Below are 141,272 nucleotides of genomic sequence, written 5' to 3' on the forward strand. Positions count from 1 at the left end.
ACAATTCAGGAAACAACAGATGTTGGCAAGGATGTGGAGAAACAGGAACCCTCTTGCACTGTTGGTGGGAATGCATGTTGGTGGGAAAACAGTATGGAGGTTCCTCAAAAAATTAAAAATAGAACTACCCTATGACACATAAATTAACTATTAGGTATTTATCCAATACAAAAATGCTGATTTGAAGGGGCACATGTACTCAACGTTTATAGCAGTTCTATCAATAATAGCCAAATTATGGAAAGAGCCCAAATTTCCATTGACAGATGAATGGGTAAAGAAAATGTGGTGTGTATATATATATATGTACACACACACACACACACACATATACATATATGTATATATATATACGCATATACGTATACATGTATACATGTATATACATATATACATGTATACATATATATGTGTATGTGTGTGTACACACACAATGGAGTATTACTCGGCAATGAAAAAGAATGAAATCTTGCCATTTGCAATGATGTGGATGGAACTGGAGGGTATTATGCTAAGAGAAATAAGTCAGTCAGAGAAAGACAAATACCATAAGATTTCACTGATATGTGGAATTTGAGAAACACAACAGATGAATATAGGAGAAGGGAAAGAAAAATAAGATAAAAACAGAGGGATGCAAACCATAAGGGGCTCTTAAATACAGAGAACAAACTGAGGGTTTCTGGAGGGAGGATGGGAGGGGGTGAGATAAATGGGTGATGGGCATTAAGGAGAGCACTTTTCTGGGTGAGGACTGGAGTTATATGTAAGAGATGAATCACTGGGTTCTACTCCTGAAGTCAAGACTACACTATATGTTAACTAACTTGGAAATAAATTAGGGGCACCTGGGTAGTCAGTTGGTTAAGCATCCAACTTTGGCTCAGGTCATGATCTCATGATTTGTGGATTCAAGCCCCACATTGGGTTCTGTGCTGACAGCTTGGAAGCTGGAGCCTGCTTCAGATTATGTATGTCTGTCTCTCTCTGCCCCTCCCCTGCTCATGCCATCTCTCCCTGTATCTCAAAAATGAATAAACGTTTAAAAAAAAGAAATTTTAAAACATGTAAAAAAAAAACAAATGTAGAAAAAAAGATTTTCCTATTTTTGTACCGTAAGTGGCATTGTTTTAAATTTTATTTTCTAATTTTTGTTAATATGTACACATGCAATTTATTTATTTTGCTTTATATTTTATTTTAGAAAGAGAGAGATCACAAGCAAGGGAGGGGGAGAGGAGAAAGAGAATCTTAAGCAGGCTCCACGCTCAGCACAGAGCCCAATGTGGGGCTCAATCCCACAACTCTGGGATCATGACCTGAGCCAAGATCAAAAGTCAGAGGCTCAACTGACTGAGCTACCCAGGTGCCCCTATACATGCAATTTAAAAAAACATTGACCCTGTATCCACTGATCATTCTAAATTCCCTTATTGATTCTCACAGTTTTCTAAAGATTTGTTTCTATCTATACAGTGATGTCATCTGCAAATAATAATAGTGTTATTTCTTCCTTTCTAACTTTTATACCTTTTAATTTTTCATTCTTGTCTTATTGAACTGCCTAGGATTTCCAATATAATGTTGCACAGAAGTGGTGAAAGTGGGCAACCTTTCTTGTCTGTCATCTCAAGCAGGTGGGGACACTGTCACCGAGCTTGTCACTACTTATTTACTCCCCAAACCCATCAAAGAAGTGGAGGAGGGCATCACTATTTAGGTCATATGTGCCATGTTCCTTAAGGAAGCAAGGTTTGGAAATACCGGGAACCAAAGCGTTCTTATAGCTGGGGCTCACTATTCTCTATTCTTCTACTCAAAACAGTACATCCAGGACCACGCCACTTTCAGTCACTCTGTATTTTCTGTATTTATTGTTGTATGGATATTTTGAGTGATCATGACAAACCTCTCTAGGATATTCTCCACACACCGTGGGCCCCACAGGTCAGGGGGGTGGGTGGGGCTGGAATGAATTAGTCAAGAATTGTGCGCCATTGGGGCAGAAGTGAATGGTCCTTCCACTCCGGTTCTGGAGAGCAGCCAACTCAGCATCACTAAAGGAAGAGAGAGAGTTGGGAAGTACTCCCTGGCTTTGGACTTAATCACATTGGTGACAACTGCCCTTCAAAATCTTCTCTTCCCTGGGAATTCTGGGTGGGCTAGGATAGTTGTCTCTGTTCTCTGATAAGCTTTATCCCCCAGTGTAGACCATGTCTCCACCGAGAAAACTTAATTAGGCACCTCTTCCAGAGAGATTCAACTTGGCTGTGCATTAGAATCACCTAGACAGCTTTACAAACTATCAAAGCCCACAGCCCACTCCCAGAGGTCCTGATTTAATTGGCCTGGGGAGAAGGATCCGGACGCCGGGACTTTTTACAAAGTTCCTCAGAGGATTCTCAAGTGCAGCCACGCTTGCCTAGTCATATCATGCAGCTTATTAAAAGAGTACCCGAGGGGCACCTGGCTGGCCCAGTCGGTTAAGTGTTCGACTTCAGCGCAGGTCATAATCTCACGGTTCATGGGTTTGAGCCCCACATCAGGCCCTGTGCTGACAGCTCAGAGCCTGTGTGTCCCTCTCTCTCTGTCCCTCTTTCTCTGAAAAAGAAATAAACATTTAAAAAAAGAGTACCCAGGGATTCTTTTCCTTGTCCTCTAAGAGTTCATCCTCTAACCAGGGGCATACTGGTTAACCCTGGTATCTGGGCGGAGATCCTGGGTGTCTGTGAGCTCCTTGGACATCGGTGCCCGAGGCTGTGAGGCACTTCAAAGTCAAGTTTAGAACTCACAGACTCCCCTCCCGAAGCCGCCCTTGGTTGAGTGTGCTTGTGTATGTGACTGTGTTATAGCAATAGTCCCGAGAGGTGAACTCAGAAGCCTTGACCCAGATCCAGACAGTTACACCCATGAGGGAGGTTGGCAGTGAGAGGTCCTGATGCTGTGCTGTGGGAAGGGTGGACCTAGGGCTGGATCACAGAACAGAGGCCTCTTCTCAAGAGGCTGTCACTACTCAGCTTTGGCCAACATCACCGTCAAGGAATGTGGGCCTGGTCTCAGCTCATCTCCCTATTTTTTAAGAGACGTCAGAAATCTGGATTTTCTGTTAAATTACTTGATTTTACTGGGTTGGGCTCAATTTTATTTAAACACACACATGAAGTGGGAAGACAAAACACGTCTACAGACTGGAATGGGACTCAGGCCCTCAGAACTAGAGGGAAGAGAAGACCAGCTCCTTGTGTTTTGGACTCATTGTGGACATTCCTCTCCTTGCCAGGGGCCTGGGGAGAGGTGCCACATGGTCTCCTGTCCGTTGGCTGAGGCCCAGCCGTGTCTCCCATTCAGGGGCTGCAGCTGGGAGCCGGGTCCTGGAGAGCGGGCCCGGCTGTCCTGCACAAATCAACCATCAAGTAACCGCGTTCCTTGCTACCTGCTGCCCGTCTGGCTGCCACACAGTGAGGTGATGAAATCTTTGTTTCTTAGTGAAAGATGGCCCCCAAAGAAGCCAGCTGCTGGCAGGAGGGTTTGAAGAGAAAGCAAAGGAAAGAGGATGGCCTTTGTCCAGAAAATGGCAATGTTAGATGGGGTAAAGCTCAGCTCTGTGGGGGGCTGTGCCCCCCATATGCTCTGTTCATAGACAGTTAGAAAGCAGTTAGCGGGACTGTCTCAGCAAGTGCCTCCAACAGAACCAGGTCATGGAGAGAAAGGCCGAACCTCAGAGAACGTGCCAAGGATGAGAGAGAGCTGGGGGCTGGGTTGTGATGAGCACTGGCTCTGGGGAGTGGTCAGAGGCTCCTGGGATGCCTGCACTGGTGTGTGTGTGTGTGTGTGTGTGTGTGTGTGTGTGTGTAGACAGTGCTAATACACTAGGAACCCTGGGGACATGTCACACATCATAGGCAAACTGAACTAGTGCTTGAGGCAGGGTGGCAGCACAGTGGCTCTTGACCTGAGCCCATCTCACCAGGGCCTAGAAGCTCCTGCTTTGAGGATGGGACAGCAGGAAGTTCCCCCACCCAGAGATCCACCTCCCCCACCCCCCACCCCTGCTTTCTGTGTATGGCTCCCTCTCATTTCTTCCCAACTCTGCATCTCTGCACTGGTTTTCCTTCACCATCATCAGTCCTGGGCCCTTTCCGCTCCCCTCCCTGCTCTCTAGCCCTGCCCAGCTCCTTTCTTCCCTCTGACTTCATTCCATGGCTTTGCTTCCTATTACCTGTCTCCGGCTCAGAATGAGAGGTCCAGCAGGGCAGGGCCACATCCCCTCCTTCCTGTTCTGGCAGTGCTGGGCACACTCCAATGTCCAACAATACCTGCAGAATGGCTAAGGGGGTGAAAGGGCCTGAGTTCCTGGAGGCTCATGGCCAGGTCCTTGGCTCTAGCAGGAATTCCTCCTCTCCCCCAGAGACTTTTCTTGCAGGTTCCATGGGCACCCCAGGTACAAGGGGGGCACTTCCACACACATCTCCACCTCGCGGGCCTTTGCTGAGACCACACATCTGGTCCAGGTCTGTGTGGGAACAACAGGCCCAGGCTCTACCACCCCAAGGCTCTCAGCCCACTGGGACAGCCAAGCCAGCGCTTGGGCAAGGGCCCTGGGAGCCGGGAGAGGCATCCTCAAGCCTGGGAGGCGAGGAGCAGACTCTCAGAGCAGGTAGAGGCTGGTAGGTGGTTTTAAGGAGGGCTTCCTGAAGGAGGGTGAATCTAAGCTGATCTTAGAGAAGGTAAAGCAAGGACAGGGAGAGTATTGCTGGGGTAAAGGAAATTACATAAGCAAGGCGTGGGCAAGACAGGTGTCTTTAAGCTGGAAAGTTGGTGCTGAAACTAGGACCCTAAGAGTCAGGAGAGGAAGGATCCTTGTCCACTGGCCACCTGGTCTAGCCACTACAGTGTGTAGAGAAGGAAGTGGTTTACCCAAGGTCACAGCACATTAAGTCACAATGCTGGGACTCAAACCCAGGCCCCCTGACTCCCAAAACTGAGCCCAGCCTCCGCCCTGACATCAGAGCAAGGGAAGAACACTGACCCGGGTGGTAGGCTTAGCCGGTCTGATGCTTTCGGTCCATCCTCACCAAGGTTGTTTTTGCTGAAAAAACAGGTATGAGGAGTGCCTCCTCCTCCAGGAAGCCTTCCCTTCAGGCCCTTATCTTCCTACACCAGCTTTGTGATCTTCCTCTCCCTTTATTAGTCAGTAACATCTGTAAACATCTCCCCTGGAGGGACAGATCTGCCTATGCTCTGGGTCCTCAGAGGTTGGCACCGTGCATGTTGGTGGCCTGTACTGCTGAGTGAATGCTGTGCCCGTCCTGGCCCAGGCCTTGTCTTGAACTGGCTCCTGACCTGCTCGCAGCTCCAAGCCTGTCTCGGCTGCACACTCACCCTTCAGCCGTTTGCACCACTCCTCGATGATGACATGCACATCCAAAGTCACATCCAGTTCCACCTCTGGGTCCAGTTTGAAACTGTTATCCCATAGGGTTCACCCTGCTTGACCCTGTGCTCCTTGCAGAGCCCACCCTTGGACACCCCCACCCCGGCATCGTCCAACCGGTTTTCCCACCGTGGGGACTAGCTTTGTGGGGACCCAGGCCCCAGACACATTCGTTCTTCCGGGGCAGGCCTTTGTAAAGTGACTCGGGTTTGGGCTCAAGTGGGAACGACAAGACGGAAGACGCGAGAAGAGCCTGGAGAGGGGTTCCCACTTCTGCCTTATGAGGGTCTGGGAACACACCAGCCAGGCTGATGAAGGACGCCCTCCCACACCTCCCCACACAGCACTTAGTTAACAGCGGAAGGACTGAACAACACACTTTATTAGAAACGCTCCTCATTCATCAGTCAAATTCACATTAAAGTCGGGGGAGGCGGTGCCGTGTGGGGCTCTGGGATCCCACTGCGGTGACAATTTCCAGTTATAACGGAGTCTGGACAGAGCTCTGGGAGTGCACGAGAGATGCCCAACAAGGGTGGTGGCGGCATCCCCAGGAGAGGACCAGGCTCGGGACCTGCACCCCTATGGGTCCGGGGCCGCCCGTGCAGCCCTAAGCTGATAAATAAACAGCACATCGCACACACGCTTGAAACAGAAACAAACTCGTTCGTGTCTCCTAAAGTGAAAAAATAATTCGCTCAAATAAAGCTTTGTGACGGCTAGGTACATCCGAATGGACGGTTGCCTAGAGTCCCTCGGCACCCCAGGAAGGCTCCCCAGCCTGAGGCCATCATCCACTCGGGTGTCACGATGCCCCCACTTCCCCCATTAGCACCTTTGGACTACGTACTGCCCTCACCACATTCCTCTTTTAAAATGCCACCAGATGTAAGATAATAATAATCAAGGCTACACTCTGTCCCCGGGGTGAGTTAGTCAGACTCAGCTTCCCCGAAGAGAGGTGCCCGGGGTAGCCAGGGAATTGTGGGTCAGCGGTGGGGACAGAGGGCACGTGAAAGGGTAAGTAAACAATGTGCAAAGAGGTAAGCTGGAAGGGGTCTACACACGGCTTTGTCCACTTGCCAATTCTGTCATCAGGCATCCCTGGGTAACAGTCTTTCAAAGGAGCACAAAGTCCCGAGGTGTCAAGAGGGCGTCGGCACCAAGCTGCTTTCGTCCTTCATCATTCGGCTGCACTTTCCTCCCCGAGCTGGCCAGTCTTCCCCGGCCCTGTCTGCACCCGGGCACACCACAGAGAGCCTCCCGCCCAAATGTTTCATTCATTCTCGTGAATAAGGAGACACGCTCTCTGATCAATACCGGGGCTGCTGTGTCTTCTTGGTCGGGGGCAGGATCTCCGCTGGGTGGAGGCTCCGGGCTCCTCATGGCTCCCAAGGAGGCGCCTGACTTAGGAGGGCTGCCTCCAGGGTGGCAAATACTGTTGGCAAGGGACATTTCACTTTCAACGTTGGGAACGCATCCTGGTCCTTTCCAAGAACGGAGTGTCCTGGCGTTCTGGGGCGAGGAGGAGGGCGCCTTCCTGAATGTACTGTGTGACCGTGAAATGACAGGCCCAGGCCCTGCTGTGTGTGGGTCCCCACTGCTGCTCCTCAGCCTCACTGGTACTGCAGATAGTTTTTGAGAGATTGAGGCAGGGGCAGGGAGCCGATGTCCCGTAGGCGCTGGCGGCCCAGGGCCAAGCGGATGGATCTCCGGCACAGGTCCATCAGCGGCAGGGGCTCAGCTGCAACGAGAGGAAAGTGGATTAGTCTTGCCGCTGCCTTCACACACCTGCTCACCCCTGCCTACCATCTGCCCGCCACAGGCGCACCTGCTCCTCTGATCTGGCCTCCAGGGCTGGGACTCCTCCTCCAGGAAGGCTTCTTCAGTTATACTAGCTGGAGGCTTAGAGCAGGGGTTTTCAAACTGTGGGAAGCAACTGATTAAAGAATCCCGAAACCGGGGTGCCTGGGTGGCTCAGTTAGACTAAAGAATCCCGAAACTGGGGTGCCTGGGTGGCTCAGTTGGTTAAGTGTCGGACTTCGGCTCAGGTCATAACCTCACAGCGCATGAGTTCAAGCCCCGCCTCGGGCTCCGTGCTGACAGCTTGAAGCCTGGAGCCTGCTTCAGATCCTGTGTCTCCCTCTCTCTCTGCCCCTCCACCGCTCACTCTCTGTCTCTCTCAAAAATAAGTAAACATTAAAAAAAAAAAAAAAAGAGGGGCGCTTGGGTGGCTCAGTCAGTTAAGCCTCTGACTTCTGTTCAGGTCATGATCTCGGAGTTGGTGAGTTGGAGCCTGGTCGCGGACTCTGTGCTGACAGCTCAGAGCCTGGAGTCTGTTTTGGATTCTGTCTTCTTCTCTCTCTGCCCCTACCCCTCTCACACTCTGTCTCTCCCACTCAAGAATATAAATAAATAAATAAATAAATAAATAAATAAATAAATAAATAAATAGAATTCTGAAATCAATTCATTGGATGGTGACCAGCAATTTAAAAAAATAATTAAAAAAAAAAAAAAACAAAGAAGAAAGACAAGAAAGAGAAAATGGAGAACAATGACCACAGCAAGAGTAAGTATTCCATGAAAGCTGTTTCTCTGATATGCATGTTCCGTGTGTCTCAATGGAAAAAATACTTCTCTCTGCAGGTCCCGATAAAAATGAAAGCCTCTGACCTAGGAGGGGATCTGCAGTGGGCTTCCTCTTAGAAACAGGTTAGGCTTGGGGAGGCTGTTTGAAATTCCACTGAACCCTCAAACTTCTCCTGTAGCACCTTTCGATAATCAGCAGAGGGATGTATTTTCTTCTAATATCCAGTTCTGGGAAAATTCATGAATTAAAATTCATAACCCATAGAACATCTGGATGTGGGACCAAGTTTAATTAGTTTTATTGCACACATATTTATTAAGCTCTTATTCTCTTCCAGGCCCTCTGATTGGACTTAGGTATACAGAGATAACTAAACCAAGGCCAGAGGCAGTCCTGGAAGTAGAGAAAGGCTCAGGGCTGGAGTTTAAGCAGGTGAATACTTGTAACAGAGTGTAATAGATGCAGTGATTCCTAAGTGCACAAGGGGCAGAAACTGGGCAGTTCCTATGGAAGAATTGTTTGAAAGCTTCAAAGAGAGGATTGCTGAAAAGGTTTTGAAGGATGAATAGGAGTTTTATGTCACGTTAGGGAGGGGAGTATTCTAGGCCTAGAGAACAGGCAGAGGCACAGAGGCATAAAACAGGACAGCCTGGAAGGTCTGGAAGGAGAGGAATGGTGCTGGTCAGCTGGGTCAGGAATGAGAGGATGGTGGTAACATGTTGTCTCATATGGCTTGTAAAGGGCTAGTTTCCCCAAGCTGATGGTAACACGTTAGAGGCCTAATGCTGCATCTTTTTTTTTTTTTTAAGGTTTTTGTTTTTGTTTTTGTTTGAGAGAGAGAGAGAGAGTAGGGGAGGGGAGAGAGAGATAGAAAGGAAGACAGAGAGAATCCCAAGCAGGCTCTGCACTGTCAGCACAGAGCCCGGTGTGAGGCTCAAACTCATGACCCCAGCCGAAATCAAGAGTCGAACACTTAACCAACGGAGCCAACCAGGTGCCCCCTGGAGCTGCGTCTGAACGCTTTTTTGGTAACAGAACAAGTGACAGTTTAAAAACATCTATGATGTGCTAAGATGCCATAAAACTGTAAGTAGTGAATACTGACACAAGAGTTGTGATAGGAATAATATAAGGGACGGGAAAGAGGTCAAGAGTGTGTTTTGGAGGAATTTTCATTTACGAGAGCTGCGGAGTTAATATGGAGAGCCATTCGAGTTAAAGTAGGACGTGGCCGGTGCACTGGAAGCCACACACCAGAGTGTTCCCAGCTCTCCTTCACTTGAGACGAGGCTGTGCTGTGTGGCATATCCACGGGGAGTATTGGTGGCTTTAAACATTCTTGCCTCCGTATCCTCTTTTGACCCTCATACGAACACTCATGTTGGCCAGGGAGGCCTGGCCTCCTGTTTTTCAGGCCCAGAGAGCAGATCAGTCACCGTCAGTCACATGGTCACACAGTCACCATGCCTAGACCCACACCCGACGCCTCTCTTGAGGCGTTCCCATAGCTACACCCTGGTACCCAGCTCTCCTTCTCCCTGTCCTCCCATCTGGTTCTGATCCAAGCTTTGCGCTGCTCCCCAAATCATGCCTCTGTGAACACCCCCTCCCAAATCCCAATCCTCCTATCTAGTTATAGTTACTTTAAGTTGTTTATTTATATATTTTTTTATTTGAGTATAGCTGACACTCAATGTCACATTAGTTTCAGGTTAACTGTAGTCACTCTTTACTGAAGACTTATGTGGTCAGGTGCTGTGGGGAGCTGCTCACGTGAATGTATTATCAAACTCATATCACAACAACTTTTTGGGGTAGAAGTTATTATAACTATTATTATTACCCTCATTTTATTGATTTATTTTTTAAGTTTTTTTTTTAGCTTATTTATTTTGAGAAAGACGGAGATAGCATGAGTGGGGGAGGGACCGAGAGAGAGAGAGGAGGGACAGAGGATCCCAAGCAGGCTCTGCAGTGTCAACGCAGAGCCCAATGCCGAGATCAAACTCACAAAACCATGAGATCGTGACCTGAGCTGAAGCCAAGAGTCAGATGCTTAACCAACTGAGCCACCCAGGCACCCCTATCCCTATTTTAAGGAGGAGGAAACTGAAACACAAAGAGGGTAAGTCACTTGCCCAAGGACATATGGCCGGTAAGGGCCCCAGCCAGGAGCCAGTCCCCACTCGTGGCAGAGCCCAGGTGGGCCCCGTGCACCAGGTGTCCTGACCAGAAGTGCACTCTTCCTCCACTTAGACAAACGTGGCAAGGGTTTTCAATTCCATTCCTCATCACAAGCAGCCTGTGAACTTCTTAAAGGACATGAGCCGACTCACCTGTCCTAGGACCTACAGCCCTCAGTCTGCACACAGGGGGATGGCCCGGAAATTGTCTGTTCAATGAACAAATTGATGTTCTGCCTCGGGGCATGTCCTCTATAGATGTTTTAAGCTATTGGAATAAATTGCTCTTACCCAGAAGCATGTCTGCCTTAGCTCCCCCATGCTCCTGTAAATCCCTCCCCCCCAACAGGGCAGGTTTCAATTCAGGTGGGGATTTAATTGTGGTGGGGATTCAGTGAGCTGGAAAGTGTAACGCACTTAGCATGATAACACAGAGTAGGTGTTTAACACGTGCCATTTCTAGCTATCTCCTCCCCACCCGTGCATTTGTTTGGTTGCCCTTGGTGAGGATAAGCTTGGGGAGGGCTGTTAACAAGGTAGGTTTTGGCTCTGAGGGGAGAGGGGCTGGCACTTTGCATCAGGAAAATTCTGAGCTGTTAATGTCTGATAACCATGCCAGAGCTTGAAAGCTTCCTTAAATATTTTAAAGCTCTAGGCACACATCAGGTCCTCAATGCCCAAAATGCTAAGCCTTGTCAAGCAAACCCAATGCCCTGTGTGTTCCCTGCCTAGTTAGGGGCTGAGGAGGAGGAAAGAACTCTGTTTATCCTCATTCCTCTGCGGTCTTTGAAATCAGTCCAGAGCCCAACTCCAAAGGAAGTGAGAAAGGGGGCTGGGGCTGGAGTTCAGGGCACGTCTTTAGCTCTGAATAGGAAATAAAAATCATCTCTGCTAATTTCTGAGCGACCTGTAAACTGAAGGCTGCACAGCAATGCCAGGGTGCACAGAGCAAGGCCTTGCTGCAGCTGTGGAACTTCCAGCACTTAAGGGATGCCCAGTGTTGGCTGGGCCCACCCTCCAACTCCTCTCTCTGACTCCCCTTGGCTTTGGAACCCTTCGGAGAACTGCCAAATGCCGAGGCTTGGAAATGATCAACCAGGTGGGAAGAGAAACACAGAATCTTTCAGCACAGGAGCCATTTTCAGAAATGTTTTCCAACCAAAACAACAACTGGAAAGGAGTCATTGTTCACAAAAGCACCTATGCAAGTGGCCAATAAGTATGTGAAGAAGTGCTCAACTTTATGAATCGCCAGAGAAGTGCAAACTGACACTATAATGTGACTCTGCTGTCTGCCAGCCAGAATGGCCAAAATGAAAACAAGGCAATAGCAAGTGCAGACGAGGATGTGGGACAACTGGAGCTCTCATGACGCTGAGGGCATGTAAGCTGGCACAACTATTTCGGAAAACTAAAGCTGAGCCTGTGGCCTGCAGATTTCCTTCCAGTGTGCACCAGTGTGCTAAATGCAGGTACACGAATGCTCCTAGACGCATTATTGGTTTTTAAAGTTTATTTATTTTGAGACAGAGACAGAGAGCGAGCAGGGGAGGGGCAGAGAGAGAGGCGGAGAGAGAGAAATCCCAAGCAGGCGCCGCACTGTCAGCACAGAGCCTGATGCGAGGATCGAACCCACAAACGGTGAGATAACAACCTGAGACGAAGTCAAGAATCGGACGTTTAACCCACTGAGCCACCCAGATGCCCCAGAAGCAGTATCTGTAAGAGCGCGAATCCGGAAACAATTCTACTGTCCGCCAACAGTGGAATGTAAGCGTAAATTGTGTATCTTCACATAGCACAACCCTAACCAGCCATGAGAAGGAGGAGGACCCACAATTATATGCAAAAACACGGATGAATCACAAACATAATTTGGAGTGAAAGAAAAGTACATTTTGTGTGACTTCACCTATAAAGTTCCCAAAACAAGATGATGACATTAGGGCAGTGGCGATACTGGGCAGGGGGCGATTAGGAGGGGGCAGGAGGAGGGGCGCCTGAGTGGCTCAGTCGGCTAAGCAGCTAGGCAGCTAAGTGTCAGACTTCGGCTGATGTCATGATCTCATGGTTTGTGAGTTTGAGCCCCGTGTCGGGCTCTGTGCTGACAGCTCAGAGCCTGGAATCTGCTTTGGATTCTGTGTCTCCCTCTCTACCTCTCCCTGGCTCACACTCTGTTTCTCTCTCAAAAGTAAATAAATATTTAAAAAAAAAAAAAAGGAGGGACAGGAGGAAGCTGGGGGACAGGTATTGTCCTGCTCTTTGAGTTCTGGTTGTACCCGCGTGTTCAATTTATAGAAACCATCCAGCTTTGTCACCTGAGACTTGCATGCTTTCTGCATATTTATACATCAAAAATGCATTTACATTAAGAAAAATAAAAGGTCACTGACTGAGTGGGGAGTGCCTCCACTCCATGGTTGGGGGGTGTGGACACAAGCCAGACGTCTTCCCAGCGGCCTCAATGGGGCCAAGTGAGGAGAGGAAGCTGGTTCGGAATCCTGTCTCCTGCTCCCACCACCAGTGGGCCAGGCAGTTGGCTCACCTTCTCGGGACCACATTTTTCTCATCTGTAAAGTGGGGACAGCAACACTTCCAGCCACGTGTTGTGACGATAGTATGCCACAGCATGCTCCTTGCCTTCAAGACATTCTCTCTACGGTAGGTCTTATTTCAGGCCATCAGCCCAAGAGGCACCATTAAAAATAGTAGCAATTTACTTATTGTGTTTCTAAAAATGCCTCAGTACCTGGTCCTAATTGACAATGCTCTGCTCTTGATGAAGATTTACTGAAGCTGGGGCTGCATGTCTGGTTCCACGCTAAAAATATCACAAGGCAATCATTTCCAAGGTTCTGTGGTGACCTGAATTCTTCCGTAACTCTCCATCAACCCCTTGTACAACCCCAAGTAAGCCACGGAACTTCTCAGGGACTCTTGTTTTGCTGTCAACGAAGTGGGGAAGTTAGATCATCTGGCTTAGAGAGTCCATATCTGTGATGGAAATGGTGAATGGTGGAGATTTCACACAGGATTGGTGGCTTAAGCAGCTTCCCTGGGCCCCTTGCTCGCAGTGGAAGATGCCAAGATGTGAGTCCTACCCTACATCCATCCCTACGTTGATATTTTGAAAAAAGATCAACAGTTTAAGGTCAGGAGATGAAATTCTTTTGCAACAGCTATAGACAGTGGTCACCAGATAGGGGAAGGTTTGAGCGCCAGCCTCGAAACCTGAACTTCAGTAGACGTGGGTACTGTTTGTTTTTGGGAAAAGAAATGAGAAGACACGCATATGGGCAACCACATACACGCTCTATATGCCTGACACCGTGCTAATCACTCATCCATAGACTATGGTTTTGGTGTCAGAAGACTCAGAGAATTCTCTGCATGCCTCCGGGCCTCCCCTCATGCTGCTCCTTCAGCTGTCAGACCCCCTGCCTGCCTGCCAGAAGCCTGCCTCCTCTATAGGACCCCAACTAGGTGTCACCTCCTCGCCAATGGCGTGGCTTCTCTGCCTTCTGTGTCTATACCTGTCAAGTGTCGCTCCACTTAATTACACAAATGGACAAATATGATGTTACGCATTCACTTCTAAAATATATGGCATCCCTGTACCAACCCCATGGCCCCATCATGCTCTGCAGGGACCTCAGCTCATATCTAGAAAGCATTTGGAATCTGGAGTTTTCTCTTAGCAAGCTTCACTGTTTCCCCAGCAAAAAGTGTTGTGACTGCAGCTGGGACATAAGCAGCGTTTTCTGATGAACTCTGTCCCAACAAGCGTCACTGGCACAGATGGTCCCCACAGCACAGGTGGGGCCCGCGTTTTTCCTCCAGGATAGAGAGCGAGCGAGCCCCTTCACAAGCATGGGAATGCTGCACAACAGAACAGTCCTAAATAATGCATGGCCTTCCTTAGCAACACCGCGGAGCAGGGACGTGGGAAACTTCCAGAGGGGAGAATCCGGAACAAAGTGTGCTAGGAAACACCACCTGAACTGTGTGAGGCTGTGCCTGAGGCGGCAGCCTGGACCCCCGGCTTCTACCTCTCCCACCCATGTCTCTCGAAAGGGCAGAGGAGATGTGCACCTGTGTGCACGTGTGTGTTTAAAGGATCTGACAACAGTACTGGAAAGCAAGACAGGCAGTCAGCAGCCTAGACGTTCGGACAAATTCTGGGAAGACAGGGACAGGACGGTGGAAAGATCAAGCAGAGAACTGGCAGCCCTGTGCACCAGGGGTGGACACGGCTTTCACCAAAGGAGCCCTGGAGAAGACCCAAGTTCCAGCAACAGAGGGCAAGACATGGGCTATCATCAGGGTAATCCCTTGGAGAACTACAAGCTCAGCATCTGGGACAGCTGAAGCCTCGGCTCGCTCTCTGCAGGAGACAGACAGCCTCGGGGAAGCTCCTGGTCAGCGCTGCGGTCAAACAGAGATGCCGAGTGGAGCACGAGCCAGCCCTTCTCCACCGCAGAGGGCATGCTGGCCGGGGGAGACGCTTCCATCTGGATGAACGCGGGTCTGGCCCGCCCAGCTCCCTGACCCAGTCCTCTCCAGAAAGGTGGGTCCAGAAAGACAGCGGTCACCCAAAGACTCCACAGCACTCCCACCGCAGGGGAACTGCACTGCTACGGAGCGAAAAGCAGCTACCCTTCAGATTCTGAAAGAGGACCCTCTGCCCACCCAGTCTGATTGTTACTCAAGGAGGTGCTCCTGCAGAATGAAAACGTGCTCCAAGAAACAGGATGGCACGAGTTTCCAGGAAAAGGAGAGAGGAAATGGAACGTGCATGTGAAGGAAGGTGGAGGGATGGGCATGAAGAGCCGTTAGATCTCCTGCCTGTGGCCGTCGCATCTCTCAAGTGCCATCCTCCCCGTGACGCTCTCTGCCTCCTCACCTCTGGCCCCAAACCTCAGCCAATCTTCCACTGTGCCCTCTGGAACTGCAGCTTTGTACGCAGAAAATGGCACCCCTGACTTCCCCAGGAGCTCCCCCAACCTCCTGCCTGAAGGGCCCATAACATTCTTTCCCAGACTCCACGGCCCCTCGGCCTTCCCTGGGGGCCGTCTGTGCCCGCAGGCCCAGGAGGCGGGCAGACTCCTTGCACATGTGAAGCTCCACACCTGCCATTCACTTGTGAGAATTCCCAGCTCCTCTTTGCACCCCTTGGCTCTGACCCTTGCTTCTTTCATCCACTGACCTCTGGCCCCTTGTTTGTCAGGGTGCTGGCCTGGCCTCCCAGGTCCCCTCTCCGCCCACACCTGCCGCCTCCGCCTCTGACGCAGTCCTCCACAGGCACAACCCTCTCATCACTCAGGCTCCTGGTTCTGGACCATCTCGTGCTTGGGACACTCCCTTCCACCCAGTGCCCACCCCTGGGTCATGCCATGGAGCTCAGCCACATTCCCTAAATGCCCATTTCAGCACCCCAGTCTCTGACCACTGGATCAGCCTCCCCCACTGTGGCCACAGGACCCTCTCCTTTTTCGCTCAACCCATCAGCATTCTTTTCTTTCACCTTCCTCCTCACCCCAGCTGCATGATTCACCATTCCCAGCGACAAAGGATGGGGGGGTGCAGACGGGTGGGATGGGTAGCCACTAAGTGGCCGGGGGCGCAGGGCTGGAGACTGAGAACATACAGGGAGCTAGGAGCCCCTTGAGCTCGGTTCATCTCTGTTCAGGTCCATTTCAGGGCCCCCTCGCCCTGAACCTGCTGCACAGCTGAGTGAAAAGTGACTGAGCAGCTGGCAGCCCTGGGCTGTGGCGGGCCTCGGCCACCAGCTGGCAGGGTGGCTTCGCCTTCCTCCTTAGGGTCTCAGCCTCTATCAGCGTGGCAAGTGGTTTGGCAAGAAGGCTCAGGGTCCCTTCCACAGCTGACACTTGGCAGAACGGAAATCAGATTTAATCCTGGCAGCGGAAGGACTCTGACTGAACCCAATCAAATTAGGCTTCAATGTACATGAAAAAGTGAACGGCAAGGCTTCCGTGAGATAAATGTTAGATGAGCCTTGGAGATTTAGGGCCGTGGCTCTCATGCTAGCACAGGCAAGGTGGGCTTCCTGGGGGAGGTGGTACTGAGCCGTACTCTGCTGTGTTATCAAAGGCAGGGCTGGGTGCTCGGAGGCCGCACTCAGGCTTACCAAGTGAGACTCATGTTAGCCACAGTCTCACATTAGCACTGCCGAAGGAATGAAGACTCTTGGTGACCTGAGTCCTTCATCTGAGGGCCTTCTATCCATGGGTGCTCTCTGCTCTCTTGGCCCGGATCTAGCAGAGCTGGGGTTGCCTGCCCACTCACTCTGCCGCTGTGCCCAGGCCCCGCCAAAGCCAGTGGGTGGATGTCGGCTGCTGCCTTCACCCCACTGTGAGGAAGAATGAATGGCTCCAGGCAGGTGCTGGGGGACTCGGGCCTCTCTGGGGATTTGTGGCCTCAGGCCTGTTGAGCCGCCTCAGCCCCTAAGCGGTTGCAGGCTAAAGAAGCCTCTGTGTGTTTAGGCTGGGGGGGGGGGGGGGGGACTGGGGAGACAGAAAGAAGATCCCGTCACTTGCCCAGCCTCTTGAGAGCCTGGCAGGGGAGTGGGGAGCGGCACTGGAGAGAAATCCTAGCTCAGCTTCCGTCCTCCTACAGGGCCAAGGTCAGTCTCTGTTGACAGCAAACTTGAAATTTCCCTGAATGATGTAAGATCTCTTCGCTGGCCCATCCTGCAGATGGGGAAATCAAAGCATGAGGACATCACTGTTATTATTTTTTTTAATGTTTATTTATTTTTGAGACAGAGAGAGACAGAGCATGAATGGGGGAGGGGCAGAGAGAGGGAGACACAGAATCGGAAGCAGGCTCCAGGCTCCGAGCCATCAGCCCAGAGCCCGACGCGGGGCTCAAACTCACGGACCGTGAGATCGTGACCTGAGCTGAAGTCGGACGCTTAAACCAACTGAGCCACCCAGGCACCCCAGGACATCACTGTTATAATCAAAGTCTTCTTAAGAGGGCTTGGAGGGACACCAGAGTCCCAGTGTCATTTTGTGGACTTTGAGGATAAAGTCTTGTCCCTCTAATGCAACGATGAATCACAGATGCAGGCACTCATCATACTTCTACTTCTAAACTTGCTTTGTAGGACCTGAGCAGGGAGCTGGGCACACAGGGGCTCCCGGGGCTACAGATGGGTCAGGGAGATGAGAATGAATGGTGGCAGCCCAGCTGGGTTTGTGTCTAAGAGCAGGAATTGTAAGGGGGGTTGTGAGAGCCAGGAAGAGGGGCACCTAGCCCAGCCTGGGATTATCCAGGATGGCTTCCTGGAGGACGCTGCAAGTAAGAGAAGTTTCAGAAGATGAATAAGAGCTAGCTTTACTGCTGGGTGAGGATGTTTATTGGCTCCAAAGCCATCTCTCTAAGATGTGTTTAAGGAATCTCGTTTGTGTAAGTAACATTGGGAAAAGTTCACAGTTTTCTCAAATGACACTTTGAGGAAACAAAAACCAGTTGTTGAAGATCTAGTCTGTTAAAAGAAAAAGTCAGCGCCCTCCCTTTACTGGGAGTAGAGGCTGTACCCTCGATCTTAGCCAAGGGTCTATGAGGGTGCCCAGGCGAGTCCCAGGAGTGAATGTACACTGTGAGATGGTGTGTGCCTCACTCTTCAAATGAAGACATTTCCAGAAAGGCCCATCTCCCTTTCCATTCTCATGTCCCTGAATTCTGACTGGAATGATCAGTGGTGGTGTTCCTGAAGCCTGAGGAACATTTCATTTTGGAGGGGAAACTAAAATGACTATCAACCTTAACTCGACAGGTACTTAGCCCCTGCTATTACCTGAGTCGGGGACAGCGTCACACCAGCCTCTACATCAGCCCCAGTCTGGGACCCTCGTGAGCCATCCATGGCCCAGGAGCATCAGCTTCAGCCGGGAGCCTGCTGGGAATGCGGGAGCTCCAGCCTACCCCGAACAGCTGCATCAGGCCCAGCAATTCAAAAGATCCCCAGTGATTCCAACACAAGTCTACAGGCCAACTCCATGGGGCTGCTCCACACACATCCCAACACCCAGCAGAGAACCCACGTATCTCTCCTGGCCCATCTTCCTCACCACTGTGCTTCTCTGGTGGGATCCCTGTCCTAGGGGCCATGTCTCAGGCTCCTAAGCCCTCCTTTGCCCTCCAAATTGGCCCCACCAGCAAGCCCTGCCATGCCCACCCTCTTAACACCTCGTATCCATCCTGACATTCTGTCTTTGCGACCAGGCCTCTGGTCACCTCCTGACCCCACCACGAAAATCAGCCTCCCAAGCGTCCCCCTGCCTTTGCCCTCTCCCCATCTAGTATAGCTTCCTCTCTCTGCTGGGTGAGCCTGTCCCCCAAATATGTTCCCCAGCAGAGGCCTGTGAGTGGTTCTCATCATTATGGTGACTCGCCTGAGGAGTTCATGGGACAACCCCTGTTGGAAATATTCTGCCCTGCGGCCAGACATCGCCGTCTAATTTTCCGTTTGGGAAGTGTGGTTTCCCTACCCCCGACCTGTGATAAATCCCTGACCACCCCGAATTTCCCTAGAATCATTTCCTGTTGGTGGTGTTCTCTTCAACCCTGTAGATGCTGGGCTCCCACAGGTAGGGACTGGCTCCTATCCTTGCTGCCCAGCCCTTAAGGCTCTGCTCTGCACACGGGTGCTTGGTCCCTGGGACCAAGGAGGCAGCTGCGATGAGCCTCATCTTTACAAAGGAAGTGGTAGCCCAGCTCTTCTGGTGCAAGAAACACATTTTTAAAAAGTAGCCCTTTTACATTGCCCTAAGCTGGCTGAAGAACCCTCCAGCAAGGTCCCACCGGCAGACAGAATTAGCAACACATTGCGCCAGTTCCTCGGTCTGGTGGAGGGATGTTCCTGACTCAGCCGAAAAATTTCCCAGAATATCTGGCTGTTTTCAACTTGGGGCTTGCCCTGGGGAGCTGCACGATGGCTGGACACCCTGGCTTTGGATGAGGACAGCCCCCGGCCACGCGGGGAGAGCCTCAGGGAGGTGGGGGGGAGGGCTCTGGCTGTGATACACCCTGCACCACGGATTGTCCTATGTCCCCAGAAGTCTTCCCTGCTACTACAGTCCTGGGAACAGCCTGGTTGCCCCTACAGATGCTGAAAGAAACACATCCAGCATGGGATGACCACATAAGAGAGCACAATGGTCCTTCAGAGACAGTTGGTGCAGGTCCCATCCAGGGCAGTGCTGGGGCCCTCAGGGGTGGGTCCCCCTTTCTCATGGTGTGTCCCCTTCTAAAGGAGAAGAATGAGGGGTGTGGGGGCAGCAGGACTTGCTGACCACGTAGCAAGACTTACTTAAAGCCATAACAATGAATACAGTATGGCATTCGAACAGATAAACTAGAAAAGTTCAAGAACAACTAAAACTAAATAAGCCATTGTTTACACATATGTCTATAAGTGAAAAATCTAGGGGCACCTGGGTGGCTAAGTCGGTTAAGTGTCTGAGTTCAGCTCAGGTCATGATCTCGAGGTCTATGGGTTTGAGCCTCACAGCGGGCTCTGTGCTGACAGCTCAGAGCCTGGAGCCTGCTTCGGATTCTGTGTCTCCCTTTCTCTCTGCCCTTCCCCTACTCATGCTCTGTCTCTCTCCATCTCTCAAAAATGAATAAACGTTTAAAAATAATTTAAAAAGCAGTACGTGAAAAATCTATAAGGAACAATAAACACAAAATTCAGAGAAGTGCAGGTTGGCAGGGATGAACCACGGATGTGCACAGGGGTATCCAACTGCCAATGTTCTAGTCCTTGGGTTGGGGATAGATTCATGGGAACATTAAATTATAAGGAAGTAAATACATAAAGAAGCAAGTTAGAATGAAAGAGGGCTATGCATGGCTCTGATGGCAGTGTATTACAACTAAGGATTGTGTTTAAATCCAATTCTCTGTATCAGAGGTTCAGTCAAGAACAAAAAAAGAGAAAGAGCAAAAGTGAGTGAGACAAGTCATGGACTGGCCTCTATCTGGCCAGAAGCTTGGCCAGAAGACAATTTATAGCTGAATTCGAGCTGATGAGTAATAACGGAGTCACCCTCGCCTGCTGAGAACTTAGAGCTGCTTAGGAAAAGGTGCCGCTGGAAGGAGACACAGCCCAGGCCTGGAGCTGAATTCTGGCTTTAAGCGGCCAGCTGCTTCCTCTGTAGAAGGGGGACGATGCCTGCTTTGTCGGGTGTGGGGGTGTGGGGGCACGAGATGAGGGGCACGGGCTTAGGCCCTGGCGCACCTGGGTGATCAAACGTGACAGCTATTGTTTCAGAACAGTTGGTCCTTTAGAACAAAGTGAAAGCAGCTGGTGTAGACAGCGGGACGGACACCCCGTGCAGGATGCCTCCACGTCAACAACTGCTGGGGAGGCCCAGCAGCTGGTGCGCCACGAAGCCCGCATCCGAATCTAGCTCGGTGAAATCCCAGACTCCAGCCCTCTCCATCAGCCCCTTCTACTTTGGGGACGTTCCTCCAATCTTTTCATCAGAAGCAGAAGCATGAGGAAAGCCATGAGGGTTGATCTATTTTCAAAGTCTATCTTGGTGTTCTTCTGGGCTCTTTGGCTGCATTTTTGGCAATAATAATAGTAAAAATCTAAACAGTCACAGCAAGGATGTACATAGCACTTCTAATGTCTGGAGATGGTCTAAGTCTTACTGTACTTATGGCTCACTATCACCCAATGAGGTAGCCCAGTTACAGACTGAGGAAACTGAGGCACCGAGAGAGGTTAGGTAGCTTACTTAAAGCCAGCTTCAAGTGGTTAAAAGGGACCAGAACTCAGGCAGTGTGGTTTGGGACACACCTTATGTTGGCAGACTCTCCTGGGGAAGTGGGGTGACAGTCACTGAGGAAGAAACCTAGGTCTGCTGATTGTCCCCAGTCTCTGTGCCCCCATGCCCCAAGACTCAGCCTTGCTCCGTGTGTGTGTCAGGGAGGGGTAGCTCTTTCTTTGTGCGTGGAGATCCCTGGATGGACTGGAGATGAGCCCCTGGCCCAACAAAGCCCAGCCATGGCTGGCAGGCAAGTGGTGAGATATGGGGCCAATGAGGGACTCTGCCTAGTCAGGGACAGCTACTAATGCGTGGTCCGGTCCACCTGGTTGCACCTGGGATTTGGTCTGAAGAATTTGGAAAGGAGAAGGAAGCCAGAGAAGACTGACTTCCACTGTCAACCCTTCCTGAATCAGCCCGAGGGCCATGTACCCTGCAACCATCGAGGCTAATGGGGACAGTTGACTCCTGTTTTCTAGCAAATAGCCAAGGTCAGGCAAACTTCCTTCCACTTGGGAAACGTCATCACCCTAGCCTCTTGCTAAACAGCATAAGCCTCAGGGGTTTAATACGAAGGCCTTCTAATGGATTTATGGTGTTTATTTGACCTTTCCAAGTGTGAGCTCAGAAACAGGCCCAGAGGACGATGGTGGAAGCTTGTTTTTCTTAACTTAAGCAAAGCTGATGAGTAAACTGAATTCTTGGATGGAGTATGCCTAGTTTTCTCACCCTGGCTCCCCCCTCCTTTAGCCAGAGGATCCAAGTAGCTCAAGAGGAACCCCATATTTAGGGGATAGCTTGGGAAGAGAAAAAGTGTGTCTACTGAAAAGCGGCAAGTGATGAGGTCTGTAAATAAAAATGTTCCGTGTGTAAAGAGCCATGATACAGCATAATAGCTAGCAAATTTGCAAACTCCTGCTCTATTTCCATTTCTCATTTCAAGGCAAATGGCTCTTGCTTTAGATAACTTTTTAAAAAGTTAATGGTCAGTACATGAATGAAAGCCACTTCTAGTATCACAGATGTGTTTGGATTTTAGACCAGAGGCGGCCAACTCCACTGCCTAGGGGCCAGAGGGGTGGCCTGTGTGAATGGCAGGCGCAGGTATGGGCAGTGGGCATGAGGGTTGGGAGGGGGAGTCCTCCACTAGAGGGCGCACACAAGCTCCAGCCACGGATCCACGCAGGAAGGTGCGTCCGGTGTTATGGATTTCCTGCTCTTTCCAAAACCCCTGACATCCAGATTCTTATGTGACATTTCTGTGTCAAAACATTTCTAGGGCCAGACACAGACCCGGGCTAGTGGTGTCGGTTCACTGCCGAGTGAAGCTCATCCACCACCTTGTCAGAACCTGGTTAACAGTCATCCCACCCTGGGGGGAGGGGCACCCCCATCCTCGTAAACTTCTGGAAGGTCCGATCCAACCACAGAGGCACGAACTCGATGGGATCCAGCAATGTGCTCACTGTTCCTCTATGCTGAGGATGACCCGAGCTATAATATCCACGATGACACATAAGAATCCTGAACTTCACAAAAACCCCATTCTCTCTCTCTCCAGCGTCTCTCACCATGGATTCTGAGTATTCTGATTGGGAAGATCTCACTCACTTGGTCACCAAATGCACCCACTCCTTCTTCGCACTCGGTTTTCCTTGTGTAGACAGACTGGCGAACCAACCAGGTTGGCAAAATGTACAACCTCCTGTAGGGGTTAGGACACCTGGCAGTCCAGGGGCACTGGAGGGATCACCACAGAGTATCAGTAATGATACCACCACCACTATCCCACCAACGGTAATAATGGCTAATATGGAGCTCGCCCAAGTAACAGACACTTGCCCTTTGGTAACTCGTTCAGTCCTCCGCATCCTATGAGGCAGGTACCATGTTTACCCTCGTTGTAGAGACGAGGAACTCAGGAATCGAGAGGTCGTGTGATTCCCAAGGTCACCCAGAAAAGAGGGCAGAGCTGTTGGTCCCAGAATCTGTTCCTCACAAGACACTATCCAACGCCCAGAATACTGATGTAGTTGGTGTAAAATGTCCATATCTATTTTCCCATAAAATCAGACACCTTCTTATTTCTTATTTTACTCCAGACAACGGGTAGCAGATGGAAGAGGTTTAGCAACGAAAATATATTGGTAGAGAAAAATGACAGACAAAATGAATTTTTTTGTTAGTGTGAGTTGGACAAAGGCAGGAAAATATTTTAGTTCCGGTTGTGGCAAAACCAGTTTCTTAAAGGAACACAGATTGAGAATCCCCTTGACCAATCTTGCAAGTTGCCAAGAGAATCGATCTTAAATGAGAAGCTCTTACCACAAAAAAGATAAGGTACTAGGTGATGGGATGGAGGTGTTAGCTTCCCCTGCAGGGGTAATCATTTTGCAATATGAAAGGGTATCAAATCAACACGTTGTACATCTTAAACTTACACGATGTTGTATGTCAATTATATCTCAATAAAGTTGGGGGGGGGGGTGGAGGCTTGTTTCCCAATTATAGTAATAATAATAAAACAGCCGAAGACGGGCAGCCGCTGCCCTCTGCTGGGCCCTGCATCTGGGCCCAGCCCTGCCCCACTAGCTTGAGATGCATCACCTCTCTGGGTTGGCATAGTGGGCCAGACACAGCACCATCATCCCATGTTATTTCGCAGCGAGGAAAACAAGCCGGGAGGCTTAAGCTGCTGGCACAATACTACAGACCTGGCGAGGGGCGGTCAGCGCTGGTGGGTATTCGCTATGCTTTCATCAATTACCCCCTGGAGTCCTATGTTCCCTGAGGATCTGCTGTGTGCAAAGCCAGGTGCTGGGGAATCAGAAATGAATCAGACACCCTCAATTTGGGGAGCACACAGTGTCCTAGGGGTCATGGGGGATAAAGGGTGCTCCCCAGTGCCATGCTCAGGGTGAGTTCACCCCTCAAACACTTCCGCCCTGTTGACTGAAGTCTGGGGACAGCTTCCTTGCAATGAATTATTTATTTATTTATTTATTAAAAAAAAATTTTTTTTCAACGTTTATTTATTTTTGGGACAGAGAGAGACAGAGCATGAACGGGGGAGGGGCAGAGAGAGAGGGAGACACAGAATCAGAAACAGGCTCCAGGCTCTGAGCCATCAGCCCAGAGCCCGACGCGGGGCTCGAACTCCCGGACCGCGAGATCGTGACCTGGCTGAAGTCGGATGCTTAACCGACTGCGCCACCCAGGCACCCCTGAATTTATTTTTTTAATTCAGGTGAGGTGGACCTAACATAAAATTAACTATTTTAAAATAGACAATTCAATGGCATTTAATACATTCACAGTGTTGTAGAGTCATTACTTCAATCCAGTTCCCTTTTTATCCCTTTTTATCACCTTTTTATCACCCTCAGAGGAGATCCTGTACCCATTAAGCAACTAGTTCCCACCATCCCTCCTTCCTCCAGCCTCTGGCAACCACTAATCTGCCTTCTGTCTCTATGAACTTATCTATTTTGGATATCCCACATAAATGGAATCGTACATACGTGGCCTTCTGTATCTGGATTCTTTTATTTAGCAACAATGTCTTCAGGGTTCCTCCATGTTGTAGCATGTATCAGAACTTCATTCCTTTTTATGGCTAAATAATATTCCATTGTGTTGAAATGCCATATTTTGTTTATTCCTCCGCCGACGGACATTTGGGTTGTTTCTACCTCTTTTTTGTCTGTGTCTATGTATATTTGGGTACAAGTATTTGTCTGAACACCTGTTTTCATTTCTCTTGGGTATATAATGAGGAGTGGAATTACTGGGTCATGTGTTGACTCTATGTTTAACTTTTTGAGGAATCACCAAGCTGTTTTCCACAGTGGCCACCTCGTTCTACATTCCCACCAGCAATTTCCCCATATCCTTGTCAACACTTATTTTCAAAAATGTGAATTTAGTTGGACGAGATTCCTGGAGTGAGAGACAGAAGACCACAGTCTCGGCTGTGCCACAGACTCACTATAATACAGTTAATAGTGGCCAGCAGGCACTATTTTAAGAACTTTCCGAAAACTAGCTTCGTTTAATCCCACAACAGCCATCAGTATCTTCCTTTACAGATGAGGAAGATAAGTCACATGGAGGTCATAACCTGCCCGAGATCACTCAGCCAGTGAGTGGGTTCAGGAGGGATCCGAGCCCAGGCAGTGTTAACGAAGGTTCTAACCGCCGCACACAGGGCGTCTCTGGGCTGCGGTTCTCAGCCTGCGTGAGGCAAGAGGGCAGGTCTCTTGGCCAAAGCCACAGGAGCTTTTTGCAAATGAATTTTTATGTAGAACCACAGGTAGAAGGGAAGGTGACCAGAGTGAGGGGTGGGGTCTCAGGTAACACCCTCAAGGTGGGGCCTTGAGGACTTCAAAGGAACAAGGTTTTGGGACTTCTCTGCAAGATCCACGATTCTGGGAAATGAATGTTGACACGAAACCTCAGACTTTTGTCCGATGGCTAGAAAGGGCACATTATTTGATACACCTGACATGTACCAAGCATGTTGTCTCTTTTCTGAGGACCTTCACAAATACCCTAGTTGCTATCAGAGTGAATCATTCCACAAATACACTCGAGAGTGTCTGAGGCCCTAAAGACTTCTATTTACTAGGATAGGCTTTTCAGGAACCAAAGAGACCTGCTGATTTCAGTTAAGTGCAGACTGGAGAATTCCCACTCTTTTCTTGCCTTGGTTTCAGGTCCTGTGGCAATCTCCCACAAGCTGGAGCCTCTTGCCTGTCTTGTCAGTTCAAGCTTGGGATCTAGAATAATCACCAAGTATTGAGCACTTACTACATGCTGGGCCTGGTGCTCAGAATTTTTGACACATCATCTCCCTTAATCCTCACTGCAACCCGTGAAGGATCCATGTGCCTTATCCAAAACCCTGGGGCCAGATAGTTTCAGAATTGAGAGAGTTCCAGAGTTTATTAATTAAGTTGCATATGCCATGTATTGCATAACATCCCTGTGGTCTGGGGCAGCGCCTGTAATCAAATACATTAATATTTCTATAGTGAGACCTATGAATATTCACACTGAGGGAAATAAGGAATGACTATAAATAGGCTCACACCCGTTCCAACGGAGTCTGGCTGCCAAATGAGTTTGCCCCAAACTTAGGAATAAAGTTCTGGTGTTCACAACATAGTCCTGCACCAATATCTCTGTTTTACAGAGAAATGAGGCTCTGAGAGGTTACGTGACCGGCTAATTGGGGTAACGTAGCCGGTGAATACTGGAGATAGAATTTGAGTCAGAAGTCTGTCTTTAGCATTCATGTCTATAGCCTCTTGGCAACATGGGGAAAGGGCAGAGGGGTGCCCGGGTGGCTCCACTGGTTGAGCATCTGACTCTTCACTTTGGCTCAGGTCATGATCCCAGGGTCACGGGATGGAACCATGCGTTGGGCTCCATGATGAGTGTGAGGCCTGCTTAAGATTCTCTCTCTGTCTCCCTCTGCCCCTCTCCCCCATTTCTCTCTCTTTCTCGCTCTGTCTCTCTCAAAATAAAAAATAAAAATAAATTAAAAAAATTTTTTAAGAAAGGAAGACAGCAAAGATTTCTAGGGAAAACAGCTGAATGTTCAAATCTCTGCTCTGCCACTTAGGAGCTGCGGGAGCTGGGAAAATCCCTCACCATTGACCCTGAGCTTCTGTGAGGTCTTTAGGGCTGTTGTCAAATATTCCAGCTTTTACCCTCCAGGCACAGATCAGCTTTCCCTTTCCCTACTCATCTGCAGTCAGGTGTGACCATGCACTTACTTTGGCTAATGAAAGGTCAGTGGGAGTGCTGTGTATCACTTCCAAGTGGAAGTTTTAGCAGCCAGTATGTGCATTGCTGTCTTCTCCTTTCCATTAGGACCATTAGAGGCTGTTCCTTTTTCCCTGGACCTGAAGGACATAAACCTTGCAAAATAGAGCCTCGGGCTGACCAGGGATGGGCAAAAACAAACCTTGGTTGTTTGAAGTCAGTGCAATCCGGGGTTTGTCTATTACAGCAGCAAGACCTGGCCTACCCTGACTGAAACGGGCCCCTTCCCTCAAAAACAAGTGACGTGAAGACTGAATGAGGTGGCACCTGTGAAACTCCAAGACACTGCCTGGCAGTGAACGTTAATTAATTCCTCTTCTGGCCTCAGCCTGAATTCCCCAGCTATAAGGAATGGGGTATAATTGTTATCCTGCTGTGTGTGAATGAGTAAAACTGCTTGTTAATACCATGAGGTATTAACGGAAAGCATTTTGTGGATGTTTACTTGTATATTCAGTCATACATGTCCCTCACCCCACTCTGGCTTTGATGGAGAGGCTGGGGAGAGGTGTGGGGGGGAGGGGGGGTTGGGGACAGAACCTCAGCCCTGAGATAAATGGCCACCCGAGGACTCCAGGTTCCTGATGGAAGGGACAGCTGTGGGCCAAATATCCCCAAAGACAGGACTGCAAAGGGCCCGCTTGTGACAGGAGGAGGTCAGGGGGGCCAGGCAGCCTGCTGACAGCTGCTGAGCACAGAGAAGGCACCATTTCCCTCAGGAGGGGCTTCCAGGAGCCCGCTCAGGCCGACAGATGGAGGGAGTGAGGCTGCGGGGAGGAGATTCTCTGTGATGAAAATGTGCAGTTGCCACGGGACTTGCATTAAGACCCCATTTAGCAACACCGATTAAGGAGCTATAAATAGCACCTGGGCTCTCTCACAGGCCATAAAACACACTTCCCTGCACTGCTCCCAGCCTGAAGCCTGCCCTGCTTAATTGGGGCTCAAAATAAAATACCTGGAAGGCCACTTTTTGATGGAAGGCCCTTGTTGTCATAGTGACCAGTTGCTGGGCTAGGGATGGGCCAGAGGCTTGACACAGGGCTTCTGAGGCAAAGGTGGGGGAGGAGAAAGCTGGGGAGGAGGAAGGGGGGGAAAGGGAATGGGGGGAGGGGAGGGAACACTGACAAGGGTTACTATGGAAGTCTGGAAGCACACATCAAGAGGCTAGTGGAGACATCAGCTTACTCCCCCACTGACTGTAAAAAATGGCAGCCTCACCCATCACCTTTTCCAACTCATAGTCTAATAATGAAGACCATCGAGGCAAGGCAGTGGGCCTGGCTGGCCTTGGGTAGATACGAGAAGCAGAAGACTCGAGTTTGAGTCCTGGCTCAGTCACTGAACACACTGAACAGCTGGGAGACCTTGGGTGGGCTTCCTACTCTTCTGGACCTCTGGTCTTTTCCACCATCAACAAGAGACCGGATGAGAAGGTCTCTTCGTGCACAGCTGGGGCTCTACAGCTGAACTCCCACCACTGTCAAGAAGAATGATGAAGCCCTCTGGGTGCTGAGTCACCTCCAAGATATATGAAACGAAGAAAGCAAGGTGCACATCAGGGCATAAGGGGAATGCTGCTGTCTGCGTATCTGTGAAAAATCCCCTAGAAGAAAACCCAAGAACCTGACAGCAATGGTTGCCTCTGGGGAGGGTAGCTGGGGAAAAGGGTGGGCAGGAAACTTTTCACTGTTACATCTTAATTAAACTTTATGAATGTATTTAATATAAATACATTTTAAATTTAAAAAATATGGGACTTCAAAAGGCCCAGGTTTAATGAATGAACAAATGACCAACTACATCAGTGGGGTCACCCTTACATGACTACTCTCCGCCTCATGTGCTCCTTGAACTTCTTGCAGTGTCCTGCACTTGGCTATGTGTTTTAAAGCCTCTGTGCCTTTGCACATGCTATACCCATCTAGCAACAGCCTTTCCATCTAGCAACCTCTTTAAATCTCAACTCCAATATCCCTCTTCTGTGAGCACTTCCTAGATGCCACAGCTGCCCCAAACACCTGTTATTCTCCCCACTGTACTTCCTAGAGCACTTGATTAATCTTATCTCACTGAATTACCATTATCTGTGCAGCTGCTCCAATAACTAGGAGATTTTTGAGGCCGGGCCCCTATCTGATTTCAGAGTGTATCCCAGGCCCTCACATAGAATGCTGCTCAGTATCTCTCAGGGATCACACACACACACACACACACACACACACACACACACAGCATCCATTCCAGATGATTCCCTGCGGTTTATCTGCTGAAATTTAAGTCTCTACTTTCACACCACCTCCTCCCTTGGCCTCATTTGGGTGTGCTGGGAAAGTTATGTTTTCACATTAGTCTGAGCAAAATACAATTAGGAAGGGATGCCCTGCAGCAAGAAATAACCACAGTGGATGCACCCAGCAACATACACAGCGAGGGGCCTGCCCCACTGCTCTAAAGAGAAAGGATTCTGTGGATTCTTCACGGCAAAGGTTACATCTGGGCCTTCGCCTCAGCTGCCTTCCTGCCTGGATACTCAGGAATCCCATGGAAATGAGGCACCCACAGGAAGGGGCTGCCAGGCAGAGGGCCTTGGCTCTGCAATTTAACTGGTTGAGCGGACTTGGCAAGCCCCTGACTCTCACCGGTCCCCATCCACAGCACGGGGGCTTGGACCAGGGTCCCTAAGGCTCTTCCCATTTGAAATCTCTACCTGGAATTTTAAACATCAGCCCAGGCAGGGCAGCACGGTGAGCAAAATCTACTCTAGACAAATAGATCTCTGAGTGAACACCAGAGACCAGAGGAGGGGACAGAAGGATATCCCAGTAGTTACAGGATGATATCACATGCAAGACACCCTCCCATGGGTAAACCCACAAACCTAAAGAAATACCTCCCTTTTTCCAGGTCTTTAAATTGGAGTCATCACTGAAATGTGTCTTCACCAGGACTGCCCCCTGTGGATGGCAGTGCAGGGAGGACAGAATCCAGCTGCTATTAAATGAAACTCCGGAGACAATGAAGTGAGGTTATCAGAAGGATAGCTTTGATTATCACCCTGATTTATCGAAAGATCGATCATTTACACACTTTCATTCTGTTAACCCTTATGTTAGTTACTAATGGATTTTTGGTGGGTTTGCTTCCAGCATCTTTTCTCTGCTCTTTTAATAAAACATACTCAGATTCCCCTGGGGAATATGTGCATTCCCAAGACCCTGCACCATCCCACCTGCGTGGGTGGAGATTGTGACCAGGGCTCAGCTAATCAGCACATTCCAAGCCAGTGGCCACTGCGATTGGCTAAAGAGTGGGTATGTGACCCAAAGAGGGCCTTAGAATGCATTCCAGGACCTGTGCTAGTCAAGGCTGATACAACAGGCTGGCTCCTGCAAGATAAGGAGGGAATAGGTTGGGATGCCTGGGTGGCTCAGTTGGTTGACCATCCAACCCTTGACTTCAGTTCACATCATGATCTCACAGTTGTGGGACTGAGACCTGCAGTGGGCTGTGCACTGAGCTTGGAGACTGAGATTATCTCTCTTCCCCTGCCCCTCTCCTGCTCGTGCACATAGACACTCTCTCAAAATAAATAAAGATTAAAAAAAAAAAAAGGATGGAACAGGTGGCCCCAGGGGCTTCTTGCAGGCATTTTGGGACTTGAGAAAGAGCCCAACCATGGTGCCTCCAGAAATGTGTGTGCAGAAGAGGCTTAAGAGGTGGGATGGGGCAGGGTCTTGGGAACACCCATATTCCCCAAGGGAATCTGAAGATGTTTTATTAAAAGAGCAGAGAAAAGATGCTGGGAGCAAACCCACCAAAAATCCATTAGTAACTAACATAAGGGTTAATAGAATGAAAGTGTATAATGATCAATCTTTCAATAAATCAGGATGATAATCAAGGCTATCCTTCTGATAACCTCACTTCATTGTGGGATGCCCTGTGGGATGAGAGATCTGGAGACTGGTCTATACTTAAATTGTGCTATTTCATGGAGATTGAGAGTATGAGGACCTCAAGCCCCATGAAGTAGCCCTAAGGCACCACTGCATGCAAAGGAAGAAGAGCTGAGAAATGGAGAGAAAAACTAGACCCTGGCAATAGTGTTTGAACCCTGGATGTAGGTGAGACTGAAGCCCGATTTACCCAAGTACTGGTCAGTGATAAAAGCATGTACATTCCCTTTATTAATATAAGGTAGTTTGGGTCAAGTTTCCTGTTGCTTACAAGAGAATACAACTAATAAACCACCCTGGCTGTGTTAGGCCTTCTCTAACCCTGGACTTGAGTTATGGGACTATGATCAGAGGTTATTTCAGATGGAGGCACTATAGTAGGTCGAAGAGGATCCCTGGTCCAGTGAAGAATGGAAGGAGGTAAGAATGGACATTAAGAGGCCTGGAGTCAGAAAGGATTCCAGAGAGGTAAGAAAACTGTGGCGGGCCATGCCATACACTTGGAGGAGGAAGTCTGCCTTCATGGAGTAGCCTAAGGGCTCTGGAAAGCCCTCCTTGCCCAGTGCCAGTTTTCCGGCTGGTGCGTCAAAATCCACCTGAGCATTTCCCCCTCAAGTTCAGTACTACGTAAGAGACACAGAGAGTCAGGGAATGTACAAGTTAGAAGGGATCTTCAGGGATACCAGTCCATCAGGCACTGAACAATCAAGAATCTGATGCCCAGAGAGCTGAAGTGGCTGACTCAGTGCCCACATGGCCAGTCCAGGGCAGATCACAGGCCAGAACCCCTCAGATGTGGTGTCCTTTCCACTACCCATAGTTGTTGTCTAGTTAAGTCTGCTCTTTTTCAGCTCTCTCTCCTCTGCTATGAGAAAGCTCTGCCACCAGGTGGCGATGCGGAGTTACCGCATGCTTTGTGGCATTGAGGTCAACAGCCATTATGGATTTGCTTTTAAGAAAATGTATCTTTATTCATCTCAAAAGATAATTAGCATACAAAACTATGACTAATTTGAATATAACTTGGAACACAAACCAAAGAATTATAATTGAGGCTACATATATTGTTGCTTCTTTACTAATTACGTGCCTCTTTCTAACCTGGCCAATGTAGTAGAGAGAAGCCAGGCATTGAAGTCAGACTGACTTGGCTTTCAAAAGCAGCTCTGCCATGTAGTAGCTGTATGTCTTTGGCAAGTCATTTCTCCATGAGCTCCACTTATTCATCTGTAACAATGGGTTCACTGCTACTATAAACAGCGCTGTTGCAAAGGAGAATTTCATTGCTACATTCTCAGGAGCTTGTATGTATAGTAGGTTTTCAATAAACCTCAGTTGGAAGAACGTGGTTCCTAATGAAGTGCGTGGCACAGAGTGACAAGTACCCAATGACACTTATTACTAGAGGCAAAAGGGAAGTAGGTCTACCAGTGAATTGCAGGCCATGGTCAGTAAGAAAGGGCGCTTTGTAGGGGATGTAAGAACTCACTGGGAAGCTAGAAATCACAGTGTGTCGGTGGCTGCCCACTCCCTCACGGCGTAAGACTGATGCTTCCCCCCCCCCTTTTTTTTTCTTTAATGTTTATTTATTTTGAGAGAAAGCGTGTGAGTTGGGGAAGGGCAGAGAGAAAGCGAGAGACAGAGAATCCTAAGCAGGCTCCATGCTCATTGTGGAGCCTGACGTGGGGCTAAATCCCATGACCCTGAGGTCATGACCTGAGCTGATATCAAGAGTCTGACACTTAACTGACTGAGCCACCCTGGTGTCCCAAGGCTGATGCTTGGCAACCTCACTGTCCGATGTCCTCTCCTACCAGGTACCTCGGCTCTGAAACCCTTCTAGAAACCTCTATGCCTGGTGGGCAAGTTCTGCAGGAGAATTCCCATTTCCCCTTCTTTGTGACTTCCCCGGCCTCACCTATGCCTAAGGGGCTAAACTGTCCCTAAAAACACAGTGCTATAGAAGATTCTCAGGGAACTGGCTCTCCTCACCTAACTCCATCTTCTGGGCTGACTTTCCAGGCTTAGGGCCTCATTCTCTCCATCCACAAAAAAGCTGCAGCTGACTTGGATGGTGCCCACATCCCCTCCAGAGGTGGGGTCCTGGGAACCGCCCCCACCCCCCACCCCCGGGGCTGACAGGCCTTTCCAGGGGCGCAGAATTCCCTTAACTTCAAACCTCTTCTCAACTCTCACGGAGCAAATTATGTGACGCTTTTATTTTTCCCAGCTTGAATGGGCAGAGCTAGCACCTCATAAAGCGACAGGGAAAATATTTGGCTGGTTTCGTAAACCAGGGCCACAAAGGCTCGCTTGTGAGGGACAGCCCTGCCCATCTGGGCAGTGAGGTCCACAGACACCACTGCCCGCCTGACACCGGCCACCTGTGTGCAGACCATGAGGCCTGGCAGCCTCTCGGCTCTGCCGGGCCGTCTCCTCCCACGCACTTCCCGACCCTGAGCTGCCAAAACCAACCCGGGCCATTGGCACGGCCTAGGGCATTCTCAGGGGCATGCCTGGGAGGCTCTCAAAGAAGCTTCTGTGGACCGGTCAGCGGCAGCCACCGGGAGATGTCTGCCGCGTATCCGGGTCACAGTCTGGCCCCAGCAGGCTCCCCTCAAGGAACCCACCCACACGCTCCCCTTCCGCAGACTCAAGTGCTCCCCACCTCCCCGCCTTTGCTCCTGCCCTTCAGCCTGCCTGGAACACCTCTCCCATCCCCCCCATCAGGCCCATTCCTACTAGGTCCCACCCCTGCACAAGGTCCTCCTTGGTCCATCCCCCTGTAATTCTGCACCCACAGGGACTGTGCCTTTCCACGAGCTGACAGCACTCATTGCCCATGCCCTCATTAGATAATTAATCACACCCTTCCCGGGGTGCCTTTATTATTTAATGCTGGCATGATTTCGCTGACACCTCATTTATTTGAAACAAGGAAAGAGCTTTTTCAACATCAGTGAATTTTTCTGATAAATTATCCTTTTAAGTACCTAAACCTACTTTTAGTTTGATCTCTTTGGGTGGGAATTTTTCTAAAATGCATTATGCCTTCATCTTTAATTTTTTTCCAGTTTTACTGAGATATAATTAACATATAACACTGTACAGGCTTAAGGTGCACCACAATGATTTCATATATGCACATACTGTGAAATGGTATCATGCCCCCATCTAAAACCAGTCACCCTTAACACAATGGAATCCATTTTTTTTTAACGTTTATTTATTTTTGAGACAGAGAGAGAGCATGAACGGGGTGGGTCAGAGAGAGAGGGAGACACAGGCTCTGAAACAGGCTCCAGGCTCTGAGCTGCCAGCACAGAGCCCGACGTGGCGCTCGAACCCACAAACTGCGAGATCGTGACCTGAGCTGAAGGCGGACGCCCAGCCGGCTGAGCCACCCAGGGGCCCCAATGGAATCCATTTCTGAGGATTCCGTTAGAAAAGAAAATGCCACGTTTGGTCCTGGTTCTGCCTGGCTGCTGGGGTGGGGGCTGCACGCCCCTTTGCTGTGCTCGGAGAGCTCCCGCTTGCTGCTGCTCTCCTGAGCGCCCCCATGTGGGTAGGTGGTCCACGCTGTGGGCCCGCGCCTGTGTGCTTTTCTCTGGCCTCACTGCCCACGCTGGCTGCTGCTTCTGTTTGGCGAAGGCAGTGGGAGGCAGATGACCGGCCTGATGTACATGCTAGTAAGGTGTGGATGAACAGAAAATAGTGTCTAAGAAGATTGCTCTAAACTTCAAAACAGAAAGTGGGCTCCTTTCCAGGCCCTGAGTCTTTCCATTCATTCTCTGGGCCGAGGTTGTATAGGGCTTGAGGACGTGAAACAACTGTGCTCTTCCCATGTTGCTGTGCCCTCGGGGTGATGAGTGGGCTCTCTGGTGCTTGACCCAGAGCGGCTCCATAAGAAGACCCAGCTGACTTGCTTTGGGCAATGTGTGACTGGGATGGGGTCACCCCAGGGCACCGTTCTCAGCTCTCACTTTAGAACTAACTGATGGCTTCTTGAAGGGTGGGCTGCGTCATCTCTGCCTCGGAGGGGCCATGGCTCCAGGTCACTGGTGACTGCTGGCTCCAGGGGATGTACATTTGGGATGGGTGAGAATTTCTAAACTTTGCTGGAATGAGTTGTTGTGTCTAATCTCTGGTTCTTGGAAAACAGAGAGGTCAAACGACTTTATGCAGCACACAGGACAGGTATGGCTACTTAGGAGCCATTTCGTTTCTTGTAAGTTACCACAGCTGGTTTGGGCTGTAGTAAATCCTCTTTTAAGGCCTGGGAATAGAGGTGCTGAACAAAGAGTGGGCTGGGCGTGGTGAACTACACAGCCACTACTGTCAAGGACAGTAGGAAGAAAGGGCTTGGGTGGCCCTTAGAGTTGCCGGGTGGAGGTGGAGGTGGAGGTGGAGGTGTGGCTTGGTTCATAGGCAGGTAGCCTGTCTGCCTGAAACGTGGTGAGTTCTGTCAAGCAGTGTTCTCCTCCCCCGCAGTGCTTTCCTTGAGCAGCCACTTCAACCACGAAGCATCTCCAAGGTGCCACTAGGCCACCTGGCTTTGGGCACTGTTAGTGAGTTTGTAATCTCATCACACCCCAAATTACCCTTGCTCGAAAATCTTACATACACAAAGCTTTACTTCCTGCTTTCTCCTTTTAACCTTTGGGAGACCCTGCTGCCTCTCCAGCCTTGTTTCTTGCCATGCTCCATGCATGCCACTTGTTATCTCCATTCCTAAATTATACCAAGCTCCTTCTCACCTCAGGGCCTTTGCACATACTGCTCCTGCTGCCTGGAATACCTTTTTCTTCACTCCCACCCCGCAATAGACATCTTGCTAGTTAATTTCTCCTCTAAGTTTAGAGGTTCCCTAGATTGGCCTTTTCTGACTCCCAAGACAGACCAGAGCTCCCTCATGCCCGCTCCCAGCACTCTCTGCTTCCCCTGTGTGCCACCAGCACCATAGTAACCACAGGACAACTTCTATAATTGGTTGTGACATGTCTCCCTGCTGAGTTCTAAGTTCCAGGACGGGGTCCCTGGCTGCCCTGTTCACTGCCTTATCAGCACCTAGCACAGGGTCTGGCACAGAGTACGTTGTCAGTAAATATTCAATCAATCACTACACCCTCCACTCCAACCCCAGCCAAGCTGAGGCCTCCAGCCCCAGACCCTGAGGCCTCTCATAACTGTGATTTCCTGCTCTTTCTGCCTGGATACACCTTCCTGCTTAAGTAATTCCTGCTCTTTGATGAAGGAAGGAATGAATCAACGAAAGCATGAACCAACGAACAAACTATTAGGATTTCAGTTAATTTATATGGGAGTCATGAGGCCTTCCACTGCATTGGAAAGGCTCTGAACGTGTGGCTGGAGAAGCATTCACGGAGAAAAGGGCCTGGAGTGGGAGTGCTGCCTATAACAAAGCGGAATGAATTGACAAGCATCCCTGAAAATGCTTTTGGGAAATCCTAAAAAGTCTCTGGTGAGCAAGGGCCGGTGAATGGAAATGAATAGTGCAGAACCTATTATGATTAATTTAAGATGAGCACGCATCATTGATGCCTTTCATGTTTAGTGTGCTGTCTGCTGCTTAGCTTAAGGGAGAAGGAAAAATGTTCATAAGGTGGACAGAACTTGGGTGTCCATTATTTGGGGAGTATTATGCAGGTAATGGTAAGAGTTACCTGGCAGTGGTCACTTCTATGTGCCAAAGTCATGCGGGGCAGTTTATATGCATTGTATTATTTATTAATGGTCAGGAGACCTTTGACAGGTGGGATCTATCTCCATTTTCCAGCTGAGAAGACAGAGGCTCAGAGAGGTTGAGGAGCTCAGCCATGATAACAGAGGAGCTGTGGCAGGGTTGGGCTCTATCCCTGGTAGCTGGACTCTGAAGTCTCTGCCCGGCTGCAGAGTGAGGTTCTGGGCAGGTGCCTGCAGGGGAGCATCCCCCAAACTGAAGATGCAGTGTTGCCACGGAAACAAGGTTCCCAGCCTCGCGTCCGGCCGGGTCTGTTTGACCCACTGTTTAGTCAGGTGCTCCCCAGCCTCCCAGCGTGGGCGTCTGCAGTGGGGAGGAAGGGGAGGGTGGGCCACTGCAGTACTCAGGCCAGCCTGCTGAGGGCTGTGGCAGTCTCCAAGGGGATGGCAGTTGGGCTCTAAGTTCCCCCAGCCTTCTCCAAAGGGACTCCTCCACTGCCAGCCTGGAAGGTCTGGAGAGCATGTTTTAAGACCAGTGTCACTCATGTGTGACAACTTCCACCTGTTCGTCTACACTTGCTGAGTTGCTGGTTTCACGAGAAGCCAGGCCTCCGCCTCCCTGAAGTGATGTTTCCTGTGTGGTCCTTGTGTATCTCCAACACTAGCAGGGTAGCTACAGGGCTTGGGCCTGGAAAGCAGAGGCCTCTGACCATTTCACAGGGACTCTGTCGGGTTTATGCAACAAGCATTGCCCAGAGAGCTGCCTGCAAGGGTACCCTTGCCTTCTCTCTCAAGGCTCCAGGCCCACGCCCAGGGCTGCTAAGTCCTGGGATCCAGGATGCTCGCTCTGCAAGCTGTGCCCCTCCTCACCCTTGGCCTCACCTGTTGAAGCCATCGTAGTGCATCTTTCCGAGCACACAGAGGCCTTTGCTTCACGTTGATTGAGCAGATGAGCCTTTCCCCTACGTATTAGTTTGTTCGGTCTGCCCTAAAAAAAGTGCTACAGACTGGGTGGCTTAAGCAACAGAAGTTTATTGTCTCACAGCTCTGGAGGCTGGGAGTTCGAGATCAGGGTGTCTACACAGTGGGAGCCTTTGAGGGCTGGGAGGGAGAATCTGTTCTACCCGTTTTCCCCTAGCTTCTGGTGGTTTGCAGGCCATCTTTGGTGGTTCTCGGCCTGTAGACAAGCACCCTGATCTCTGCCTTCTTGTTCACATGGTGTTCTCCCTGTCTCTGTGTCTGGATCTCCCCTTTTTATAAGGACACCTATCTTATTAAATTAGAGCCCACTGGAGTGACCTCATCTTAACTTACATCTTATTGTATCTTATTTGGAAAAATAAGGTTATATTCTGAGGTTCTGGGGGTTAGGGCTTCAACATACCAGTTTTAGGGGAACATAAGTAAGCCCGTAACACTTTGTTTACTTTACGCAAGGGAAGATGAGGGCTACCAAGGAAGAACAAACCAGCTCAGCGGCTGGTACGTCTGGAGAGCCAGGAGAGAGAGACTGAAACATATATGCAAAAGGCAGCACAGAAGGGCAGAGCCATGAGCCAAAGGACCACGACCCCTGCCACAGACTTGTGGCTTCTGGACAAGGGCAAGCCCAGTCAGGACAATACTTGGCCCATGCCCAATGGTGGTGTAGTTTACAACAGTCTCTGGCAGAGGGGATTCTCAGAAGGTAAACATAGACTCTGCTGGACTTGAGCTCAGGGGACCCCAAGAGGCCAGACCTGGCCTCAGCACTAGCCCATTCTGATGCTACAATCTCTTGTTCTGAACTAAGTCTGAGTTGACAATAAAACATCCTCTTGACAAGACTAACAACCAAGCTCACTTAATATAAATCTCCTCTAAGTAAATGGTTCCCCCAATCTTGAGATTCTACAAGGCACTAGCCAATGTTCAAAGCTTTAACATATACATGTTTAATTAATTAGATAAACTCTTTCTGGAAAATCGGTTGGCACTCAGTGTCAGCAATCTCAAAAACAGTTTATATTTCTTGACCTATTATTACTCCTAACAATCTACCATGCTGAGATAAATAAAGAGAACAGCTGGTATAGGTAAAAGCATTCACTGCAATGTTATTTACAAGAGGGAAAAGTTGGAAACAAATGTATAAAATAGAGGACAGTTAATTAAATTATGATATGATTAAATGGTGACATACTATTTATTTAGTTATTAAAAATTACATTATACCACCAACACCACGACTACTTACCACTGTTCTATAAGTGAAAGAAGAGAAAGAAGGCAAAATTGTCATTTTCTGCAGATGGTTTGCTTGTATACCCAAGAGAACCAAAAGAGAATCTTCGAGAGAAATAAGAAAGCAGTGAAGTAGAAAATTACTGGTCATCAAAAATCAACAGCTTCCCTGCAGGCATATAACAAGTTGGGAAATATAATGGAAGGTAGGATTCCTTTCATAATAACAACAAAAAAGATAAAATATTTAGGGATAAACACAACAAGAAATGTGTAAGGCTTGTAAGAATAAAAATGTAAATCACATTGAAGGACGTAACAGAAAACTTGCCTAAATGGAGAGATATATTTTATGTGTGGACCGCAGTACTCAGTAACTCAAAGATGTCAATTATCCCCTAAAATAATCCATAAATGTAGTATGATCTCAATTAAAATGCCAATGGGGCTTTGGGGGGACCTTACTAAAATGATTAAAGTTTATCTGGAAAAGTAAACACAAAAGAAACAGAAAAATGCAAAAATAAGGAATAACGAGGCAGAAGCAGTCCTACAGCCTATGAAAACAGATTTTTAATCACTGCATTACAGTAATTAAAACCACTTGGCACTGGTGGAGGTCTAGACAGATAGTGAAATGCTGTACTTCTCCAGCAACTGGTGAACCTATCTGCTGCTGGGTGAGAAAACAGTCCTGACGGGGAAGAAAGGTCATGGATGTGATAAGCAGACAGGCCTGGGCTGTCCTCACAGACTGTGTGGCCTTGAACACCTGCGGTACCTGCCCTGAGCCTATTTTTATTTCACATGAGTATGGTAAGGTAAAGGTCATGAATAGGGGGTCAGATGTCACGGGGACTCAGTGAAGAGACACGATGATGGTCAGTAATTTATTATTTGTTATTTTTAAATTATTTTAATGACTGGATTGTTTTAACTATTTTAAGTTGTTGAATTTACCTTTTGGATATTACCACACTGCCACCCAGTCAGAGGCTCACCGGCCTTCTTTCCTGTGGCAACAGCCACATCCCAGTGCCATCTGGTCCTCCCTCCCGAGGGTCCTTGAGCCCATCTCTCCTCCTTTAACAGAGAGGAGGCCAGGCTCTCTCTCCCATGGGAGACAAGCAGAAAGTCAAAGTGGAGGCCTTAGGAGATACTCGTAAGAAAGGATCAAGACTACAAGAAATGTAAGTCTTTGGAGAGAAACGTGGGCAGCCTCAGAAACAGTCTCCATTGCTGGAAAGCCTCTGTTATGGGCCCAGGATGGTATTATTGAAGATCATCGCATCCCCAGGTTGGGAGAGAAGAGGGACAATGGTGGACATGAAGGAATCATCATGGTGGGTCCAAGGGCCAACAAAGGCCCTGGCCTGACTTCAGGGATGGCCTGTGTTAGGACCAAGGGACTTTGGGTCACCCGGGGCTGGGAGCTGATGATAGAGAGCCCCAAATGCAGGCTGAGTGTCCTGGCCTAATTCCAGCTCCAACACAGACTGTCAAGAAGAAAATGGAACAAAAAGAAATGGTATTTGAGGGTGATGAGTCTGGCAGCCATGTATAAAAGGCACCAGGTTGCGGACAGGGGACTCAGAGGCAGGAAGTTCAGCCAGGATTGCTGATGCAGCTGACCTAGAAGGAGCGGGAAGATGCCAGGCCTGCTTAAACCATGCAACGCTCCAGACATAAGGCTCTGGATTACAAACTTTCCAAGATCCTTAAAATATGTTTGAGATCGGGGTAAATTTATTGGTTCATTCATTGGCAAACTTATTGAAAGAAAGCTGCAAAGCTAAAGTTAATACATTTAATTAAATATCTACCCTAGAAAAAGAGCCACTATGTCAAGAAGTCAAGTTCCGGGCAATACAACTGAACTCACCGCTACACCTTCATTATGTTTAACAAAGGATGCTGCGAGGCTTTTTGAAATTAATTTTTTTAAATTCAAGTTAACATACAGTGTAGTACTGGTTTCAGAAGTAGAATCCAGAGGTTCATCATTTGCATATAATAGCCAGTGCTCCTCCCAACACGTGCCCTCCTTCATGCCCATCCCCCCACGCCCTCCCCTCCAGCAACCCTCAGTTTGTTCTCTGTATTTAAGAGTCTCTTAGGGTTTGCCTCCCTCTCTGTTTTTATGTTATTTTTTTTCCCTTTCCCTATGTTCATCTGTTTTATTTCTTAAGTTCCACATATGAGTGGGAAATCATATGATATTCGTCTTTCTCTGACTGACTTATTTCGCTTTAAGGGTGTTGTAAGTTTTAATGTGTTTGTTATGATGTTACCACATATGTAAGAAGCACAAGCTGGAAATGATAGATGATACCCAGTATGGAACTAGAAACCCAAATGATCTGCACACTCTAGGAAATTTGGCATACTGCAGTAAGATGGAACCTATCACGGTTTCCTATAAAGTCCTGCTTTTAAGCCTTGGAAATAAATCCAGCTGGCAGGACAGGGAGAGCTGGCCTGGCAGTGTATTCTGTGAAACAGAGTCATAAGCTCCCTGAGACTGGACAATGTGAGCTGGCTGCTTAGTTAGCTGAGACTAACAGAGGCTGCATCAAAAGCAGTATGAGGTCCAGATGAAAGGAGGGGAGGTCTCGCTATAATGTTTGTTGGAGAGGCCCCGACTATCTACCTCCTTGCTACCTATCTATCACTTGCTGGCTTATGAACTTATTTAGCTCTTTCCCCCTATAGCCCTAGAGGGTCATCACATCCCAGCTTTGGCTCCTCTTCCAGAGGGGGCCTCTACTTCTGCCTTGGGTGTTATTTCTACTCCTTCTATGCTCTTCTTATGGTTTGTCCAAATCCAGGCTCAGACTCCCAGCCCAGACTCAGTCACAGAGGTCTTATGGTTGTACCAGTTTGGAGATCTCCATCCTCTTGGGAGACACCCCCGCGCACAGTGCCAGCTCCCCCCGGCCCAGCCTCTGAAGCAGATGGCACTGGAGCAGATGACCTAAAATGTTCTGGGGGGATGGGGCACAAAGGATCCCTAGCCATCCCTGCGTTCTGGGTCCTAGCTGCTTCCCAGGAAGTTTGGGTGGACAACGGGCCCTCCCCATCGATCCCCCTCATTTATGGAGAAAAGTGAAAATTCCCTCTTCCCTCCTGATGTCTGGGGCCCTGCAGACAACAGAGCCAGATGACACTGGGATTTATATGAGTTTTGACAACATCGAGTCCCAGAGAAGTCGCAGGGGAGCTGGGCAGGGAGCAGGTGGGGGAGCGAGGGATGAATAAGTCTGTTCTGAGCCCCAGGACAGCCTCTTCCATTATGCATTTGTATTCATCCCGTAGCCATGGTGCTCCAGGCAGTGGCCCAAACAATACAGAGAGCACAGCTGTTGAGGAGCTTACGGTCTCAAATTTTCCGCCTCAGAGTAGCCCCGAAATCCCTTCCCGAACATGCCCTCTGCAGTCTCGCCCAGAGCACTCTTCCCCAGGGATAGTGCAGGGCTGCCTCGTCACCCTGACACCCAGCGGCAGGCCCCCCTGCCCCAAGCTACCTGGAAGCGGGCCTGAGAGGAGCCGAGCCCATTCTTCCAATGGGAACATCCACTAGTTATGCCCTGCTGGGGAGCAGGATACATGGGTAGATAGTCCAGACTCTCCTTGACACCTTTTCTCCTAAAGTGCTTCCTTGGTGGTCCCTGGGGCACTTCTAAACCCCCCATGTTCCCTGAGACAGAAAGTGCAGCCACAGAGAAAGCGTGTAGTGTAGGGGACAAGGGAATCGGGGGAAGGAGGGCAGGGGAAGGGACACGTAGGCAGGATGTGTTCTTCAGCCGGCTAGCAGCGAGAGTTGGCCGGAAGGTGGCCTCAGAGCGATCCCACCTGAGGACGGGGCAGCTGGGGAGTTTATACAGCAACCTCCAGACTGTGAAGGAAGGCTCCCAGGGACAATCGGGTGGCACAGCCATCTCTCACAGCGGGAAGTCAGGCCACAGGCATGGAGGGCACCGGCCAGTCTGTGCTCGGGCCCTGGGCGCGATGGGTCCTTGACCAGTCTCAGTCCTAGCCTGTGACAGCTTCCTCCTCAGGGTGCAATAGAGTGATTTCCACCTGAAAGCCTTTTGTGACAGGACTTTTGGGGTAAGCTAAAAAAAAAAAAGGCCAGGGGCAAACGTAATTTCCAATCCGTGTTCTCTTCAGGCCACCTCAAAAATTGCCTGCTCAGGGCACAGAAGTGTGTGGAAGGAACTGCTGTCCAGCCAGCTCTCCCTGAGGGGGATGTGCAGGCCAGGAGCCACCCCATGGGTGAGGCTGGCGGCGTCGCTTGCTCCTTGGGACACCCTGTGGTAGTCAGCACAGATCTGCATAGACCCGGAACACGAATTTGACCACCCACCAGGTTCCAAGCACCTACTCTGTGCAGTGTCATGGGGGAGGGCGGACAATGCTGGGTCAGGTAGAGAGGGCCGAGGCCGGGGGAGTCACAGGAAGAAGATGACGATGGACACAAGCTGCCCTCGGCTGCAGAGGGTGACCACTTGGTGGCCCCAAGCTGCAAGACTGCCACAGATATTGTTCTAGAAATAGAATGAGTACTCCTGGCTACCACTCACTAAAGAGAACCAGGTCAGGCCTAAGTGGCATTTGTTAAAAACTGACTGGGTGCCGGGCAGCTGGCTGACTTTTTCATAGATGTCACCACACCAAAGCCCCCCTGCCATCCCAGAGGGAGGTGCTGCTAGCCCCTATTTCCCAGGAGGGGAAACTGAGGCCCAGAACTTGGCAATGGCTTGCCCAAGGTCACATAGAATGTCTACATGGTGTTAGAGGAGGAGGCCGTCGTGCGGGAGTTCAGCAAGATGTGGCTCTGGCTGCAGATGGCCAAGGGAATAGGCACATGGCTCTTTGTACACGACTGGCAAGGAAGACCCTTGGCTTCCAGTTTGCCTCTCTTGCAGAGGTTGAGCTGCTCGTAAAAATATATATGTGATAAATAGGCATGTGGAAGGAGGGAAGAAGGGAGCCCAGCCGGGCCCTGGCAGCTGGCACACAGCCCTTCTCCAGCAGTGCATGGTGGTAAGGTGGCTCTGGAGATCCGGAAGCTTCCCCAGCTGTGACTAATCCACCGTGGGCCTCACGCCCAGCTTAACCTCTCTGGGCCTCCTCTTGGTCACTTCAGATCAAACGGGCTATGAATTAAATTATACCTCAGTTAGAATAGCAGAAGGAGCATGTTTTTGAAATGAGACAGATCCTGGCTCTGCCACTTATTAGCTGAGTGACCTTGGGCAAATCAAGTGACCTCTCTGAGCCCCAATGACCTCAGCTACAAAGTAGAGAAGAAAGTAACGTCTACTCGGCAGATGTGCTAGGAAGATTTACAATATGAAAAGTGCCTACCACAATATATGGCATTACTACATATTGTATTATTGCTGTTGTCATTATGGCCAGCTGACATTTTTAGGTTCAACTTCCAAGAAGGCTTAATTTCTCCCTACAGACTCTGTTATGAAAAAGAACACCTTCATCTCCCTGCATGACCTCTGCAAATGTTCCCACATCGCCAGGGCTGCCCCACCCTCTGCCTCCTCCTCTCCTCTCTGAGTGGGGATCCTGGCACCTTCCATCTTCCGCTCCAGGCAGGTCAGGCTCAGCCCCACTGCTATCCCAGGCCCAGAGCCCGTCACTGAAATCTTCCCTGCGGGCTGGCAGCCACAGTGTGGCCCACAGACCCCTCTGAGGGCAGAGGGAGGGAGGCAGAGCAGAAGGAGCCAGAGCCCAAGCATCAGACTGGCCTCGAAACAACTGTGTGGTCATGGGCAAGTTGCTTCACCTCCCTGAGCTTCTTAAAATGTGGTAAGCAGCCCCTCTCTGCAGTGGAGCAGAGGTGAAGGAGTCTAGAAGATATCAAGTATACACTGGACACAGGAGGGGCTCCCTTCCGGTGGAAGGAGGCAATGCTGCTTCTCTCTCTCTGCCTTGAGACAGTGCCCAGGCTACGTACCTATCCTTAGCTTCCCTCCCTGCTCTCCCTGGATCAGGGAGCTGAGGGTAGGAGGCCCACTCCAATGCAGTCAGCAAGCGTGGGAGGCCCCTGGTGCAGGACACCGAGCTCCCATGCCAGTTGTTCCTCCAGAGGGCCAGCTCATGGGGCAGGACACCAGCAAAACCAGAGGCTGCCTGAGCCGGGCCTGGCTGCCCTGAGTTCCGGGCAGAATCTGGCTTCCTCCCCACTTCAAGTCTCACTCCTGGTGCACAGGGGCACTCAGAGGTACTGGCTACATCACTGATGGAGGCCTTAATTGTAGCAGATTCTAATCAGTACTTTTTTTTTTTTTTAAGTTTATTTGTTTGCAAAGAGAGAGAGCACAGCAGAGGAGTGGCAGAGAAAGAGGAGAGAGAGGGGATCCCAAGCAGGCTCCATGCTGTCAGCTGAGAGCCCAACACGACACGGGGCTCGAACGTATGAACCATGAGATCATGACGTGAGCCAAAACACTTAACCAACTGACACACCCAGGCGCCCCTCTGATCAGTACTTCTTTTTTTTTTTTTTTTTTTTTAGCGTTTATTTATTTTTGAGACAGAGAGAGACAAAGCATGAACGGGGAAGGGTCAGAGAGAGGGAGACACAGAATCTGAAACAGGCTCCAGGCTCTGAGCTGTCAGCACAGAGCCCGACATGGGGCTCGAACTCATGGACCGCGAGATCATGACCTGGGCCGAAGTTGGCCACTTAACCGACTGAGCCACCCAGGCGCCCCCCTGATCAGTACTTCTTGATAGACCCCCTTGTCCATGGTTGAGAGTAGATGTGGTTATTGAAGAAGGGCTTTGGTTGAATGTGTGTAGGTTGATTTCACTCTTCATTTAGTTTGCTGATAACATTAATGCTAATAATAATCATGTCATCACCTATTTATCAAGCCCTGTTTTGTGCCATTCACTCTATATGTTATTTCTAGTCCGTAAACAATGCTGGGAACCAAGGGGACCCCCCCCCCCCACCTTACAGAAGAGAGAGCTGAAGCTCAAAGAGGTAAAATAACTTGCACCAGGTACCCAGCTGAAGACAAAGGAAGTCGAGATCTGAACGCAGTTCAGCTCGACCCAGGGCCAACCCAGGCCCTCCCCCCCAAACCTCCTATGCCGCTAACTGGGTTCACAGCTTCTTCCAGAGTTAGCTGCTGTGCTGGGAAATGCACTGACCGCTAGGAAAAGCAGTACCCGGGCTGAGCAGGGGTCCTGCAGGTTTTGCTGAATAGAGCTGGTATGTGAATGAGCTTTACCGCCTCATCTGCTTTGAAAAAGGAGGGTGTCTGACAAAAGGGAGTCACCCTGCCCTGTCACCACCTCCACAGGTTTCAGCCTGTGTCCCTGGCCATTTAGCATGAACCTGGGCCACTGGTACCACCAGTGGGGAGCACTGCCATTGGGGCTTGTCCTGAGTAAAGCTGGCATCCACATTCTCACAGGTGAGTAGCACCTGTTCTACTTAATACAGTCATTCGTCAGGCTTAACAGGCTGTGGTGGGAGGATCAGAGAAACAGGGGTTTGGGGGGGGTGGTGTCCACACAAATCCTGGCTCTGTCATAACCTCGTGGAAAGCTGGGCACCTCCCTTAACTTCTGTGAGCCCCAGGTTCCTCACTTGCTACACAAGGATACTTATGATGTGTCTTATAGCTCAGGACACTTTTTTAAAGCTTTTTAAAAAATGTTTATTTCTGAGAGAGAGAGGCACATAGTGCGAGTGGGAATGGGGCAGAGAGACACACACACACACACACACACACACACACACACACACACACACAGAATCCAAGCAGGCTCCAGGCTCTGAGGTGTCAGCACAGAGCCCGAAGTGGGACTCGAACCCATGAACCGTGAGATCATGACCTGAGCTGAAGCTGGACACTGAACCGGCTGAGCCATCCAGGTGCCCCTCTCAGGACAGTTTTGATGGTCAAAAATAACAAAGTTGGGGTACCTGGCTTGCTCAGTCAGTAAAGCATGCAACTCTTGATCTCAGGGTTGTGAGTTCGAGCCCTGCTTTGGGTGCAGAGATGATTTTAAAGAAAAAAAAAAAAATCTTAAAAAAAAACCCAGAAAGTAGATTTGAAAGTTAAAAAGCATTTATAAGTAGGAGGCATTATGCTTATTGAGACCGTCATTACTCATTAATAACAACTATTTGTATCATTAATGACAACTCGGGCCTATGATACTCTTACCTATGGCCTTTATTGTGAAATGTTTAATATATGCCTAACACATGCAGTGTCTCACATGATCTCTATGGCAGCCCTTATGAGATGATTCTGGGTTTGATTCCCATTTTACAGGAGGAGAAACTGAGGCTTGGTTTCTAAGCATCACAGTGCCCAAGGGTTTGGTCTGGGACCTCCTCCCTTTAGTAGCTACGCTCATTCCCCAGCAGACTTCACACTGTCTCATGGCTATAAAAGCCATATTTATGCGGGACTCTCCCCTGCACCCCATATGCAACTCCATACACAGCACCTCCTCTCAAATGTCCTATGGGCATCTTAACCCCCACATGTCCAAGGTAAGGCTCTTGATCACTACCCAACCTACAGTCTTCCTCATCTCAGTTGATGGCACCTCCGCCCTTGCCGTTGCTTGGGCCCCAAACCCGGAGATCATCCTGACTCCTTGACTCTTCTCTTTTTCTCACCCACTCCAGCAAATCCCATTGGAATTTTCAGAATATATCCAGCATTCAGCTACTTCTCATCACCTCTTCTGTTACCTTCCCGATCCAGGCCACTAGCATCTCTAATAGCCTCCTAAGTGGCCTCCATGCTTCTACCCAGACCACCCTACAATCTATTCTCAAGACCACAGTAAAAGCGATCCCACTAAAACCTAAGGCAAATCATGTTGCTCCTCTTCCCAAGAGTCTGTATTGACTCCCCACCACACTCAGAGAAAAAGCCAAAGGTCATACATGACCTGCCCATCCCCGTGCCTGGATCCTCTCTGGCTTCATACCGTGTTCCTGTACCCTTCACAGCACATGTGCCTCAGGGCTTTTGCACTTGCTGTTACTGTCAGCTGGATGGTCCTTCCCAGACACACCCACTGGGCTCACCGCTGCTCTGTTTCAAGTTCTTTACTCAAATGTCTCTATCTCAACAAGGCCTCCTCCAACACACTCTAGCCCCTTCCCTGCTTTACTTTTCTCTGTGGCACTTATCACTAGCTAACATTTTATTCATTTTTACTGCCTGATTTTGTCTGTCTCTACCTACTAAATATAAGCTTCACAAGGACAGAGTTTTTTTTATCCGTTTTGCCTGTGTCATTTGTATCCCCAGTGCCTACTAGTAATTGTCACATAGTAGGTGCTCAGTATGTGCAGAATAAATGAATTTTTAAAAAATGACTTGTCCAGGGTCAAACGGCGGAAGAGCTGGGGTTTTATTTATTTTTTTTTTTATTAAATTTTTTTTTCAACGTTTATTTATTTTTGGGACAGAGAGAGACAGAGCATGAACAAGGGAGGGGCAGAGAGAGAGGGAGACACAGAATCAGAAACAGGCTCCAGGCTCTGAGCCATCAGCCTAGAGCCTGACGCGGGGCTCGAACTCCCGGACCGCGAGATGGTGACCTGGCTGAAGTCGGACGCTTAACCGACTGCGCCACCCAGGCGCCCCAGAGCTGGGGTTTTAAATTCTGGGCTGACCCTAATGTGTATTCCCAATCTGGGGAGTAGGCAAGGAGGCAGGGAGAGACACAGAGAGAGAGAGAGAGGAGAACTGTTCTGTTTACCCCTTGCTTTACAAGCAGTCTGGATGGGGGGCAGGAGCTGAAAAAGGAGTAGGTAGCCAGCGTAACCTCAGACAAGTATTCGTGAATGTTCCCATCACCTCCCCCACCCACACACAATGGGTACACTCATTCGGTCAGCTGCTTCAAAAAAGCAAATAGACCAATTCCAAAGCAGTCTCTAAAGTGACTTTCCCAAGGTCACCCAGCTGATTAGTGACAGAGCTGTCAACACTCACAAATTCTGGAACAATTTCTGTGAAATCCCTGAAAATTGCTTTTTCAAAGATAACTGGCTTTTGACAAAGTCCCCAAAGAATGAGGTAAGGGCTTCTGTCCAAATGCGTCCATCATCTCCTTTGTTCCTGACCCTAAGGCTGCTGGCAGACACAGGCCTGCTTGTGAAAGTCGTGATAAAAGAATCCATTGCAGTCGAGGAAAATGTCAGGCCGAGGCATGAGAAATACCACATCTGCTCCCTGTCCTACCCGCCCCCCCCCCCACTTCCACACCTCAGCCTGCCTCGCTCCTTTGGGCTCTACCCCACTTGGCAAACACCCAGGTTTCAGGACTCAGAGGTCCCTTCCTCTGCAGAGACCTACCTTATCTGCTATCTGTGCCCTCTCGGCGCCCTTTCTCCGCTTTCTGAGGTCTATGGAAACCTGCAGCTCTTACTGGACTGTTCCATTTTTGGTGGGCAAATGGGCTGGACCATGCAGGCCTATCTTTGCAGCTGCAAAGCCCAGCCAGGATCTGGCCTGGGGGAAGCGGACAAGGCTCAGCCAGTGTTTGGACAGTGAATATGGACCTACTGGATGAGGACAAGGATTTGTCACACGCTCCCCTTCCTTGAGGACCAGTAACCTCTAGCTGGGATTGGTCCCGTCCTGGGGGACCTGGCTGTCCACAATAAGCAGGATCAAGGTCGCCAGGAAGGGCTGCTAAGTGCACACACCGGCACCTGAAATCCCACTGCAGTGTTCCACTGAGTCACAAAGGAAGCAAGTTGCAGAATGGTAAGTACGGTCTGGTCCCGTTTGTGCTTTGCGAAAAAGCAAGTGCACACATCAGTATTTAGCTGTGGATACAGATGTGCTAGAAGACGTCTGAGGAGCTCTTCCAGAAATTGGTCACTGTTGGCTTTTCTTGGTTGGGGCTCCCCTGAGATGAGGGGAGCAGGTAGTTTCGGCGGGGGGGGGGGACATGATGTCCGAAAATATGAGGGAAAGGGCAGAGTACAACAGGGAAGGGAGGAAGACAAGAAAGGGTATGGTTTTTGTTTCTTAAAGTTTATTTGAGAGAGACACAGAGAGCACGAGCAGGGGAGGGCCACAGCGAGAAGGAGAGAGAATCCCAAGCAGGTTCCGCAATGACAGCGCAGAGCTCAATGTGGGGCTCGAACTCATGAACCGTGAGATCATGACCTGAGCCAAAACCAAGAGCCAGACACTTAACCAGCTGAACCACCCAGAAGCCCCAAGAAAGAGCATGCTAATGAGCTCACACAGATGGGGGCACCTGGCCTTATTCTCTCAGGTCCCTCTGAGCAACCTCAGTCATGCTTCAAAGCTGTCCTGGGGGCTGGAGGCATTTATCCCCTGGCCCCCCTCCTCACAGTAGTTGACGGGTACCCCCCACGGGTACGTCCAGGTGGTAGCTGCACCCAGCTGAGGGGCCGCTGCAGCTCAGCACAGAGCAGAGCGGACGGAAGCCAGCACAGTGCCAAAGTGACGGGCCCTGGGAACGCCCACCACAGTGGCTCTGAAACCCAGTGGGCTGGGGGGATGAAGCATGGGCACCCCAAGAATCTGCTAGGAAATGGGGATGGATGGAGAGCACTTTTTATATCCCTGTGTGTGTGTTGATTTGTAAGGGGCATTGAGCACAAAGAAACAGGAAATCTACCTCTGCTCCTGCCTAGAAGTAACCTTGGATAGATAACCTGTTTGGAGCGTAGCCTTCTAGCATTAGTTTTTATAGTGTGTACTTACATTAATTTCGTACTTGTGGACTTACATATGTATCACTTTGTGCCCTCTTTGTGTTTCCCGCGTAATACTGGCAACGTCACCTTTTGAAGCTGGTGCTAACAGCCTCTCTAGTCCAGGGCCGGGTCCATTTCCAAGACAGATTGGAAGGAGTTTTGGGTCCTGGTGGAACTCAGAGAGCAGGGAGACCCCAGGAGGCCAGCTCCCCACCTCACGGTGCACAGTGGATTTATCACTCTGACACTGTGGTCCCAAGCTATTAAACACAGTGCTGCCTAAACGGCCAACAGGGCTTTAAATCTCTGCTCCAGGGTCACTTCCATTTTCCTGCTCACTGAGCACAACCAAACTTTTGCGTCCTAAAGAAAAGTCTATTCCTTAAGGTTGTAAACACAGAAGAGTCCCACCATGCCCACTCCTGCCACAGACAAGGCAGCAACTCCTCACCTGCCGCTCCCCGTCCCACTCTGCCTCTCCCCCTGCCCATGGCAGCCTAGGTGGGCAAGGCAGAGAGCAGGGCCCCGACCTTGGTACTCGGCTCTGTGCCCAGGTCCAGCTCTGCTGCTCCCTGGCTGTGCAACCTCAGGCAAGCCATTTCACCTCCTGAGCCTCTGCTTCCTCATCTGGAAAATGGGTACGTCACACTCGCTTCCCGGGACTCTGAGGATCAAACAAGATCATCGGATAAAGCAGCTGTCACAGGTCGGGACATCGTCGGGACCCAGACACGGGGGCTCCACCGGCACATCTTAGGCTTTTCGCCTCCTGCTGGGTCTGTCTCCTGAGTGACCTCCCCCTGTGGCCTGCTCCCACTCCACTCTCCAATCTTGTCTGCACAAAGTCCACAGTGTCTGCCATCCCTCCACGTACTGCGAATCCTCCAAAAATGTGGCTTTCTTGGTGCCCCTCCAGCCCCTCCCTTGGATCCCACTGCCTGCAGCTAGGGTCTAAATGCGGCTGAGAGATCCAGGCCTGCCTCAGCCCAGCCCCACCGCCTTCCATGCCTGTCACCCGGCTGCTGCCGGCCACACTGCCAGCCACATGCGGCAAGCACAGCCCACCTCAGAGGCAGGTCCCAGGAGCTCGTCCTCTGAGCTAGGGTCAAGGTCCTGCGTGCAAATCCGACTACAGCGGCTCAGAAGCCCTGGTCCTCGGTTGTGTATCACCTCAGGGGCAGCTGTTCCTGAAACTCTGGGAGTCCTCCACCCCCAGCCCTTCCCCTCTTAATCCCAGGGCCTGCTCCTCTTGACGTTCCCAAGAGGACAGCGCAGGCTCCGGGTCAGTTCACCCAGGAAGTCAAACCTCAGCTTCATGTCTCAGCAGCTGGGTGACCTTGGGCCAGCCCTTAGGCCTCAGTTGCCCCAGGAGGAACCTTAACAGCAGCCTACATCTATAGTGTTTTTAGGTAAAGGAGCTGTTGACAGAGCCTGGGACAAGGTATCATTATTATAATCTTTACCATAGTTCTGACTCGTCAGGTGTCCTATGTGTCGCTTTAAAGTTATTGTCACTAATCCTCAGGCTGCAAGGGAGGTCATGTTATCCTTATCTCACAAACAAGGAAATGGCGAAGAGGAGCAATTACCCAAAGACGGTGCTTTTTGGAGCTGTAACCTCCTACACGCACACATCATGTGCCAGGCTTTAAGCCCTTCCTGTACATTATCATACGGGTGAGCCTTCCAACAGCTCTGCAAGGTAGGTACTATTATTATTATTATTATTATTATCATCCCCATTTCACATAATGAAACCAAGGCACAGAGAAGTTAAGTAACATATGCAAGGTCACACAGTAACCAGTAGCAGGGTCAGGATTGGAACCCAGGCAGTTGGAGGCCAGAGCCTAGGCTCCCATCTGCCATCCTCGGTGTCTCTTCCCTGCTTTGCCCTCTCTTATTTCATGTGAGTCTCCAAACAGCCTCTCAAGGTAGGTAGTATTAGCCCCATTTCACAGCTAAGCAAAGGGGGCTCTGGCACACGGCAGGTATGAAATTAAACCAGGAGACAATCCATTTCCAGCTGTGAAAATAAAATGGCTCAAAACTTCCCTCAAATTCTTTCTGTATTATTGCATTCTCGAAGTTCTCCTCACTGAGGAATGAGGCTGCAGCTATTTAGTGACATTGTATTTCTTTCTTGTCCTCCTAGTCCATGCTCTCACTGCACAGCCCATTCTGTGCAAATCCCGGTTTAGGGAAGGGCAATGGATGCCTTAAGGAGGTGGTAGATCGGAAACGAAATCAGACTGCAGAACACCAAGAAACCCTTTGCCTTAATTCAGCTCAGCTTTGGGGCTTTGGAGACTGACTGGCCATGCGCTTGGCTCTATTTGCAGGAAGTGCACCAAAACACCATGGGAATCCCTGGGGAGAGGACCTTCTGGCTGTGAACCAACAAGACAAACACGGGAATGCGTGCTAATTGGCTCCATGCCCACAATGAAGGGAGGCATTATTAACTGAGCCGCCTTCTTTCCCACAAAGGCAAGGTAGGGCCTCAGGATCCTTCGCAGAAGAACAGTATTACAGGCAGCACCTACTGACCAGAGCTACCTTTCTCATCTTCCTTGCAGCCGAGAGTGGTATGTGATAACATATTGACCATTGAGCTATAAGCAGAAGCATGGTATGGTATTTCTGAGACATCTTTTTAAAGGAAAGAATGTGCCCTCCTTCACCTCTTCTTTTGTCCTACTGCCCGAAGTGTGTGTGCAAAAGCTGGAGCTCTGGCAGCCATTCTGTACCATATGGTACCTTTGGGAATAGAAGTCACAAGCTGATGAGGTAGAGTAGCAGGCAAAAGGAACCTGGGGCACTGATCACCTCATGGAGGCTCACAATATCCTTGGACTGCCTGCTTCCTGATTTACCTTAAATGAGAGAGAAATGAATCTCTCTTATTGTTTAAGCCTATATTAACGGCAATTTTTGGCCACACACAGCCAGACCTATTTCATCCCAATACACCGCTAGCCCCACTTTATTCCCCAGGTAGACTTCCATCTGCTCTCCAGTTTGTAGGCCCTGAATCTATCAAGCTGCTTCACACCCCATGCCTGCCCCTGCCACATGCTATTCCTCTGTCTGAAACACACTCACCTTCATTTGGCAAACACCAACTCATCCTTCAAAACTCAGCTTCAGTGCTCCTCCCTGGGAAACTGTCCTAGATTCCTAGGTTATAGTACACCCACTTCTAAGTTCTCACAGTGCTCTGGGTCTCCTGCTCCACTGTAGCTCCTAACACCTTGTCCTGTAATAATCTATATCCATAGCTGTCTCTGGGTATACCTGGCGGTAAGGGCAACGTCCAAGCTTCCCAGTGCAAAGGAAGCACAGTAAATGCAGAATGAATGAACAATATATGAGTGAGTGCCTGGGGCTGTCAGACATTCTATGCCATAGAAGTTACAGTAACTGCTGTAGTCAGGGAAGGCTTCCTGGAAGAGGGGTTGAAGATTGCACAGAGCACACCAGCTCTGGGGCTATTGAGCCAGGCTACTCCCTGGCCTGGTGTGGCAAAGCAGGCAGCACAAACCTTCCAGAGATCTTTATATGGCTTTAATGGAATGTCTCCAAGACAGTCCCTAAGTGTCTCTGAGAGGTCATGGCCCCCAGCTAGAGCCTGGATCATGGATTGGGATTGATTGACAGGGCAGCTGCGTAAAGGAGCTCTAAGGCCCTGGGTCAGGCATGGGAGGGGTCGAGCATTGTTGGAAGCTGGGTTACTCCGTGCTGGCGATGTAGGGCCATCTGGTTTGGGTCAGAGGTCTCCAGGGACAGGTTTGATTTATAGGCCACTGCAGTCGCCCAGGCGGCATGGAGAGGAGGGCAAAGAGGGGCCAGGGCAGGGGTGTCGGGGAGGAGGATGGAAGGGCCAGGCAGAAGCTCCCTGGAAGGCTGAGCAAGCACTGTGCTTCTGCTCTGGGCCTTGGAGTGCCTCAGGTTGCATTTAATAGAGCAACATTACAAAAGAAAGATTGAAAAGAACTAAGAAGTCTTTATTGCATGCCCACTATCCACCTGGGAGTATATCACATGCTGTTACTGTTGGGAGAAGAAACAGCCACCTGAGCTCCATCCAGTGATGCCAGGCCTTGGGCACTGTGCTAGGCTTTTCATGCTGGCAGGCTCATTGGCCTCTCTGTCACCCTCCAGCAGAGCCATTATTAGCCACATTTTACAGATGATGGGAACAAAGCAAAAGTGCAGAGTCCCGCGGTTTGGAAGGGCAGAGCTAGGATTCAAGCTCGGGCTTTCTGCCCAATTCAGAGCCTTTCCCCTATGCCCTGAAGGGCCTCCAGAGGTTCTGGAGTTAGTGGAGGGAGAGGTGACAGGGGCCAGAGTCCAGCAAGGAGGAGCCACAGAGAACGACGTCCGAAGATGTGTCACCAGGAAGGTGGTCATGCCTTCATCTTTTCTTGGTTACAAACCCTGCAGGCCCCTACTATCCACCCAGATATGCTCCAATGGTACAGAATGTTGTTACTCCAGACTGAGATCACTAAAGAGGACTTTAAAAATGAAGTTGGTATCTCTCTGACCTGTGAGAAAGGATACCTTTAGGCAGACAGAGAGGTGGGGCTGGCCTCCAGTCAGGGGGCACAGCATAAGCAAAAGTGTGAGGGTGAAATTTGCCTGGTCTCAGGACTGGGGGCCATACTCTTGTTTTTTTAATGTTTATTTATTTTGGGGCCATACTTTTGTGATGGAAGTTCTGATACGCGGGCTCTGCGGAGGGAGGCCACACACAGGGCACATCGCCTTGGGGTGGCCTAGAGAAAGGGGCACAATGAGGGCCCCTGCCCCCCAGGCCTCCCTCCTGACAAGAGGCTGAGAAAATGGGGCCCGAGTGGGGCCGATGCCTGTCCTATGTCTTGTGGCGGACATTTCCTGAATAAGAGGGGCACCATCCAGGGTTCTATTTGGGGTAGGGGGTGGGTGGGTAGCAAGGGGACAACAGAAAAACCACAGAGCACAGTTCCCATGGACTGGGGCACTCCATTCCTCTAGCTCCTTGGATACGTATGGTGTCCCCACTGTCTAGTGAGGACACCTGAGGCTCAGGGGGTGAGGGGGTCCTGTGGCTGGCCTAGGTCACACAGCTCCGCAAAACCTGGCCTTAAACACACATCTAGAGACGTTCAGATCGTCAAGTTGAGGCTAAGCAAGGAAAACAAGGATGCTACAGGGCATATCAGATGGTTTAAAAACTCTGCTACAGCTCATCGTGATCAGAGGAAAGATGCCAGGAGCAAGAAAGGAGGCCTTCAGGACCTCCTGAAAGGGAGCCTTTGAACTTGGAGTCAGACAGATAAGGTTCCAATTCCAGTTCTGGCCCTGCAACCTTTTAGCTTCTAGCAGCCTCAGTTTCCTCATCCATGAAATGGGGATATTAATATGACCCACACAGGGCCAAAAGGATGGGATGCATATATGTGTAAAACACTTGTTTGGGGCTGGGAGATGTTTATCAAATGGTTCTTTGACTTATCTTCATTGCCACTTTTTTTGGGAAGCGTACCAGTTCTGTGGCAGGAAAGGTGGCTCTGGTGGGATTCGAGCTCCCCTCTCTGTGTTCTGCACGCCCATGGTGCAGACTTCATGAAAAGCCAGAGCCAGACCTGAGCAATGAACCTACCCAGGGCTGGTGTGTAGCAGGCAATCCATCATTGACAAGCCGGCCAGAAATGTCACCTCCCAGCTAGGAATGCAGACAAAAAGCTGATTTCTGCATGGGGCGGGGGCCTACATGATGAAACCAGACACCAGGCTGCTTCCTGCCAACAGCATGTGCGAGGTACTGGCAAAGCCCAGCTCTGGCCTTTGACCTCTGCCCTTGATTTGTTTACACACAGTGGGGCTGGGGTCAGAGCCTGAGATGGGCCATGGGTTCAGAAAATGACAACCAGACCTAGCCAGATGTGCCTATGTGTCAGGGACAACGAGAGTGTTCAACAACTCTCAGAGCATGGCTAGGTGTTGGTGAAAGGCCACCGGGTCAGGAGCAAAGAGGACAAGCCAGCATGGCCCCCCACATGGTGGCCACCGGCCCTGTTCCATTCAACTGAGCAAAGGCAAAGTGCCTGAGTATTCGGGGCTAAGGAGACACCGGAAGAACGGGCTGGTCCCCTTCTCCAAAGAGCCTACCATCCAGTTGGAAAGACAGGACAGACACCTCAGGTCCTTAAAATCACAGCTGAAGCCCGTCTGTGATTACAAGTCAACACAAATCGTCAACAGTGCTCTGTGAAGCACTCTCTAACATGATTTGGCCGTACCATTGACAGTGGACTTTCAAGAGCCTGATTTTATTTCATCTCCATCAAAACCTTCATTTCTTCTTCCTCCCCTTTCACTCAAAAGGAAGCGGAGGCTCCGTGGGCTCAGAAACTTGCCCAAGGACACAGACCTGGGGGTGGGTGATGGCTGCTCTCGGATCTTGAACCCAGGTGTCCAGACCTGTTTCTTCCTTGAGGCAGCCGCCACTCCCCAGGGGCTCCTGGCCCCTGCTGTCCCCAGGCCCTCCTCTTTGGCATTCCTTGCATACCTCTGTCACTGGCCCCCTCCTGGCTCTCCTCACCCAGGACCTTTGACATTCTCTAAGGTTCCCTTCCTGGTTGTGCCCAACACTCCCTGGATGGGCATCTGTGCTGAATCTTCTTCCTACACCCACCTTGCTCAAGCCAGGCCCAGGGGAAAGCTGACTCTCCTCTTGGCACTGACCCCAGAATAGTTCCAGAATGGAAACAGAGGCCTGCACCCCTCTATTATGTTCCCCAGTCCTCCCCAGGGGCTTGAAAGCAGCGCTGACCGCGAGAACTTTGTGTGACGATGGAAACGCTCTGCATGTACCCATCCAACATGGTAGCCACCACCGACATGTTGCTATGGAGCACTTGAATGTGGCTGGTGCAAGTAAAGCACTGAATGTTTAACTTAACTTTCATTAATTGAAACTCAAATCCAAGCAGGTGCATGAGGCTAGCGGCTGCTGTACTGGACAGCACAGCAGTGTAAAATATTTGTCATCATGTGCAGATAGTGTCTCAACACTAGATAACAAAACAGGACAATGGAGATGCTTTGAGGTCATCTTGTCCAATCCCCTCCTTCCAGTAGTAGAGAAATAAAGGCACAGAAAGGTGAGGTAACTTGCCCGACGTCACACAGAGCTGATGGCCAAGGTGGAATGGGTTGAACCAGCTTTTTTGGCTCCAAATCTAGCATTTTTTTCCAGGACTTAACTGCTCCTTCTCTTTTCCACCCAACACCAGACTCTAGGTAAATCAAGTTACTTCAGCCTGAAAATGTTTTTTCAACTCACATATCTCAACAATCCATTTTGCCACAACACCTTGAATAACTGAGGGAAGCTGACGGTGTCGTCCAAAATGGAAACAAAGTCCTCCACCTGCCATGTCCCTCCTGGGTGGCTCACCCGGCCTGGAGGTGACAAGCGCCTAAGCCAAAAGACATCTGTCCCATCCCTGGAGCTCCATCATGCCAGGGGACAGAAGGGAAGGCAGAGCCTACCTGCCCAGAACCCACCCAGGTGTCCCCCTTCCCAGGGTGCAGCCAAGGACACGGAGGAGCAGAAGCACAATGAACAGTGGCTGGCCCAGACCTTGGCCACAGTGGTGGCTCCAAGCCCTGGGTCACCCACTCACCACCCAGATAGGGAAGACAACTGTGAACCACAAATCACCAGCCACAGCACCCTCAACAGCCTGGAGGAACAAAAGAACAGTGTGGGGCTAGACCTACCCAGGTCCCCATGGGCTTCCCTGCTCTGGAGAGGCCCCTTCTCTGGGGCCTTCATCTGGACTGCCAGATGGCTCTTAGTAGACCCACGGAGCCCTGTCATGCTCACACACACACACCCCTAGGATCCGCCTCTTGAGCAGTGACAATGTGGAAAAATGAAAGATGGAGTTCAAATCAGCATTCCCACTCACAGTGCGACCTGGGCAAGGCTCCCAAATTTTCTGGGCCTCAATCAACTCCTCTGTAAAAATGGAAATGGCAATACCCACCTCAAACAAAGCTACCCTCACCAAACGTCCAACAGCGTGCCATTTGGTAGAACCAGGAGACATGTCCCAGTGGAAAAGGAACTTTAAATATTGCTTCTTTAAAATAAGGTTGTTTACGACTTTTTAAAAAACAGTGAATCATCTGAGTCTGTAGGATGGGAGGAAATGCCACGGGCTGCAGGCCCCCAAGTCCTGCCTCTGCCAACCCCTATGTCTCCCAGCCCTTGATCTCCCCTGCACCACACCCGGCCTTGCTGGCTGCCCTGTTGGCCACAGACTTGCCGCCTGGTGCCCAGCAACTCACTCTTCCCCAGGTCTTCCCAGGGCTGCCTCCACCTTACCATAGATACCTCCAGGGCCCATCCCCAGCAGCAGCATATGGAGACACCCCTTCCCATCATGGTCCCCTGTTTTGCTCATTTAACCACAATTTTCCATGTCTAGATTTATCACAGCATTTATTTGTTTTTTTCTGTTTCTGCCTTTTCTCCTAAATTGCCATCACAGTACCCCCAGTGCCTGGCACACAGGAGATGTTTTAAAAAATAGTCACTGACTGATAAGCTGAGTGATAAAAAGCCTCTCTTATTGTGACCATGGCTCTCCAGCAGACTGTGGCTCCACGGAGAGTGGAAAGCCCGCCTGCCTCCCCTGCTCACCACTGCAGCCCGGCTCCCGGCCCAGGTCAGCACAGGTCAGGCCCTTCACAAACACTGAGTGAAAGGATAAATCACCTCCTTACACCGCGGGACGGACTGGCCCCCGCAGGACGGCATGTGGTTGAGCAACGCTTATTTACACCAAGATCAAATTACTGGCTGTGGGCAGAGTGCGACTCATTTTAATTTACTATTCCTGGCTAATTGGAAACTTCTTAGGATTCCGTTCCCCGAAGTTTCAACAGGAAGCTTGTAAAGGCTTTTGTGCAGATGCTGTAGGAGGAATGTGCTCTTCCCTGGGCCTTGTCCTCCTCCACCCAAACCTGCAATGGTTTTTCACCCTGCCACGTGGACCCTCGGTTATCTAGTCATTCGTTCAACAGAGGTCACTGAGAAAGCACCATGTGCCAGATGCTGAGGACACGAGGGCAAAGGGGGCGACCTAGTCTCTGTCGACGGGGAGAAAAACAGTGGCTCCGGACGTCACGAGACCGCACCTCGGCCATCCCAAAGGTGCAGAAGTGGCACACACAGGTATGTTCCACCCCCTGGAGCCCTGGCTGAGGGACTGATTCGGGGCAGAACTTCCACACGATGGACCGATCGACCCCGACACCCCTTGGGACACCCCAGGAGGCAACAAGGGGAGTAAAGCAGCCTCTCCAAACTCAGGCACCCAACACTGACACTCGACCCGTTGAGGCAGCAGTGAGGTACATGAGCACACTCCCCGTTCCTGGACCACTCAGTCCTCACACACCCTCACACTCACCCCTTTCCTGAGGCAACTCCAAAGGAGCTGGACTAAACGTCCCACCCTCACTCGGCACCCGGCCTCCACGTGAGTGGCCCTTGGCCATATCTAGGCCCCTCCCCACAGAGGCGGCCACACTTAGGGAGATAAACCGGATCCCACATGCACCTCCTAGCAAGGCCCAGACTCAGGCAGAGATCTGTCATCCACCTCACTAAACACCAGAAGCAAACCCACTCTCACCCTGGGACTCTCTCATGAAATGCATTTTGAGGGAGAAACATCAACAAATAGGGCAAGATCTGGAACACGGCCGTAGCTCCAAATGGATCACCTCAAGCGCTTCTACTTAAATGGCTCCAAAGCCAAGACAGCAATGTCTTTGCTGGCAGCTCCCACCCCTCGCTGCTCCCCAGGGGGGTCGCCAGCCTGGGAGGTGGGCAAGATGAGAGGCACCAGGTGCCTCATCAGATGTGGCCCCAGAGGGTCGTGGCAGGGCCGCCCGTGCCCCCCGGGGCTCCCAGCAGGTAGGTCACAAAGCAGGGCTCACAGCTCTGTGTAGAGAAGCGGCCACCACTAAGGATGAAGAACTGGGGAGAACCAGCCCGGCAGTATTTTCCAAGCTCACGCTGTCTCGGCTTAATTTCATCCCAAGCAAATAAATCATTAAGGAGGCATCGAGTCTTGGAAGATGCGATGAAGAACGGCCCTTAAACGGGACAGGCTTAGCTTGAATTATGGAAGGCCTCAGACAAGCAGCCTTATTAGTGTCTGGGCTGGGCTGTAACTCATGCTAACTGCCCCCTTGCCTTAACCAAGGGACACGACTGGGAGGGTCAGCTGGCTCCCCGACCGCGGCAAACAAATGCTGCTGCCAGCCTGGCAGGCTGTTTGCTCTCCCCAGTCGTTTCAACACCGTCCTGCAAATCTGCTTACTCCGTTCATCGCTACCACCGCACCACCCACTCCGCGTCAGCACCGCTCCCACGGGCACAGGTGGGAATGAACACAGTCCGGATGTCCTGTATTTAGGGGGCTTAAATGCCGTGGCAGTGGGTCTGCCGATGCCAGCTTCAGTAAACTCTTCTGCTAAGGCTCGAGACCACCAGCAAAGCTGAAGGAAGGCTCGCCGTGACCCCGTGCGGCCTGGAGGTTAGAGGTGGGGGTGCTGGGGTTGGCGGCCTGGATTCCCCTGCAAACGGCTGCCTCCAAGCTTGTGCTGTGGGCGGGCTCTCCGTCTCCCTTGGCCTCAGGCTCCTCTTGTGGGAAGCGGGGCAACAGTACCTTCTCATCTGTGGGGATTTGATGAGCGAATGTGCACAGGGCACTTTCTAGCATTTGTATGGGGCTGGGGGGGGGGGGGTCTAAATAAGACGATGTGATGCATGAGCAGCGCCAAGCAGTATGTGGACTTTTGTAGGTGCTCAATAACTGTTTAACAAAGATCCGTTTCTATTTACAGTAATCTTTTCCCAAACAAAGTTGCCCTCATGGAAAATTCACGGATTTACTTGTGTATACCTTGCTGGCAGCTGTGTGAATTGGGGTTCCAGGACAGGTAAACTGGGTCACACGGTGGTTGGGGAGGATGAGAACAAGAGGAAAATGGGGCTGGATGGGAAATGAAGGAACTATGCTGAGGCACAGGTGGACATCGGAAGGCTGGGGAGTGTCGGGGGGCAAGGCACAGGAACCACCCTCACGTCAGCCAGGCAGGAGGGGCAGTGGGCAGAGCCTGGCTCGGTAACACTGGGCTTTGATGAGGGGAGGGGGGCGGGCCTGAGGAACAGGCCAATTCCAACAAAGAGGTCAGCACGGACCAAGGCACAGAGGAATAAGCAGGTTGGCTTGGCTGCAGGATCAGAGTGAGGACGGTGGAAGTAAGGGACAAGCCATTCCTGTGGAAGTCTTATCTTGTGCCCTGCCCTCAACATGCAGCTGCGTGAGCATCACCTAGAGGCTTGTCAGACATGCAGAATCCCGGGCACGGCCCACACCTCTTAAGTCAGAACCTCATTTAACAAGATCTCCAGCTGACCTGAATGCACGTTAAGGTTTGAGAAGCACTGCTGACCACGAGTCTATGGGGTGAGTGCCATCATCAGACCCACTTTACAGATGAGAATACTGAGAAACTGAGAAGTTAGGAAACTTATGCCCAGCTCATCATAAATGAAGGGACCAGTGGGTCTCTGATCTCTGGGCTGAACTCCCTGCTCTATGGTCTGAGAGGGGTAGGGACAGGGTCTCTGACATGTAGGAGGCACTGGGAAGCCATGGAGGGTTTCAACTTTGCTCAAACTGCAAAGGCTGCTTCTAGGAAGGCATCATTCTCCTCTTAAACTCCTATGTCCTCTGTCATCTATGTCAGGGTTTTTCAAGATGGGCTCACAAATTGCATTGGATTCTCACTCTCTTGTTTCCAGCGAGGTGCATTTTCAAGGGGGATTGGCAGTCTGGGTTTTAGGCTAATTAGTTGGTGACCTTGGGCATGTCCTCCCAGCTCTCTGGTCCATTCAGCTCCCACCTGTAAAGTGGGGGTCCGGCACTGGCTGCTGGATGGCATCTGTTCCAGTTATAATGCCTGGGGCCTGCCTTCACTCTCCTGCCAGCTCCCGAAGAGTGGAGACCGGCCACCTACTCCCCCTTCCCTTTCCTCCAAAGGTCCAGCAGGGGCTGGCCCACAGCCGGGCCTACTGACCATCTGTTCTCAGGCAGATGCTGCCCCTCGGGCCCACCACCTCCGCAGCTCACCCCCACTGAATATGCATGTGGGGCACAGCTGGCAAGGGGGTCACTTATTTGGACATCCTTGCTGAACACTCGTTCACCAACCAAGTTGCCACCGGGAACTACAAAATGCTTAAACCAGACACTTAGCTGGAAACCTTTGAAACTGCTCACAAGGAAGGCTAAACACTCCCAGCTCATTTGCGACAAACTCACAGTGGTCTTTGAACCTCAGGTGGCATTTCCACCAAGTATCTTAAAGATAAAAGAGTCAAAAACCTCCCCAAACCAACATACTCCCTTATGTGAAATCCCTCAGATTGCACAATGTGGACCGAAATATTTTTTTTAATGTTTATTTTTGAGAGAAAGAGAGAAAGATCGAGCTCTAGTAGGGGAGGGGCAGAGAGAGAGGAAGACACAGAATCTGAAGCAGGCTCCAGGCTCTGAGCTGTCAGCACAGAGCCCAACACAGGTCTCGAACTCACAAACCATGAGATCACGACCTGAGCCGAAGTCAGACGCTTAACCGACTGAGCCACCCAGGCGCCCCGTGGACCAAAATTCAATAACAATGAGTATTTCCACATTTAATAGCTCTAACAGTAATTTTACCAATCTATGGGAGCTGCAATTGTCATAATCCGCAATTGTGAAACCTACTTTTTCCAGTATCTACTATGTGTCAGGCACTGGCCCACTTACTTTGTATATATCATCCACATGACAACTTGTAGCATGGTATGTTTCTATTACTATTATAGATAAGGAAACTGAGGCTCTGAAGTGAAGTGACTTGCTCAGGGTCACAGCTAATGAGCAGCCCAGTCAGGAGTGAGCCCTAGCTTGTCCCACGAGGCCACACTGACGTCCTCTGAAAGGAAGATGGCAGGCACACATTGTTTGCAGTGCCCCGTGTGTAACTGCCACCCGGCCCATGGTGACACTCTCCTGACTGAGCCTGAGCTCCAGAGCCCCCTTCCTACAGGCAGGACTTTCCTAGAGTGAACCTACCCACCGCTGTTCAAATGCAAAAAACCCCCACTCACAGCAGGCCACGGTGTCTGAGCAAAAGCTTTTTTTCAGCTCAAAGTCTGTTCCTTTTTGTGGAAAACAAAGGGCAGGGGCCACTTTCTGAATGTCAAGATTCTGAATTGAGTTGCTCAGGCCATCGTGCAGCCTTCGCCTGGCCTGAGTGTGGGGACAGATGTGCTGTGCTCCACACACAATGAGAGGCGGGAATGGGTCACTCTAGGGTCAGGCTTCAAGAGGGCGGCCTCTCGTAGCCAGCCTCCCTCTGTTCCAACTAACTGTGACTCAGGTCCCGCTGCAGCAGAGAAAAGAAAAGCTGCGCCGGGTGGTAGGAGGCCAGTATATTCACGTGTACTTACTGAACACCTACTATGTCCTCAGTTCTAAGGGGTGCAACAGCGGGTGGCCGAGAAGGCTGAGATGCAGTCCCTGCCTCCCAGAACCACCACCTTCAGCAGCGGCAGTGGCAACAACAGAAGAGCAAGCCACACTCATTGTGGACCCGCTCTGTGCAGGTAAGGGACCCGGTGACTTACCACACTGACATTCACCCTACGAAAGGACCAGATTATGTGACTCAAATGATCTGAGTCCAGTACTGTCTGAAGCCTCCGTAACAGCAAATTAATGTCATTCTACTATATCTTAAACAAGAAGCCAAATCGTTCACAAGATTCATCAAGTGTCCAGGATGAGTTCAGCACTGGACATGGTCCAATCGGTCATGCAGGGTAAGCGCAGTCATACCCACAGTCCCCTGCAGCACACACACCTAGGAGCCACGTGCTGGACCATGCTTTGTTTCTGCATCATTTCTCATGCAGCAATGATGCAAAGGTACATACAATTATTCCCACTGCACAGATGGGAAAACAATGGCTCGAGGATGTTAATTGGCCAGGAGGCAGAAATGAAACTTAAATCGGAATCAAATGATCATTCTCAAAGATTGGAAACTGCCTTAATGTCAAAAACCAGGGGTCTGAGTTATTAAATTATGAGACAACCATACCAAGAAACTCCATACAGCTGTTAATAAAGAATGAGGCAGCTCTACATTAATCATATTAAATCATCGTCAAGATCTATTAAGGGGGAAGTGAGATGCAGAACAATGTTTACAGCATGATCACACTCATGTAAAAATTCTGTCATAAAATTCTGGAAGGAAACTCGAGAAACCGTTAAGGGAGGTTGCCAGCAGGGAGAGGAGCTGGGGAGCTGATGGGTGTAGGGGAGAGGGGTATTCCATTGTCATGTTTATATTTCAGTTTGCCTTTCAAAAGTAAATGTAGGGGCACCTGGGTTGCTCAGTCAGTTAAGCATCAGGCTCAGGTCATGATCTCATGGTTCATGAGTTTGAGCCCCTCATCGGGCTCTGTGCTGACAGCTCAGAGCCTAGAGCCTCCTTTCAATTCTGTGCCTCCCTCTCCCTCTCTCTCTCTCTCTGCCCCTCCCCTGCTCACCACTCTGTCTGTCTCTCTCAAAAGTGAATAAACATTAAAAAGACAAACATAAGTAAATGCATACATATTTTTTCAACGTTTATTTATTTTTGGGACAGAGAGAGACAGAGCATGAACGGGGGAGGGGCAGAGAGAGAGGGAGACACAGAATCGGAAACAGGCTCCAGGCTCTGAGCCATCAGCCCAGAGCCCGACGCGGGGCTCGAACTCACGGACCGCGAGATCGTGACCTGGCTGAAGTCGGATGCCTAACCGACTGCGCCACCCAGGCGCCCCAAATGCATACATATTTTTAAGTCTCTATGGCTTCCCCACGCATGCCTCCTGGGTCACCGTCCCTCGTCCTAAGGAACTTATTTCATATCTACTTGGGGAAAGAAGGCACACATGTGGAAAAGTAAATGGAGCAGATGAGGGACACTAGGTGCTGAATGAGTACCCAGGGGACAGCCTGGGCTGAGGGCTGGGGGTGAGCTGGGGTCAGGGCACAATGATATGACAGAGGGCGAAGGGGAGACCAGGTCTGTCCCTGCGTCAGGAGCAAAGAGGAGCTGAGTCTCAATGTCAGGGAGACTGGGAGGACCATGTCACCTGGGAGAGACACATGGGAGTTGAGCAGGAAGGTGGTGAGTTCAGTGCAGACTGGAGGATGGCTCTGGCAAGGGGATGGTGTCCTTGTACTCATCTCGGTATAAAACTCTCTCTGGCCTTCATCAATACCAGAAGCCTTGGCTGGCTGCCAGCCTCTTCTGCTGAGCCGCTGCGCCAATAAATACTTGTTGGCAGGTCAATTAAACCATCTAGGAACAACGTCTGGAAATACAGTTTCCCCGGCCCGATGCAGGTGGCCAAGCCCTCTCTGCCAATTAGACCTCAGATCCTATGTTTCCCGTTCTCCCCCACAACCCCCACCCCAGAAAATGAGCCCTGGGCACCGACACCTGCTCTGTGGAATCAGGCCCTACCTGGTGGGCAAAATGGAGTCAGGGATGGTCTAGACAGCAGGAGGCAGAGCACAGGAGTGCCCGGGCCCGGGTTTAAGCACAGCTCTACTGCTGCCTGTCTGTGTGGCCTTGAGCACATTCACTAATTTACCTTTCCAAGAGTTCATTTGCCCATCTACAGAATGGAGATAATAACAGCACAATGCCTCCATGTTTATTGTAGGCACAAAAAAGAGAGGCAGGGGAGAGGGAGAGGGAGAGAAGAATGCCTGGCCCAGAGCACGAAACATGAATGGCATAAACAAACAAACACCTTATAATTGTTATATGACTCTCAAATCAAAGCTGTGTGGCACTCCAAGCCTGCGCGTCTCTGTCTGGGGCTCCTCTCCACTTCCTGTGTCACTTATACTCCACTCACCACCCAAGATCTCCAAGACAGGAGACAAAGCCGTTCTGTCAACCTACTTTCCTGGCCTCCAACATGTGGAAGGAGGAGCCAGGGAGCAGAGGAGCAACTCCGGAAACCATCCTGGAGCAGATTCCAAAGGCCTGGCCCACCTCACAGCAGTTGGGCCAAACCTCACAGCAGTTGGGACATTTTCAGTGACATTCTCCTGTTAGCGACCAAAGCATGCCTGATTCACAGCCACTGCTGGGGCTGTCTTTATGCAGCTAACTTTTTAGAACACCCCGTGGAGCTCTGTGCTGAGCCAAGAGCTTTGAGGGCTAGAGATGAAGGCAGGAGTGAGGAGAGCTACCAGCACAGCATTTCAGAGTCTCACCTAGACCCACCGCTGAAGGAAAAGTCCAGTTGGCTGCGTGGCCACCCAGCCCGGTGGAGCAGCCTTTCCTGTTCCTTCCCTTCTGCCCCCTCTGCAAACGTCTCCACAAGGGGCCCGCTGGGCCACTATGCCTCCCGTTTGAATCCCAGTTCCCCCAGTTTCCAGTTTGGTGACCTTGAACAACATACTCAAGCTCTCTGTGCTTCAATTTCCTCACTTTAAATGAGATAATACAGGCATTGGCTGAATGAGTGGTTACAAGGATTAAATGAGTTAAAATTTGTAAAGTGTTTAGAATAGAGCCCAGCACCACCTAAGAGGGACTTTAGTTTATTGCTGGTGTGCTATTACTGCTGTTATTATTTGGGCCCTGGATCTGATCATCTGGAGACTTGCCCACTTGCCCGGCCTTGGTTCTGTGCTTCATTTGGATGGCAGGGCCCCCGGGGGTCCTGCAGCTCTTTGCAGCAAACTCTGAGAGGCAGAGCCACTTCACTCCATGCCACGGCCAAAGAACACATTTGCAACAGGAAAACGTGCTTCTAGGAACTCCTGCCCCCAGCGAACACATGCTTCCGAGTTAAATGAGGTTAGACCTTTTTAGGTCTTGCTTTCAGAGTCATAAAAATTCAAAAATTGAGAAAAGGATACCCATCAACTTCCTTCCGTCACATTAGAGGAGAAGCTTCTATTGAGGCCACTTTTGTTGTAACCCATAGGTCAACCCCAGGACCTGGCTCCGCTCACCTAGCTAATGAAAGCAGAAGCACCACTTGCCGTGTAACTGCTCTGTGTCGGCGAGCTTTACTACGTCCATTTTACAAAGGAGAACAGTGAGGTTCAGAGCGGTAATCCTTGCGCCCGGCCTTCTGGTGAATGCTAGGGCCACACTAACATAGTCTGTGAGGAGCCCGGGGCACAGCTCTCTCCCTGATGATCTTCCGGGGAAGCAACCCCAGAGAGCAGCCCCGCCTTTCTGCTCCAGAACGTGTCTCTGACTGTGTTCCCCTACATCCCTGTTGGGTCTGAGAATGGGGACTTGACATCATGTCCGCAACCAATGTTGGCACAGAATTCTCACGTACACAACCCCACATTGGGTCATCTTCCCTGCCCAGGGACTCCCTGAGGCCAAACGCCTCCCGGTGCCCAGGATGCCCTTGGTGGACATCAGCCCAGGTCCCAGCTACAGGCATCACACAGTCCCTTCCCAACCAGCCCCTATCAGAGTCCACTGCAGCATGTCCTATGGCCCACTCCGTAGTCAGGGCTTGCCCTAGGCTGACCATGGCCTTTCAAAGCACAGAAAAGTCGAGTTCCCCCCCTTTTTAAAAAAATTTTGAATTTGACTTATTTACTTTGAGAGAGAGACAGAGAGAGTGAGCAGAAGAGGGGCAGAGAGAGAGGAAGAGAGAAAGAATTCCAAGCAGGAGTGTGGAGCCTAATGTGGGGCTTGAACTCATGAACTGTGAAATCGTGACCTGAGCTGAAACCAAGAGTCGAACGCTTAAGCGACTGAGCCAGCCAGGTGCCTCTGCTGAGCTCCTCCTTTTTGCAATCATACCCTGCCCATGATAGAGAACATTACTTCTAGCTGGAGAACAGGCCAGTGTCATAGCAGACAAGCCAATCCTGACATGGAACAACAGATGCTACAGGCCAGCATCACATGACATCCTGGCCTTTGCTTGCCTCCTCGAGGAGCATTCCAGCTTCAGCCAACCTCAAAAATCACCGCCAGTGGGGAGAAGCATGGAACAGTCCACGTTTCAGCCTCACCGAGCTTCTCCAGCCACCTGAAGGATCCAAGCACTCAAAATGCCCCCATCACAACTATCTGTTCCCACCTAGCTCTCCACCAACATTGCACCAAGGAGGATACCAGGGCTTGACTCCTCCTGATCCTAACACTCATGGGGGAGCCACGGTCTATGACCTTGTTAGCATCTCAGCTTTGTGCCTGAAAACCAAGCAACAGATAATAGCTGGGCATCAATACCAGTGAATCAATACCCAAGAGGAAGCCCACCTTGGGGGCCCAATTGCTGGCTCAGGTAGCTCCTGCTGGGTATCAATGTCAGCCTTTAATCCCAGCTACGAGATCTCACAGCAGCTGTGAAAGAGACCTGATCCTGCCCATTTTACTGACAAGCAAAATGAGCTGTAAGGCATTAGAATGACTGAAGACACAAAACCATCGAGCACTGGGGATGCAGTTGGAACTAAGGCATGTCAGACTCCAGAGCTTTGTGCACCAAGTCCACCCTTCTAGTCCCAGGATAAATTCTGGCAAGTAAATTTCCCAATTCTGCTTGAAAAGAGTGTTTGTTGTTGCCATTGGTTTTCTTGGTACTGGGGTTTGCCTGCGCCCCAAGTCTGTGAGGGTTCCAGACATTCTTCACATGGCACTGGGATGATTAAACTAGCCCTTCTCAGCACACACTCAGCTGCTCTGAGATCTAACCAGATAAATCAGAGAAAACAGAACAACACTTTGCCATCAATGGCAATCTCAGTTCAACAACCGTGAAAAGGAAATCTGAGCAAGAATGTCACCTATTACACCAGAGAGCTGAGCACACCAGCCACTTTCTGCTGGCTTGGCACCCTTGAAAACAGTCAACCTAACCTATACTCAAGTAAATATAAATTTTACTTGAGTAAAATCTTGTTCTTGACTTCTTTTCTTGGGTGTTACTCTCAGCGCCTCAACTGAAGGTGGGGGGAGCGTGGAAAAAGAATAAGTTTCAGGGGCTGACAGATGACCTAGGTAGACCCTGGCTCTCTATAGCTCTGCTCCCTGAAATGGGGGCAATTATATCTCTCATTTGAAATGAATAAACTGGAATTCAGGCTTTAAGCACCTGCCTCTGTGAGCTGTGTCAGGGGTGTGGCAGCAAGTCTATTTGGATGAGGAGTGCATAAGCCCACAAGGCTCCGCTCAGCTGGTGGCCATAGATGCCTCTGTCCAGAGGCCACCCTGCCTCCGAATGACTCCCTCCTAAAAACATAACCATTTTTGTTGCCGTGATTTTGAAGCTGCCTGACAGCATGATGGTGCATGTTAAATGACAGGAGGCCTTAGAGCTGCCAGGGATCAACCCCAGCAGCCTGGGGGCTTGCCTACAGCCTGCGAGGGTGTTTTGTTTGACGAAGTGGTGTTTTCAGCAGCTGCCAACTCCTGAAAATTGGGATCTTTCAAACAGATCTAGATTTCTGGGTCCTCTTGGAGAAATTAAGAGATTCTACAACTTTTGGCTCTCATTCCCAGGAGGCAATAATCAGCTAGAGATGATTATTCTTCACCAGGAAGAGCTGGGAATTGAGCGTCCAGTCCCTGCCTTCAGCTGGTGGTCAATACAGGAGAGTCGTTATTATCATCACTTACTACACTTATTATACATATCAACTCAGAGTGTATGGAATTCGTGTGCAGGGACTCTATCTTCCACCGTCCCTCTCCTCCTGCTGTGAGCTGAGGCCTGGCACAGAGGAGACCTCATTTTGCATAACCGTTATACAGACAGCAAGATTCATGATTAGCATCAACACAGGAAGCCCTTATTAGGTGCCAGTCACCGTTCTCAGCGCATCACATACATTATTATGGTATGTGATCGTCACAACAACCCGCCCAAGGTTACTGTCCTTGTGCCACTTTTGCAGGTGGGAAAACTGAGGCACAGCCCAAGATCACCAAGCCAGTAAAGGCGAGTCGACGTCCTCTACACGGCAGGGTTATACCCAGCGACCACGGAAGGTGGGGCCTCGCCTGCTTCCTGCCGCCCTCCCCAACTGGTCCCGCGACAGGCCGCCTCTGAAACCGCCAGGCACCCCCACTCTGTACTTACGGTCAAGGCCGTTGATGTAGCGCATGGTGACTTCGCAGTGGCCCCACACCGCACTCACCACCGGGTACAGCTTCTTGCCCTTGAGGCCGCGGAAGGCCACGCCCAGATACTGGCCGTCCACCACGAAGCTGAGCGTGCCCTCGTCCATGTCCAGCACCACGAGCAGCGAGTCCGGCAGCGCGAAGGCCTCCTCGGGCCCCAGGAAGGCGGGGTAGGCCACTCCCGGCCTGTTCTTGCCGTCGTGGTAGAGGCGGCTGCGGCCCAGGTCCCAGCCCCACGACTCCGCGTCACTGCCCACCAGTGCCGTGTAGCCCACGGAGTGCAGGGGGGCTCGAGCCGTGGCCACCCCCACTACGGCGTGGGTGCCACGCTGCCGCGCCGGCCAGTTGATCTGCCAGGCGTGCAGGCCCCGGGCGTGGCCCACCTTGCCGCGGATGCCGTCGGTGCTCTGGGCCACCGGGTGCCGGTGGAAGGTGAGCCGGTCGTCATCCTTGACGAAGACATTGAGCGAGCGGTCCTCGGGGTTCCACGCGTGCCGCAGCTGCACCGCCGGCCCCGCCGCGGGCATGTCCAACAGCTGGTCCAGCCGCGCCGGCCGCCCCGGCTCCGCTCCCTGTAGCTCCCGCTTGGCCGGCCGCAGCGCCGGCTCTCGCACCTCCACCGACTTGAGGCTCCCCGAGAGCTTCTGGCCCATGGCTCGCTGCCGGGAGGGGGCCGCTGCAGGCCACCGCTACCTCGTGGGAGCTTCCGCTCCCCACAGCCAGGGATGGGCCGCCGGGCTGGGTACCAGGCTTCTGGACCGTACACCTCCACAGCCTCTACCGGGCTGGGGCAGGGGCCCAAGCTCCTGGAAGGAAGCAAAGCGCACGGGTTACAACAGCAGCACCGACAGCCAGTGATGCCCAGGGGCTGCGTGAATAATAACGTGAACATGGACACAGGACAGCCATCTGAGGGTGGGGTGGGGTCTCCATGGGAAGGGGAGTGGGAGGCAGGGGGAATGAGGGAGCTGGGGCCCAGGCTCTGGAGCCAGAAAAAACTGCATCCAAATGCCTGTCTCCAACTCGAAGCTGCGTGGCCTGCAGTTTCCTCATCTGTAAAATGGGGATAAATAGCACCCTCTGGGTGGCGTGGTAATCTGGAGAGACAGTAATACAAAGGGCCAAGCCTGAGACGCTGGGGGCAGGTTTTCCTCTCTGGCTCTATCCTCTGGGAATCCCACAAGCACCCCTTCCCTTCGGATAAGCATGCTTTTTCTTTGGGCACATAAACACCATTAACAACACTGACCCTGGACAACCTCCTCTGAGGCAAGATCCTGGTTTTCAGGGAGGAGGACTCGGCCACCATCTCTAGGAGGCCAGCCAGAGCCCAGAGTGCTTGGGCTGCTTGGACAAGCCCTGGGTGTGGGGAAAGATGGAGAGGTGAGCCCGGCAGCCAGTCCAGGGCAGAGGTATGTGCCCTCGCTTCTCTGGCCTAAGAGCTGCTGGGCTCAGAATGACTTGCCCTGAGACAGACCAAGAGGCAGGCATTTTTCATGCCCTGCTCTGCCTGGCCACAACCTCCCACCCAAACAGTGGCCCACTCCCAGCCACAGTCCAAACGGAGAAGGAAAGAAACTTGCTGCTACACAGCACGGCAAGTATACTATGGATTCCTTTCTAACTCTCCTATTTTATTCTCAACTCTCATTTTCTTTTCCTTCTATTTGCAGACCCCAACTTCAGCACATGCCAACCCTATCCAGAGAGCTCTGGCTAATGTTTAATCTGGGGGAAACCAGAGCACGTAAAAATTTGCAACACTAGACAGCCCGAAGATAGCAGAATACAGTTACTTCTTTTCATATCCCAAATCACCTAAAATAAAGGAGAAAGAGAAAGAGAAATGCAAATTTTATCTTCAGCAAAACCAGAACACATTTGTAACCCGAACCACAACTTATAAGGAAAGACTGCCAAAAACAGTAAAGGACTGCCAAAAGCAGCGAAGATCAAACGGGGGTGAGAAAACACCTACAGAAAACACCTGTGGCTGCAGATCTCGGCTAAAGCTGGCAGAGCCAACCAGTAGCTGGCACTCTCTGATGGGAAAAAACCAATGGTTCCTAAACAGAACAGTGGGAGCAGGGTATGTGGTCTGGCAGTGGGAGCTGCCTCGGACACCCTGAGGACAGAGGAGGGCAGGGATAGCAAGAAAACCACAGGTCTGCCATCGTCACAGGAAGCAGTGTGTTGTTGAGGCAGAGTGGGAGATTGGGGGAAGCCCATAGCTACAGAACTGTGCTGCTGGGTAGAAGCGAGGCCAAAAGAAATCACGGCCTCAGTCCTAGGAACAAAATTACCATGAACCGGGAGCAATCCTGCTCTCCTAAAATACTTCCTGGCACCTCCCCTCTGCATAAATCCCCTGCAAAACGTTCATCTAGAGGAATTAGCACACGACATAGTCAAAGATGCTTACAGGAGAAATAAAGGAGGGAGAGAACAACAACAACAAACGGCAAATCAAGAAAATTCGCCGGAAAAAAGCTGTCACAAAGCATATAAAAATTGTGACTAAATTTGTAAAGTAATTTGGTGATCACTTATTTCAGAAGGGAGACAACTAGCACAGTCTAAAAAAAAAAAAAAAGATAAAATGCATCTTACATAGTTATAAAGGCAACCTCTAGAAGAACTAAAGTGCAAAGCTTCCAAACTGTCAGAAAGAACACAACACAAAAGACCGCACACTGAAAGATTCTGCTGTAAGAAGCAAGAGAAATCATAACACAAAGACATAAAATATGATAGTAAAACTAAGCCTGAAACACTAGCTGTGTCAATGAATGGCCATAGTAAAAAAAAAAAAAAAAAAAAAAAAAAAGTAAGTTGGAAAATAAGACAAAACTCCCAACCATATGCTACATATAAAAGACCTCTCCAGGGGCACCTGGGTGGCTCAGTCGGTTAAGCATCTGACTTCAGCCCAGGTCATGATCTCACAACCTGTGAGTTCGAATCCTGAGTTGGGCTCTGTACTGGCAGCTCGGAGCCTGGAGCCTGCTTCCGATAGATTCTGTGTTTCTGTCTCTCTCTCCCCCTCCCCCACTCATGCTCTCTCTCTCTCAAAAATAAACATTAAAAAAAATTTTTTTTAAAGAGAGGTATCTCCAAAGCAAAGAGAGGCAACAATATTAAAGATCTAACATACCAAATAATAGCACCAAAATTCAGATCAAAAGCTACAGACAATAACAAGGAAGAACAGGCAGATAGATACCCAGCAGAGGCAGGTGACTTTAATGTACCTTTGTAAGCTTTTGACAGATCAGTGAACCAAATTAGCAAAGGACATAAAAAAATAAAAATTGCATAATTAATAAGGCAGGGTTAATTGAAGTATATATCAAAACATTTCCCATTTATCAGGCCACAAGTAAACCTTACGAATAAAGCAGAGATAATACAGAATCTAATAACATAAAAGAAAAACTAAAAATTAATCACAAAAATATGAGACAGAACCCTACCACTTGGATATTTTACAAAACTCTGTTTTTTCTTTTTTTTTTTCTTTTTTTTTTTAATTTTTTTTTTTCAATGTTTATTTATTTTTGGGACAGAGAGAGACAGAGCATGAACGGGGGAGGGGCAGAGAGAGAGGGAGACACAGAATCGGAAACAGGCTCCAGGCTCTGAGCCATCAGCCCAGAGCCCGACGCGGGGCTCAAACTCACGGACCGCGAGACCGTGACCTGGCTGAAGTCAGACGCTTAACCGACTGCGCCACCCAGGCGCCCCAAAACTCTGTTTTTTCTAAAGTTTATTTATTTATTTTGAGAGAGAGAGAGAGAGAGAGAGAGAGAGAACAAGTGAGCATGGGAGCATGAGTGGGGGGAGGGGCAGAGGGAAGGAGAGAGAGGGAATCCCAAGCAGGTTGCATGCTATCAGAGCAGAGCCCAACGTGGGGCTTGAACCCATGAACCATGGGATCATGACCTGAGCCGAAACCAAAAGTCGAAAGCTTAATTGACTGAGCCAGCCAGGTGCCCCTAAAAACTTTCTTCTAAACGACTCAAATCAAAAAAAGAAACCTACAAAGAATTTGCAGAATATATACAGAGTAAGAATAACAAAACACATTCCATATCTTAAAACCTGTGGGATCCTACTACTCAGAGGAAATCACAGCTGGTGTACTTATACTAGAAAGTATAAAAAATGAAAATACATGAATTAAGCATAATAAAATAGAAAAACAATAGAACTAATGTGAGAAGTAATTCTTTGGGAAAAAAGTACCACAAAAACAAAACAAAACAAAACCAATAAAACACAAAAAGTGTCTAAGGCAATCATTTAATCTACCATATTATATTATCTATTATATGGTTATTAATTATTATATCATTATCATGCTGATAGTATGTCATGAAATGATAAAACATGATGTAATGAAATAGTACTTTATGGTCTTCTTCCACAAAACCCATAACCTCAGTCTAATCATGACAAAGATATAGGACAGATTCCAATGGGGGATATCCAACAAAATACCTGACCAATACTCGTCAACACTGTTAAGGGCGTTAAAGACAAGGAACATCTGGGGCATCTGAGTGGCTCAGTTGGTTAAACACCAGACACTTGATTTTGGCTCAGGCCATGATCTCATGGTTTGTGGGTTTGAGCCCCACATTGGGCTCTGCTCTGACAGTGCAGAGGCTGCATGGGATTCTCTCTCTCTCCCTCTCTCTCTCCCTCTCTCTCTGCCCCTCCCCTGCTCTTGTATTTGAGGGCACACACTGGCTCTCTCTCTCTCTCTCAAAAATAAATAAGTAGGGGCGCCTGGGTGGTGCAGTCGGTTAAGCGTCCGACTTCAGCCAGGTCACGATCTCGTGGTCCGTGAGTTCGAGCCCCGCGTCGGGCTCTGGGCTGATGGCTCAGAGCCTGGAGCCTGTTTCTGATTCTGTGTCTCCCTCTCTCTCTGCCCTTCCCCCATTCATGCTCTGTCTCTCTCTGTCCCAAAAATAAAAAAATAAAAAAATAAAAAAATAAAATAAAAATATAAATAAATAAATAAATAAATAAATAAGTAAGTAAATAAGCTTAAAAAAAGGAACAAACTGTCACAGCCAAGGGGAGCCTACCTAAAGAGACATGACAACTAAATTTAATATGGTATCCTGGAACAGAGAAACGATACTAGGAGAAAACTAAGGAAATCTGAATAAAGCATAGTCTTTAGTTAACAAGGTATCAATATTGGTTAATTAGCTGTGATAAATGTACCATACTAATGTAAAATGTTAATAATGGGGAAAACTGGGTGTGAGTATATGGGAACTGTACATATTTTCTATGTAGTTTTCTATAAATCTACAACTATTCTAAAAATTAAAGTCTATTAATTAGAAAACAAATTAATGTCTAAGTTCTAGAAAATTCAAAAAAATGTACAAAACTATAAATCACCACCTATCTCATTAACCAGATGTAAACAGTGTTAGCATTTAGATTATTTCAGTTTATCTTTTTCTTAATTTACTAAATATTAGTGAATTTTCTTTTTAAAAAATGGCATCATGGGCCTTTATTCAGGTCATTTCACCTAAAATTAAATAATTTATATTTTCATATATTGTTAACTGTACTTTAAATGCAGAACTTCAATGACTAAAATAAGGAAACAATAAAACACATAAACCATTTAAGCTAATCATGTAAAGGGTGGGGAGAAGGCACAAATATGAGACATAAGAACTGAAAATGGGGGGGGGGGGCAGCTGGGTGGCTCAGTCAGTTAAGTGTCCAACGTCAGCTCAGGTCATGATCTCATGGTTCGTGGGTTCGAGCCCTACATGAGGCTCTGTGCTGAGAACCTGGAGCCTGCTTCGGATTCTGTGCTCCTTCTCTCTCTGCCCCTCCCCCACTCACACTCTGTCTCTCTCTCTCTCTCGAAAATAAATAAAACATTAAAAATTTATTAAAAAATAAAAAAGAAATGAAAATGGGAAATAACCAAATGGCGTAACAAAAAGCACTCATGAAAAAAGTTAGACTTGCTTACTGTTTTAATATGGGGAAATATTTAAGACACAGATTACAAATATATGACAAATTGCTAAGAGAAGACCAACCCACATACAGAATGTGAAAGATACAACAAATAGTTCACACAAAAAGAAAACCAAATGGCTCCTTTGGAAAGATGTTCCACCAAATGCATAATAAAAGAGAAACAGGTTAGGGGGCACCTGGATGGCTCAGTCGGTTAAGCCTTGGACTCTGGATTTCGGCTCAGCTCATGATCTCACAGTTTGTGGGTTCAAAGCCCTGTGTGGGTCTCTGCACTGACAGCACAGGGCCTGTCTGGGATTGTCTCTCTCCTATCTCTCTGTCCCTCACCTACTCACTCTCTCTCAAAAATAAACAAACATTTAAAAAGAGAGAGAGAAACAAGTTAGAACTGCAATGAAATGCTATTTTATTTATCAGATTAGCAAAGCTCAAAAAGTTGGATTACACCTTCCTGGAGAAGCAGACAGGCTCATATGTTGCTAAAGTGAAGGTAAAATGGTGTGACCTCAGTGGATGACATATTAACACTGTCTATCAGAATTGGAAATGCACATACCTTTGACCTAGCTATTCCACTGCCAGTATTTATTCAGTATTAAATATGCAGAACTATGTACATACGTATAATACATCAGATGCATAAAATACGTATTATATATAATACATATATAATACATGTATATATCAAATATTTTATATAGATGTAATACACTGCAGCATTGTTTGTAATAGCAAAATATTGGGGGGAAAACATAACTAAAGACAGGCTAAATAAATATGGTAAATCCATGTAATGGAATACTATGCAACTGGAGAAAAGAATGTACCGATGATGATGTCAAACAAAGTGCAGAACCTTATGTGAGGTGTGCTGCCATTTCTGTGGAGGGCAGGGGGAGGAGTAAAAGGGAAGAGGTAGGGGAGTGAGGAGGGGGTGGGGGTGTCAAACCCAAAGGGCCCAGACAGAAATGAGGACCCATTGCGTGTACAAGAAAACTGGACACTGTAGTTCAGTGAGCAAGACAACTTGCTTTTTTTCTCTATTCACCTTAGAGCTTCATAGCAACCTTCACTCAGCCCTTGAGCCTCAACCAAATTATGAGAAATAAACAAGATAACGTGTGAGAGGTGCAGGCTGTGTGTGGGGACTCTGTTAATAGAACCGACACTCATCCAGGGCCGTGTCTGTAAGTCTGTACAGTCTGCCCTGATGCAACGGACTGTAAGGGTTGGAATCTGCCTCGAAGGCACCTTATAGTCCCAGCTAACAGACCAGGAAACTAAGGCGCCAAGAGGAAGCAGCCTGACCGCAGCGAATGGCTAAAGGACAGCAGAGCTGTTCCCATCCTGAAGCCAAAGCCCCCATCGCACGCGCTCCTCTATGCTTCCTCCAACACTAACCTTAAGTATCTGCACTCGCTCTGTGCCAAGCGGCATGACAGCCGCTTCCCAGGAACTGTAAGGCATCTGCCCCTTTATTCAAATGAGGAAACAGGCTCAGAGAGGTTCCTAGCAAGCGGCAGGACTGAGAGGGACCCCTGGGCCATGGTAGGACAAGCCCATGCTCTCCCATTTTTCTTCCTGTAATCAGGGCTGTGTGGCCCACACAGGGCAAGTCTAAGGGAAACTGCCTTATCCTTGTGCACAGCCAGGCCCGCTTGAGAGTTGTTGCTGTTGAACAGACACCTTTAAGGTGTTTGAGAGCAACATCGAAACCACATCCCCAGAGGAGACCTGCACTGGGTCCCTGAGGGCAAAGGCTCTCCTTCCCAGCTGCAGTCTCAGGGCCTCAAGGCCTCTGTCCCAACAGTGGCAGGTGGGGATCCCATAGGCTGCCCACGCTGGGGGTGAGGCAAGGCAGACATATAACAGATGGCCCCTTTGCTGCTCCCCCCCAAGGCAGGACCCACGCAGAGTGCTGATGTCCACTAACTAGCGACCGCACATTATAATGAAGGGCAGGGTTTGAATGCCTGGCTGTCCACTGGGCCTTGGGCAAGGACATAACCTCTCTGAGACTCACCTGAGAAGGGCTGCTAACTCTGTGCTAACCTTGCCTGCCTTTGCCAGGATGTCTGGAATGGCCCAGGGCACTCAGGAGGTACCCAGTAAATGGTAAGTGCTCCTTTAAACTGTGTATATTCTCTGACATTGCCATTTTGGGCCCTGAACGCACCCTAAAGACACAACCACGGGTGTGCACTAGGATTCAGCGACGGAGCGAAGGGCAGAGTGGTTCACAGCCACGAAGAATGGAGACCAGCGCAAATGCTCAACAATAGGGGACTATGTGTAAGCTTCTAGCCAGATCCTGGTCTGCAGCGGGGGCCCTATTCTGCCCTCACCTTCCCTGCACCCAGCCAAGACTCACAGCCTCTATAGTCTTCACCCCAGGGAAGTTCTAGCATCTTTGGTTTCCTGCAAGTAGTGAGTGAATAATGAATAAAAGAGGGGCTAAGAAATTTGGTTTTAGTCCCATGGAACCTGTCACGGGCAATGGTCAGGATCAGAATCGAGGGACAGAAGGACCAGCTGGCAACCGGCTAGAGGCCAGAGCTGGGAGAAAGGAAATTAGCAATGCAGAGTCCCAACTCCTAAACCAGGGCCACAGGTCAGTCTTCATGTCTGTGTCCAGGGGGGTGGAGTCCCTAGTCCTTCCTTCCTCATCTTCCCAATCCTGCCTGTGAGCTCCACCTTCTCCAGGAAGCCTGCCCTGATCCACCAGGACTCGAGGGACCTGCCCCGGACCTCTGTCCACCCAGAGCCAGCCTGGTCTCTCTAGTCCTATTGATCTGCTTTTTTTCTACCTTTAGGGGTGTTCCTCTGAGGACAGGAATCTCTCACCTGCACGTCTCTGCTCCCCTCCAAGCACAGACAGAGGCACCATGCTCTAAAGACAGGGTAGAGTACATGTATGCATGTGGAGAGGTGACAGTGACCTTCAGGGAGGTCTCACTTTCTGCTTTTTAGAGGATGTAATCAGGAGATGAGGACATGGGGCCTAGTTCTGCCATTAACACTGTCATCGCCTCTGATCACCTGACTCTTGGCTGTACCTAATCTGCCCCTTTGTTAGGTACTGCTGTGCACGCTTCCTGCCCTAGTTCTCATGTATTCATTCAACAAACACTTGGAGGATAGCTGCCACGTGCCAGGCTCTGTGCTGCTGAGAGCTAGGGATAGAGCAGTGGCCAGGTCAGGCTCAGTCCCTGCCTTCTCTCTTCAGCCAGGAGTGGCTTGTCACATTTCTTGTCTCCACCACAGGACGTGGCACCGGGCCAGGCACACAGGAGATACAACAAAGTCCAACTTCCTGATAGGAATAATAACATCGTCTCTCAACCCAGTAAGCAGAGGGCATACTGAACAATGCTTAATGGTTCCTCTTTCACATTCCCCCCAAACCAAACTTAATTTCTTAGTCTACGCTTGGATGGGATGCTTAATGACATTATCTGGAAGGGTCCGCCCTGGGGCTTCAACGATGACTGAGCAAGAAAACAAAAACCCAAATTGCCACTTGCCCTTCCCAGGACCCTGGTGGGTCTCGCAACCCGACAGAGAAACAAGGAGATGTGAAGTGTGGAGGTTGCATCGCTTAAAGAGCCTCAGCGGTTTGCAAAATGTGACACTCAGCCTTCAGAGGCACGGGACCAGAAATCCCATTCTCAGAGGCCTGGCCAGGCTCACCCAGGCATGGGGTTTGCCACAAGACAGACACTGCAGGAATTGGTAATGACTGGGTGAGCCACCCTCCTCTCAGTGTGGCCTTTGGCTTCAGACTTACGGGGTGGGTATGGATTTCAGTCCTTCTTGTAACCGACAGTGATGCTGCCTCCCTGGGGAGCTGAGGCTACAGGGAAGTATAAAACCAGACCGCGTCCCTCTAGGGAGAGCTCACACCAAAGGGGTCACACCCAGTGACAGGTCTGAATAATGACAAGGACTATAAAAAAAAAAAAAAAACAGTGCAGTTTGATACCATTTGAATTCCTTTAACAGACGGCATACTGCTTTTCAATGTATACTACAGCATTTGTAAAATACAAAACTAATTTAATCATGTCCCTGCTTACAATCTTCTGCAGCAGGACAAAGTGCAGACCCCTAACCCTAACCTCCCAAAGTGCTCCCCTGGCCTCCACACAAACCCCTTCACTGCATCCCTACCAACCTGCCAGAATTTCCCAACAGGCACACGTAAGCCCACACATTCCTGTCCTGACACGCTGCTGCCTTCGTCCCTTCCCTCTCCCTGCACACCCCCACAGGCACACAGGTGGGTAATTCAGCTCGGGAATCAACACTTCTGGGGAGCCTCCTTCCCTGCTCGCAAAGCCCCTATACTTGTCTCCACCAGACTAATCACAGGAGGCCGTGACTCTCCTTAGCTGCCTGCCCACCGCCAGCAAGGAAACAACTCGAGAGCAGGGCTGGGTCCCCTCACTGCAGTCCCAGGGAGTCTCCATGGCTCTGGCTCAGAGCAAGGGCTAGGTGAATGTCTACACAACGCACAAGCCTGAGCAAATGAGTAAAAGAACCTCCACTGAGGCATGAGCTGGAAATACAGAGCTCCGGCAGCTCAGGCAATTCATTTCCATCTTTATTCTTCAGTGTTTGCCTCTCCAATGGTGCCAATGATACCTACCCTAATCTGGTTTGACTGGGATGTTTTTAAGATTCTCTTAATACAAACATTCAGTAGAGGGGCTGTTTCATCACAAGATGCTCATTCAGAGCGAAACCACCAATGATGAATGAACTAAAGAACCTCCAAGGTTTTCTCCACTGACGTCCATGATCTTTCCCCCTCTATACACATGCTTGGAGCTCACGCTACAACTGGCTGGGCAAGTCTTTTCTTCCCCAGAGCTCACAAAGAGAGCCATCTGTCCAGTTCCAGGTGGAACCGTCTCACGCCTGTCTTCCTAGAGTGTGAATCAATGAGGCTTTCCCAAGCCTCTCCTTCTTGTGGGGTTTCCATGGGAATCCTCCCACGCGTGACTGAGCCAGGAGCCCCCAAGGCAGAAGCTCAGGCTGTCAGCCAGCAAGGAGAGCAGAGGATGGGATGAAGGAGGTTGCTGGGCGGAGACCAGGCCAGCGTGCTTCGCAAGGTCATTTGAATGAGACACTCCTCTGAGGCAGCGGAGGCCAGGGGCCCTGATACACATGCAGCCTGGGCAGGCCTGGTCACCCTGCAGCTGCTCCCATACCCAGAGGGCAGCCCCAGGCACATATGGGTTGTTCTGAGGGACAGCTGGCCTCCGTGAGGCGCAGCGTGGCTCGGGCTACAGCAAAGCTGGACCACAGGGGCTGGGGGAGGGTGCTACACTTTGGGACCCTCTCAGGGAAAATTCCATGAGGAAAACACAATAATCTTCAGGTCCAGCACCTCGTTTGTCTCCCAAGCTGAACGTTGCCCATTTGGTTTAACTGGTTGTGGGAAAACACAGGATGCCTGAAAGAAAAGCAAAAGTATTCATGCCTCAGGCTTGATTGAGGAGATCATGATGGGCACCTTCTGGGATTTCTGAAGGTCCTCTGTTAAGCCTGAGGTCTCTGGGAGCATTTTTGAGATACCAGGGAGCAGGCAAGAGAGGAAAAGGGGCTGGTGAGGAATTGGGAAAACAGGAAGGCCAGAGAGGGAAGACAGTGAGACAGAGAGAGACGATGGGGGTAGGGGTGGGGGTGGGGAGGACAGGTGAGAGGGAGTCCCCGACCCCAGGAATCTATGTAATTCAACCTATCTCACAGTATGCAGCCGAGAGAGGAGCCATCTCTGTGGTCTGGCTAACTGGAAGAACTCGGCTCCCTCCTGGACAAAGTAGAGCTCCATGTTCCCCACCAATGACATTTCACAGCACTAAGCCAGGTGGGTGACTTGGGAGCTGCTATGGGCCTCTCCTGTGCACATATAGAGGTACAGAACTCGTGGCAGCTTCCTGCCACCTCCTGGCTCCAGGATGCACCTTGCCTGCTCCATAAACCTGGGGGTACCCCCTAGGTCACATCTTTTGTTTCTGCTCCTCTCTCTCTCCATGTGTCTTCTCTCATTTCCGGCCTCTGCAGATTCTTCCAAACTGGGTATCCAGCCCTGCCTTCTCTCCTCAGCACCACAACCCTCTTGCTGGAAGCCTCTGCCCACCAGATTAGGTGCTCCTTCAAACAGCCTTGGAAAGCCACCTGGTCTCTACCACAAGCCTCGTCTGGGGGCATGCTCACCTTCTTGGGATACCAGACATCTGGGGAGAAGATGACCCAACAGTACATGTCCAGGGCTCAACCTCAGCCTCTTCCCTCTCCAGCATACCAGGTTCCCCTCTGTGCACCCCCATTTCTGCCATGGATTTCCCCCCCATCCCTCTCATTTAATGCCTCCAGCTCTCCCTCAGCTCAGCTGTTGCCTGGATTACTACAATGGTCTCCTAATGGGGCTCCTGGACTCCAGTCTGTGTCCCCTAAGCCCACTTCCACATTGCCAAGGGGTAAATCTGACCAAGCCACCACCCATCTTCTCATTCACCTCTCCACGTGGATTCTCAGGGGAAGCTGCACCCCGTGGCTTGGCACAACAGCCCCCAAGACCTGCTCCTGCTTATTCCTCCCGCACTGCCTCCCAGCGTGGCCTAGCCCAGGGTACCCATGCCAGACTCCCCCAAGCACCACATCTTGTCCATACCTTGGTGTCCTAGGAGCCTTCCCACTTTCACTTGCCTGGCTGATTGCTCCCCCCAGGCAGGCTGGGCATCCTCTCTGCCAGCCCTCCAGCTCTGTGCACCCTCATCTCTGCTGTCTTCTGCAGTGCATGCTGCATTTCTTGCTGGCAAAGCCAGCACCCGACTCTCCTCTACCTCCTGGCAGCAGCCAGCCAGCACCTGGCCCCTTGGGCTAGGTTAGAAAGTACTTGTTGGGTTGAAGAAGGAATATCCATTCCACATCTCCTGTGTATTTTGCATTTTAAGCAACAAACACTTTTTTCAAAATTAAAGTACACATTAAAAAAAAATAATAAACCAAGTACACACTTTAAATGGGGATTCAGTTCTAAATTCAATATGTGAAGCAAAAATCACACAGTCAACAATGCCCTGGAAAGGTCCACAAGGCCCATGATATCTGATTTGGGTTCACCATCCTCTTTCCCAAAGGGTTTAGCAGAGACGACTTTTTCTCACAGCCTCCAAACAGAACCTTATTTCTTGAGCTGAGCAGCAGCAGATAAACTAGTTGACTTATTTAGGAACCATGTTTTATTAAAAATGTGTTGATATTTTACATATATTTTGCTGTTGATCTTCTTTAACCAAATATGTATGGTTATGTCCACAAAAATTAAGTGCACACATTTATGTACTAATTTTTTTAAATGACTATGAGGCAGACGCTTCTGCCTGGTAACTTCACCCCAGGTCCCACCACCCTCCTGATTTTCCACACAGAATGGCCTGTTCTAGCCAGGGAGCTGCCCTGAGACCCTTGGTTCTTATAACAACAGAGAAGGGACCTTTCAAGAGCCTGGCTATGTGACAACAGGCCAGGCAACTCAGAACTAAGTAGCCCCCATTTGGTGAGTTGAACTGGGTCTGTTCACAGAGGGATGAGGAACACTGTAGTGGCCCGGGCCTGGGCCACTTCCTGGGAGAGGAGTGAAGTCCCCCAAGGACAGGCCTGCCCAAGCTAGAAGAAGCCGCCAGTCTTAAGAAAAGCGAAGAGAAAAAGTAGTCTAGGAGGGGGAACAGCTAGTGAAGTCCTTCCACTGTTGCAGCAAAACCAGAAAGGCCGGTAGTGGAGGGCAATGTGGGAAGAAAATGATGGCAAAGGGGAGTAGGGGGCAGTAACCAGACCTGGAAGAACCTGGCAGTGACCAGGCTCTACTGCGTGGCAGCTTGGAGAAGGTTCTAAGAGAGAGAGGACTTTGATTTAAATTTTAAAAGATGTTTCTGATAAATGCTTATGGCTAATATCTGCTGAAGTGAAAAAAATATATATCTTATTGTAGCGTGTTTTTTGTTTGTTTGTTTGTATTTTAGTAGAGATAGAACACAAGCAGGGGAGAGGGGCAGAGAGAGAGAATCTTTATCAGGCTCCATGCTTAGCGTGGAGCTAAACTCAGGGCTCACTCTCACAACCCTGGGATCATGACCAGAGCTGAAATCAAGAATTGGTAGCCCAATCAACTGAGCCTCCCCAGGGCCCCTATCTTACTCACTAAGTAAGTAAGTAAGTGAAAAGAGTGCATGTTTTCACTTGCATTCTTATTGAGGGAGGTAGAGCATCTTGTCACATGTTTAAGTGTCATTTCGCGTGTGTGGACTGTTTATGATCTTTATCCAGTTTTGGTCTTTTGCTTATTGACATGAGGAACATTTTACATATTAAAGAGATGAGCCCTTTGGATAGGAGTAATAATTCTCCCCCTACTTTGACTTTTGACTATTTATGGTGATTTCTTTCCCGTGCAGAGTTTCTTTTCATATCATTGAATTTATCAGTCTTTGAAATAAAATAGAAATGCAAACTGGAGAGATATTTGAGTGGAAAGGCCAGCAAGTTGAATGTTGTTTGCTTCTTGCCAAAGGTGGCTTAAAGTACTTTTATTACTACTTTTTAAGGAAGTTTTAAAAATTGAATCAATGAGAAAGTATGTGTTTCAGAGGAATATGCCCTTGTGTAAAGCTTGCTTTTATCATGCTACTGACACTTTTTGTCTTTCTGCAAACTCCATTAATCTGCAGAGCTTTAAAAACAAATGAAGGTTTTGCAGGATGAGAAGAGGTTCCCCCATCAGCCTGACAGAAGGGGCAGAATATGTCTGGAGGAGAGAGGTGAGAAGGTGGGGAAACAGAGATGGAGAGACTGAGAGAGATTTAGTACATTGATCTCTTCTTATGCTGCGGTGACCGGCCGGGAAGAGGGTGGGCAGATCCTGGATCTTCCTTTTAACAGCGTTTCCCTGAGGCTCAGGCATAACATTTCACGTCTTCCGGATTTAGGCTCATCAGATTGCGGGGAGGGCAGAAGGTGGGTGGAAAGATGGGGGCTCAGATTCCTAGAGAGGAGAGAACTCCTTTCTTCACAACCCCCCACCCCCAACCGCCCCCGGAGGAGGATAGGGCAGAGGAAGAAACTAAACTGGGAGAGATTAGAGTACTTGCCCAAGGTCACACGGAGGGCTGATGGTGGAGGCGGAATTCGAACTCGAGCCTGTCTCCAGAGCCCAGAACTCTCCGCCTCTTGGTGACAGCGGTACAAAACTGCCCTCCCCTCCTTTCCAGTCCGCAATAGTCCACGGTCGGCCATTAGGGAGGCTGGATAGGTCACTTTCTCAGCTTATCCCACCAGAGAGAGGTCCCGGGCTTGGTGTCCCCTCCTGGCTCGGAGCCCGTGGCGCGTCCTGCGCTACCCGAGCAGCCACATTTGCCGCGCTCCAGGCTCTGGCCTCCTCCCGCCTTCCTAGACCCCACCTCCTACCCCTATCCGTGACTCGCAGAGCTCGCGACCCCTTCCCTTCCCTTCCTGAGCATCACCAAGTTTGTCTCCAGGCAAGGCCAGAAACTGGCCCCGAGCAGCGAGCAGCGCTCTCTTACCCCAGCGTCTAGAGTAAACGATAACAACAGACACCACTTCCTCACAGCCTACTGCGTGCCAGGCCCTTAATTTCCACCGCTCCGAATCCCCTGACCCCGGCCAGACCCCCACAATCTATTCAGTCCCCGTTAAATAGACGAGGGAGCTGCTACAGCTCCGGAAAGTTGTGACACGCTTGGGCTCACCCAGCTAATAATAATGTAGCTAGTAGCATTTGCCTGAGTACTTCCTCTGTGCCAGGCACGGGTCTACGGGCGTTACAGGCACCACCTCGTAGATCCTACCAATACTCCTATAAAATACGTACCATGACCATCCCCATCCTACGGATGAGGAAACTGAGGTTTGGCTCCTTGCCCAAGGTCACCCAGCCAGTGAATGACGGATCTTGGACCCAAACCCAGGCAGGGTGACTCGGGGGACAGTTTTTCGTGCTGCCTCCATTACAGAGAAGCGGCAGGCTTCGAACCTACGGCAAGAGGGGCCAGCCCCAAACGCCCCAAAGGCTGAGCGCAAAACCAAACCAGCTGGGACCGCCACAGCCTGCAGAGAGGAATTCCCGGGAACCCGAACAGGACCCGTGCCAGGAGCTCCCGCTGTGGTGAGTGCCTGCCCGCACGAGGTCCGCGCTGCCAGATCTTGGCTCCCGGCTCCAGCGCGCCCAAGGGCGCCCCTTGCCAGAAGCTGGACAATACTCACCATAAAAGAGAGGGCGAGCGCCTGCCGGGAGGAATCGCCAGCGCTGGCAGGTCCTGCACTCCCTGAAGAGGCGTCTGCCGCCGCCGCCGCCGCCCACTCAGGGGCGCCCGAGGAACCTCGAAGATGCCGGCTGGCTCCCCAGGGCCAGGGGCGCGTCCTCACGGCCGGTGCCCAGCAGCAGCGCCCCCTCTGCCCGGCAGGGTGGCCTGGAGTTGGAGCGTTCTTGGGGAAGTTGGCGCTCGGGCGCGGCGGGAGGGCGCGAGAGGTCGGGTGGGAGTGGGGCAGTGCCTTCCTGCGCGGATTCCGGGGACGCGCCAAGGCCCGCGCGCTAGCCGTTCCGAAGCTCCGCGCCTGACCCGGAGGGCGGCGAGTCCCGAGCTCAGGGCTCAGGGCTCAGGGCTCACGGCCCGCGCCTCGGCCGCTGGCCCCTGGCGCGCCCTGCGTCTTCCCCGGCGCCCTGGGCGCACGTCTCGGTAGTTGGAGCTGGGGTCCTGGCCCAGGCTGCGGTGTGCTCATCGCCTTCCCCAGGGGCTGGGCGCCTTTGTGCGCGGGGCGCGCCGGCCGCCGCGGCCAGCTCTGGATGCTGCAGCCGCCGCCGCCTCCCCCTCCTCCTCCTCCTCCGCCGCCGCCCGCTCCCCGCCTTCCCGGCCGGCCCGGAGGCTGCAGCTGAAAGCCGATCCGGCTGAGCTCATCCCTGAAGGCCACTAATCCAATAGCCGCGGAAGGCGCGGCCGCCGGGAACGCCCCTTCCCCCACCATCCCGCGCCCCGGCCCGTCCCAGCTCGGGCCGCTGCCGGCGCCGCCACCTTCCCGAGGCCACCAGCTGGCGGGAGAGGGAAGTGGAGCCCGCGCCCGCGCCCCCGTGCCGAGTCGGCGCGGTCGCCATTCACCCGCCCGCTCACCCGCGCACTCCCTCACTCCCGCACTCATTCATGTGCACGGGTCCTCCCCCATTCATTCAAGCGCGCGGGGAGCTCCAGGGTGGGTGCCCCTGAGAGGGAGGAGACACCCTCGGTCACTCGGCAGCTTTGGTGTCTCTACCCAGCGCACGTGGGAAGTAGCAGCCAGGAAAAGAGGATGGCTTAATAGCCTCTTCCTCAGACACGTGTCCACACTTTATTTTTAAAGAGCAGGCTTCAGCTCGTCTTTAAATCCCAATTTCACACTGCACCTGCTTCGCGGAGCCTTCCCCACCCACCCGAGGCTCAGGGAGATGGGTCTCTCTGCTGTACCGGCCCCTAGAGCTGATGGTGGGCAGCCTCCTCCCCAGCCAGAGCGGAGACCTAAGGCAGAGGGCGTGGCCAGAGCGAAGGCCGAGGGGGTGCTTCCTTAGGGAAATTGAAAGTTCTTGGTCTGGATATCCTCATCTCTGCTCCCGGGGTTGACTTCAGTTCCATTCCACAGTCATTTGGTCTGATCCCCGTTCTCTCTGTGCCAGGCACCAAAGAGCCTAAATGCAACAAGCGCCGGTTCATCAAAAACACAGACAGGTAAAGACCATTCAAACCAGTGAGGGAAATGTTTTGATGGAGGATCTGGAGCTCCTTTCCCGGGCTGGGAAGGGCAGTCTGGGAATGTTTCCTGGTGAAGGTAGTTACAAGAATTAGCTCCTGGAGGCAGACGGACGGGATGATCACCTAGCTAAGTACCCACCCCAGCACAGAGCATGACTGGTTTGTGAGCAGAAGGTGGTTAAGACAAAGCTGGAGGGACAGACAGTGGTTAGGCTGCTTGAGGGTAGCCGACTCACTCCCACAGTGAGTAGACAGCCAGAGCTGTCTTCCTAAAGTCAGTGTCTTGGTACTTTCCCTAAAGTCAGCACTCTCCCTCCCTGGTACCCCATGGCCTACAGGATGCTTTCCCTCTTCTTAGCTGAGGCTAGCTCCTGAGCTCCAGCCTCATTTTTTTTTTAATTTTTTAATGTTTATTTATTTTTGAGAGAGAGAGAGCATGAGTGGAGGAGGGACAGAGAGAGAGGGAGACAGAATCCAAAGCAGGCTCCAGGCTCCGAGCTGTCAGCACACAGCCCAACGTGGGGCTCAAACTGATGGACCCGAGATCATGACCTGACCCAAAACAAGATGCTTAACTGACTGAGCCACCCAGGCACCCACTCCAGTCTTACTTTTATGCAACTTTGCTCTGGGCCACACTGTGCTGAGACCCTCTCAGCAGCTCCAGAAAGTTGAGCTCTCTCTCTCTCTGACACAGGCCTTTGCACACAGTGATCTCTCTGCCTGATAGAGCCTGACCCCAGATAACTCTGATTCACCCTCCAGCTCTCTGTCTGTATGCCAATTGTCTCCAGGGAGTCTTCCTGGCACTTACATTTATTTATGTGTTTATTCACAATATAATACACCCATGATCCCACTATCCAAAGCCAGGCTCCTACAGTTCCCTGTGTGCTCCTTTCCTAGTACATCTTTTTGTCTCTGCAAAAACAAACAAAACAAAAGAAAACCCACTATCTGTATTGATATACATACACATATGCAGGCACTTGAAAAAAGTTATATGTATATGCCTAAACATCATCTTATGTAGTTTTATGTATTTGTTTTTTGAACTTTATTAATGCTATACTCTTGGCCTTGCTCTTTGGACTCAACAGGATTCATCCACACTGATGCATGCACTTGTAGTTCCTTCATTTTCATGGCTTATAATAGTTCTTTGGGTGGACAAACAATGCTAAACCATTCCTGACACTTGTAAAAGATGGTAAGGAAGACTTTGTTCAAGGGTGAGGGGGGCTTCTACAATGGGGTTTTGTTGTAGGGGAGAAAGATTAGGCTCAACTCAATACAAGGACAAGTGCGAATTTATAGCCGAGGAACTGGGTGGGGGTCAGTGGATAGAAAATTAGCACACATCAGGGGTGATGGGGATCCGTGCCACACCAACCCCACAGGGTTCTTGCTGAAGGCAGACTAGGGTGAGAGATGAGGAATTTGTTCAGATACGGAGGGTGGTCAGATACCAGAGTGGGAGATTTTCACTAAACTGACTTAGCAAAATTCATTTTTCTTCCTTCTTTTTCTTCTTCTTTTTAAATGCAGATACTACCTTGATTGCTAAACTGTGTCAGCCCAACTGTATTTAACCATAACTCAGAGTCTGTGAAAAGAGAATCTCAGTTTAGAAGTTTAGCTCTATGCTTGAACAGAGATAGGGCTTTTTTAATCAGATAGATTCTCAGTACCAATAATTTCTACTAGATTCAGAGCATCTTTTTAAAAAAGCTTTTTTTTAAATAACTGGTTTAAGGGACTACGCTACATCTACCACATTCCATTAACACATTTAATTTCTTTTCCGGACTCAATAACATGATTCCTACAGAGCACAATCCAAAGTATTTAATGATGAGCCTTTTCAGGAACTCAGAAATGACCTAAAGTACTATTTAATATTGAGTATCAGTCTATGTGTACTGTATGCACTAAAAATATAAATAATTATTTATTTTAATGACTAAATGTTGAAGTTCATTTAGACAATATGGAAAAATAGATGCTCATACACTGAGAATATGATGGAAGATTTAATGTTAAAAGTAGTAAAATAGAGGAGCTCTTGGGTGGCTCAGTCACTTAGGTATCCAACTCTTGAACTCAAGTCTTGATCTCAGGGGTGTGAGTTCAAGCCCCGTGTTGGGCGTGAAGCCTACTTAGAAAGAAAGAGAAAGAAAGAAAGAAGGAAGAAAGAAAGAAAGAAAGAAAGAAAGAAAGAAAGAAAGAAAGAAAGAAAGAAAGGAGGGAGGGAGGGAGGAAGGAAGGAAGGAAGGAAGGAAGGAAGGAAGGAAGGAAGGAAGAAATAACATAGAACATGAGCACTCTCCTTGTTTATAACCATGGATGGAGATTTACGGGGGTTTTTTTCTCTTTTTTACCCCCTTTAGCATTTCTTCCCCTCCACCCACCCACCTGTGACAACCACCAGTCTATACTCTATAAGCTTGGTTTATTTCTATTTCTATTTCTATTTCTATTTTTTTAGATTTTTATTTATTTTTTTATTTTTTTAGATTCCACATATATAAAAGATAATAGAATATTTGTCTTTCTTTGACTTATTTCACTTAGCATAATACCCTCAATGTCCATCCATGTTGTCATAAATGGCAAAATTTCATTTTTTTATGGCTGAATAATATCCCATTGTGTGTGTGTGTGTGTATGTGTGTGTGTGTGTGTGTGTGTGTGTGTGTGTGTGTATATATTATATATATATACACATATACCAAAAATGTCTTTATCCATTTATTCATCAGTAGACACTTGGGTTGTTTCCATATCTTGACTGTTGTAAATAATGCTGCAGTGAACATGGAGTGCAGATATCTTGAGTTATTGTTTTCATTTCTTCAGATAAATATCCAGAATTGGAATTCCTGAATCATGTGGTAATCCTAGTTTTAATTTTTTGAGGAACCTCCATAATGTTTTCCATACTGGCTACCCCAATTTATATTCCCGCCAACAGTGCACAAGGGTTTTATTTTCTCCACATCCTTGCCAATACTACTATCTTTTCTTTTTTTAAAAATGCTTATTTATTGGGGTGCCTGAGTGGTTCAGTCAGTTAGGTGTCTGACATTGGCTCAGGTCATGATCTTGCTGCTCCTGAGTTCAAGCCCCAGGTCCAGCTCTGTGCTGAAGGCTCAGAGCCTGGATCCTGCTTCAGTTTCTGTCTCCGTCTCTCTGCCCCTTTCCGGCTTGCACTTTGTCTCTGTCTCTCTCTCTCAAATATAAAATTTAAAACAATGTTTATTTATTTCAGAGAGAGAGAGAGCAGGGGAGGGGCAGAGTGGGAGGGAGAGAGAATTCCAAGCAGGCTCCACACGGTCAGTGCAAAGCCTGATATGGGGCTCAAACTCACAAACCATGAGATCATGACCTGGGCTGAAATTAAGAGTTGAACCCTCAACCAACTGAGCCATCCAGGTACCCCTCTTACCTTTTTTGTAATAGACATTCTAACAGGTGTGAGGTGATATTTCATTGTGGTTTTGATTTGCATTTTCCTGATGCTTAGTGGTGTTGAGCACCTTTTCATGTGCCTATTGGCATCTGTTTGTCATCTTTGGAAAAAGGTATATCCAGATCTTCTGTTTCTTTTTTTTTTTTAATTATAAAAATTTTTTATATTTTTATTTTTTAAACTTCTGCTTATTTTTTTAATATGATTGGTTTTTTAAATTTTCTTTCCATTAAATTGAATGAGTTCTTTATACATTTTGGATATTAGCCCCTTAGTAAATACGGGCTTTGCAAATATTTTCTACCATTCTGTAGGCTGTCTTTTCATTTTGTTGATGGTTTCCTTTCCTGTGCAGAAGTTTTTTAGTACGATGCAGTCCCATTTACTTATTTATTTATTTGAGAGCAAGAGATGGGGTGGATGGCAGAGGGAGAGGGAGAGGGAGACTCTTAAGCAGGCTCCACACACAGTGCAGAGCCTGACATGGGGCTCAATTTCACAAAATGTGAGATCATGACCTGAGCCAAAATCAAGAGTTGGGCACTTAACTGACTGCCCCACTCAGGCACCCCTGTTGCTTTTTACTTTTGATATCAGATTCAGAAAATCGCCACCAAGGCCTATGTCAAGGAGCTTACTGTCTGTATTTTCTTCTAGGAGTTTTATGGTTGCACATCTTATATACAAGTCTTTAATCCACTTTGAGTGACTGTTTATGTGCACTGTAAGATAGTGGTCAAATTTCATTCTTTTGCATATGGCTGTCTAGTTTACCCAACACCATTTATTAAAGAGACAGTCCTTTCCCCATTGTATATTCTTGGCTCCTTTGTTATAAATTAATTGAACTTACATGCATGGGTTTACTTCTTGGCTCTCTATTCTGTTCTATTGATCTATATGTCTGTTTTTATGCCAATACTGTACTGTTTAAATTACTATAGCTTTGTAATATTGTTTGTGATGACTCCGGCTTTGTTCTTCTTTTTCAAGATTGCTTTGGCTATTCGGGGCCTTTTATGGTTCCATACAAATTTTAGAATCCTTTGTTCTATTTCTGTGAAAAATGCTATTGGAATTATGGTAGGGATTTCATTAAATCTGTAGATTGCTTTGGACATTTTAACAACATTAGTTTCTCCAATCCATGATTGGAGAACATCTTTTCATTTATTTGTGCCTTCTTCAGTCTCCTTCGTTAATGTCTTACAGTTTTCAATATACAAGTCTTTCATCTCTTTGGTTAAATTTGTTCCTGGGTTTTTTATTCTTTTTGATGCACTTGTAAATGGGATTTTCTTAATTTCTCTAATAGTATATTAATAGAAATACAGATTTCCACATATTGCTTTTGTATCCTGCAACTGTACTTAGTTTGCTTATTAGTTCTAACAGTTTTTTGGTGGAGTCTTTAGGGTTCTACATAATATGTCATCTGCAAATAGTGATAGTTTTACTTCTCTAATGGATGCCTTTCCTTCCTTCCTTCCTTCCTTCCTTCCTTCCTTCCTTCCTTCTTTCCTTCCTTCCTACTGTCCTACCATCCTACCGTCCTTCTTTCCCCTCCCTCCCTCCTTTCCTTCCTTCATTCCCTTCCTTCCTTTCTTTTTTTGCCCAGTTGCTGTAGCTAGTACTTCCAATACTATGTTGAATAAAATTGGCAAGAGTAGGGCACCTGGGTGGCTCAGTTAATTAGCCATCTGACTCCTGACTTCAGCTCAGGTCATGATCTCACAGTTCCAGATTTCAAGTCCTGTATTGAGCTCTGCACTGACAGTACAGAGCCTGCTTAGGATTCTCTGTTTCCCGCTCTCTCTCTGCTCGCTCTCTGTCCCTCTCTCTCAAAATAAATAAACATTTTTAAAAAGTGGCGAGAGTAGGCATCCTTATCTTGTTCCTCATCTTAGAGGAAAGACTTTCAACTTTTCACCACTAAGTGTGAAGCTGTGGGTTTATCATATATGGCATTTATTATGTTGAGGTATGTTCCCTCTACAGCCAGCCTTAGTTGTGAATTTTTATCATAAATGGAAGTTGAATTTTGTCAAATGATTTTTCTGCATCTATTGAGGTGATCTTATGGTTTTCATCCTTCATTTTGTTAATGTGGTATATTACAATGGCTGATTTGTGGATATTGAACCATCCTCATATGCCTGGAGGAAATCCCACTTGATCATGATACATGGTCCTTTTAATGTATTGTTGAATTCCGTTTGCTAATATTCTGGTAATGATTTTTGCATCTATGTTCATCAGGGTTATTGACCTATAATTTTCTTTTCTTGTTGTGTCCTTGTCTGGCTTTGGTATCCGGATATTGCTGACCTCATAAACTAAGTTTAGAAGCACTCCCTCCTTGTCTATTTTTGAAAGAATTTGAGAATGTTTTGAATTTGAATGTTTGATAGAATTTTCCAGTGAATCCATGTGCTGCTGAACTTCTATATGTTAGAAGATTTCTGATTACCAATTCAATTTCCTTCTTTTTTTATTTTTTTTTTATTTAAAAAAAATTTTTTTTAACGTTTATTTATTTTTGAGACAGGGAGAGACAGAGCATGAACCGGGGAGGGTCAGAGAGAGGGAGACACAGAATCTGAAACAGGCTCCAGGCTCTGAGCTGTCAGCACAGAGCCCGACACGGGGCTTGAACTCACGGACCGCGAGATCATGACCTGAGCCGAAGTTGGCCACTTAACCAACTGAGCCACCCAGGCCCCCTCAATTTCCTTCTTAGTAATTGATCTATTCAAAAATTTTTTTATTTCATCATGATTCAGTATTGATGGGTTGTATGTTTCTAGGAATGTATCCATTTCTTCCAGATTGTCTAGTTTGATGGTATTTCTCATAGTAGTCTCTTATGATCCTTTGTATTTCTGTGATATCAGTTGTAATATATCTTCTCTTTCAATTCTGATTTTGTTTGAGTCCTCTCTCTTTTTTGTCTTGATGGGTCTAGCTATAGGCTTGTCAATTTTGTTTATCTTTTCAAAGAACCAGCTCTTAGTTTCACTAGTCTTCTCTATTGTGTTCATAATCTCTATTTCATTTATTTATGCTCTAATCTTGTTATTTTACCTCCTACTAACTTTGAACTTCATTTATTCTTACTTTTCTAGCTCCTTGAGGTACAAAGTTAGGTTTTTTTTATTTAAGACTTTTCTTCTTTACTTGAGGTAGGCATTTCCTGCTATGAAATTCCCTCTTAGAACTGCTTTTGCTGCATCCTACAAATTTTGGTATATTTCTATTTTTATTTGCCTTAAGATATTTTTTTTGATTTCTTCTTTTATCCGTTGTTTGTTCATGTAACATGTGTTTCATCTCAACATATTTGTGAATTTTCCAGTGTTCCTTTATAATTATTTTCTAGTTTCATGCCCTTGTGGAAAAAAAAAAAATGCTTCCTATTAAATGTATTAAGACTTGTTTTGTGGCCTAACATATGATCCATCTGGGAAAATGTCTCACGTGCACTTAAGAAGAATGTGTATTCTGGTGCTTTTGGATGCAGTGTTCTGTATATTATCTGTCAGTCCATCTGGTCCTACATGTCATTTAAGGCTAATGTTTCCTAATTGATTTTCTGCCTGAATGATCTATCCTTTGATGTAAGTAAGGTATCCCTTACTATTATTATATTGCTGTCTATTTCTCCTTTTAGGTCTGATAATATTTGCTTCATATATTTAGGTACTTCTATGTTGGGTGCATAAATATTTACAAATATTCTATCCTCTTATTGGTTTGACCCCTTTATCATTATGTGACATCCATCTTTGTATCTTATTACAGTCTTTGTTTTAAAGGCTATTTTGCCTCCCCCGTTCATGCTCTGTCTCTCTCTGTCCCAAAAATAAATAAAATACGTTGAAAAAAAATTTTTTTTAAAAAAATGGGGCGCCTGGGTGGCGCCGTCGGTTAAGTGTCCGACTTCAGCCAGGTCACGATCTCGCGGTCCGTGAGTTGGAGCCCCGCGTCAGGCTCTGGGTTGATGGCTCAGAGCCTGGAGCCTGTTTCCTATTCTGTGTCTCCCTCTCTCTCTGCCCCTCCCCCGTTCATGCTCTGTCTCTCTCTGTCCCAAAAATAAATAAAAAACGTTGAAAAAAAATTTTTAAAGGCTATTTTGCCTAATTTAAGCGTAACTACTCCAACTTTGCTTGGTTTCTATTTGCATGGGATACCTTTTTCTATCCTTCACTTTCAGTCCATGTGTGTGTCCTTATATCTAAAGTGTATGTCTTGCAGGCAGCATATAGATGGGTCTTTTTTTTTTTTTTTCCCTATTCAGCTACTCTATGTCTTTTGGACAATTTAATCCATTTACATTAAAAATAATTATTGATAGGAGGGCTCCTGGGTGGCTCAGTTGGTTAGGTAACCGACTTCAGCTCAGGTCATGATCTCACACTTTGTGGGTTTGATCCCCACATCAGGCTCTGTGCTGACACCTCAGAGCCTGGAACCTGCTTCAAATTCTGTGTCTTCCCCTCTCTCTATCCCTTCCGTGCTCACGCTCTGTGTCTGTCTCTCAATAATAAATAAATGTTAAAAAATTTAAAAAAAATTATCGATAGGTATGTGCTTATTGCCATATTGTTAGTTGTTTATTGGCTGTTTTTATAGTTCCTCTTGGTTCTGTTCTTTTCTTGTTCTCTTCCTTGGTGGTTTGATGACTTTCTTTAGTGGTACACTTATAATCCTTTCCCTTTTCTCTTTGTGTGTTTACTATAGGTTTTTACTTTGTGGTTGTCACAAAGCTTACATATAACAGCTTGTATCTGTAATAGTCTATTTTTTTTTAAGTTTATTTATTTTGAGAGACAGAAAGAGCAGAGGAGGGGCAGAGAGAGAGGGAGAGAGAGAATCCCAGGCAGGGTCCGTGCTGTCAACACGGAGCCTGATGCAGGGCTCAAATTCACGAACTAGTGAGATCATGACTTGAGCTGAAACCAAGAGTCAGACATTCAACCTGCTGAACCACCCAGGTGCCCCTGTAATAGTCTATTTTAAGTTGATAACAACTTAAGTGTGATCCCATTCTAAAGTTTAACATTCTTACTCTCCCTCCCCCCCCCATTTTATGTTTTTGAGATCACATTTTACATCTTTTCATCTTGTGTATTCCTTAACCTATTATTATAATTATAGTTATTTTTACTACTTTTGTCTTTTAACTTTTATACTAGCATATAAGTAATTAACCTACTACTTTTACTACATATTTGCCTTTCCAGTGAGGTTTATTCTTTCATATGTTTACTTGTTACTAATTAGCACCATTTCTTTCAGTTTAAAGAAGTCCCTTTCACATTTCTTATGAGGCCAGCCTAATGGTAATGAACTCCTTTATTTTTTCTTGTCTGAGAAAACTTTGTCTTTCCTCCAATTCTTAATGATAACTTTGCCAGGTAGAGCATTCTTGGTTGGAAGTGTTTTTTCTTTCAGCACTTTGAATATATTGTGTCATTCCTTTCTGGCCTGAAAAGTTTCTGCTGAATAATTTGCTGATACTGTTATGGAGGTTCCCTTGTACATACAAGTTGTTTTTCTCTTGCTGCTTTTCACATTCTCTCCTTGTTTTTAGCATTTGACATTTAAATTATAATGTATCTTCGTGTGGATCTTTTTCAGTTCATTTTATTTGGAACATCACCAAGAATGACCCTAAGGGAAACTATGGATTTAGAGTGATACTGATGTGTCAATGTAATACTGATGTATCAGTTGTAACAAATGTATCACTCTGCAGGGTATGTCAACAGGGGAGGCTATGCAGAGTGTATGCAAAATCTTGGTATCTTCTGCTCAGTTTTGCTGTGTCCTTAAAACTACTCTAAAAAAATAAAGTCTATTCTTTAAAAACTACTTCAGTCTAACCACAAAACCCAGAGGGTCATATACACCAAAGGTATTTTGCATCATTTATGGGAAAGAAAGATTGACTCAGGGATCCCAAACACCATTTCCTTGGAATACTTTGCATATAAATAAATGATTTGCATACTGACATAGCTACAGATCCCAGACTATTCCATGCCCCCATCCAATTGCCCTTTACTTGTTAGATCATTAGAGCTAGCAGGGCCCAGACATCTCAGCACCCCAGAAGACTCTGGAATATACCTGAGATAGTGTGTAGTAAGAAAAAGTGAGACTTAGTAACAGAGATACCCAAATTTATCCAATGAAGATTGAACTTGGTGCAGGACAAGATGTTAAGGACACACAACTGCACACGTGCAAATGCACACCTATACCCAGAGACCTGGAGAGTTCTGCTGTCACGAGGCACCTTGGTTCGCTGGGGTGAGGTGGTGGGATGGAGGGCAGGTTACAGCAGGGTCACACCACAGGACTTTGAGCTTTTTAATTGATTTCTATAATGCTCGTTTTTCTATTATATAAACCAGGGTGGTAATAACTGCCACGGAGGGCTGTGAAGATTAAAGGCAGTGAGGTCTGTAAGCGTTTTGGCTGATGCTTGTTCTTCAAACTGTCATCTTGCACAAGTTACCAAATGTCTGGGAAGCTCAGTTTCCAGTCTGTACAATGGAAGTAATAAAGTGCCTTTCTCTAGTGCTTTTCCATTGTCACTTTTGGAAATCCAGCATCCGAACCACCTTCCTAAGCTTGAGGAACTTTGCTCCACATGAAGGAGGGAAGTTCCCTCCCTCCCTCTGGGTAGGAAGAAGAGTCGCCTCTCACTGAGGGACAAAAAACCTAGCACTCATTCATGGCACTTTCAGATCTCTTGCAAACCTTCTTCACATTTTATTTTTGGTAAAACCAAACAAACAAAGCCCCTGCATTCCCTAGCCTCCCTTGCCACTCAGTGTGGATATCATCTGGATTCTGCCAAACAGATAACACCAGTCTAATTCAGAAGTGAGCTACTTGAGGGGTGCCTGCGTGGCTCAGTCGATTAAGAATCCAACTCTTGATTTCGGCTCAGGTCATGATCCTGCCATGCATGGATTTGAGCCCCACATCAGGCTCTGTACTGACAGTGTGAATCCTGCTTGGGGTTCTCTCTCTCCCTCTCTCTCTCTGCCCCTCTCCTGTTTGTGGTTTCTCTCTCTCTCTCTCTCAAAATAAGTAAACTTAAAAAACAAACAAACAAACAAACAAACAAAGTGAGCTACTTGAGGAAACTTTCTGAGCCTGGGACACCCATTCTGGCTGGTACTTCTGGGAAAGTAGAGGCAGCTCTTTTCTGGGATCAGGAGCCAGAGCTCAGTTGTGGCAGAAGCTGCCTTATCAGGCCCTGCTCTGCAGTGTAATCTCAGGTATTTTCCTGAAAGTTCTGTCTGTAGCCTAGTTTTCAACAATTCCAAGGATTCTATGAACTATTTAATCTGCCTCACTAAGTCCCCACCTGTGTGAAGCAGGTGGCATTGATTCTGTTGTTGACAACTAAGAACGTCTTCTGTCACCCTGTCTTATCCTGTCTTCTTGACAGCTTGGCTGATCAGAACTTCATTCTTGGGTCTTCACAGCTGGAACCAGCCATTCAAAGAAGCAAAGATAGCGGAGAATGCATTCTGATGGGGGCAGGGTTAGCAGCAGCTACATCCAGACCCCAGCAATGGGATTAGCCATGGTGCCCACCCCCGTGTCCAATGTCCAGGGACCTGGCCGTGGCATCAGTGTCCGCAACAGATCATGTTTGGGCTGTGATTCCAGCTGTGGTTCTGGGTCTGGTTCTCCAGTCCCCCAGTCATTCTGCCATTTCCCCATTTCCTTTCTTTTTGAGTCTGGTCATACAGTGAATTACATTGACTGAATTTTGAATGCGGTACTAGCTTTGCATTCTGAGAATAAATCCCATTTGGCCATAATATATTTATTATCCTTTTAATACGTTGTTGGGTTCCATTTACATCTATGTTTATGGGGGATACTGGTCTGAGATTTTTTTTTTCTTGTTATCTTTGCCTAGCTTTGGCATCAAATTCACAAGTGAGTTGAGGTGTTCTCTTTCCTTCTATTTTCTGGAAGAATTTATGTAGAATTTGTATTATTTCCTCTTTAAATGCTTCACAGAATCCACCAGTGAAGTAACCTGGCCCTGGAGTTTTCTTTGTGAAGAGATTTTTAAATAGAAATTCAATTACTTTAACAGATACAGAGCTATTCTCTCTCTCTCTCTCTCTCTCTCTCTTTAAATGTTAATTTATTTTTGAGAGAGACAGAGACACCATGCACGTGGGTTAGGGGCAGAGAGAGAGGGAGACACAGAATCCGAAGAAGGCTCCAGGCTGCGAACTGTCAACACAGAGCCCGACGCAGGGCTCGAACTCAGGAGCTGTGAGATCATGACTTGAGCCGAAGTCAGACACTCAACCGACTGAGCCACCCAAGCCTTCCTTTCTCTTTTTAGTAAACTGTGGTAGTTCATTATCTTCTAAGAAATTTGTCATTTCATCTAGTTGTTGTCTATATTGGCATTAAGTTGTCTATAATATTTCTTTATTATCCTTTAAAATTTTTTTAAATATTTATTTATTTATTTTTGAGAGAGAGAGAGAGAGAGAGAGAATATGAGCGGGAAAGGGGCAGAGAGAGTCAGTGAAACAGAATCTGAAGCAGGTTCCAGACTCCAAACTGTCAGCACAGAGCCCGACGTGGGGCTCGAACCCACGAGCAGTGAGATCATGACCTGAGCTGAAGTTGGACACTCAACCGACTGAGCCCCTTCCTTATTATCCCTTTAATATGTGTGGAATCTATAGTGGTACCACTGCTCATGTTTCTGATAGTGGTAACTCAGGTCTTTTCTCTCCTTTTTTGCCTGTTTGGTCTGGCTAGCAGTTTATCGACTTCATTGATCTTCTCAAAGAATCAGCTTTTGGTTTCATTTATTTCTTTGTTTTTCTGGTTTTGATTCCATTGATTTTTGCTCTGATCTTTCATTACTTTCTTTCTTCTGTTACTTTGGCGTCTGCTTGCTCTTCTTTTTTTAGTTTCTTAAGGTGGAAGTGGAGATCATTGATTTGCAACCATTTTTCTTGTCTAATATAGGCCTTTACTGCTATAAAGTCCTTTTTAAGTACTGTTACAGCTGCATCTTGCAGATTTTGCAATATAGCATTTTCAGTTTCAGTCCGTTCAAAATATTTTGTAACTTTAGCAAACTTTCTTTTTGACTCATAAATTACTTAAAACCATGTTATTTTGTTTCCAAGTATTTGGAGATTTTCCAGTCATTGTTCGATATTAATTTCTAATTTAATTCTACTGTATTTAGAGAACATTCTTTGCCCTCAAACTGCCAGTTCTCACCATCCACCTGTCTCAATGGCCTTTCACCCCACAATGAATCAATCGACCCCCCTCCCGCAGTAATCGGAGTCCATTGGGCAAAGACAAATTAAGCGGAGGACAGATATCCCTAGGATGAAGGAAATGCTGATGGACAGAGATGTGCTCACCCCAATACTTCTAAAAAAAAGTATTGCTTTGAACAGACATGTACAGGGAAATTTACTTCTAGACGAGGATGTTAATAACAATCAGCGGCCATGGTAAATTATGTTATTGTTCCAATTATCAGCTCCTCCTTCTGTAAGAAAATCTTCTGTAAGTGTCCTCTTGCCAGGACTCTCTGCGGGTAGAGTACAGTGGTATTCCATTGAGTTTCAGGATGGCCATATAACCTGCTTTGGCCAATAAAATATGGGAGGACGCAATAGCCACCACATCAGAGCGGAAACATTAACTGCATTTCAGTCGTTTACTTGGCCTTAGGCTCTTGTCTTCTCAGATGATGTTACTTTCCACCTGGGTCCCAGAATGAGGAAGCCTGGTCCTCAAAGTAAATTAAGCACAGCTGAGTCATGACAGCGTTAAGTAAACCAACATACCAGCAGACACATTAGTTAGAAATGTTTGTTCTTGTAAGTCACTGACTTACACTGACTAAAGTCAATGTACTAGTCAGTTTTGCTGTGGCCACAAAGAGCTGATAAACTGACTAGTACATTAACTTTAATTGAACACTTGCTGTGTGCTGGCACCGTCCTGAGTATTTACATGCGTGCATTACATTCACGTAATCCTCACACTAATCACGCAAGGTAACGTTTCAGCCAGGGTTTTCGGTTGTAAACATCAGAAAGTTACTCTGGCTGTGTCCAAAAGGAAGTGCAAAAGGAAGACTTCTGCTTCCAGCCAAGGTGAAAGAGCAGAGTCTGGATGTGCCCTCCCACCTGAAAGAATGCATGGCACTGGATGGATAACTGAATGACTTTCTTTAGTCTTCGAGGCTCCTTTGATCTTAGGTGCCCAAGTCTTTATTCCTTGTCACTGGTGCAGGAAACAGGGCTTCCACGATGCATCTGAGAAAATCAGCCCATCTTTGGAGGATGCCAGTTATTTTCCTTCTTCATCCAAGAATCTACCCCACGTGCCTCAGCCTGAATGCTTTTGCTCTTCAATGAACTCTAACAGCCTTTATTTCAAGGCATTTCACTTGCAGTGAATATAGGCTGTCCTGTAAGAGATCTTCTGTTACATTATTTAGCTACAATGTGCTTTGAGGAAAGAGGAACTTAGATTTTCCATGTGCCTACTCTGGGCCAACTACATGTAGTGGCTATTCCTTTTTTTTTTTTTTTTAAGTTTTGTATTGTTTATTTTGAGAGAGGCGGGTACAGGGCAGAGAGAAAGGAGGAGAGAGAGAATCCCAAGCAGGCTCTGCACTGAGAGCACAGAGCCCGATGTGGGGCTCAAACCGAGCTGGAACTCACAAACTGTGAGATCATGACCTGAGCCAAAATCGAGAGTCGGACACTTAACCAACTCAAGCCACCCATGCACCTCCATGTAGTAGTTACTCTAAACCTGATGATGTAGGTTTAGACCTACAGACCTGGTGGGTCTGTTTTACAGGTGAGGAAATAGAGGTACAAAGATGTTACATGACTATTCACGGTCACATAGCTAGTAAGTGCAGAGCTGGGACTGAACCCAGGTCTGCCTGCTATGCATTGTGCTTACTTGGGTCCTTAACTGGGACCTTATGTTCCTGGAAAGCAGGGACCACACCTTATATTTCTTTGTATCATCCACAAAATTCAGGACAGAAACTGAGCGCTGGGTAGGTGTTTAAGAATATTATGAGCTTGTCTTTATAAACAGAGAAGCAGGTGACTTAGTGCTCCTTGAGTCCTGAAAGAAATATGGGGTGTGATATTGGAAGAAGCATGGTTCCTCTTGGCTCTTGTTTCTCTGGTGTCTAATCTTCATGGCTGGCTAATGGTACATTAGGCTGAGGCCACTGTGTAGCTGAGAGGATATATGGATAAATAGGGCTTTGTCGGGGCACAAAAGTAAATCCATGGAAGTTGCAAAGGGGGAAGGGAACACTCACTCACTGTGTGCCTGTGTGGTTGGCTTTCATCATTCATTATCTTACCAAAGGCATATCTTACACGGTCAGGATTTCTTACCCCTTTGTAACAGCCCAGCATTATACAGTGATGAAGAACAGAGCTGGAACTTGAATACAGGTCTGGCTGACTCCAAAGTCCTGACTGTTGTCATTACCCTCCACTACTAACATGGATAGCATCCCTTCTGCTGACAGGAAGCCAGGTCAGGCCATCACGGAGGATGCCTGGCCTTGAGCACATAGGGAATTTAATAACTTGGAATATATTCCACCTACACAGGTTAGAGATACCTACTCTCCACTACCTGATCTATACTGCCACTTAAAGATTTTTTTTTTGTCAGCTATTACTTGGGTGGTAGTCAAGCATTTCATCTTTTTCATTAAATTATCTCATTATGTTCTTGACATAGTCTCTCATTCCCTCTGAAAATAAGTGGTTTAAGATGAAAACTACAATTACGATGCCATGTATTAAAAGGATTTGAGATTCCTGTAGTGTTGAAAGGAATAGGCAATTGCCAATTAAAGAAAAATGTGCTGTTGGCCAAAACCATTGATTCAAGGTAAATTTGGAAACATTTTCTGAGCAACATCATAGACAGGCTCACGTCTTTTCTCCAAGCACCAAAGTGCCCCGTGTGGGGCTCAGAGAGATTAATAACTTGTCCAGGGCCACACAGCTAGTATTCTCCTGACATTGGAGAGTGCATATTTGAAATGTATTATCCAGAGATCTTACAGACTAGAGTACATAAGATTCTAGAAGGGCTCAGCTGATTTCATGTGCAACATGCCCCTAGTAGCCTTCCCTGGTTCAGGCCTTTATCATCTCTCCTCTGGACGTTGGCAGTCCAGTCTCCTCTCCCTCATGTCACTCCCTTGGTGCTCACCAAATAGCACCCAGAGGAACTGCAAGCAATTATTATTGATTGCCCACCAAGAAGCTTTCCCTGTCCTTTACATTAACAGAACAGTAGTTTTTATCCAGTGACAATATACCCAGCCTCAGGGACAAATCCTGGTATGTTTTAGCCACTCCTGGCAACTGCATAAATAAATACATAAGTCTTGTATTTTACTTAGCAGATTTGGTTTTCCGTAGTAGTGTGAGTATAAGAATTCTGGAACTATTTTCTATGTTTTTAGGTCCGAACAAGTAAATGGATATACTAATGTTGGGAATCAGAGTTCTCACCCTGAAAGAAAGGAGAGGTGACCATGAAATGGGGCAAAACAAGCAAACCCTCCAGAGTTAGATTGGAATTAGAGATACCAGGATTTCTACCTTTGTCCATGGAAGGACCTGGAAACACCAACACAGCTGGCAATGAGCACACTCTAGCATACAATGTTTTTGGTTTCTAAAAAGCATTCTTTGCTACAAGGAACCAGAGATCCTTGAAGAGATGGCTTTTTTGAGGACTGGGTAAGGCAAGAACAAGATGAGTTTGGAACACTGGACTGTGACAGAATAAGAAATAATTGGAATACATCAAGAGTACACAGGAAACACCTGAAGTCATGAAGCATCCAAATAGATGACAATAATGGATTATAATCAGTTGAATATAATGAGAATTCAGAAGTCCATACAAATATATACACCCATCCCTAAAGGACAGCTCTTCCATGCTGTAGAATACCAATATACAACATCAATGCAGAGAGAATTATGGGATTAGAAAATCACCATCCTATAATGGCTCCAGGCAAGAATCATCAAATGATAAACAAGATATTTACAGTCTCAACAAATCTCTCCACAAAAAATAATTATTAATTACAAAAGGAAAATAGAAACTTGTCAGGCACCATTTTAAGAAAACGATCAATGTTAATATCACCAGTAATGGACAAATCGTTACCATTGCCTACTGATATGTTGCACGGAGAAGAACGCAACATCACTTCTGTGGCATTCTGGCCCAAAGTACATAATCTAAAACTAATAACGAGGAAGTATCAAACCCAAACGGAGGAACATTCTACAAGACAATTGGCATGAGTGTACTGTTCAAAATGTCAAAAGTTATGAAGGAAAAAGAAAGGATGAGGAATTGTTCCAGATTAAAGGAGACTACAGAGCTACAGAGGCCTGATAACTAAAGGTAATACATGACTCTGGATTGGAATCTAGACCAGAAAAACATTTGCTATAAATTATTTTATTTGGACCCTCACTGTTTTGGGGGGCGGGCTGGTAAAAGCACTGGGCCGTAGGCCAGGTTGGGGCGCCCCGTGGGTTTTGTGTGTGTGTATTGTGGGGCATCCGGAGTGTAGGAAGGTCAAGATGCCGAGAAAGCATCTTTGCTGTGGCTGGCTTTCTGTCATGTGTGTCTGTTTCTCCTTCCTCGCTCAGACATCTTCCCTGGCTCTCCCTCAGGACGCGCGATCTCCCTCCTGCCCTGATCTGTGGCCACCTCAGCCAACTCATCTTACCCCTTCCTCTTCCTCCTTTCCAGAGCCATCATGGTCAGCCACCCGCTCTCCGCCAGAGCGCTCGCGTTTTTCCGGTTCTCCGGGCGGGAGAGCCCAGAGCCATTGCAGAGCACGCCTAGAACGCCCATGCGCCAGTTAAAACACGCAACGGGGCTCCCAGGCTGGGGGTAAAAAGCAGCACCTGCACAGAGACCAGCTGCTCTTGACCCTTTTAAACAATTCCTCTCTATTATCTCACTTAAGGCTTAGGACCACCTTCCCAGTGAAATGCGTAATATCCTCACTTCACAGGGAAGGAGACTGAGGCCCCCGGTGGGGGGAGGGGGGAGGCTTTCCCACTGCCCTTCAAAATAAGACAGCACCTTGCTCACAGGACATTCGATGTCTCACAGGAGACTGGTGAGTGCTGAAACCAGCGAGACACCCAGGTGAGTCAGCCTCTGCCACTCGCCTGCTGTGTGGCTGTAGGCAAATCACTTGCCTTCTCCGAGCTTTCATTTCCAGGGCCCCGCTGTGATAATATTTCCTGCCCCACATGGTTATGAATGATGACCAAATGGACAACAAAGGTAAAATTCTTCCACACGGAACTCATTTGATTTCTTCAGCTGTGAAGACAGATCTGCCTGCTGGTGATTTTTCCTTCTGAATGTCTTTATGTTGAAATATTAAAACGGAAAATATCCGAAGCCTCATGTCGTACACATAAATACAAATTGAACTATTTCCCCCCAATTATTTGAAGCCATTCTTTTCCTCCTCCATTTCTCCCACTTCCCTCCCCCTATATATAATCACACACCCTCAGTCCACGAGTTCTCCCTGTGCTTGCGTCTAACTTGGAAAAAGTCCACAGAAGGAAAAGGAACCCCGGTGTACTGTTGGGAATGCAAATTGGGGCAGCCGCCATGGAAAACAGCGTGGAGCTAACGCAAAGAATGAACAATAGAACAACCAAACGTTCCAGCAATTTCACTTCTGGATATTTATCCAAAGGAAAAGAAAACACTATCTCAAAGACATCTGCACCCCCATGTTCATTGCAGCATTATTTACAAGACGTAACAACCTAAGGGTCCATCGACATGGCGAACAGATAAAGAAAATGTGGTGTATCTATACACAATGGGATACTATCCAGCCAAAGAAGGAAATCCTGCCATTTGCAACATGGGTGAGCCTTGAGATCATTATGCTGAGTATCAAGTCGGATAGAGAAAGACAAATACTCTATGATCTCATTTCTTTTCTTTTTTTTATAAAATTTTTCTTTTAACGTTTATTTATGTTTTTGAGACAGAGAGAGACAGAGCATGAACAGGGGAGGAGCAGAGAGAGAGGGAGACACAGAATCCGAAACAGGCTCCAGGCTCCGAGCTGTCAGCACAGAGCCTGACGCGGGGCTCGAACTCACGGCCCGTGAGATCATGACCTGAGCCGAAGTCGGACGCTTAACCGACCAAGCCACCCAGGCGCCCCCGTATGATCTCATTTCTCTGTGGAGTGTAATAAAGCCGAACTCATGGGAGGTGGGTGGGGGATGGGTGAAACAGGCAAAGGGGATTAAGAGCACACATGGTGACGAGCACTGAGGAATATGTAGAATTGCCACATCACTATATTGTACACCTGAAACCAATATAACACTGTATGCTAATTCTACTTCGGTTAAAAATTAAAATTAAAAATGGAAACGGATGTTTTGAGCTGAACTCCCAAAAATGGGGAATTGAAGGGTGGTTACCAGGGTCTGGGAGTGGGGGAGATGGGGACGTGTTGGTCAAAAGGTACAGACTCCCAGACGTGAGATGAGTAAGTTCTGGGGATGAAATGAACAGCATGGTGGCTATAACTAACAGTGATACACTGTATCATTGATAGTTGTGAGGTGAGTAGACTTCGAATGTCATCACTACCCACAAAAAAAGGTAATGATACGAAAGGATAAGGGTGCTAACTAACCTTATGGTAGTAATCATTTTGAATATCCGTGTGTATCGAATCATCACATTGTACACCTGAAACTTGACAGGGGGGTATATGTCAATATATGGATAAAGCTGGGGGGGGGAAATAGTCCAGGGGCATTGCAAGAAAATTACATCAGAGAGAGAACTTGCCACCTAAATGTGTTCCATGGACTAATGTCCAAAAAGGAGGAAGAAGAAGAATGGTTCACAGAAGACAGAACTAACTCTGCATAAGGTTCCCCTAAATCCAGACCCGCTGTGCGTCTAGGCCTGGTCAGTCCCCACACAAACTCAGAGCTGTCCCTGTCGAGGGAACGGCACCAAGGCCTGAGTGGACAGCGAGGGAGTTTAGGAGGCTGCTTGTCCGTGGCCATCCTGTCCTCTGTCCCCTGCAGTCCTGTCCCTAAAGCCCCCCTTCAACGTCCTCCACAGGGGCCCAGCCATTGGCCCATCTGGGCTTGGCTGTGAGGCGGAGAGGCCTCCGGGCAGACACAAAGCAGGGGGCTGACCTGGGCCCCAGAAGGCGTCCCTGCATTGTTCTGAGGGAGGCCCTGGGCGGCCCGAGGCCGGGGGAGGGGAGCAAGCTGGGCTCAGATGGCCGGCGGCACCCCTGGCCAGACAGACGGTGAAAAGGGGAGTCACACAAAGGATGCAAAGGCACCAGGGGGGTCTCCACCCAGGGCCTGGACCTCGAACTGGCTTGACACAGCAGGGAAGGGGGAAGGGGGGGTGCCTTTTGCACTTGCCTGTGTGAGCTGGGAACAAACCAGTTTCTGCATTGCAATTTCACAGCCAAATTCTAACTCTCGTTTTACAGATGAGGAAACCAGATCTAAGAGATGCTTGTCCGAGCTCACACACCAGGATTTAAACCATGCAGTCTGCTTCCAAAGCCTATATTTTGATCTTCTTCACTGATTCTTTCTATATGGTAAATATTGAGTTCTTGGCCTCCTGTACACGACTCCTATCCAAGATCACAAAGACGAAACCCTAAAAATTCCTCAACCTATGTTCTCAAAAGCCAGGAAACATCCGAATTCTCAATGGGGACAAGTGAACCATGCTGCCAAATTGCTCGACTTAGAGACATTCGTATCACAATAAATGTGTGTTTTCGGATGTTTAAAACAATTGTCTTTTTTTTAAAGGAGGGAGTTTTTGACCACACACAGTCGTGCTGAAGCACGATCAATCTGAACAACTGCTGGGTCCATTAAACGTACTTTGTGGGGCGCCTGGGTGGCTCAGTCGGCTAAGCATCCGGCTCTTAGTTTCCGCTCAGGTCATGATCTCACGGTTTGTGGGATCAAGCCCGGGGTCGGGCCCTGTGCCCAGAGCACAAAGCCTGCTTGGGCTTCTCTCTCTTCCTCTCTCTCTGCCCCTCTCCTGCTCTCTCTCTCTCTCTCTTTCTCTCTCTCTCTCAAAATAAATACACTTAAAAAAAGTGCAAAACCTAAACAGAAATATTTTGCAAGCATCTAGAGATGGCCTCACCAATTGCTGTGTAGCACTCCTCCCCAGGGGTTTTGTCAATTCTAGGCAAAATTCTAGGGCTCTCTAGAACCACCGAAGAGGGTGCATGGTGATGTGAGGTGGCTGTCATACGGCACACGCATGCTGACTCAAAGGCTGCCTGTGTCTCAGTCTCCACGAAAAGGAAGAGAAATGGACCCGGCAGAGAGAGTGGAGATGAGAACAGTTACACTTGTCATGTCACTGAGCGTCAGGACTTTGTGGATCTCACTGACTGCTCAGGTGGGCAGCATCAGCTCCATGTTGCAGATGAGGAGTGGAGGCTGGAGACGGTGAAGTGATGAAGGCGTGTCCGTGTGCCTTCTCTGCCAAGGACCAAGTCCCCCTGCCGGCAACAGCAAGCCCCTTTCCCCTTGCGCCACTCCCAGTCTACTGTGATTCAGGCGAGGCTGCTGGGCTCCCCTCTGATCTAACCAGGCCCCTCACCACATCTCATCCCTAGGACACAGTGATTGGCTCAGGGGTGTGCAGGAGACCCAGGTCAGTCAAGCAGATTCAGTCCAGGGGGTTCTGTCGGCCGCTTGGCCAAGCAGAGCCCTCTCTCCACTGAAATGGCAGCAATGATGGGGGGTGGGGAGGTAGTTGGCCTCAAGAGGCTACGGGCATCCTGTGAAGTCAGAACCTTCCTGAGACCGAACCACACAGAGTAGGAGCAGCAGATGAGCAAGATCCAGTCCTAGGGGCCGCTGAGTTCTTGCCCGAAGCCTCTCAGGGATGTGAGAAAAGCAATACCAATTCTGATCAAGTCCGTTGGCTTTCTTTTCCTGCGTATCTCCCTTTACTTCCTTAGCTCTCTTTCTCTTCTTTGTAACCTCAAGTGCAGATGGAGGGGCTAATCATACTCCTCAGCCATAATCCATCATCATCAGTCAGGGGACGGGCACTTGGGAAGACATGCTTCCCAGCCTCCCCTGCAGTCAGTAGGGCATGTGACTGAGTTTCAATACTTCTTGCATCTATCCTATCTACATCCACTCACCTTTCCCCCAACCCCCGCCATGCTAAATGAAATTCTAGACATCTGAGCATTTTACCCTCAGGTAAGGAGTTTTAAAAAACATTACCACGATACCATTTTCACACCCACAAAAATTACGGTAGTTGCTTACAATCATCTAATACTCAATCCACGTCCACATTTCCTCAGTTATGTGAAAATGTCTTTCTGTCATTGGTGTGTCCAAATCAGAATCCAGTTATGTTCCTTTTGCATATGACTTATGTCTCTTAATGTCTTTTAAATTTATTTTAATCTACAGTAATACACTCTCTCATTCTTTACCCCTGCATCATTTACCAGAGAAACAGAGTCATTTATCCTGTAGAATTTCCGACGTTCTGGTTTCAGCAGGTTATTTCCTCACAGAGTTTCTTTTTCTCTTTCTTTCTTTCTTTCTTTCTTTCTTTCTTTCTTTCTTTCTTTCTTTTAAAAACTTTTTAATGTTTATTTTTGAGAGAGAAAGAGTGCGAATGGGGGAGGGGCAGAGAGAGAGAGAGAGAGACACAGAATCCGAAGCAGGCTCCAGGCTCCGAGCTGTCAGCACAGAGCCCGACATGGGGCTCCAGATCATGACCTGAGCCGAAGTTGGATGCTTACCCCACCGAGCTGCCCAGGCGCCCCTCCTCACAGAGTTTCTTAATCCATTCCTCCACCCATTGTGTTTTCTGTCAAGTAGGTGGACGAAGATGTAGAGGTGTGGTCTGATTCAGGGTCACTTTGAGGGGGTGAGCATACTTGAGCGTGGTGCTGTGTGTTCTCTCCGGCCCCACACCTGGAAGCACATCACTTCTGGGTGCTGAACTTTGGCCGATGTTAAAACTGATCTCAGGGTTCAGGCGTCCACTCGATTCATCCACTTCAGAGTTTTAATAGTAGTGATGATTGTGGCTTAGATCCACTATTCCGATATGAGTTGCAAAATGGTGGTTTGCTAATTCCGTCCTGTTTCTTGCTGTTATTAGCCAAGATTCTTCTCCAAAGAGAAACTTTTCTCCATCAACTATTTGATCATTCTGAAATATCCAGTAAAGGCAAGATAAATGGTCGTTTCTTTCCTTTCACTTGCCTGTTTTCAGAATGATTTATTCCCTACCTACCAAACACACAAAACCCATAGCAAGTTTTTGATGAGTATCATTTAGAGGATTTAAAGCACATATTTCAGTGAATTGTAATCATTATTCCGTTAGATGCTCAAAGTGCCTCATCTTTGGCCACAGCAAGCCCCTTCAGATTGGACTCCATTTCCTTTCCACAGGACCTGGTAGCCCGGATAGCTCCCTCGCTTTCTGGCCCAAGATGTCCCAAGCTTATCTTGCCCATGTCCAGAACCACAGCCTCACAATCAGTCATTTCTCCAAGGAGCCTGGGTTCCTTCGGTGGTAAATGGTGCTTAACTGAACACAATTGTTTTAAAAGCCCTTCCCTGTGGAAGTGAAACAGACAAGCAGTTCCCATAATCACTGGTCAGATCTTTTCTGGAGCAGCCAGGGGAGACAGATGCTGCAAAAGCAACCTCACCACGTTCAAGATTTTGGCCTCTGGCTGGCCCTGCCGGAAAGGACCATGGAGAAAAGCCCAGAAAAACCCAGCCCAGCTGTCTTCGCATCCTTCCCGCAGAGCAACTGGCCAAGAGCTGGCAGGTGTGAGGCGAGTGTTTTCCTGAGACCTGGGTCCTCTGCTGACCAAGCTGATGTCTGAAGCAAAGCATGAGCTGGGTTTCTCACGGAGGGCCCCCTCCACCTCCCGGGTGCTACCGCTTGGTGTGTGATTGGGCCTGTGTGGGAGGAGGAGAGCTGAACAGTCCTAGAGGGTTTTTGGTAAGATCTTCACAAACAAGTTAAGGCTCACAACCACCCGAGGAGATAAGTACCATTTGTATCCCCATTGTACAGCTGAGGAAAATGAGGCTCAAAGAGGTTAAGTCACTCAGCTAAGGTTACCACACAGTAAGAGGACAGGCTACAGTGTAACCAGAGTCTCTTAGGAGCTTTCTAAGCCTGGGGAGCAAAATCAATATCACTAGCAGGAGCAGCAAATGAAATTGCTAAATGCCACCCCAACGTCCATTCTCCTTTTCTTTCTTAGTATCAGAATTCCCATTGTATTCTGGAGAACACGCACATAGCTGAAAGACTACATTTCCCAGCCTTCCAGGAGGCAGTTGGGGGCGGCCCATGAGATGTAAGCAGATGTTGTTGGATGGGACTTCTGGGCACTCCTTATAAGGGGACAGGCAGCTTCAGGGTACCCCATTGCCCACGTCTCTTTCCTTGCTCTCTGCCTACATTGTGGCCAAGACGACTAGAACTCCAGTGTCATCTTGGATCATAAAACAGGTCTGAAAATGGAAGGCTGGCAGCAAGGATAAGGGAACAGAAAGATAGGAGACTGGGTCCCTGAGGACTAAGACATTGCCACCCCTGTGCCGCCTGTGACCACGGTTCTCCCCTGGATCTAACTCTACTCAGGCTGCCCTGTGCTCTCTTTCCAACCAGGGCCTGACGTTCGAGCTTCCGTGACATTCCTGACATTCATCTCTGCATTGTCCAATTTTAGCAAGAATCCTGCTAAATCAGTTTAGCAGAACCACTCCCGTCCTCAATATCTGATCACCCTCGATATCTGATCAGCTTCCTCGTCCCCACCATCCCCCACGTGATGTCTGGTCACCATGCCCTGCCTTCAGCAAGAATCCTGTTAGGTCAGTTTCAGCAGAACCCTCCTCACCCCTGATATTTGCTCTTAGCAATTTTCCATCCACTGACCTCCACCCTGCTCCTTGGCTGTAAAGTCCCTCTTGTCCTTGTTGTGTTCAGAGTTGAGCCTGGTCTCTTTCCTCTCCAACAAAATCTCATTGCAGTAGTCCCCCCATCCCTCCATCCCCCCCCCCCACCTTGAATAAAGTCTTCCTTCCCATCTTTAACTCAAGTGTCAAAAAGAACTTTTTTCTTTGACAACAATCTTTGGAATTCGTTTCTGGGACAGAGAAACAGAATTCTGTCTTGTTGAAGCCATTTAGTTGGACATTTTATTCAGGGCAGACGAGCCTAATCCAAATAGATATAAACAACATCAAAAGCAGAAGCAGCACACAATCCTGGATCTTCAGAGATGCTCTAGTTTGGAGCCTACCAGCCTTCCTGATAAAACTTCCTCTTGCGTGACAAATATTTTGCAAGATCCCCTTTATCGTTTTGAAATAAAAATCACATGTAAAATACCCAAAGCAATATAACATTCCAATTCTAATGTAAAGGAGAAATAAAAAGAAAGCAGACACAGTGAAGTAGTCAGAGGCCAATACCTATGCATAAAATACTGTATGAGGCAGCTTCCAATGCAGGCTAAGAGGAGTGCTTTATTAGTGACTCAAATACAAGAATAGCTTTGTCACTGGTGTTGTGGCTGTCTGAAATGGCAAACATCTCTAGGTAAAGTTTCCATAATAATGAAACAAAGCATACTCTTATCCTGATTTACATAGATGCATTTCCAGAAAACACAGTATCAGACCCACACAAACGTACTCGATTTGTATATAACACAGGAGTTCTTAGGCGAGCTAATTATCAACAGATTTTTCATCTACATCGTTTTCTCGTAGGACACCGAGAATTTGTGTGGGGTGAAGGACAGCTCGGTTGTATGGGGCTGTCCCACGCATTGCAGGGGACAATGCTCCACCCCCGTCCCCCCCCCCGCCCCCGCCCCCGCCACACCCGCCATTACTCCTCTCCAGTCAACCAGAGCACAGAGCTCAGCGCCCCCTAGTGAGTGGTACTGATCCGGCTGAAAACTGCTGGCGGAACACAGCTCTCTCCGAGAGGCAGACTCAACTCAGTAGCTCCAGAATGAGAGCGAAGTTGCCACAATGAGGAGTGTCTTCTATTTCATGCTCCTTCTGGAGCCCAAGGGCAGCTCTGGAGGGCCGGGAGGTACCATTGTCCCCATATGCCAGATGAATAAGCAGAAGTGATGGGAAAATTATCGATGCCCAAAGAGCTGTGCCTTGAGGCACTCAACAACTTAACTTCCAAATTGCTAAGAGGTCTAACAAAGAATAAGGAAATATAATTATCAACACAATTCTTTCCGTTTTAGAAACAAACACCTAGCCAACACTGCACATTTATCTTGTGAGGCACTTGCCACTTAAATTTGGGTAGGCTAATTGATCCTTGGATGATATGAAATTATACTCTAAGGATGCTTTGCTTGTATTGTAAGAATAGAGAGAAAATGCCTTTGTGGCAGATTTCCACTGACGAACATTCAGTCTGCAATGCAATATGGATGAACAGCAACTCTCTTTAGATTCAGTCCTGCAGCCGGCCCTGGCTGATATTCAGTTGCAAGAGGGAACTTATTATAGCAGTTCCCAAGACCAGTGACATGAGAAGTAGCAGTATGAAATACACAAAAATGCATATTTCCTCTACAAAAAATCGACCAACTTTTTTTTTTTTAAATGTTCCAGCATCAGCTTGACTCTGCAGAACTTTGGCATGGTGATTTACAGTGTGATTTCTCTCCTGTCAGTAGGCACTGGGTGAACACTCAATTTACTGACATATTCCCTTTCATTGTTTTCATGTGTATTTTTTCATTAAAAAATGTTAATTTATTTATTTTGAGAGGTGGGGAGGGGCAGAGAGAGGAGAGAGAGAGAGAGAGAGAGAGAGAATCCCAAGCAGGCTCTGCCATCAGCTCAGAGGCAGACGCAATGGCACAGAGCCTAATGCAGAGGGCTTGGTCTCAGGAACCCTGAGGTCATGACCTGAGCTGAAATCAGGAGTTGGATGCTTAACCCACTGAGCCATGCAGACACCCCTATGTTTTTCATTTTGAGATAAAGAAAAAAATGCTTCCTTTATTCAATTCTTCCCTTTGCAACACAAGTTTTACTGTTGTTGCTGTTTTTGTTTTTGTTTTGTTTTCTAGAAACTGAAGATTTAGACTGGCAGAAGTTTCTTGAAGCATAGGTCAGGCAGATGGTGGGTTTAAATGAAGGTGCTATTGGGGCGCCTGGGTGGTTCAGCCAGTTAAGTGTCCAACTACAGCCTAGGTTATGATCTTGCGGTTCCAGAGTTTGAGCCCCACGTCCGGCTCTGTGCTGACAGCTTGGAGCCTGGAACCTGCTTCGGATTCTGCGTCTCCCTCTCTCTCTCTGCCCCTCCCTCACTCACAAGCTGTCTCTCTCTCTCTCTTAAAAATAAATAAACATTGGGGCGCCTGGGTGGCGCAGTCGGTTAAGCGTCCGACTTCAGCCAGGTCACGATCTCGCGGTCCGGGAGTTCGAGCCCCGCGTCAGGCTCTGGGCTGATGGCTCAGAGCCTGGAGCCTGTTTCCGATTCTGTGTCTCCCTCTCTCTCTGCCCCTCCCCCATTCATGCTCTGTCTCTCTCTGTCCCAAAAATAAATAAACGTTGAAAAAAAAAATTTAAAAATAAATAAACATTTAAAAATAAATAAATAAATAAATAAATAAATAAATGAAGGTGTTGTTGACTTCTCTCCTCTTATTGGGTGACAAGCAGTCCCAAAGGATATTGCACAATTTGGCTTTTTGTGCAACAGGACGTTCACACGGGCTTCCCAAGTATAATGCTCAAAGAAGCTGTGTTGGAGTGGGTATCATACTTCTCATTTTATAGATGGGAAAAATCAGACAAGATGATTTGCTCAACTGCCTAGAGCAGGTGCCAGGTGCAGGATCTGAACCCAGATCTGTGTGAAACCAGGCAGCCATGGTGATTCTGTCAGACCCGTTGATAATTACCTGATTGAGCAAATTTGCCCTTCTCCACCGCCTCACCCGGGTAGGGTGTTCACTGCCCCATCGGGCAGAATCATGTGGCACAGTGAGCTGAACTCTCTGCCCTTGTAATCTGTCTCAATCTCCAAATCTGAAAGTCTGAGGGTGCAATTGGAAATGCAAATTCTACCTACAAAATGCTCTAGAAAGCAGCTCTCGCTCTTTCTGGCTCTGTCCCTCCCACAAATAGAACCCAGTACAATTATATTGGTCTTTCACTATGAACAATGAAGAACTATTGAAGGAAGTGCTAAATTCCAGCGAGCTCTGCCAGGATTTCTCTGTAACTCAGTAAACATTTGCTGAATATGAATAAACGAATAAACAAGAAAACTGATGAACATAATCTGTGCTTCTGAGGACTGAGAATGCACTCTCAGGGATGGGGACAGAGGGTGGGGCTGGAACAGCCTATGGCGGTCATGTACGCTCCCCTGTGTCCCACCTGCTTTAAAGTGAAACCCTCTGAGAACAAAGAGGAAATTGCACCAATAAACACAATGTTACTTTAAATCCTTGATTTCCTGTATGGCACAGCAAAGTATTTACTCTAATGCCCACTAAAGGCAGCATGAAATCCCATTCCCCAAAAGGAGAGGGGCTAGAGGAAGATTAAAGATTAGGGCATTTATCACAACTGCAATTAGAATCGGAGTTAAACTGTTTTAAAGATACAATGTCAATATTTTGCAGACTATTCCCCTGTGGGGCAGAGAATCTGGGAGCACCCAGCTGCTGTTTTCAACTTCATAATCTCATTCTGGCTAAATTATCTCATTAAACCATAGAATTATTAATATGCAGCCCACATTTGCACATATACAACAGCACCAAATAGTATTTTAGAGGACAAGTACCTAATGGTGGATATATTTATTCAGATTACATTTAATTTGCCTTCTATCATCACAGAAGACTATAAAACCATTCTTTATTTCTCTCCAATGTTTTAATGTTTGTGATTTATCAGGCCCTTAGGCATCTCCCAGATTTTCCTAAATTATTAATGTAACAAACTTTCAGGGTACTCCTCTGTGGAGGGATGATGTTTCCAAGTTCTGAGGGTTTTGGGCGCCAGCTCCTGGGCTCAGAAAGAAAGAGCCCGCTGCAGACCCCGGAGACAGACAGGCTGCAAGCCCCAGAGCAGCTGCCGGGCGCCCCCTAGGGCTTCCAAAGGGGTAAGACACCTTATTTCTGCATAAACCTTAATCTAATTTTGTTCCTAGGGCCTTATCAACAAGGAAACTGGATTGAGAGAAACATTGGAGTGGATTTTTTCCTAAACTATTTTTCATGTAAATCAATACTTAGATTGTATTGGTAATCATTTTCTAGTTGTTTCAAGAATAGAATTATCAGATCTTTAAATGCCTACTTGTCTTCCTTCCCAAATTGCCTAAACTCATTGTAATCATAAGGATAGACTAAGACAAACTCAAATTATGGGTCATCCTACAAAAGAATTGGTCTGTACTCTGATGAAAAATATTAGTGTCTTGAGAGTGAAAAGCTGAGAATTGCTCTGGAGTAAAGGAGTCTAAAGAGGCGTGACAGCTACATGCAGTGTGTGACTTTGAAACTGGAGCACTACCAGGGCAACGAGCAATATCTGGACAACCACTTGTACACTAGAAAACAGTGTCCTCTACTAGGTACTTATCCAAGGGGTACAGGTGTGCTGTTTTGAAGGGGAACATGCACCCCAATGTTTATAGCAGCACTACCAACAATAGCCAAAGTACGGAAAGAACCCAAATGTCCATCGACGGATGAATGGATAAAGAAGATGTGGTATATATACAAGATGGAATACTACTCGGCAATCAAAAAGAATGAAACCTTGCCATTTGCAACTATGTGGATGGAACTGGAGGGTATTATGCTAAGTGAAATTAGTCAGAGAAAGACAACTATCATATGACTTCACTCATATGAGGACTTTAAGATACAAAACAGATGAACATAAGGGAAGGGAGGCAAAAATAATATAAAAACAGGGAGGGGGGCAAAACATAAGAGACTCATAAATATGGAGAACAAACTGAGGGTTGTGGGAGGGGTTGTGGGAGGGGGGATGGGTTAAATGGGCAAGGGGCCTTAAGAAATCTACTCCTGAAATCACTGTTGCACTATATACTAACTAACTTGGATATAAATTTAAAAATAAATCAAAAAAAGAAAAGAAAATAGTGTCATATAGGGGCACGTGGGTGGCTCAGTTGGTTAAGCAATCAACTCTTGATTGGGCACAGGTCATGATCCCAGTGTCGTGGGATCGAGCTCATATTGGGCTCTGTGCTGAGCATGGCACCTGCTTAAGATTCTCTCTCTCTCTCTCTCTCTCTCTCTCTCTCTCTCTGCTGCTCGCTCTCTCTAAAAAGAAAATGGTGTTGTGTAAATGTTACTTTTCCCAAATTTTATAATTGTACTCCACTGTATAAGCATATCCTTGATCTCTGAAACTTACTCTTAACTGAAAAAAATTTAACTTAAAAAAAAGGGATGAGAATATATATGTATACGATATGCACATTGTATTAGTTTGCTGTTGCTGCTTTAACAAATTACCACAAACTTGGTAGCTTTAAATAACACAAATTCATTACCTTACTGTTTTGGAAGTTGGAATTATGAAATGGGTCTTATTGGGTTAACATCAAGGTATCTGAAGGGATGTATTATTTTCCAGAGGATCTAGAGGAGAATGTGTTTTCTTGCCCTTTCCAGCTTCTGGAAGCTGCCCTCATTCCTTGGCTCATCATGGCACCCTTCATTCTTCAAAGCTCTGGATGGATGGATGGCCGGATCTTTATCCCCCTGCAATCTTTTTGGTCCTGACTCTTCTGCCTTCCTTCTCCCCATTTATAAGAATTGCTGTGATCACATCTGGCCCACCTGAGTAACTCAAGATAATCTCTTTAGTGTAAAGTCAGCTGATTTGCAATTTTAATTGTGTCTTCAACCTTAATTCCCCCTTGCCCTTTATATATATTCATAGGTTCCAGGAATTAGGATGTGGATATATTTGGGGCTATTATTCTGCCTAACACACACACACACACACACACACACATACACACACACACCACTGAGAAAGAGAGAAAGCAAATGTGCTAAGATGTTAACAAGTTATATTGGGACCTCATCAAGATAAAAAGCTTCTGCATGGTGAAGGAAGCAATCAGCAAAACTAAAAGGCAACTGACAGAATGGGAAAAGATATTTGCAAATGACATATCAGACAAAGGGTTACTATCCGAAATCTATAAAGAACTTATCAAACTCAACACCCAAAACACCAATAATCCAGTGAAGAAATGGCCAAAAGACATGGATACACACTTTTCCAAAGAAGACATCCAGATGGCCAACCGACACATGAAAAAATGCTCAACATCACTCATCATCAGGGGAATACAAATCAAAACCGCAATGAGATACCACCTCACACCTGTCAGAATGGCTAACATTAACAACTCAGGCAACAACAGATGTTGGCCAGGATATGAGAAAAAGGAACCCTTTCTCACTGCTAGTGGGAATGCAAAGTGGTGCAGACACTCTGGAAAACAGTATGGAGGTTCCTCAAAAAATAAAAATAGGACTACTCTATGACCCAGCAATTGCACTACTAGGTATTCCAAAGGATGCAGGTGTGCTGTTTTGAAGGGGCAAATACATACCAATGTTTATAGCAGTACTATCAATAATGGCCAAATTATGGAAAGAGCCCAAATATCCATCGACAGATGAATGGACAAAGAAGATGTGATATGTATATACAATGGAATTTTACTCATCAATCAAAAAGACTGAAATCTTGCCATTTTCAGCAACATGGATGGAACTAGAGGGTATTATGCTAAGCGAAATGAGTCAGAGAAAGACAAATATCCTATGACTTCACTCATATGAGGAGTATAAGACACAGAACAGATGAGCATAAGGAAAGGGAAGCAAAAACAATATAAAAACAGGGAGGGGGGCAAAACATAAGAGACTCTTAAATACAGAGAACAAAAAGAGGGTTGCTGGAGGGGTTGTGGGAGAGGGGATGGGTTAAATGGACAAAGGGCATTAAGGAGAACACTTGTTGGGATGAGCACTGGGTGTTATATGTAGAGGATGAATCACTTGATTCTACTCCTGAAATCACTATTGCACTATATGCTAACTAACTTGGATGTAAATTTTTTAAAAAGATGTTAACAAGTTAACAATAAATGAAGAGTATATGGGGGCGCTTGTCTGGCTCAGTCTGTGGAACATGTGACTCTTGGCCTTGGGGTTGTGAGTTCGAGCCCCATATTGAGTGTAGAGATTACTTAAAAAATAAAATCTTAAAAGAAAAAAGAATATATGGAAGCTAATTGCAATATTCTTGCAACTTTTGGTGGGCTTGACCTTTTTTCAAAATAAAAAGTTTAATTTAAAAATCATCTTACAATAGTGCTAGAACTTTCAAGCAAATGCAGATGCACGATCCCTTATCTGATATGCAAAAGCTCTGAAAACAGTTTTTTCATAACTCCTGTGGCTTCAAAGCCCTACCTGAACTGTCATGAGGCTCTTCACAGGGTCTATTTACTCCTTGCTGTGACTGCTCCTCAGTGTCCCTTCACTGTTTCTCCTGGTGGAGGGTTCATGGGCTAACTAAGGCTCGGGGCTAAGTCCTGGGAGGCAAACCATGGGGATGGCATGCTGCCCTTTGAGGGCCCAGAGACAATGGGGCCAATGTCTGAGGTGCCTTGAGATCAGCAGAACCCAAGCTGGGCCTGAGTGCAGGGAGACAGCAGTCAGAGCAGAGATGGGTTTTGGCAGGAGGTAGGGGAGAAGAGAAGGTCCATGAGGAGAAGACATCCAAGGTGGGAGAAGCGTGGGGAATACTTGGAGACCGGACAGCATAGTGGGTTTGAGAAACCCAAGTCAATCAGTCTGATGGGAGGAATGGTGGAGGTCAGAGGGAAACAATGTCAGGTCATGAGGGGGGCTTCTTAGCACAAAATGACCATAGAAAGGAAGTGATTTTAGGGGCACCTGGGTGGCTCAGTTGGTTAAGCATTGACTTCGGCTCAGGTCATGATCTCACAGTTCATGAGTTCCAGTCCTGCATCGGGCTCTGTGCTGACAGCTCAGAGCCTGGAGCCTGCATCTGATTCTCTCTCTCTCTGTCTCTCTCTCTCTCCCTCTCCCTCTCTGCTCCTCCCCTGCTCACACTCTGTCTCTCTCTCTCTCAAAAATAAATAAACATTACAAAAAAAGAAAAGAAAGGAAATGATTTTGATCCTGAAGTTCCTGAGGAGCCCCCAAGAGGGATTTTTATTACAGAATATTTAATAGAGAACAAACACACTTTCAAATATATGTTGTCAGCAGCTTTTCACACGGCTGTCAGTGACTCTTGCCTCCTGAGGTTCAGAGTCGGGTGTAATCCCCCTCCCAGCGTGGCTGGTGTGTGACGTGCTTCACAGGTAGAGAATACAGCAATGAAGAGAGCACGGCAAAAATAATGGGCTGTCACTGCTGACATTAGGTTATAAAGGCTGGCTTCCTTCTCGCTTACCTCTTTTGCTTCGGCTCACTCTGATGAGGCCGGCTGCCACGCTGTGAGCTGCCCTAGGGAGAGACCTACGTGTCAAGGAACCAAGGGTGGCCTTTGGCCAAGAGCTGTCAAGGATCTGAGGCCCTCCGTCCAACAACCGGTGAGAAACTGAATCTTGCCAACAATCACATGAGTGAGCCTGGAAGCAGATATTTCCCTGTGGAGCCGTAAGTTGATTGCAGCCCCAGCTGACAACTTGCGGCCTCTGAGAGTCCCTGAGACGGAGGACTGGGATGCGCACAAGCGCTGTGTGTCGCTTTACGTTGTTAAGCTTTGCGGTAATTTGTTATGCAGTGAGAGATAAGAAAAAATTTAAAAAATCGTCTGGCCTGCCAGCTGCTTGAAGAAGCATTGGTTCCTTCAAAGCCTCCTGTGTGCCTTATTCCCACCCCACCCTACCCCTTTCTCCTGCCAGAGGTGACCACTATCCAGAATTGTTATCGTTATACTGCTTTAAAAAAAAAATCATTTTGGGGCGCCTGGGTGGCGCAGTCAGTTGAGCGTCCGACTTCAGCCAGGTCACAATCTCGCGGTCCGGGAGTTCGAGCCCCGCGTCAGGCTCTGGGAGCCATTGGAGTTTCCGATTCTGTGTCTCCCTCTCTCTCTGCCCCTCCCCCGTTCATGCTCTGTCTCTCTCTGTCCCAAAAATAAATAAACGTTGAAAAAAAATCATTTTAACACATGTATGTTTGCCTAAGCAGATTTTGTTACTTTACAGGTTTGTGAACTTCATACAAACAGAATTGCACTCTACGTATGCTTCTGTGATTTGCTTCTCTGATTGAAAATTAAGTTCCTGGGGCACCTGGGTGGCTCAGTTGGCTAAGCCTCTGACTTCAGCTCAGGTCATGATCTCCTGGTCTGTGAGTTTGAGCCCCGCGTCGGGTTCTGTGCTGACAGCTCAGAGCCTGGAGCCTGCTTCGGATTCTGTGTCTCCCTCTCTCTCTGCCCTTCCCCTGCTCTCTCTCTGTCTCTCTCAAAAATAAATAAACATTTTTAAAAATTTTTTTAAGAAAATTAAGTTCCTGAGATTGAGCCATGTTAATCACGTGGTTCATTCATTTTCACTGATATGTATTTCTCTGTTGTCCTGTCCTTGGACGCTTAGAATGTTTTCAGTGTTTTGCTATTGCAACCAGGCTCCTATGAACATTCTTGTGCATCACTCTTGGAACATATGAGCCAGGGTTTCTCTGGGGTATACACCTAGGAATGGACATTCCAGCTTATAATGGTATAAACATCTTCAACTATCTAATAGAATGCAATCTTTTTCCCCAAAGTGATGATACCACATTACAGCCCCAGCTGGAGTGCCTAAGAATTCCTTTGTTTTACATCTATTTGAGATTGTGTGATGTACTCATTTTTGCCTTTTGGATGGTTGTAAAATGACATCTCATAATTTTAATTTGCAGTTTCCTGATTATTACTAAAATGAACATTTTTTCACATACTTCATTGAATGTTAGGTTTTATTCTCCTGTGAACTGCTTATTTACAGCTTTTGCCCAGGTTTTTATTGGGTTGTCTTTCACTAATCAATACACACGAGTTCTTTATATATTCTGATACTACACCTTGTCAGTTATATGTGTTGCAAGTTTATTCTTTGAATTTTTGGAGGATCTTTTCATTCTTTTTGACATATTTTGAGGAAAAGAAGTTGAAAAGTTTAAGGTAGTCTAATTTATCAGTCATATCCTGTATGACGTGCACTATTAATGTCTTGCTTAAGAAAACATTTTACTCAGGGCGCCTGGGTGGTTCAGTTGGTTAAGCGTCCGACTTTGGTTCAGGTCATGATCTCACCGTTCCTGAGTTTGAGCCCTGCATCCGGCTCTGTGCTGACAGCTCAGAGCCTGGAGCCTCTTTCAGATTCTGTGTCTCCCTCTGTCTCTGCCCCTCCCCAACCCGTGCTCTGTCTGTCTCTCTTTCAAAAATAAATAAACATTAAAAAAAAAGAAAACATTGTACTCCCACTAGCTTGTAAAAACTTTATCTTCCATTTTCTTCTTTTTTTAATTTTCTTTAATGTTTATTTTTGAGAGAGAGAGAGAGAGAGAGACAGAGCATGAGCGGGGGAGGGGCAGAGAGAGAGGGAGACACAGAATTGGAAGCAGGCTCCAGGCTCGGAGCTGCCAGCACAGAGCCCGACGTGGGACTCGAATTCACGAACCGTGAGATCATGACCTGAGCCGAAGTCGGACACTCAACGGAGTGAGCCACCCAGGCGCCCCTCTTGCATTTTCTTCTTAATGCTTTAAAAGTTTGGCCTCTCACATTTAAGTCTACTCCCTCTGAAATGGATTCTTTTCGGATGGTATAAGGTATCCATTAATTGGATAAGAATATCCAGTTTCATAATTTTTCAAATAACAACCTTGAACAAGTAGCGTGTTGAGTGGTCCATCCACCGCTCTGCAGTGCTGTCTCTGACACAATCAAGTTTGTGTGTAGGTGTGGTCTGTGGGCTCCACCTCCATTGTTCGGATTATATATTCCTGTATCAATAACATATGTCTTAATTACTCGAACTTAACAATAATGTCAGTGTATCCTTCTTTAGAAGGGTCAGGCTTGTTCTGGTCCTTTGTTTTACCATATACATTTTGCAATTATTTTAAAAAAATTTTTTTAACGTTTATTTATTTTTGAGACAGAGAGAGACAGAGCATGAACGGGGGAGGGTCAGAGAGAGGGAGACACAGAATCTAAAACAGGCTCCAGGCTCTGAGCTGTCAGCACAGAGCCCAACGCGGGGCTCGAACTCACGGACCGCGAGATCATGACCTGAGCCGAAGTCGGCCGCTCAACCGACTGAGCCACCCAGGCGCCCCACATTTTGCCATTATTCTAATTAAATTCGAAGAAAAATGCTGTTGAGATTAAAATTGTACCGAATCCATAGGTCTATTGGAGGAAGCTGGTGATATTCTACCACTAAGTTTTCCTACCCATGCCATGTCGTATCTCTCCAATTGTTTGGGACTTCTTTTAACGGTTTTCCAAAAGAGTTTGGTCATTTTATCCATATTTTCTGAGCTCCAGGTTCAATACCTTTATTTCTCGCTGTTGCTATCATAAATGGTATTTTTGAAAATTTATATTTCTTGTTGCTACCATGAAACACAATTATTGCTATACATCCAGCAACATTAGTAAACATACATTAACTAATAACTTACCTATAGATTTTTTTGAGTTTTCCATGTAAGCAATCATAATAGCTCATTCACTTTCTTTTCTAATCATGTCTGGATAGGATCTTAAGTACAATCTTATATAAAAGTGTTAATAGCAGGCATTCTTGGCTTATTTTTGGAAGAATTACCATAATACTTATAAATGTGATATTCACTATAGGTTTATTGAAGGTATTTTTTTGTTTTATCAGATTAAAAAACTCTCCTTCTGGGGTGCCTGGCTGGCTCAGTCAGTAGAACATGTGACTCTTAATCTCCAGGTTGTGAGTTCGAGCCCCACGTTGAGTGTAGAGATTACTTAAAACAAAACAAAACAAACAAACAAAAACTTCTCCTTTTCCTAGCTTATTAAGAGTTTTATCATGAATGAATATCGGATTTCACTGAATGCTTTTTCATACCTGTGATGATCAAATGGTTTTCCTCCACTAATCTGATGTGGTAAAATTAATAAATTACTTAATGTTAAACTAACCTGGTGTTGTTGAGATTAATACAGCTGGGTCACAATTTACTGTCTTTTTAAATTTTTTTTATGTTTATTTATTTATTTATTTTATTTTTGAGAGAGAGAGAGAGACAGAGCATGAGCAGGGGAAGAACAGAGAGAGAGAGAGAGAGAGAGAGAGAATCTGAAGCAGGCTCCAGGCTCTGTGCTGCCAGCCTGACGCAGGGCTCGAACCCACGAACTGTGTGATCATGACCTGAGCTGAAGTCGGACACTCAACCTGTGGAGCCACCCAGGCCCCCCTATTGTCTTTTTAAAAACAATGGTATTGATTATTTCAGGCTCAGTAAGTTTATGAAGTCCATGAGTGAGATTGGCCTCCAATTTTTCTTACTGTACTCTTGCTGCTGTTTTTGCAATCAAGATATAGTAACTCAAAAATTAGTCAGAGAGTTGGGGCACTTGGGTGGCTCAGTCGGTTAAGCGTCCAACTTCGACTCCGGTCATAATCTCACAGTTTGTGAGTTTGAGTCCCATGTCAGGCTTCAGATACTGTGTCTCCCTCTCTCTCTCCTCCTCCCCTGTTAGCACTCTGTTTTTCTCTCTTTCTCAAAAATAAATAAATATTAAAAAATTTTTTTTTAAGTAAAATTGTTTTCTTTTCTCTGGAAAAATACATGTAAACTTGAAGTTATCTGTAAGTTATTGATAAGATTTGATGATTAGAACCTTTTAGGATTTGTCCATACTGTGAAAAAAATGTTTAACTTTTAACCATAGATTAAATATCTCTTCATAAGTCAGTTTTTAAAATGTTTTTTAAATGTTAATTTATTTTTGAGAGAGACAGAGCCAAGTGAGGGAGGGGCAGAGAGAGGGAGACACAGAATCTGAAGCAGTCTCCAGCTCTGAGCTGTCGGCCCAGAGCCTGACATGGGGCTTGAACCCACGAACCTCAAGATCATGACCCGAGCCGAAATCAAGAGTTGGACGTTCAACCAACTGAGCCACCCAGGCGCCCCTATTAAGTCAGCTTTGATAACTTTGGTAAGTGGTTTTTATTAAAAATTTGTTCATTTCATTTGATTTGCAACTTCATTCACGTAACATTTTCATAACCATACAGTTAAGAATTACATCTGTCTGTAACCGAAATGCAAAACCTAGTGGCTTAAGCAGGTTTTGTTTTCCTCGTGTAATGGTAAGATCAAAGGCTGGTTATCCAGAGTGGCTATATGGTTCCACAATGTCGGCTGGGACTTAGATTCCTTCGTTTTTCTGCTTAGTCACATACCGTATGCTTATAACTGGCTTGTCACTGGTTGGTTGTCCTCAAGCATGATGACTACACTCCAGGTAGGATGAAGTGAAAAGGTAAGGGAACAAGACATGGTCTGCATGGAGACAGACACCTGGCACAAGGTTTCCACTGCACTGTAAAAACTGTGGAAGTGAATGCACTATGCCTTTGAAAAACACGGAGGAGCCGGTAACCACGAGGATATGGAATTGGGTGGCTATCGCTAAATTCTATTGCAGCTCTAGAAAAGACAATTAATAAAAAGCTAAGAGTGATTCACATGCAACTGAAAGCCAGTTACGAAAGCCAGAGGGTTTCCTTGGCAGGACACAGAGAAGGACTCGTCTCTGCAATGGGGCAGCAGAGAGAGCTGAGGCCCAGGCCCAGGGCTTGATCATCAGAGAAGTCCTGCTCCCGAGAAGATTGAATTCCCAACCAAGGAAGGTCTGTTATACCCAGGGCAGGGCTGTGTTTGGGAAAGAATACTTTGACACTTGTGTCTCGGGTTCTCTGGGTTGATGCCCCTGAGAATGGGCCCCTACTTGTCAAGGCTCCTCTAGCTACTGCTGCCACCAAGTGCCCAGCCTTCCAGTAACAGAGACCAATGCTGAGTGCCCAACTTGGCAGCATTCCTTGAGAGGACCAAGCAACTGCCAAGTGGAAAGTCGAATCGAGTTGCTGTCTCGTGTTTGGGAAGAGCCAGCAATCGGTTCTGACAGGACCAGACACGTGTTTCAGGGGTGAGTCTGCCTGTAAGCCTCACAAGCACCACCGTCCGAGAACTACAGAGAGTTTGATCAGCTGGCACATCACGCCAGACCAGGGGCCCCACTTTTCAGTGAGGGAGTGTGGGAGTGGGTCCGTGATCACCAGCTTTCCTGGTTGTCTCATGCGCCGAGCCATCCAAAAGCTTCAAGCCTAACTGAGCATTGCGATGGCCTGTTGGCGTCACAGCTGAAGCTGTAGTCCACAAGTAATATTTTATTTGAATACTATCCATCCTCTTAGGTCCAAAGGGTGTGATCTCACATCACATCACTCACAGCTGGTGAATCTCATCTTTTCATGACTCGGGGCTCTGAAAATTTAGAGGTCTTTGTCCCCAAAGGGAGGAACACGTCTGTCAGCATAGACAGCAAGAGTCCATTTGAACTGTAAGCTGCATCTGCTACCCGGGCACTTCGAGATCTTTGTGTCCAGGGACCACGAGGCGAAAAAGAGGAGTCGCCATTTTTGGTGGGAATTTTGTCAAGGGATATTGACCCTGATTATCATTAGGAGAAACTTAGGGTTTCTGTTGCATGATGAAAGCAGCAAAGAATATGAGGAGGACCCAGATCTACTCGGGTGCCCCTTGGCTCTCCCTTACTCAGTTTTGATGGTAACCGGACAAGTGCAGCAAACGTGTCCTGAAAGGGCACAGTCACCACAGAACCCAGACCCTTCAGAGAGGAGAGTCTGGTTCATGTCACCATATAAGCCACTGAGACCAACGTAACTCTGACTTGAGAGGGAGGAAAATCTAGAATGGAGAGCAGAACAGAGGAACGATGAGTATTAGTTGCCGCTCCAATACCAACTGCAGTGCTGGGGGCTGTAATTCATCTCACTAACCTTCCTCTTCCCCAGGAAGAGCAGCCTGGCACTCTACAGCTGCTTTCGGAGCATAGGGGAAGAAAGGGATCTGAGCGTGTAAACTGCAGCGGACAGAGAGACGCATCACACATTTCAAGGAATTCATTCATGTCATCTAAGTTGTTGCATTTATTGGCATTATGTTTTTTATATGTTCTTATCCTTTCAGTACTGTGGTATTGTAGGATAACTCTGCTGTATTTCTAGTATCACTTACTTGTGTCTTATTCTTTTTTATAGTCTAGCTAGAATTTTTGAATCTTACTGATTTTTAAAAATTTTTTTTAATGTTTATTTATTATTTTTGAGACAGAGAGAGACAGAGTATGAACAGGGGAGGGTCAGAGAGAGAGGGAGACACAGAATCGGAAGCAGGCTCCAGGCTCTGAGCTGTCAGCACAGAGCCTGACGCGGGGCTTGAACTCATGGACCGTGAGATCATGACCTGAGCCGAAGTCGGACGCTTAACCGACTGAGCCACTCAGGCGCCCCCTGATTTTTTTTTTAAACAGCTTTTAGGGGCACCTGGGTGGCTCACTCAGTTGAGCGTTCAGCTCTTGATTTCGGCTCAGGTCACCATCTCACAGTTTGTGAGATCAAGCCCTGCACGGAGCTCTGTGCTGACAAGTTGGAGCCTGCTTGGGATTCTCTCCTCCCTCTCTCTCTGCCCCTCCCCTGCTCCTGCTCTCTCTCCCTCTTTCTCAAAATAAATAAATAAACATTTTTTAAAAATTAAAAAAAAACCCAGCTTTTAGTGTCATGGATGTTTCTCATTTTTTACCACCATTTCTTAATATCCTTGCCAAAACTGCATAACCTGATTAAATGTGAAGAAACATCAGATAAACTCAAACTGACAGTTTACAAAATAACCGGCCAGGGCTTTTCAACAGTGTCAAGGTCATGAATAACAAAGAAATACTAAAGAACCATCAAATCTAGAGGCAACAAAGGAGACATGATAACTAAATGCAGTGTGGCATCCTAGATTAAATTCTGGGCCAGAGAAATAACATTAGTGAGACAATTGCTGAAATTTGAGTAGGGTCTATAAATTTGTAAGTAATGTTGTTTCAATGTTAACTTCCAAGTTGTGATAATTGTATATAATATGTTATCTTGTAGGAAAGGTAGATGAAAGTATATGGGAACTCTTTGTTCTCTTTTTGCAACTTTTTTGTAAGTATAATATTATTTTAAAATCAAAAGGTTTTAAAAAATAAAAACAGCACAGGGGTGCTTGGGTGGCTCAGTTGGTTGAGCATCCGACTTTGGCTCAGGTCATGATCTCACGGTTTGTGGGTTTGAGTCCTGCATTGGGCTCTGTGCTGACAGTGCAGAGCCTGGAGCCTACTTTGAGCTCTGTGTCTCCATCTTTCTCTCTACCCCTCCCCGGCTCATGCTCTGTCTCTTAAAAATGAATAAACATTAACAAAAAATAATTTTTTTAAAGTAAAAGCAGCACACAGTTGAATTTTACATTGCTATCCAGTCTGATAATCTCTGTCTTTTAATCAATTGTTCAGACCACTTATATTTAATGTACTTATCGACATAGTAATGTTCATCTCTACCATCTTGCTATTTGCTTTCTATTCATCTCATTTGTTCTATGTTTTTCCAAAACCCTTCTTCTCCTAGCTTCTTTTCAACTGAGTATACTTTAGTATGCCCTTTGTCTCCACTACTGACTCATTGACTATACCTTTTTGTTTTATTTATTTTTAGCTGCTCTAGGATTTATAGTATTTTAAAGTATCACTGTTAGTCTTCTTAAAGAACCAGTTTTTGGCTTTGTTGATTTTCTATTGAATTTTTAGATTTTAGAGCATCAAGTCCTGCTCTTAATTATTTTATTCTTTTTAGGTTATTTGGGTTTATTCTACTTTATTTTTCTAATTCATTGCAAAGGATGTGGTCACAGAGTTCTTCACACAAATGCTTCCTTTTCATTCTGGGCCAACAGCTACTCTATATTTCCCAGCCTTCCTGTCAGATAAGTGTGATCACATGACTGGGTTCTAGCCAGTGAAATGTGGACAGAAGTTATATACCCATCCATGCTCACTGTTCTTTCCCATTAACTTAGATATAGATAATCCAAAGTTCAGTGGGGCTCAGAGTATAATCTCTGAACCAACAAAAGCAGCATGTTAGAAATGCAAATTCTTGGACTACAGACTTAGGTGAGACCTACAGAATAAAATTCCAGGGGGGAATACCAAGCAATCAGTGTTTTAACAAGCTCTCTAGAATTTCAAGCTGAAATGAAAGGGCACTAATCAGTAATATGAAAACATATGAAAATATGCAATACCTACAAGAGTAAGTATAGAGTCAAATTCGGCATATTTGGCATATTCTAATACTGTAATATGAGAGAGTGTTAACCACTTAATTCTAGTATCAAGGTTAAAGGACAAGAATATTAAAAATAACAATAAAAACATAATAGACTCTTAAATATAGAGAACCAATAGAGGGTTGCTGGAGGGGTTGTGGGAGAGGGGATGGTGTAAATGGGTAAGGGGCATTAAGGAATCTACTCCTGAAATCATTGTTGCACTATATGCTAACTAACTTGGATATAAATTTAAAAAATAAATTAAATAAAAATAAATTAAAAAATGAAAAATAACAATAACAATAGCTACAATAATTTGTTAATGAATACACACTATGAAAAGAGGTAAATTGTGACCTCAAAAACATAAAAGATGGGTGAGTAAAAGGGTTAAGTTTTTGTATGCAGTCAAAGTTAATCGTTAACAATGTAGGGTAGACTCCTATCTATAAGATGTTTTATGTAAGCCTCATGGTAACCACAAAGCAAAAATATACAGTAGATTCACAAAAGGTAAAGCAGGAAATCAAAGCAAGCCAGGAATGAAATCATCAATCCACAGAGGAAAGCAGAAAAAGAAAGAAAGAAGAGAGGGCACAACAAACAGCCAGAAAACAGTTAATTAGATGACATTAATAGTCCTTACCTATCAGTAATTACCCTAAATGTAAAAATTAAATATCTGAAAAAGAAGTAAACAATCCCATAGTACCATCAAAAACAATAGAATACTTAGGAATAAGCTTCACCGAGGAGGTGAAAGATCTGTATGCTGAAAATTATGAAAGAAAATGACAAAAGAAAATGAAGATTACACAAATGGAAAAATATCCTGTGTTCATGGGTCACAAGAATTAATACTGTTAGAATGTCCATAGTACCCATCCATAGATTCAATGCACTCTCTCCCAAAATTCCAATGCTACTTTTTATAGAAATAAAAAAAAAATCTTAGAATTCACACAGAACCACAAAAAAACCCTAATAACCAAAGCAATCCTGAGAAAGAGGAACAAAGCTGAAGAAACCACACTTTCTCATTTCAAACACCTGTATTTCAAAGCTGTAGTAATTTTTTTTTTAATTTTTTTTCAATGTTTATTTATTTTTGGGACAGAGAGAGACAGAGCATGAACGGGGGAGGGGCAGAAAGAGAGGGAGACACAGAATCAGAAACAGGCTCCAGGCTCTGAGCCATCAGCCCAGAGCCCGACGCGGGGCTCGAACTCACGGACCGCAAGATCGTGACCTGGCTGAAGTCGGACGCTTAACCGACTGCGCCACCCAGGCGCCCCAAAGCTGTAGTAATTAAAACAGTATGATATTGGCATAAAAACAGACACATAGACCAGTGGAATAGAATCAAGATCCCAGAAATAAACTCATGTATACATGGTCAACTAATAATCGACAAGGAGGCCAAGAATACCTAATGGGGGAAAGATTGTCTTTAAAAATTTTTTTTTAAATGTTTTATTTATTTTTGAGACAGAGGGAGACAGAGCATGAACAGGGGAGGGGCAGAAAGAGAGGGAGACACAGAATCCGAAGTAGGCTCCAGGCTCTGAGCTGTCAGTACAAATCCCGACGCAGGGCTCGAACTCACAGACCGTGAGATCATGACCTGAGCTGAAGTCGGATGCTTAACCAACTGAGCCACCCAGGCACCCCAAGATTGTCTTTTTAATAAATGGTGTTGAGAAGACTGGATATTCACATGCAAAAGAATGAAATTGGACTCCTATTTTCCACTACTCACAAAAATTAAGTCAAAATGGATTGAAAACTTAAATTTAAGACATGAAACTGTAACACTCCTAGAAGAAAAGATAGGGAAAAAGCTCCTTTTCATTGATATTGGCAATAATTTTTTGGATGTGACACCAAGAGCAAAAATTAATAGGTGGGGCTACATCAAACTAAAAACCTTCTGCGCAGCAAAAGAAACAATAAAGCAAAATGTAAAAGTAACCTGTGGAATAGGAGAAAATATTTGCAAACCTTCTATCTGGTAAGGGGGTAATATCCAAAATACATAAGGAACTCATCAACCCAACAACAACAAAAACAAAAAAACAAATAATCTGATTAAAATGGGCAAATAAACTCAGTAGAGATTTTTCTAAAGATGACATACAAATAGCCAACAGGCATATGAAAAGATGCTCAGCATCACTAATCATCAGGGAAATGTGAATCAAGGCCACAATGAGATATCACCTCACACCAGTTAGAATGGCTAGTATCAAAGAGATAAGAGATAACAAGTGTTGGTGAGGATATAGAGACAAGGGAATCTTTGAGCAGTGTTGGTGGGAAAGTAAATTGGTGCAGCCACTATCAAAAGAGCATGGTGGTTCCTCAAAAAATTACAAATAGACCCAGCATCTGAGCCAGCAATCCCACTGTGGGGTATATATAAAAGGAAAGGAAATCACTGTCTTAGTGAGACATCTGCACCCTGAAGTTCACTGCAGCATTATTCACAATAGCCAAGACTGGAAACAACGAATGAACAGATAAAGAAATTTTGTGTCTATATACACAATGGAATATTATTCAGCCATAGACAAGAAAGAAATCCTGCCTTTTGTGACAACACGCTAAGTGAAATAAGTCACACAGAGAAAGACAAATACTGCATGATCTCATTTATATGTGGAGTCTAAAAAATGTGAACTCAGGGGAGCCTGGATGGCTCAGTCAGTTAAGCATCTGACTCTTGAATTCTGCTCAGGTCATGATCTCACAGTTTATGAGTTCAAGCTCTCAGTCAGGCTCTGTGCTGAGGGTGCGGAGCCTGCTTGGGATTCATTCTCTCTCCTTTTCTCTCTCTCTGTCTCTCCCCAGCTCTCTCTCTCCCTCTTTCTCAAAATAAGTAAACTTAAAAAAATCAAAAATAAAAAAGCTGAACTTACAGAAATAGAGAACAGAGTGGTAGTTACCGGGGGAATCAGGGAGGCAGAGGCAGAGGAGAAATGTTAGTCAAAGGATGCAAACTTCCAGTTATAAGATGACCAGGTTCTGGGGATCTAAAGGACAACATGGTGACTATAGTTAACAATACTGTACATCTTAAATGCTCTAACCACATACACACAAAAATGGTAATTATGTGAGGGGATGGAGGTGTTAACTTCTTGTGGTCATCATTTCGCAATATTATATCTCAATAAAGCTGAGGTGGGGCAGGTGGAAGAAAATACTTTGGTAATGGTATGGGAAAAATACACCTAGTAGTTCTATTCTCTGAATTTTTTTCCCAAAATGATGGCATTTTCTCTACCTGCTTACAGCTTATCTAAGATAGGTAACATGTATTTTTTGTTTTAAACAATACCAGAAAAACACAACAAGCCTTCCATGTGATTTGGATACAGGCTGAGGTCTAACAACCACGGCCCTAGGCCACCTTGGAAGGCAAATGTTGGGAATGGTAGAGCCTCCATCAGCTGAGTCCCTGAAGAACTGTTAGAGAGGAACCAACCTGCTCCTCTAAGATTGTAAAGTGAGCAAGCCGTAAAATGTCTATCCGTTTCAGCCACTGTGCATCTGAGTCTCTATGGTGCCCTAGCTAACCGTAATACAAATGCGTACTTCATTAATTTTCAGCCTTTTCGTCTTTCTAATATATGGGCAGAAAAATTTAGATTTTTCTCTAAGGACTGTTTGATTTGCATTCATCAGTTTTGACATTTAGAACTTTTATTACTGTTCAGCTCAAAATATTTTGTCTGTGTGGTTGAGCAGACCTACAGTTTATTTGGAAGCATGTGTCTAAATTTCCAAATTTATGAAGTTCTTCAATTATTTATTTGTTGATTTCTAGTTTGATTGCATTGTGGTCAGAGAACATCCTCTGTATGATTTCAACACTTTGAAATCTGATGAGGTTGCTTGGGTCAATTTCTATAAATAGTGTGCATATTCTGCAGATGTTAAGTGCAGTGCTGTATGCGTTTCCATTCGGCCAAGGTTGTTAACCGTACCCTTGAAGTGTATATGCTTACTTTTTTTTTGTATCAATTTTTGAGAGAAGTTTGTTAAAGATTCCCACAATTGTGGATTTGTCTGCTTCTTCCTGTGGTTCTTTCAATTTTGGATCTATATGAGGAAATTTTATCAGGCATATGAATATTTTAAATCATTGTATATTTGGTGAAACAAAACTTTTATTACCACACGATGATGTCACAACCTTCCTGAATTCTGGTAATGCTTTCTTGCATTAAAATCTGTTTTCTCTGGTAGTAATTTGGTTACATCTGTTTCCTTTGGGTAGTATTTTCAAGTCTTATCTTTATTCATTCTTTTACTTCCAACCATAACATGTCCTTATGGTTTAACCATGTCTCTCACAAGTAACTTTTTGTTGTTTTTAAATATCAGTCTGACAATCTTTAAACTGGAGTATTTGGTCCATTTTCACTAATATTAACCACTGGGTTATTTGGATTTAAAGCCTATTATTTCTGGGGTGTCTGGCTGGCTCAGAATGCAACTCTTGATCCCGGGATTGGGAGTTCGAACCCCACATTAGGCATAGAGTTAACCTAAAAAAAAAAAAACCTATATAATTTCATGTGGTTTATCTCTCATTTCTGGCACTCCTTTTATTTATTTTATTTTTTAATTTATTTTTTTTCAACGTTTATTTATTTTTGGGACAGAGAGAGACAGAGCATGAACGGGGGAGGGGCAGAGAGAGAGGGAGACACAGAATCGGAAACAGGCTCCAGGCTCTGAGCCATCAGCCCAGAGCCTGACGTGGGGCTCGAACTCACGGACCGCGAGATTGTGACCTGGCTGAAGTCGGACGCTTAACCGACTGCGCCACCCAGGCGCCCCTATTTTTTAATTTATTTTTGAGAGAGAAAGACAGAGAGAGAGAGAGAGAGAGAATGCACACAAGTGGGGGAGGGGCAGAGAGAGGGAGACACAGAACCTGAAGCAGGCTCCGGGCTCTGGGCTCCAAGCTATCAGCACAGAGCCCATCATTGGGCTTGAGCCCACGAACTGTGAGATCATGATCCGAGCTGAAGTTGGATGCTTAACCGACTGAGCCATCCAGGAACCCCTCTGGCACTCTTTTTAAACTGATTTTTGAAAAGAATAATTTCATATGTTCCACTTTGGTATGGAAGTGGTACTATTTCCGTTCTTTCATTGGTTATCCTCCATTTTACAACAGACACTTAACATTTATTTTTATTTTTTTAATGTTTATTTTTGAGAGAGAGAGAGAGAGAGAGAGAGAGAGAGAGAGAGAGACAGAACATGAGCAGGGGAGAGGCAGAGAGAGGGAGACACAGAATCCAAAGCAGGCTCCAGGCTCTGAGCTGTCAGCACAGAGCCCAATGTGAGGCTCGAACCCACCAACCACGAGATCATGACCTGAGCTGAAGTCAGACACTTAACTGACTGAGTCACCCAGGCGCCCCCATACTTAACATTTAAAATGAATTAAAATCTTCATCTTCCACCTGGGTAATGGGAAGCTCATAGAATACTTTAACTCCATTTATCCCCTTCCCTTCTTTCATAAAATTGTAATGTGCCATATTTTGGTCAAATTTTTAAAAATCCCATTATTATTATTGCCCACCTAACTTACTTTTTCATATAGCATTTTTCCCTTGCCTCGTAGGCCTTCCATCCGTACTTCTGCCGGAAGTGCATCTTTTAGGATTTCCTTTGATGACCCACTGATGGCGCACTCCCAGTTTAAATTTTTCTGAAATCTCTTTATTCCATTCTCACGCCTTAAGGATTTCCTGGGTATAAAATTCTAGTTTGGCAGCACACTGGAAGAAATTGTTCCACTCTCTTCTACTATGCATGTGAAGTGAGTGGTCAGACTGGCTGTCACTGCTTTGACGGATCTGTCAGGGGTAAAATTCTGGCTGTTTTCATCCCCAAACCTCTGCTTTTGGTTATCTAGTTTCACGATACTGTGTGTAGATACAGGTTCCTTTTTATGTATTCTGTTTGGGAATACTTAGGATTTTCAATCCACGGAGGCGAGTTCTTCATCGGTTGTAGACAATCCTCAGCCTCCATCACTTGAGCTGACCCCTTTGATCCACTCTCTCCGCTTCCCTGGGACACCAGTCTACCTGCCCGGGGCCTCCTGTGTGTCCGGCCTGCATCTCACCGTCTGCTCTGTATCTTCTGGTGACTCTTCGCAGCATTCTGCTCCATCTTTCAGTTAAACAACTTTTATCAGCTTTGTCCAACTGTGCTTTCTACTTTAGTTTTCACTTCTAGGAGTTATATTTGGTTTTCAAATCTGCTCAACCATTTTTTAGCGTCCCATTCTCCTATTTTCAAGCACGCCTTATATTTTTAAAAATGTGCTCATTTGCATTTTACAATCCATATTTGGTAACTCTAGAATCTTTCTTTTTGGGAGTAGGCTGTTTTCGCTTATAAGGGTTGTCACCAATGGTTGGCTTCCTCGTGTGCTTATTATTGACTGGGTACTGCTCACAGTCCTTGAAATTATTGATATGCTTTCAACATGACCAGGGATGAGTGCTTTTTCCAGAAAAGAATGGTCTTTGCTTTTACCATGCACTTGGGATCCTGTGTGTCTGGAACCACCTTAGTTCATGATCTTAGGGTTTCCTCCCCACTCTAGCAATGCAAAGTTGGACTTTAATTCTGCTCAGGGGTATTTGGTCTCAGGGATCGTCTTTTTTTTTTTTTTTTTTTTTACTTCTATGTTCTGCTTAGCACCAAGGAAACTTTGTCTAGTCCCTTGTAGATGGAAGAATCCAAATACACTACCGGGGCCCCAACTTAAATGGGGAGGGTTCTATCAGACTCCTCAACTTAAGTGGGGCCTGGCCACGTATGCCTGTCTTACTTCTAGGTCTTCAGTGGCTTGGAGTGCTCTTAACTTTCCAGGTCCTTCGCATGTCCTGGATTTGGGCCTGCTCATTCTTCATTATTATGTTCACTCTCAGATGTTAAGATTTTTATAATATATTTTTCCAGCCTTTTAATTGCACTCATTAGGTGCACTGGCCCTAAAACCTAGCCCACTGCAGGTAGCAGAAATCAAAATCTTCACTTTGCTTTGATGTTCTTCCTATCACTACATTTAGAGGCATGTTTTAATCCAAATTAGGATGCATTGGGATTCATGGAGCCATGGATTCATTTATCAACTCTCGGAAGGTTCCAATTATTTTTAAAGTATTGCCTCCTCTCTATTCTCATTTACTGAATATAATGACGTTATTTTAGACATTCTCATTCCATGCATTATCTCCTAACAGATCTTTCATAGCCCTCTTTATCTGTTTCTGGTCTTCTAGATAACTTAGATCTTTAAGTTTAAATCACTTCAGTTACCTCTATTTTTTACTTACCCATTGAGTTCCTGATTTCAGGGCCTATAGTTTTCATTTTTACAGTTAACTATTAAAGTCTGTTTATTCCTTATTTCATATTGTATGCTTGTCTCTGTAATTACAGCTACTACCTACTCTGCACTTTGCCTCTAAGTCCTTGATGGTGTGAATCTGTTGCTTCTGTAATCACTCCCAGTGCCAAGTCTTATGTGTTTGGTAATAATTAAGCAATGCTCTGGGAATCTGTATGCCTAGCTTTCCAAGATTCTGCTTCTACTGGTACCCAGGGGAGCACCCCACCCCCCATCCTGGAAGCACCACAGCCTGCTGACTCCTTTGGGCCTGGACCCCAGATATAATTGCTTCTGGAGATCAAAGCCCCAGTACCAGTCTCCACCCTGATGAATCCAAATTTAGTTCTAATTGTTTGGCTTGGGGCTTGGGATGGGGAAGGAAAAGGGGAAAGTCCTTGAGGAACCCTTCTATTTTTTGTGAGCAATGCCTCAAAAAGCATGTTGAGATCTAAGTGTCATGGAGGTACGTAGCTCAGAGGTCCTGCTTACTTGATACCAAAATCAGATACTTTTAAAACCTCCATTTTACTTCTTAAAACATTAAGCACCCTTATTTTATGAACTGTATTTTGGTAATTCCATTACCTCAAGTCTTCATGGGTTTCATTCTGTAGCATTCAGTCAAATTAACTTTTCCTTAAGCATTTTACTTTGATTAAATTCTTTAAAAGCATGTTTAAAGTGAACAAATCTTAAATTTACAGCTAACGTATCTTCACAGTACGTACAAACCTGTTTAACTCTACCCATATGAACAGGTAGGATTTTTCCATTTCTCCAGTAAGTTCCACCAGGCCCCTTGTTAAGTCAACAGTTCTCTACTGCCATGTCCACCAATTTGACTTCTATCATGCGGACTACTCTTGCCTGCTAACCTTCATATAAATGGAATATTTATGTATGTATTCCATATACATATGTGTGTCTGTGCCAGACTTCTTTCATCTAACATGTTTTTGATACACATTCACGTTACTGGATGTAGCAGTAATTCCTACTTTGGTTTTTGTTTCACAATTATTCCACTGCACGAATTTACAATTGACTTTCCCTTGATGTCCACATTGAGAAATAAAACAGCTATGAACACTTGTAGAGATTTTCATTTCTCTTGGAAACTCCCTTCTCCCTTTCCCAACAGTAATAATTCTGGATTATAGAGTAGCAATAAAGTTTCTTAAAAACTGCATCTTTCCAGGGCTGCCTGGGTGGCTCAGTTAAGTGTCTGACTTCGGCTCAGGTCATGATTTCACGATTTGAGCCTCACCGTCAGTACAGAGCCTCCTTTGGATCCTCTGTCCCCGTCACTTCCCTGCTCTCAAAAAAATAAACATTGAAGGGGCGCCTGGGTGGCTCAGTCGGTTAAGCCTCCGACTTCAGCTCAGGTCCCCATCTCACGGTCCGTGAGTTTGAGCCCCGCGTCGGGCTCTGGGATGATGGCTCAGAGCCTGGAGCCTGCTTCCGATTCTGTGTCTCCCTCTCTCTCTGACCCTCCCCCGTTCATGCTCTGTCTCTCTCTGTCCCAAAAATAAATAAACGTTGAAAAAAAATTTTTTTTAAATAAAAAAAAATAAACATTGAAAAAAAACACTTTCATCTTTCCAAAGTAGCTATACTATTTTACATTCTTAACAGCAATGTAGCAGTTCGTTTCTCCATTTTTGGTGTTGTTTCTACTTGTTCCTGTACTGGGTATATTGTAGTGTTATCTCCTTTGTGGTTCTAATTTGTTTTACTAACCATGTTAAACATCTTTACATAGGTTTATTTTTTAAAAAAAATGTTTAGGTTATATGTGTTTATGAGTATATCCTGTCTATTGTAAATATTTTCTTGTAGTCTGGGGCTGCATTTTTACCTTTGATTTTTTTTTGTTTTAAACTTTGAGGGTTTAATGGTTAGTGCTTTTTGTGGACTCTAACCGCCCCCCCCCCCCAAGGTTGCAAAGATACTCCATTTTTTTCAAGGTTTGCAATGTTAATTTTTGCCTTTAGACCCACAGCCACCTTTTATGCATGGTGAGGTAATGGCTCTTTTCATACTAATATCCAGTTGGTCTAGCACACTTATGGGGGGGGGGGTGAGAAACAACAAATATACGCACATAAAACAGGAAAATTAGGATCAAATAACCTAAGCCACGAAAACACCGCACAGTAAGTTCATACAATGGAGATCAATCTTACTGGATAACCTTGAAAGGGAGGATTCAGAAACAGCGACTGAAAGTGGGCCTTTATCCTTGATGGAAGACTCGAGGAATTGAGCTTTGGAAGTGTGGGGGACTGAGACACAGAAAACAGGTGTCTAGCACTAAATTTCACTGAGCTGGATGTGATAAGCTCCTCTGAATGAGACTAGGTTTAAAATCCTAGATCTACCACTAGTTTCAAAATCTCAAGACAGTTACTTTTTGTTATCAGTTCCCAAGAGGGAATCAGAGAAAGTGGGTTATTTCTCCTGATGGGCTACTAGAACACCTTGATCTTTGTTTCAACAAGAAATGCCCCTCCCCAAATCAGCCTGTCAAATTGCTATTGTTCCAACGTTTGGTTTCAATACTGTTTTCTCCAGGCAACCTTTCCAGATCTTTCTAAAAGAATTAATTGCCATAACACTTCCAGAGAACATAGGACATACCCTAACAACCAATGAACCTAGTGTCTGACTTGCTGTTGTTAACACAAATGCTTTGGGGGAAAAAAAAATCCAATGGTTCCCAGTAGCCTCAGGATGTAATCTATGTAGATCAGCTTCAAGAACAGTAAACTGTAAATAGTAGCTCTATTTCTTATTATCCCCCAGTAGGTTTCATTCTGAGCCAATCCCTGTAGGTCTTTCCTCTAAATGAAGGGTTTTTTGTTTTGCTAATCACCTCTGTGTCGTCCCAAATGCTACTGAAGACTCTAGTGTAGTAAATAAACATAGAACTAAAATTCAGAACAACACCAAGTAAAAAAAACCCCATTGTGACTGATTTCCCCCTAATTATCACTTGTGTATTCACCAATCTCTAGGCTGTTGGAAAACTTCATGAAATCACCGTATAAAGAGCACACTCTATGA

General features: G+C 47.1%; 1 protein-coding gene across 1 annotated transcript; it reads right to left on the reverse strand.

Moving 5' to 3' along the window:
• Positions 1-5,798: 5,798 nt before the first annotated feature.
• Positions 5,799-87,718, reverse strand: SPSB4 (splA/ryanodine receptor domain and SOCS box containing 4). Its single transcript, XM_043595264.1, has 3 exons — positions 87,088-87,718; positions 70,736-71,582; positions 5,799-7,178 (listed from the first exon to the last, which is right to left on the reverse strand). The coding sequence occupies exons 2-3, from the start codon at positions 71,427-71,429 to the stop codon at positions 7,051-7,053; spliced, it is 822 nt and encodes a 273-aa protein (XP_043451199.1). The 5' UTR covers positions 71,430-71,582; positions 87,088-87,718; the 3' UTR covers positions 5,799-7,050.
• Positions 87,719-141,272: the final 53,554 nt, after the last annotated feature.

The sequence above is a fragment of the Prionailurus bengalensis genome, chromosome C2, assembly GCF_016509475.1.
Source record: "Prionailurus bengalensis isolate Pbe53 chromosome C2, Fcat_Pben_1.1_paternal_pri, whole genome shotgun sequence".
Taxonomy (NCBI): domain Eukaryota; kingdom Metazoa; phylum Chordata; class Mammalia; order Carnivora; family Felidae; genus Prionailurus; species Prionailurus bengalensis.

Bases quoted from the DNA above. Each gene is read 5' to 3' on its own strand.
- SPSB4 (XM_043595264.1), bottom strand. From the start codon at position 71,429: ATGGGCCAGAAGCTCTCGGGGAGCCTCAAGTCGGTGGAGGTGCGAGAG. The intron at 7,179-70,735 runs GTAAGTACAGAG...CTCTCGTTGCAG, and splicing joins CTACATCAACGGCCTTGACC to CTGAGCCCCTGCCGCTGATG.